The sequence below is a fragment of the Narcine bancroftii genome, chromosome 9 (genome assembly GCF_036971445.1).
Source record: "Narcine bancroftii isolate sNarBan1 chromosome 9, sNarBan1.hap1, whole genome shotgun sequence".
Lineage (NCBI taxonomy): Eukaryota > Metazoa > Chordata > Chondrichthyes > Torpediniformes > Narcinidae > Narcine > Narcine bancroftii.
Genome location: NC_091477.1, coordinates 80,364,591 through 80,486,486, shown reverse-complemented (window position 1 = coordinate 80,486,486; position 121,896 = coordinate 80,364,591). Strand labels below are relative to the sequence as shown.

General features: G+C 40.6%; 3 protein-coding genes across 6 annotated transcripts; 1 reads left to right on the top strand and 2 right to left on the bottom strand.

Annotated features, from left to right (window-relative positions):
* The first annotated feature begins 222 nt into the window (after nt 1-222).
* On the top strand, nt 223-107,562 carry LOC138742327 (C-C motif chemokine 20-like). Of its 4 annotated transcripts, XM_069896590.1 has the most exons (7): nt 223-266; nt 45,506-45,746; nt 46,074-46,263; nt 59,104-59,279; nt 103,450-103,567; nt 103,665-103,742; nt 104,038-106,981. In XM_069896590.1, the coding sequence occupies exons 4-7, from the start codon at nt 59,243-59,245 to the stop codon at nt 104,102-104,104; spliced, it is 300 nt and encodes a 99-aa protein (XP_069752691.1). In that variant the 5' UTR covers nt 223-266; nt 45,506-45,746; nt 46,074-46,263; nt 59,104-59,242; the 3' UTR covers nt 104,105-106,981. The 4 variants fall into 4 exon arrangements, with proteins under 4 accessions (XP_069752691.1, XP_069752690.1, XP_069752692.1 ...); XM_069896589.1 differs by lacking the exons at nt 223-266; nt 45,506-45,746; nt 46,074-46,263; nt 59,104-59,279 and adding exons at nt 68,890-69,146; nt 72,201-72,240; XM_069896591.1 differs by lacking the exons at nt 223-266; nt 45,506-45,746; nt 46,074-46,263; nt 59,104-59,279; nt 104,038-106,981 and adding exons at nt 101,259-101,449; nt 107,106-107,562.
* On the bottom strand, nt 21,837-23,306 carry LOC138742995 (C-C motif chemokine 20-like). The gene is made up of 4 exons (XM_069897850.1): nt 23,150-23,306; nt 22,946-23,060; nt 22,775-22,852; nt 21,837-22,238 (listed from the first exon to the last, which is right to left on the bottom strand). Exons 1-4 carry the CDS (start codon nt 23,223-23,225, stop codon nt 22,208-22,210), a joined length of 300 nt encoding a protein of 99 aa, XP_069753951.1. The 5' UTR covers nt 23,226-23,306; the 3' UTR covers nt 21,837-22,207.
* A 3,453-nt stretch (nt 107,563-111,015) lies between the features above and the next one.
* Nucleotides 111,016-114,904, bottom strand: LOC138743578 (C-C motif chemokine 20-like). Its single transcript, XM_069899096.1, has 4 exons — nt 114,839-114,904; nt 112,989-113,101; nt 112,810-112,861; nt 111,016-111,144 (listed from the first exon to the last, which is right to left on the bottom strand). The coding sequence occupies exons 1-4, from the start codon at nt 114,902-114,904 to the stop codon at nt 111,016-111,018; spliced, it is 360 nt and encodes a 119-aa protein (XP_069755197.1).
* Between the last annotated feature and the right edge of the window lie 6,992 nt (nt 114,905-121,896).

Genomic DNA, 121,896 nt, shown 5'->3' with positions numbered 1-121,896 from the left:
ATTGAGCATTTCAACATGGGTTATGTTTCAGTTTGAAAACAGGTGGGAACTAAATGAGGCAATAATTTGACATAGGAAATCCAGCCTGATGACTTCTGGGTTGTATTTAGGTGGGGCCACGGGCAGGCTCCCAGGAAATGAGCTGTCAAAGTATCACAAAGTATCACAAAGCCTCTCAAATAACCTGCTTGGCAGGTTTTATTGTTGGTAATCAAAATTGCCAAGCCCAAGAAATGGTGGCTGCTGAAGCAAGCTACAGATCCAAAGTAAGTTTCACTTTTGCTTGTAGAAGGCACAGTTGTTCCTTGCAATCTGAAGAGTATTATAAGTGATGGCCTTTGTCAGATGGGGTATTGAGATTAAGAACCTTGAGGTCATGTTGCAGGTCCACAAACTCTGATTAGACCACACTTAGAGTATTGTGTTCATTTCTGGTTGCCTCATGAAAGGAAGAATGTGGAAACTTTAAAATGGTGCAGAGAAGATATGATGTAGTGAGTAATACATGGCATTGGGTGGTGTGAGATTGAAGTGGAGCAGCTTCCTTCCACTTTCCTATCCAAACCTGGGCCCTTGCCAATATAACTCACACTCCAGGGTATCATAGACTAAAGCTAGGCTCCAAGCTCTTTCTACATGCATGCAAGGATTTTAGTGAACCTGCTCAACTTCAGACATGTTAAAAAAAATCATTTTAGCATTGAGCAAGGGACAGAAAAGGCTCTTTTAAACTGCAACACCTGGGTATCCCTCCTGGGACCCAGGTGCAATTACTGGGGAAAAGGGACTGGAAGCACCTTTTAAACTGCAGGGGTTAATTGACCCATTAACTCACCAACACGGTGATTTAAGGGGGATCCCACCCCCACAATAACGCAATAAATGACATGCCATGCATTCACAGGAAATATCGGTAATCAGTCTGCCCTGTCTCTCCCTCCTCCCCCCCCCCCCCCACCGGCCATCAGTTGCCACCCCCAACTGTCAACCCCCATTAGTCACCACCCACAGTCAATCACCACCCCCACTGTCAATCGACACCCACCCTCCAGCAACGTCCTGCTGTCACGATCGTTGAGCTGTCACTGTGAACCGGAGAGGCGTCTGCAGCAGCTGCAGTTTGTAGTCTCCCACTCTCCCCTCATGTGGCAGGAACCCCTCTCTTTCCCACTCCCCCCCCCCCACGGCAATGACCTCTCTCCCCCATGGCAGCCCCCCTTCCCACTCCGCAGGAACGACCTCTTCCCCATTCCCCCCTTTCCAATTGCAGCAGGCACTTCAACCAAGGGTTTCCCCGTGACGCCAGTGCACAAGTGCTGACGTCATCAGAGTAATCAGGTCAGCCATTTTCCTGTTCAAGTCGCCAGTAGACGCGACCTAGTTAAGTTTAATTGGGTTCCCTGATTACCTCTGAGGTGGGTCAGGGATCTGGTTGGATTAGGACCATGCTGACCAGGTTGGACCTTTTCTAACTCCCGCGTGAGTGGGACACTAACATTTTACATGGCAGTTTGAAAGGGCTTAATGAGAGGTCAGAGATAGTTATTGGGTTGAGGACAATGATCTGCTTTGGCTTCAATCAAAACTTTGCAAATCATTCTCTAAGATAATACAGAAAATACACATCCCACTGATTAGAGACCTAGATCAGTTTTGTTCTTACCTACTTGTTAAAAATTAAGTTAAGTGCGAGTACTTATATCTGTTATGGGTGCTTGCCAGAAATTGAGATCAAGAATCCCAGATGGCATGATGCCTCTCAGGTGCCAGGGTCTGGGATGTCTCAGAGCAAGTTCACAGTGTTCTCAAGAGGGAGGCTGAGCAGCCAGATGCTATGGTCCATCTGGGGACCAATGACATGGGTAGGAAGGGTGATGAGGTCCTGAAAATAGAATCTAGGGAGTTAGGCGCTAAGTTGAAGGATAAGACATTCAGGGTTGTGATGTCAGGATTGCTACTCATGTGGAGGATCAGTGTTGAACCTCGATTCAGGTCTTGGGGTGAGACCTGAATCAGCAGTTTACTCTACGGCAGTGGTTCTCAACTTTTTTCTTTCCACTTACATACCACTTTTAAGTATTCCCTATCCCATGGGTGCTCTGTGATTAGTCAGGGATGGCTTAAGGTGGGATGTGGGTGGAAAGAAAAAGGTTGAAAACCATTGTTGTAATCGTACCTCATTGACTCGTTATGTGCACGGGTTCATAACTCCAAAGGAAATGGGCCAATGGCGATTTTTCTCAAGCCAAATACTTCAGTAACAATTGGGTCTAGAGCAGTGATTCCCAACCTTTCCTTCCCACTCTAAACTTACTTAATTGCTACTGGTCTTTGGGATTGACATCATTCTTGAAGCAGGGTTTTCCCAAGGTGGGGAATGCACAGGCATTGCCCCCCCAATGAGGTATTGTTTCTCCTCCACCCGCAGCACTAGAGTGCACCAAGTATCACTAGTATCTAGGATCACCAGTCTCCACACAATATAAGCAGGATATTTGCCTGCTATGCTGGAGGGACCACATAGAGGAGGTTCACATAGTCACCACTGCCAACCACCCCCCCCCAACTGAGCACATTTTCAAGCTTCAGATTGTGCCCCCCACAGTTACCCTAATGCCCACCGCTAAGACCTGCTCTGGCACTGACCCTACTCACAGTAACTATCTCATGCGGAGTTAAATAGGAGCATCTACTGTTTCTCATGGGCATGATGTGCTATTGATAAGCGTTGTCCCCAATTTAATCATTTCTGTTTGCAGATTTTTGACAGTTTAGCTTTCAAGCCACCATTACATCTTTGTACAATGTCAGCTGATCATGGGTGATACACACAAGAGATTTTTTGTAATTCCCACAATGCATCTGCATGTTCATTTGTAACGTGAGATCCATTGTCAGTACTCAAAATCTGACACACGACATGCCTTCAAAATGTTTTTTTTGTAAGCACTTTTTCTACTGTTTTAGTGTCCATGTGCGTGGTGGGAAATGCTTCAACCCACCTCGAGAACTCTCAATTATTACGAGGGATTAGCATTTTACTTCTGCGCAGTCAATCATATCTACATAGTCCATTACTAGGCGAGTAAATAGACTAGTGGAGGCAGTATTAGAGCTTGGTGTGGTAGGGATTCCTTTCTTTGTTCCCTGTCCAATTTGGCATCTTGAGATTGTATTGTTCAATTTATTTTCTTTTTAATATATTTTGATTGAGTTTAACATAATAAGCATAAATAATAAATGACAATTAAACAATGAATCAATTGTCTTCTCTTTGGCTTGGCTTCGCGGACGAAGATTTATGGAGGGGGTAAAATGTCCACGTCAGCTGCAGGCTTGTTGGTGGCTGACAAGTCCGATGCGGGACAGGCAGACACGGTTGCAGCGGTTGCAGGGGGAAATTGGTTGGTTGGGGTTGGGTGTTGGGTTTTTCCTCCTTTGCCTTTTGTCAGTGAGGTGGGCTCTGCGGTCTTCTTCAAAGGAGGTTGCTGCCCGCCAAACTGTGAGGTGCCAAGATGCACGGTTTGAGGCGATATCAGCCCACTGGCGGTGGTCAATGTGGCAGGCACCAAGAGATTTCTTTAGGCAGTCCTTGTGCCTTTTCTTTGGTGCACCTCTGTCACGGTGGCCAGTGGAGAGCTCGCCATATAACACGATCTTGTGAATGTACACAAGCAAATACATACCAGAGGAAAAAAATAAGTAATAAAATGTGCATATCTACATTAATAGTTACTTTTAATAACTCAATCTAGTAGTAAACATAATGAACGTAACCATGCCAGACCCATATTAGACTACTGTGGTGGATAACACCACTTAAATGCTCAAACCGTTGCTCAGACATTTGGACTCTCTCGCAAGGGGGATATGTGATGGGGTCCAAGCAGCTGACTGGCAGCGCAAAGCTGGGCAGTTGCTTTTTCTCTCTGAGTTGGCAGGTCAGCTCACATTTTCGACATCTGTACTGCACTGAATTGTTAAGCAATTAAACTTGGTTTGTAAAACTCATAAATGACTACATTATTATATTGAAATAATATGGATAATCTAATCCCCTCACTCTAATCAAGGTTACTTTTTTTTGAAAGAAAAAGTAATCAATATGATGTGGAATCACTGGAAACCCCCAGAGAACAGACAAAGAATTACCAGAACATATAATCCTTATTGACTCTTCCAATTATAAATAAATTCTCAGAATGGGTCCCCATAAATTGAAACTTTCTATCTTTAATATTTAAATCTGATTTTTAAATAAACTTAGATAGGACATTACATCATATAACCACGGGTATGGGATGAATCTCCTTTCCATTTCAATAACATTGCTCGTCTGGCTATCAATGTAGTAAAAGCTAAGGGTTTTTCTTGAGATGCCAATAGAGCTTCAATTTCAGTATAAACCAAGACTTCCAAATTTTATTAATCATATTCCCCCTTGCAGAGTATCTCACTCTATGTGCCACTCTGTAAATTTCCTGTATTATTGAACTCCATGCCAGAATTCTTATTTCATCAGCCCAAATTTATAACTGATTCCGCAAGGCCCCTTAAACTCAAAAATGTCCATTTCCCATTTACTTTTCTTCCCCCTTTTTTTTTTCTCCCTTCAAACTGAACTCTTTTGGTGTTATTGGCTCAGAACTACTTCAAGAGAAATGGTTCCAAGTTCATTTCTCAAAACAAAGACTGGTGGAGCCATAATTTTGAGCTTGAATGCTTCTGCCACGAAATTAATTGCAATGATCATTTTATTATTCAAAACTCTTGAAGTTATTCTGTTTGTGTTTCACCAAATATGTCTGGAAATATGAAGACCATCCGGTTTCCATGAAACTAGTATTTTGTACAACAAAGCATCCTCTCTGTGTTTTTAATCCAATATTTAATGGCTAACTTTGCAGGAAGTCTTCTAATGCAAAATGTTTCCGATTTGCAAAGCATACTGCAATTGCATGGCTCTTGAATATTGACAGCTACAATTAGCTTTGAAATGCTGACTGTGCCACATAAAAGGTGTATTTAACATTTTTCAATGGCACCAAAACATTTAAGAAAAATACTGCGATCAAATAGAATTCTTCTTCAAGTACCATAGCATTGCTGTGGATGCAACTTGATAAGTATACCCTCCCTCTCGCCAAGCCACATCACATTTGTCCATCCACCAAACCTCAATCAATTATTGTAGACTTTTGTAACTCATTCAGTTTCAGGAACCACAAATGCTATATCGGTTGACCACAGTCCCACCAAATTGATATTCACAAGATGGGGGCATAGGGAGACACTTAAAGCTGTTTGCAAATAGCTTTGGCCTCGGACCCATGTCGAGAGAACAATTAAGATTTGAACAACCATTTAAAATGATTTTTTCGATGCCACAGTGATTCTTTTACATGGTTAAATATTAATCTGATTTGGCAACTTAATGCAACTATGTTTTGGAGCTGTTATTTCTGCTCATGCCTTCCTATTATAAATGGGTTATTTCAGATGGGAAATTACATATTGGACTATTGCGTACTCTGTCTCTACTTTTTACAACACATTAGGACAGAAGATTGAGTAATCACACACAAAATGCATTCCTACATTCCATAGTTAAGGTCCTACCATACATACTCTAATCCAAGGTAACGCTAAATTCACTTGTTACCATTACACCACCCTTACAGATTTCTTCCTCCTTTGTGAATATCAATTTGGTGGGACTGTGGTCAACTGATATAGCATTTGTGGTTCCTGAAGTTGAATGAATTACAAAAGTCTGCAATAATTGATTGAGGTTTGGTGGATGGACAAATGTGATGTGGCTTGAAGAGAGGGAGGGTATACTTATCAAGTTACATCCACAGCAATGCTATGGTACTTGAAGAAGAATTCTATTTGATCGCAGTATTTTTCTTGCAAGTTTCGGTGCCATTGAAAAATGTACACCCCAGTCATCCTCGCCTTAACCCAGGCTTTGGAATTTGGAATTTTGGGTGGGGTGGTGTTACTTTAGATGAAGGACCTACTGATACTCTCCAAGAATGTTTGATAGCTCATGTTAAATATCAGTAAGAGACCAGAATGTAGACTTTACAACTGTTACTCACAGTGGGGGTCACACCATATTTTACCGGGAAAAATTCAGTAACAAGGGCAGTCCAAATTCTCGTGCAGTTTTCCAAAGGAATGCTACTCGGGGCCCTTTGCCATTGTGGAGGACACTGACATTGAAATTATGCCAGGGGCAAAATGATGACCCATAATAGAAGATCCTTGGACAAAAGAGCTAAAATGGTTGATGTTTTAGTTCACTTGGGAAGAATTGTTTTACTTGTGCAACACTGAAAAAGAAGCATTATACAATTCCTTTTCTATGGGGAACAACTGGCTGAAGAGGATTACAAATTTCAGAGCTTCGTTTTAAATGGATAAATGGCTAGACTGGACCTGCGGGATTCTCCTCTGTGCCTTCATGTAATTTATACTGGATGACATCCTTCTCTGCAATCCAAAGACTTCTTTTCTCTTTTTTTTTCTTTATACCTATAAAACTATTTTAATTTTAAATTGTATATTGTTTCTTTGGAGGGGTGGGTGGTTGGGTTGGAGGGAAGGATTTCTGGGTGGGGTGAAAACCATCGTGTATGTTCTCAATTTGTTATTGGTATTTATATTAATTACAACAATTATAGTTACTGCATGTATGGAACTTTTAAATAAAATATTCAAAAAAGATAAATGGCAAAAGAGCATTTATCACTAGAGACATTAATATGCAGCGTCATAACCAAGAACATTTAACCACTGAGAGAAAAATGCTTAATTTGGGGTTTTTTTTCATTATATTTTTGAAGACGTATGGTCAGGCTTACTACCGTGTTTCAGATGGATAGGATTTTTTTTCCCAGTTCTTATCTGACCTTTAATCTATAATTGTTCTCAACTTCAAATTAAATATTGGGACCCCATATGTTGAATGCCATATCAAACTATATCTTGCAAGGTGTTAATAACTTTTGATAAAGGGGTGAAGTGAGAAAGGAAAATCTTGTGAAAAGTGGAGGAAAGAATAGATATCTTAGTGGAAATCAAAACAGAATTCCAACAAGGTGCTGGAAATGTGAAATAACATGAAATGCTGGAAACACTCAGCAGTTCTGGCCGCCGGAAAGAAAAATTTTATGAACATTAACTCTCTTTCTCTTTCCACTGATGCTGCTTGACCCGGTGAGTGTTTTTAAGAACTTTCTATGGATTTGTTATTGGGTTTTGTGACATTAAATGTCACTTTCAGATGGATCAAATTTAAACTTCAACAATCAGAAAGTGAGATCTTTTGAGTTAAACATTTCAACAATGGAATTTTTAATTGCACAAGATCTTACTTTTGCAAATCCTCTAACCACTTATTAAGGCCTTAATTATCAAGTGAGATTATACCATTACATGATTATGCTGGCAATTAGTGACAGGTGGAAAATGTGACCATTCATGTCCAATCTGCAGAATTTTATGTAGAAAGAGAACCTGCTCAATTTTACAATTAATATTTGTTTTTCAATTGTTTGTAACCAGTTCCATAAGTCTGTGAAGATTGATTTAAATTTTTAACAAATGAGATTTAAAAAAAAATCACTCTTTTTATATATCTTTGGCTTGGCTTCGCGGACGAAGATTTATGGAGGGGGTAAAAGTCCACGTCAGCTGCAGGCTCGTTTGTGGCTGACAAGTCTGATGCGGGACAGGCAGACACGGTTGCAGGGGAAAATTGGTTGGTTGGGGTTGGGTGTTGGGTTTTTCCTCCTTTGCCTTTTGTCAGTGAGGTGGGCTCTGCGGTCTTCTTCGAAGGAGGTTGCTGCCCGCCAAACTGTGAGGCGCCAAGATGCATGGTTTGAGGCGATATCAGCCCACTGGCAGTGGTCAGTTTGCTCTGTCAGACTTTTACCAAGTCATACTTGTAGATTATAAGTAATGGAAGTCACGATAAGGTGTATCATTCAAAACATTCTCATTCATTTCCACTGAAACAGATTCCAAAGTGAACTGAAGTTCCTGTGATGCAGTACATGGTGAACTGAACAGATTCATTAATCTGGCTCCGCCCCCTCGTGTGACTGGACCTGTGGCTCCTCCTTCTTGACCCTGTATAATGGCTCCAACACCGCAACCCTCCCCTGAAAGCCTGGGTCACAGTAGAACCTTCAAGTTTATTGTAACTCTAGTCTTTTGAGTTATTGATAGTGCATCACATTAAACATTCAAAAATCTGGCTCATCAGGTGCTGATTCTGCCATTCCATTTTACACTCCATTTGAAATCTGCCCTAGCTCCAACTTTTTAAATACACTGAGGCCCTGGTTCTCATGTCCTCTTTCCTAATCCAAGGACCTATTTCCTGCATAGTTTTTCATTCACCAGGATCCAGGTTCAAATACACTCACATTTTACCTGGATCCCAATTCTTTTCCCTCCCTTGAAAGTCGTCTGATTCTGTTTCCTTTTAAACTTCTCAGAGCTTTGTTTTCTGCTTTTTCCTTTAAGCTCACCAGCTTCACTGGAACATTTAATTTTAGGAACAACAGAACAAATTAATAAGTTAAAGGTATGCTGGAGTAAAATGGAGTGGCATCCAGGAAGGCTGGAAACTCTGCTAACTTGCAACGCTTCGCAACTTCGATTAGATGCAAGGAGGAAATCTATTAAGTGAAACATATTCAGTTTGGGTTCACTGCTTCAACCCTTCATAATGCAAATCAATTTTCAAGGTGCTTGCTACATCCTTTTGGTGTGAGAAAGGAATTGATGTTTGAAACAGTTAAAACTATGATAAATATAAATAATCTAAATGCCAAGCAGCTATTTAAAACTTGACAATATATTGTAGTCCTAACAGTACAAACGTTAGCTTTCTCACTTCAGCTGTGATGAAATTCTGAAAGAACCAAATTTATTATTTATGCCGGAAATTCTAAAACAAGAAATTCTAATCTTTGGTCTTGTGCTGCTTAATGGAATAATAGTGAATCTTTGGCCACTTTAAAAAAAATTCAGAGCTTTTCTTGCCCAATATCTCTGAGAATCTGCACAAAATTGCTCATCCTTCACTAGTGTAAATCTATTGAGTACCAAAATATATTTGTCAAAGTATAACATCAAAATCCATTTCTGCCCATTCATTCTTCATGGATTAAATGGATGTGAAGTCACTGCTCTGAGTAGTGAGCCCATGCAACAAGGGTTCTATGGATTTGTTATCACTGAGGACTTGTTCTCAAAGGAACTCGTTCAATATCTCAAATGACGACTCTGAAAATTACTATTGTGTCTGTTAGTAACAACAAGATTGGATGCATATGTCTTTTCTTTGGCTTGGCTTCGCGGACGAAGATTTATGGAGGGGGTAAATGTCCACGTCAGCTGCAGGCTCGTTTGTGGCTGACAAGTCTGATGCGGGACAGGCAGACACGGTTGCAGGGGAAAATTGGTTAGTTGGGGTTGGGTGTTGGGTTTTTCCTCCTTTGCCTTTTGTCAGTGAGGTGGGCTCTGCGGTCTTCTTCAAAGGAGGTTGCTGCCCGCCGAACTGTGAGGCGCCAAGATGCACGATTTGAGGCAATATCAGCCCACTGGCGGTGGTCAATGTGGCAGGCACCAAGAGATTTCTTTAGGCAGTCCTTGTACCTTTTCTTTGGTGCACCTCTGTCACGGTGGCCAGAGGAGAGCTCGCCATATAACACGATCTTGGGAAGGCGATGGTCCTCCATTCTGGAGACGTGACCCACCCAGCGCAGCTGGATCTTCAGCAGCGTGGACTCGATGCATATGTATTCTTATGGAAATTAACATTTTATAAAAATTCTTGGAGACAGCACAATATAGGTTTTTTTTGTTTGCCTTAATACTATGGTGTGCTGTTAGACAGAATCAGAAACACACAAGGTAAAGACTGTACAACAGGCTTTAATCCACAAAGACTTCCACAGAGCCAGTCTGGCTGTGGCTGCAGCAACTCTGAGTGAGGCCTCGGGAGGCTGGCACAGGCTTATATCCCAGAGGGTGATTGACTCCTGACCGGGTGGGGCTCGATCGATTCAGGCTGACTGATTGGCAGCTGACCAGGTGTTGTCCTGTCCCCTTGTACCACCACAAATACCAGCCAACTTCAGAATAAGGAGCATGGAAACTAAACCTGGTCATACACAAGGAATTTTTGTAGCCTAAAGAGTGATCAACCTCTTGTATTTCATTTGACTTTTTTCCTCCACAGTTCCAGACATTGTTTAGTTCAGTAAGGGCTTCTTTGAATACTCAAGGAAGTATTCTCCATTTACTCCCAATGAAAAGTAACAATATTATCCCAAAACATAATTTGGGAAGGCTATTTCCAATGATCTAAATAAGAGGCTGAACACAAATAGTATGATTCACATGGTCCAAGCCACCAGATTGAAGAACAGTTTTTCCCTTGCTTTTATCAGACTGTCCTTAGGACAGTCCTTTTATGAATAAGAAGATGTCCTTGCAGTATTTCAACTGAACCTTTTTTCTGTATTACTGTTCTCTGCACTTTTATTTTATCATTGCACTCCCTGTTGCACATAAATATGGGTTGGCCCGTCCAGATAGCACTCGAAATAATGCTTTTTCTAACATCTCAGTACACAAGATGGTAAATAATTGAATAATAAACAGAGTAAAATCTTCCTGAACCATGGTGGTGAAGTGGAGTTTCAGATAGTTAAATATGTTGTTGCATTTGGACAATGTCAGAAAGTAATTTGTTTCAGCGCATTCTCTCTCTACTTCAGATTTCCAGCATCTATGCTATTTTTTTTTCCCAGTTCACGATTTTGATTCTCCTAGTCATACTGCCTTTAACTAACCTTTTGATTATTTACTACCTTTATCCCCATGCCCACTTCTTGTCATTCAGATGCTTATGATTTTCATCCTTGCACAGGCATTCATTCTGTCCTCCTGTTTAAATGAAACCAGCCCTGAGCTGTCTAGGACAAGAAGGCACAACTTCAGCATTGAAGGGTGCCCATTTCAAATAGAGATGCAGAGGAATTTCTTGAGCTAGAGTGTGGTGAACTTTTAGAATTTGCTACTACGGGCAGCTGTGAAGGCCAAGCCATCGGGTGTATTTAACCTGAGATTGATAGGCATCAGAATAGCCAGGGTATCAAAGGTTATGGGGAGAAGGTAGGTGTGTGGGGCTGATTGGAGAATGGATCTGCACATGATGGAATAGAGAAGTGGACTCGATGGGCCTTGCTTCTATATCTTATGGTTATAAATCCACCTCCCTACAAATTCTGTCTGATCTATTAATTATTTCTAAAAGTAAATGACAGTAATTATATGAATAATATAAATTAGCTACATATCACCAAGAACAGGAAATGAAAACGCAAACCACACTTCAGTCAGCTGGCACATGATTTCCAATGGTAATTGTGAAAATTCCAGCTCAATACCACAAATCTGCTTCTAGGAATCAAATCCGTAGTTGGAAAGAAAACATACTGTATGAACTGCAAAGGAACTCTTCATTGTAAACACTGCCATCACATTCATTCTTAATGCAGAAACTGGGGTCACTGAAAACGGCAACAGAAGTGTCTAATTCTGTGCAAATTCACACGTATCAAAGCCACAGTGCAGACCACAGGTGAAAGATGTACAAATCCATTTAGGCACCGAATTGTAAAGTCAACATGCAAACACTGACACCTTTCATAGTATACAATCTTTCAAGCCATAAAGTGATCAAGTCATCAATGTATAAAACATATCACAGCCTTACTTTCTTCTCCCTTTTTCATCAGGCAGAAGGTACATGAGATTTAAAACACAAACCTACAGATTCTGATTGGTAAAAGATGATACCCTTACATTGTTTTATTTAACTGTACTTTTCACTATACCCAGCCGTCTTTGACTTACTGTAACATTACACTCTGCACCTTTGTTTTATTATCACATGACCTGCTAGACATAAGAGGTGACTTGCCTGGATAGCACACAAAATCAAAGCTTTTTATTGCATCTCAGTGCACATGACAATAAACAATCTAGTCAGTCTCTTGGTTGTTCCAAGTATTTCACATTCATGTTCATCCTTATTGATAATTAATTTATTGTCATAAACATTGCACAATGTACACACGTACCAAAAATTCTGACTTGCTACAAAACAGTTAAAACCTACATATTAAATACTTAATGGAATAAAAAAAACACAATAAATAAATACTCACAATCATTTTAAGTAGAAAAAAAGTAACTCAGCTAAAGTGCAGTCAGTCCTTTTGGAGTTTACGAGCAGGTGCCTAACAAGGGGAGGTTCAAGAGCCTGATAACAATTGGGGGGAATAAAACTGTACTTGAACCTAGAGGTGCTGGTCTTCAGTACCTTCTGCCCAAAGGTAGCTGTGAGAAGATTTGTGACCCTAGGTCAGTGGTTCTCAACCCTTTTTCCCCACTCACATATCACCGTAAGTAATCTCTTACTAACCACAGATCACATAATAACATCCAATGCCATAGGTGCTCTGTATTTAGTGAAGGATTACTTAAGATGGTAATGTAAGTGGAAAGAAAAAAGTTGAGAACCACTGCCCTGTGTTTTGATCCTGTTCCAAAGTTGAGAAAGGAGTTAGGTTCTCTTCCAAGATCCAACCCCACCCTGATCCTTCTGCTTTTTCTCCAATAAGATGGTACAGGATACCACATGGATTGTCCACTCCAAATCCAACTCTACATTTAATCCATCTTTGTCATGCTCTATAGGGACTATTTGGTACCACAGCATCAACTTTGTTTTCTATTTCTCCAGTTATGCCATAGCCTAGCTATTGCTACTGAGTTAATCAGGTTATGAAGATGATAGAATTAATTACTCGTGCCAGTTCATCCATTGACTTGATTCTCCACATGGGCCAATGGCTAGGTCTAATTACACAGCTATTTCAGTTTTAACCTTGGCCTCTAGTTATAATAAAACAATAATAATCAGCTTGCTTTCCCATCATTACAAATCCAAGGACATTGATCTTTTCCCATGTGGACCCTCTTGAAAGAAAATGTTTTGGAATGGACCAGTTGTTTCTTATTACACCCAGATGGCAACTTCTCAATAGATTAAGCTTCTGAGAACTTGGTTCTTCATCAACCAAACTGTAATGCCCCAGTGCTCTGTTCTAGAAAACCCAAGATAAATGATGTTGTGCTGGATGATCAATCAATTCAACCTCAAATGTCACTCTTTTGATTAAGCCATTATCAATCTTTCTTAAATTTTCCAGAGAAATTTAGACCATGAATTATCCCTTCATGTGACAATGTTTAAGTATCAGGTCAAACCAGCAACACTGTTCACTCTTCTGCTCTGGGTTAATTGATTTTAATCCTCTAACTACTTCACTAAATGAGGCTTTGATTACTGTTCTTTACATGGAATCAAATCCAATGTTGCTCCTATTTTTAATCTGCAATATTCTCCCTGGACTGCTCTAATTAGTTCAGGTAATGTAATTAATAGTTCAATAGAGTTAAAGGTTGACAATGAACAGATCCTATGTGGGGGTTGATGGATTCCTTAAGTTGAGAAAAATAAGATGATATCGAAATACAAAGAGACACCTTACTTTTACAATTACTAAAGCAATTACTGGCAAAAAAATCAAATAGAAACTGCGCATTTAAAAAAATAACAAACCTGAATCAGCGTCAATGTTAATGACTGATGAAACATCATGAAAAAATCTTCCTAAGAAATAGCAACAGGAGCATCTGTTTTCTAGCAATTTAATAAGAGAGAGCAAGTGAGGATGCAGGAGAGAGAGAAGGAGGGAGCCCTGACTTCGAAACCTCCGACCTTGAAAGAGAAATGATTGCTGGGATAGTTTATTATAATCAGTTCCAAATTCTAATAAGTTCCATATTTTGAGAATGTTAATTAATTTAAATGGTAGAGGAGGGAATAAAATATTGAACAAGAAGCTGATTAAGCTCAGAAATCAGGGTTCTTGACAGATGGAGTCAATCTTGCTCTAATTTGCTGCTGCCATGGAGAGATTAATTCTGAGCCAGCATTACAAATTTAAGCACAAAGTTCATGTCATTTATATTTGATGTTAAGTGTCCAGAAATACGCACAGATTGTGCCCAAACATTCTTAGAGACCTAAAATGCAACTTTTTAAAAAAAAAGCAAATTTTGAAAAAGAATATTTAGGTTTTTTTAATACAATTAAAAAGGACGAATGGCAGAGGAAATTACACACTGTTAACTTTGAGCTCAGATCTCTTATGTGATTAATGAAACGAGATTCACAGGGAGATGAGGAAGAGACTAAACAGAAATAGTTATCATAATTTATTTATTTTCTTTCTTTCTATGTACTGTGTAATGCACATTTGTGCCAAAAGTAGCACTTGCTGCACCCAAATGGGTACCTAAAAAAAACTGCAATGTTTTACCCAATTTGAATTAAAAAGCCAATAAATACAAAAAATAAATAGTAAATATTCAGTTATCCTCGTGCAAGAAAAATGTGACTCTGCACTTGTGCTGACAGTCCCTTGTGGTGTTTGATTAGTGTAACAAAAGCAGTTTTAAGAGTTTGATATTTGTTGGAAATGAACTGTCCTTGAACCAAGAGGGGCTGATCTTCAAGCTTCTGTCCCTTTTTCCTGGACGTCGCTGTGAGAAACGGAGGTGAAGAGCCTCATGTAGATAGATGCCTTTATACATGATAGCTCAGATCCTGTGATGGACCTGGTTAGACCCCGGTCAGATCCCTTGCAGAAATCCTCAAAAACAATGCATGGAATTATGTGTTGTGATTGTGATCTAGCCACTGGAGATTGAAGCTGGTAAAATATAAAAAGTCTTGTGCAACAAGGAGGCTTTGGAGACACTCTCATTAGAGTCTCACAAAACTCAAAGTACATTAAGTTTTTATGCTCTTCAGGACAAAGTCTGACAATTTCAACAGTTAGAATCACATTATTTAATTTCAGTATTTGAGTAATGAATTACATTTGTACAGTGGGAGTGCACTGTAACTGACAAGGCACCAATGAATGTTCAAGTACTTTTAGGAGTAAGTTATTCACATCAAAGGTATGAAAAAGTCAGACAAACAAAGCAGCCAAATTAGTGAGGAGACACAAGTGGCTGCAAATGTAGAGCAACAGCTAAGGTGCTGGAGGAACTCATTGGGTCAGGCAGCATCTGTGGAGAGAAATGGGTAGTCGAGGTCTCAAGTCAGGATGGTTCACCTGGGTTAGAAGAGTGAAGGAGAGAGAGAGAAGGGCATGAGGGTAGTGGAATCAGAGAGGGGAAGCAGTGAGGAAGGGTTACGAGGGTTAACTCTCTGGATACATAAATATCTCAATTATTGGTCAACAGAGTATGCCTTGACTGAAAACACGAAATGCTTGCAGAACTCAGCAGTTCTCATAGCCCCCAAAGGAGGTAAAAAATACAGTGGATAGGAGGCCTCTGACCATGTTTGTTGTGCTAAGTGACAAAATACATTTAGACTGCAACCACCTTTGCTCTCAATCACAGTGATACTAAATAACTTAGCTGAAGTTGTCTTGGTCTCATCCGACGTTGGAGTGAAACTAAACATAAACGAGGAGCAATACATCATTACACAGCCTTAAACCTGATGGCATTAAGATTAATTTTTATAATCTTAATCCACTGTCTCCCTCTCTTTACCTACACCTGCTCTTATTTTCCTCTAACTTTTCTTTCCCCAACCCCCTCCTCATGGTTTCTCCCTCTACTTCTCTCTCTACCCCACTCTTTCTGTCTTATGTTTCATCACCTTTGGGTCCCTCCCCAGCTTCTTTTTCCCTTGAAATTTCACCACTTCTGTCTTAGTCTTGATAAAGAGTTCAAATCTGAAATATTAACTGATAATTTTATTACTATTTGACCTCTAGAGTTCTTACACTGATCCTTTGTTTACTCAAGATTCCAGCATCTGCAGCTTTTTTGTTTCTCAGGTTTGATGTAGGTCAATTAATATACTCACTACTTTGCATTTTGCTGATTCATTTGATAATGTATCATGGTCCTGTCACTTCGTAAACCATGTATCCTGAGTAGTCTGTTCCTGTGGGCCAACACCCTTGCCAGTCAGGCCATGCATCACCTGTCTTGCATTATCATACGAGGTTGAGCCGAACTGTCAGCCCTGCAGACCGTTGCATAGCGGGACAGTTCCAGTCAGTCATCTCCTTGCGTGGCCTGGAGGCTAAGGTGGTGGGGGGGGGGGGGGGGGGGGCTGTTGCGGTTGCGTACTTACCTTCATCAGGAAGAGAGTAAGAGTGTCAGGGCCAACCATAGTAGGCCAATGAGAAGGTTGGAGGAGTTTAGCTGGGTGGTGTTTGGGGGTTGAAAAATGCAATATTGTATGTTGTGTATAATACAAAAGAAAGTCGACTTCATGGTGTGGGAAAAGAAAGGAGTGAGTGTAAGCAGTGGCAAATCAGTGCTGTTACAAGTTAAGAAAGTGGTTTTGTGGTTCTCCAGTACTGGTGGAGATTGCGGAGGAAATGTTCTTATCAATCCTCACTGATTGTGGTTTGGAGATGAGGAAATCCAGGATCCAATTACACAGTTGGGTGTTGTTTCGATTTTGAGAGGATGATGGTATTAAAAGTAGATAACGAGCATCTTGATGAATATATCTTTGCTATTCAGATGTTCCAGGGCTTTGTGTAGAGCCAATGAGATGGGATCCACCTGTTGCTTCAATAGGTAAGTTGAAATGGATCCATGTCGCTGCTTAGAGAGTTGCTGATATGATTCAGCGACAACCTTTCAAAACACTACATCACTGTTGATATTAGAGCTACTGGTCAATAGTCATTAAGGCAGGTTACTACATTCTTCTTGGGCATCAGAATAATTGACAACTGTTTGAAACTGGTGGGTACCATGCCCTACTGGAGTGAGATGTTGAAGATATCCTTGAGTACATTGGTAAGTGGGTTAGCACAGATTTTTAATACTCAGCCAGGTACTCAGTCTGGACCGGATTCACTCTCCTGAAGGCAGCCTGTACGTCATCCTCAGATGACATTCTGATTTACCTCGGCCATTATCCTGATTTCTACGGACATGAGAGGATCATCGGGGGCATTGGAGTGAGGATGGGTGTTTCACACTGAACATCATTAAAGAGGACCCATGTGTGAAAAGGTTAATGTCCTTGAATTCCTTTTTCACACAGGTGGCAAGTCTGATCCCTGCTAAATATCCAAAAAATGGACCTCAGCTGTCTGTAAGATCTCCTGCTATATGGGTGTCAGACATTATTTGGGATTTTTGGAATATTTTGAAAACAATTTTTAAATGTTATTACATAACATGCATCTATTTGCTTTTTATGCAAATACATCAATTTTATGGTGTGTGTGTGTTTGTGTGTGTGTGTGCGTGCGTGCGTTTGTGTGTGTCTGTGTGTGCATGTGCGTGCAGTGCATCATATAGACTTGTGTAACTGTTGAGTTTTGCGGACCAATTTTTCAGGTCAGATTTGGGGGGGGGGGGAACTTTTACTTTTGGCTGCGATAAGTACCTGTGTTCTTCCAGGTGTTGGGAGCTTGAATGGCTGGGGCCGGGTGGTAAGTCTGCATTTGTGGTGTCAGGCGGATAGGGCAAGGTCATGATATCAGGAGCTCGGATGGGTAGGTGGTCGTGGCGTCAGGAGATCGAATGGATAGGTGGTCGTGGCGTCAGGAGATCGGATGGGGAGGTGGCCGTGGCGTCAGGAGATTGGATGGGCAGGTGGTTTGGGTGTTGGGAGCTCAGATGGGTAGGTGGTCGTGGCGTCAGGAGACTGGATGGGCAGCTGGTTTGGGCGTCGGGAGCTTAGATGGGTGGGTGACCAAGGCAAGAGTTTGCGGTCATGACATCGGAAGCTCGGATGGCAGGCGGTCAGGGCCAAGAATGGGGTGGGAGGAATTTTATACGAAATATACGTAAAATATGTAATTTTTGGCCTAAAAAAGGGTCAACCTTTACACATGATTGACCATTGCACGAGTATACACTGTACACATGGCGAAGCAGGATCCTGATTTTCAGACTTGCATTCTTATATTTATTATATTAGAAATAAACTTCAAATGTATTTAATTGGCTGTAATTGTATATTCTGAAGCTGAGAACATCCCTACAAGTGAAAAGTCCTGCTCTTTGTTAACCACCTTGCTGCTTGGCATATTACAAAGATTAGTGTATACAGAGCCGTTGTCATACCCACACTCCTGTTCAACTCCGAATCATGGGTCCTCTACCGGCATCACCTACGGCTCCTAGAACTCTTCCACCAGCGTTGTCTCCGCTCCATCCTCAACATTCATTGGAGCGACTTCATCCCTAACATCGAAGTACTCGAGATGGCAGAGGCGAACAGCATTGAATCCACGCTGCTGAAGATCCAACTGCTCTGGGTAGGTCACGTCTCCAGAATGGAGGACCATCGCCTTCCCAAGATCGTGTTATATGGCGAGCTCTCCACTGGCCACCGTGACAGAGGTGCACCAAAGAAGAGGTACAAGGACTGCCTAAAGAAATCTCTTGGTGCCTGCCACATTGACCACCGCCAGTGGGCTGATATCGCCTCAAACCGTGCATCTTGGTGCCTCACAGTTCAGCGGGCAGCAACCTCCTTTGAAGAAGACCGCAGAGCCCACCTCACTGACAAAAGACAAAGGAGGAAAAACCCAACACCTAACCCCAACCAACCAATTTTCCCTTGCAACCACTGTAACCGTGTCTGCCTGTCCCGCATCGGACTTGTCAGCCACAAACGAGCCTGCAGCTGACGTGGACATTTACCCCTCCATAAATCTTTGTCTGCGAAGCCAAGCCAAAGAAAGAAAGAAAAGAATCAATACTTATATACAAGCTCATGGACCCCAGATTAGCTGCTACTTAACTTACCTTTTCATTGACTTTAGCGATTTGATATTTGTAGCCGTTCAATGAATATGAAAATTGAAAGTTGTTAATGAGCCATCATTTACAAAGTTAGCTCATATTAATCAAATAAATGATTTCTTAATTTGCAATTTCTAGCAATGGGTTTGGCAGTCATCTAGTGAGAAATGCGATGAGTATGTAAGCGGATAACCTAGATTTTATTTTCTTGTAATGAGTGCAAGGCATTCTGCACTCAGACAAATATTTCCGTTACGAAAATGCTGCTTCCATTATGTCGATGCAGGGTCATTTATCATAGCATAGACTGTAATCATTTAGTTGAAACTCAAAACCCTCAAAGATAAATGAAGTGGAATATATATTGGGGGTGGAATTTGTGTTTGCTTGTTACTGTCATACAAATGTTTTAATATTGATCACTGATTATATTCTATTGATTTTACTCCTGATATATTCAGTCAATCAAATCAATCAAGGAGATTTGCTCTCAGGATGAAGCAAGATAAAATGGCAATTTGTGTGTTTCTGGGCTCCTTCTCCACATTATCATTGTTGATTAGAAACAGACAACATAAGAGTTACAGACTAGATACTAACTACTAGGCAACTCCATGCTTGAGAAATAGTGATCTATTTGGTTCTCATTGACTTGACCAAACTGCTTCTTGCAGTTAATGCCATCACATACTTTGATAAATTTTCCATCTGACTGGAACAGAGCAGTTTCCGTGATATTTTTGTTAAATATGTCCAGAACAGCTTTGGCAACAGACGGAAAGACTTCTCTGTGTAAAATGTATGCAATACAAACTTGATATAATGGCAAGGGGGCTGGAATTGACCATTTAACCTTCCTTCAAGGCCTTTTGCAAGTTTAAGCTCAGAAGTTCTGCAAGGCATCTGAGATATTGATGAGTTCCAGGGCCAGTATTGTCATCTTTATTTGAAGTTGAGAAAAAAGCATTAATAGTATCAATGTTCAGAGAATGTAGAGCGATAATATTAATTGGCAAAGGATCCAAGAAAACTGCAGAGAGGGGGAAAAAAACTGATGGTACAGTGAGTAATTATAATCTGAAATGTTATGCTTGAAAGTATGGTTTATATAGATTAAATTGTAATTTTCCTAAAGAAAGAGGATTTTAAAAATGGGAATCTCTGAAGAAGGAACAGGCCTGGAGAAAAGGTAGCATAGATTCAAAAGAAAATGAGTAAATTAGAGTTGAATTCGCTGAAGTAAAAGAAATTAAAATTAAAAACAGAAATAAAGAGGAAGAAAATAAAATTTAAAGCAATTTGTTAGCTCCATGAATGAAAATCCACAGTTATAGTTTTATACTGGACATGGGATTGTGGGAACATCAATGAGATTATCTACTTGACCTATCCTTTCGATGGATTTCAGAAATTTATCGGAAATTATGGAGGTTGAGAGGGACTTAATCTATTCATAGCGCAAAGATGTGGAGGGGTGTGAATCATCCAGCTACTTCTGGCGCTTTGTGGCTCACAGAGTATGTCTTCTTTGCCGTGTATGTTGGGTCAGATCAAAATCTGCATACGCATTTAAACTCATCAACTTGAAGATTTTGTAAGTATCAGAAGTGAAAAGGTCAGCAAATGCATCAAGCCAAAGGGAGGAAAAAGAACACAGAAAAAGTGAATTCAATGAAACTGTTAAAAAACAATTTTCAAGTAAATGGTGATTGAGACAGGGAGAATTAAGTCTTGGCAGGCTGGTGGGTTTCCATATCTGGCAGTGGAATGTAGCAGGGGAGTACTACTGAACTTGACCCCAGCTTCTACTGCTGATTGATGGAGCAGAGAAAGCGTTGGGGGGGGGGGGGGTGGGGGGGAGGTATCTAATTAAAGGATAAAACATTATAAGGAGAATAAATAGGGTGAATATTTAGACAATTTTCCCTAAGCCAGGGTGCCCATAACCAGAGGGCAGAGGTTTAGGGTATGGTAGGAGGTTTAGAGAAGACAAGAGGAAGAACTTTATTACAGTGAGGATGGATAAATGCTGGAATACATTCTCTGTGGGGAGTGGAAGTACGTTCTCTCATAATGTTCAAGAGGTATTTGAATGAGCATTTTAAGTGCCATGGCATTGAAAGCTGTGGGCTGAGTCCTGGAAAGTTCGATTTAGTAAAAGTTGGTACTTGATGGTAAATATGTGTAGAAAGGTACGTTCCCATGCTAATGTATCTAAGACCCTATGAACTTGAAGGCAGATTATCCAAAGCACAACAGCAGAGCATGTGTTATTTCAATGTTTTTTGCATTGGGAAAAAATATATTCTGATTTCAGAGAAAATGCCAGGAAAAACAAGGCATCTTCAGCAAATGAGAGGTTAACAATTTAAATGCTGCATTTCATTATTTAGTTCTTCCTTTTGGTGGAAATTATACATCTTAAACTTTTGCTTAAATGAAGCATATCCTGTACAAAAAAAATGTGCCAGAGAGAAACAAGAAATTTGTTTCAAAATGGACGATTAAAAGAAAGAACTCAATGAATTTTAAAATGTTTGTTCAAGTCCCATTCTTGATAGTTTTGTTGGGAATGCAAAACCAAAACTCTCCCATCTGGTGTTTGCAATCCTTCAAGATGGTTTTTCCAGGATTCTAAACAATAGGAACAACCCCCATCCCCCCCCCCCCCCCCCCCCCACCCAACCCCTCCAACCCTGCCTCACTCTTTATTTCCTTATATCACATGCCATGTGTAGCTGGAAATGTGTTTGTGATAAGCTCTAGTGCAGACAATTCTGCTGACAGAGCAATGTGGTTTCCCATTAGTCAGGTTTCTGTCAGTGAAGGTAACTGGACCCGATAAAATAAATTACTGGAGGAAAAAGTGAAATAACTATTTTTATTTCTCATTCACTGGCATTTAAAATAAACACAGGTAGTAATTAACATGGTGATTGTTAAACTCAGAGATATTCCTCTTTGTGTTACACTTTCCAATAAATCAATCTTGAGATTGACTGAAAAATATATAAATTATTATAATATAATTATATTCAATGGTAGCAGAAAATATATAAGAATCTACTTTAAAATGTTCAGTGGAACATACAATAAAACACTTTACATATTAATTGTGAAGTAATAAAAATTACATCAGTTCTAACAAACTTTTTCTATCTGGGCATAGATACTATGCAGGAAGGCCTTGGGAGATTAATCCAGTTCATGCAGGCAATTTCTTTCCTCGAAGTGCAGCTTATGCTTGTGACATTTTATGCAGTTTTTTGCTGGAAGATAATAGGAATAATACATTTCAAATGATCAAATGTTATAACAAGAAAAAAAATCAATATATGTCCTGCCAATCTTTTGTTTCCAAATATCTAAAGTTTCTGAGGAATTTTTTATATTTTACAGCAACTTGGCATTTTTTTTTAAGATTTACATTCAAACATCTATCTGTGGACGCCATCTACACCATAACTCTCAAAGCACATCTAAAGCTTTAAATTTATTTTAAATTTAGACGTACAGCACAGAAACAAGCCATTGCGGCCTATGAGCCCATGCCGCTCAACCACCCCCAATTAATCTTCACCCCCCACCCCCCCCCACGGTACGTTTCGAACGGAGGGAGGAAACTGGAGACTCGGCAGAAACCCACGCAGACACAGGGAGAACGTACAAGCTCCTTACAGATGGCGTAGGACTCAAACCCCAGCACTGTAACGGCATTGAGCTCACCACTGCCCCAACCATGCTGCCCATGTTCTCTATGTTAGTAGTCAATGAGCTTGTTGCCTGTTTAAGGCTGTATTCTTACCTCAGAAAATTCAGTGTCCTCTTCACCCAATGATGCCTAGGGTTTGCACACACTGCTCTTCCTCCAATGGTGTAGAATCTGTGAAATATTTAATTTGATGTTCCATTAATTGAAAAATCTCACGAATTTTGTTTTACAGTTACATGAAATATATTATTGCTTTGTACTTACATAATTGCATCTATCTCACATATTTCATTAGAATTTTGCTCCGCATAACCAGAGATTAATTTCTGTGGCAATCGGCTTCTTGAATGAGCAAGACAGCAGCTTCTGTAGGAGTTAACTGGAAGAATAAAAGAAAAATGTTATGCATGCATTTTCTTTTCAAACCTGTTTAGTAGTATTGTGTTGCAAGGCATCTCTGGGACTTACCTGCTGAGTCTCTAAACATGCTCAGTACAATCAGTAAGAACATGACTGCGTGGACAAGTTTCTTGAGAGTGTTCATGCTGATTAGCAAGTTACCAGATACTATCCCTGTGCTATGTTGAGTTAGTAGCAGAGATCTGGTGTGCTTTTGGCTTCAGTCAACCCTGTTTATATACTCTTTGGATGGAATTTTCTGAAGTAAGGAAGTGCATCTTGTGACCTGTTTGGATTTTCCTTTATGTCATTTTACTTGTTTGGATTAGCATGATATAAATAGATTTTGGCAGTATGATTTCACAATCCGATGCCTCATACCTTCTTTGTTCCGCTGTTCAAGAGTTCAGGAGTAAATGAATACCTGTATTGTTTGTGTTTGCTCCTCATGCTATTTTCTCTTTGATTCAACACAGCATATTGAACATCTAAGGAGAATAGCCTTTCTCAGCTGGCCAGCTTTGTAACATGAAATGGGTCAGCATTGCACAAAACAGATGAATTTTAAAGACATAATATTCTTCTAATCATCTGCTGTAAATGTTTGTGCAAAATGAAGCAATGATTTGAAATGGAACTAATTAGAAAGCAACTGTATGCCATAAGCGTAGCAACATTCACTCTGTTAAAAAATGTGACAAAGGAAGATTGAAGTTAACTGTAATTTTAAGTTTATTTGTTCTTTCTTTCTTTTTCAATCTTTTTATTTTTATAATTTATAAACACATACAGTTCAAAGAGATATAAAAAATACATAGTAAGTAATGAATTAATACAGAGATATTAAACAATAATATTACAGAATAAAAATATATCATAAAAAATTTTTTTTAGATCAGTTTAGGGTGTGAACTATCTCTAAAAAAAAAGATATAATTAATAACAATAAATGAAAAAAGAGAAAAAAAACCCCAAAAAAGAAGAAAAAACAAATCTGAATTAAAAAACTTAAAAAAAACAAAACAAAAACCTACAGATATAGCTAAACCACGCCGATCACTCCGATCTCATCTTACAGCCCAATTATCATACATAATCATAGAAAGAAAACAGAGCCAGATCAACTCACCACAAATGAAAATATTGAATAAGTGGTCGCCAGGTTAACTCAAACTTAGAAGGGGATTCATAGACAGAGTTTCTAATTTTCTCTAAATTTAAACATAGTATAGTTTGGGTAAACCATTGGAAAACAGTGGGAGGATTAACCTCTTTCCAATTCAATAGTATAGATCTTCTAGCCACTAGTGTAGGAAAAGCAATCATACGATCCGCAGGAAGAGATAAATAAGTCAAATCTATCATAGGTAATCCAAAAATTGCAGTAATGGGATGTGGTTGTAAATCAATATTCAAAACAGTAGATATAATGGAAAAAATTTCCTTCCAATAATTCTGTAAAGAGAGACAGGACCAAAACATATGTGTAAGGGAAGCTATTTCCAATTGACATTTATCACATATAGGATCGATATGAGAATAAAAGCGATGGAGTTTATCTTTAGACATATGAGCTCTATGAACAACTTTAAACTGTATTAGTGAATGTTTTGCACATAAAGAAGAAGAGTTTACCAGTCGCAGAATTTTATTCCAATTTTCATTGGAAATATGAAGGTTGAGTTCTCTTTCCCAATCATTTTTAAACTTTTCAAAAGTCCCAGAATTAATTTTTGTAATTATATTATATAATTTAGATATCACACCTTTTGGAGGGAATTTTGAATATAGTATATCCTCTAAAACAATCGTAGTCTCCCGATTGGGAAAAGAGGGTAAAGTCAAAGTTTATTTGTTACATCATACCTGATACAGTGAGGTGGGTTCTTCTGCGAACAGAATAATAGGTGAGCTCTAACATTCATACAGCTGCATAAAGTAGAAGAGCACAATTTACGGTGAATGAAGTGGGTGCTCCTGCTTCCTCCCACTCACCAGAACCAAGGGATTGTACGTTAATTGGGTGTAATTGGGAACCAGGGGTCTCAATGGCTGGAAATGGCCTTCTCTCATGTTGTAAATAAAAATTTTAAAAAAGGGCTGAGTGATAGAACTGTTGAGGGAGTCATTTAGGAGTCTGATGGCTGCAGGGAAGACAAAGCCTTTAAGCCTGTTGATATGTGTTTTCACATTCTTGACCAGTGGGATGGAGAAGAGAGTTGTAGTGGCTCCTTCAATATGTTGGCTGCCTTTCCTAAGCAATGTAAGATTTGGATGGAGTCCCTGGAGGGGTGGGATATCCTGTGCAGCATCTACTACTTCTTCCAGTCTTAAGCAGAGCAGCTCCTGTACCACACTCTGATGCATCCAGCAAGCATGCTTTTGATGGTGCACATGTAGACGTTGTTGAGGGACAAAGGAGACATAGCAAATTTCATTGCCTTCAAAGAAAATAAAGGCCCATTAACATGCTTGTCTCAGGTCAGGTCATATTTATTTCTGAAGAACATGAAGCTATCAACATTTTCCATTTCAGCATAATTAACATGGTGTAGTCTATTGCCTTCTCTCCTGAAGTTAATTCTCATCTCCTTTGTCTTATTGATGTTAAAATAGTTTGTCGCTTCGGCACCCTGGCACTAGACTTTCAATCTCCATCCTGTATTCTGTCTTGTCATTGTTTGATAACCAGCCTCTATTATTGCGATGTTGCCAGTGAATTTGCAGAAGTTGCAAGAATATTTGGCTGTACGGGGTAAATACAGTAGGGAACTTCCTCCTTTGTGTCCTGACATGAGGAAGAGCCTGAGCATGCCGTGACCTCTAACATCAAGCAGCTTCTGACTGAGAGGAACTTCACAGTCATGGCCCACGTAGTTGGATTCAGATTTCAGGTTCATTGTCAGGGTACATATAAGACACCACATACAAACCTGAGATTCTTTTACCTGCGGGCAAAGCAGAATTACCATTTACTGTACTCGGCATGCACATGTAAAGAAATAGAGAAATGTAAACAAACTGACTGTGAAATACAGAGAATAAAAACAATAAAGTGCAAAAGTAAGAGTTGTTAAATGAATCTGTGATTGAGTTGTTGCTGGGGAGTCTGATGGTGGAGAGGTAGCAGCTGTTCCTGTAGCAGTGGTGCTAGTCTTGAGGCACCTATACCTCTGTCATGATGGTAGCAATGAGAACAGAGTGTGTATTAGGTGATGTTGATCTTTGATGATGGCTGCTGCTCTTTGATGGCAGCGTTCCCTGTAGATGTTCTCAATGGTGGGGAGGATTTTGCCTGTGATGTCCTGGGCTGTGTCCACTACCTTTTTGAGGTCGTTAAGCTCAGGGGTATTGGTGTCCCCATACCAGATTGTGATGCAGCTGGTCAGCACACTTTCCACCACACCTCTGTAGAAATTTTCAAATATTACCGATATCATACCAAACCTCTGCAAACTCTTGAGGAGGTAGAGGCACTGATGTGCTTTCTTCATGATGCCATTAATGTGCTGGGTCCAGAAAAGATCCTCCGAGATTGTGACTCCCAAGGACTTACGTTTGCTTACCCTCTCCAACTCTGATCCGCTAATGATTACTAGATGGTGAATCTCTGGTTTTCCCTTCCTGAAGTCAACAGCCAGCTTCCTTGGTTTTGGTGACATTGAGTGTGAGGTTGTTGTTGATGCACCATTCAATGAAGTTTTCAGACTCCATCTTGTATGCTGACTCATCACCCATTTTTATACAACCCGCAACTGTGATATCATCAGCGAATTTGTTGATGGTGTTGTCATTGTCATAGGTGTATGGCAAGTAGAGCAGGGGGCTAAGAATGCAGCCCTGAGCTGCTCTGGTACTGATGGAGATTGTGGAGAAGTTGTTCTTACCAATGATCCTCACTGAATGTGGTCTGGGCAAAAGTCTTCAGATGCTGGGGTTGAATGCAATGCCCAAAGGTGCTGGAGAACCTCAGCGGGTCACTCAGCATCCATAGAAAGTAAATAGAACTGCTGGGAATATACCGAGAACTGACATAATCTTGCTGGACAGAATGGCCTCCTTAATTTGAAACTATGAAATATATTATTTGTAAACATGGACGTGTTGTGCATGTTTCCATACTGTATAGCTCCATGACAATAACTATATGACCAAACGTAGCAGAGGTGTTTATGATAATTGAAGGATTAAATCATGAAATAAAGTAAAAGTGATTCGAAATGATGAAATGATAAATCTGTCAATTAATCAAAGTGATTGTCAAAAGTACATAAGGCAAATTGAGGGAAAATAATGAATACATAGAATGTACATCACTTCATAGGATGGTGTATGTGGTAGGCAGAGGTAAAAGGTAAAGATTCCATTATTGTCACATAATACTACATTTAGAATGTAACATACTGAAATTTTTTAACTTTTGTCTACCACAGTGGTTTTCAAACTTCCCCCCTAAACTCAGATTCCACCTTAAGCAATCCCTAAGCAATAAGTGCTCTGTGATTAGTAAGGGATGGCTTAAGATGGTATGTGAGTCAGAAGGGAAGGTTGAGAACCATTACTCTAGACCCAATAATTACTGAAATATTTTGCTTGAGAAAAATTGTCAATGACCCATTTCCTTTGGAGTTATGAAACCATGCACATAACGAGTCAATTAGGTACAATTAAAACAGTGGTTTTTAAAACTTTTTCTTTCCACCCACATACCATCCATCTTAAGCCATCCCTTACTAATCACAGAGCACTTATGGCATAGGGATTACTTAAGGTGGAATCTGAGTTTAGGGGGGCAGTTTGAAAACCACTGGTCTACCTTGAGACAGACAGAGAGTCCAGCGCCCCTCACAGAAACCTACGGCACCTGGTGCTCCTAGGTGGTCTCCCCTCCAAGTACTGACCAGTCCTGAGCCTGCTTAGCTTCCGATATCAGAGAATCTCGGGCGTGGGACTTGAATAAAATTTCAAGGAAATGATGAAAGAACAAGGATGTCTATTGTTTTATTTGATGTCTGACACAGATCTCTTGAGCTGAAAGACCTACTTTCTTTTGCTGCACTGTTCCTTGATTCTGTGAAGACAAGTTTCACATCGATAACATAAAAACAGGGAAAAAAAATGGAAACACTTCACAGGTCAGGCAGTTTCTGTGAAAAGGGAAACAGAGTGAATGTTTACAATTAATGGTGTTTCTCTTTCTGAATTTATTTTTTTTAAATTTAAATGTAGACATACAGTACGGTAACAGGCCCTTCCAGCCCAGAACCCCATGCTACCCAGATACACCCAATTAACCCTCAACCCCAATATGCTTTGAAGGGTAGGAGAAAGCGGAACATCCAGAGAAAATCCACGCAGACACGGGGAGAATGCACAAACTCCTTACAGATAGTGCCGGATTTGAGCCCGGGTCGCTGGTGCAGTAACAGCATTGCGCTAACTGCTCCTATGCTAACCGCACTGCCCTAATGGATGCTACCTTTCCATGGATGCTGCCTGACCTGCTGAGTGTTTCCTGCTTTTTCTGCTTTTATTTCATGTGTCCAGTATCTGCAGGTTTTTGATCTCCTTTAAGTCACTGAACTGGTTGAAAAGCATCCAGCTAGCTGTCTTCAGTAAAGTGTACTGTTAGAAAGCAATACACTTTGAATATTCAGAGAATACAATAGCTGCAATAACTTCCTTTGTCAAATCAACAATAAACACTCACCTTCATCTTACGAGTTGGACCTACTGAGGAACCAGAGCACATAAGATCTAACCTCAACATTTTCAGTGGTTTTATAAAGGGGAAAGAGGGAAGGATTGGGAAAATTGATCTTTCAAATATTTAAAATCACTGTCAACACAACTCTAAAGAATTTCAGTGAAAAGCATAAAAATTGTTAGTGAAAGTAAAAATGATTTTTAAGACTATAAATCTTTTAAATAGGATCTTTGTAAAAGGTCATTCTATGTAGAAATGACTGCTAGTTTTATCAATCAAGTTTGGTTGATAAAATCTGAATGCTTTGTATGATGTTCATCTGCCTGCTATTCTAATGAGTGAACTGTTGCAAGGCGTCAGGCCCTGATGGCATACCTGGCATGGAACTGAAAATCTGTACCAACCAACTTAGCCAGGTGTTCATGGGGATTTTCAATCTCTTATCCATATAGGCAAAGAGTGCTAACAATTCTGAAAGTACATTTAGTGGAATTTAGATTGAAGTCACTGTTAAGTAGGAAGTGTGTTTCCCAGTCAACCACAGTAAATGGCCCATAATTTCCTTAGTTTCAGATTGAACCCACAGCAAGTTCAAACTTAACATAAGTTCTATTAGGTTAACATCGTGCTTTTCTGAAAATATTTTTACAACAAATAAAAACACATTAACTGTTTCTCATTGCATAGTTCAATAACTTGCAAAGCCTTTTTCGACCTTGGTTTCTCAAAATATTGGTTTAGAAAATCATCCTGTATAAATTCCATTAACTTATCCTCCATTTTTATTACTGTTAATTTGATTTGTTTAGTCTACATATTGATTAACGTCCCCTATGATCACTGCATTACTTGTTTCCTGCATCTCTAATTTCTTGATTTATGGTATGTTTAACTGCCATTTGGTGACCAATAAGAAGCTCCCACCAGCATATTCTGCACTTTGTATTTTCTTAGCTTGACCTAAATTGATTCTAGTTCTACATCATGATCTGTCAAACCAAAATAATTTCTCACCATTGCACTGATCTCATTGCTTACTAATTTCACTGCCACATTTCCTTTATTGTTTTAAATTTTTAAATTTAGAATACAGCAAAGTAACAGCCATTTGAGCCCATGAGTTTGTGCTGTCCAATTACACCCAATTAACCTACAACCCCTGGTATGTTTTGAACAGTGGTGGGGGTGGGGGGGGGGGGAAACTGGAGCCCCTTGAGAAAACCCCTGCAGACATGGGGAGAATGTACCAACCCCTCACAGACAGCGTGGAATTCAAACCCCGGTCCTGATCACTTGTGCTGTAACAGCGTTGCACTAATTGCTACACTAACCATGTCACCCAACCATTTTGCCTGTGTGACTTAAATGTCAAATCCCCTTGAACCGTCAGCTCCTAGTCCTGGTCATCCTGCACCCATGTTTCCGATTGCTTTTACTTGTGCCATTAATTTACCCATCGTGGTAATGTCTCCCCATGTACCAGCCTCTACCATAATGACCAGCAATGAATTACAGACACCCACAATTCTTTGTATGAGAAAGGAGTAAGGAGATTCAGTTGGCAAGTCAGAATGGGACAGTGCCCTGCACATCATGATGACTGAGGCACGGGAGAGAACGATGGGCATAGAAGGAAATGAGGGGAATAAAATGGCTCAAGTGACAAAAAAAGCAAAATGAAAAAAAAAAAATCTGCATTAAAATAAGAATCCCTTTTCTTTTGTATTACATAGCGAATTTGTCCAAATGTGATCCAAGCTAAAATTGGGAAGGTGAGCAGGCCACATGTTGATAGGGATGTTATAAGTGTACAAGGAGGTGTTAAAATATTGAGGAGTCACTCCATTTTGTACACTGTATTAATTGGGAAATTATAATGAATTTTTAAAAATCTTTTTTGAATAATCCAAATTGAGGAGAAAGGGACAATTTTGTTCAATATGTTATAATGTTATATGTTGTATTAAGTATTGTAATATATTGATGTTTCTGTTTTTATTATTCGATTCTGTATCCTATTCTCCTTGTGTATTGTTTGCTATAATATGTTTAATACAAAGATTGCAAAGAAAGAACATTTCAGTTTTGGATTCTGCTTTCCAGCAAACTGGTTTGCAGCCATGACAAAACCTGGAAGACATGCTAAAGATCAAACAGTCAAGGAATGTTACACTGTATATCCCTGATTTCATCAATTCTACTTACCTTATCAGTTAAATATTAACTAAACAGTGAGGTGCTTGATATTTATAGAAGAAGGAAATTCCTAGCCTCAGGTTATGAATCGGTGGGCATTTATTAGACGTCATAATTTTACCACATGGAAAGAGACCATTCATCCCAACTTGTCCCTGCCAACCAAATTGCTTCCCATTTGCCTACATTTGCCCATATCCCTTTAAACTTCCCCTGTACCCTTACAAATGTTCTTTGAAAGTTGAAATTGAATCCCTCTCTACAGCTTCCTCCAGTACTCATTCCACATACCCACTATCCTCTCGGTGAAAAACTCACCCTTCAGGCCCCTTTTAAATAAGTCCCCTCTCAAGATGCTGTCCTTCCTTAGAAACCCCTACCCTGGGAAAAAGACTATGACCTAATCTATCTAAACCTCATCATTTTATGTACCACTAGAAGATTACTTCCCAGACTCCTAAACTCCAGGGAGTAAAGACCTCTCCAATCCTATTAACATCCTCATGAATATTTATTGCACCCTGTCCAGGTTATCCTCCAGCAGAATTCTCAAAATATGGCCTGAAAAACATGAGCTGTAACATGACATCATAACTCCTGTATTCAGTGACCTGACTGATGAAAGCTAACATGCCAAATGCCTTCTTCACCACCTGGGTCACCACTTTCAGAGGCGTTAAGTACCTGCAGCTCTGGGTCTCACTGTTCTACAACATTCTCTCAGCCCTATCATTTACTGCGTATTGAATATTGTGCATTGAGATGTATTGGTATAACTCGAATCCTATCACTTTATTTATTTGATTATCCTATTCTAAATTCTTGACTATTTTGTTACCTGTATTTTTCTTTCCACTTCATACTTCTTTGAAGTGTTTTTAAATTTTATTTAGATGATAAAATTGTTAGCAATAAACAATCTGTTGAAGAAACTCAGTGAAACAAGCAGCATCAGTGAGATAGAAAAAACTCGTTGATTATTTCAGGCCAGAACTCTTCACCAGGGCCTTCATCTCATGTCTCAATAAAATTGTTAGCCTCATGTCATCATTTATTCCAAATCAATGATTGTGTTCAGTTAGCCTTGAACAATTTAGAACCCTTCAAATAGCATATGTCCATTGTTTACAGTGATCTGCATTTAATATGGGCAGGTACTCCATGTTCATTTGGGGAGTTGGCAGTAAATGCTGGTCTAATTTCTGTAAAATTTGCAATAACTTCTGAGTTGGCATTTAGGACTTGTGACTAACAAGGTGTGGAAGAAGAGGGAGATAAGTGTGGGTGTGCAGGCACCATATGCAGGGGACAGGCCCAGTTCAACATATGCATCCAAACTACAATAAGCTGGTTCAGACATCACCATGTCCGTTTTGAAAACTGTCACTCAAACCTTTATCCCTCACCCTATGATTTTCAATTTAATAAGGCCATCTCAGATAGCCCAAAAGTCAGGATGTAAAGGTGGAGAAACTCCACCAAAACGCATGATCACCAACCTTTCCGAATGTGCAGAAGCAGTCTCTCGGCCACATATTCCAACTCCTCTCATAATCTCCACAGTGCAGCCCTCTGCCAATCAAGCTGAATGAACAGCCCCACTCAACCCTCTCCCTCTAAGTCGGGGGGAGGGGGGTGCAGAGCCAGCTGGGACAGCCAGACCGGGCCACTTCGGCTTTCAGGCTGCTCTCTGCGGCTCAAAACGCGGCAGAGCAATGGCCGTCTTCCCTACCCATAATCCCCCATGCAGCTGGAACTATTCTGGGAACCATAGAATGGTTTCAGCTGTGTGGGGGATTATGGGTAGGGAAGACGGCCATTGCTCTGTCGCTTATTGATGACGGGTGGCATCACCCCACCTCCGTCGGATGCTATGAGGCGCCCCTGGATATGAATGGAATGCTGGAGCATTCTTTTAGGGCTGCTGCCTGAAAAGTAAGTTCCCATTTTTCTATCCGCTCCGTAGCCGGTTTCAAGGCGGAGGGCCGACATGAAATGGCCTGTTGTGAAGGGCAAAATTTCCACTGCCTTCTCACAAAATGTAGTCTTATTTTCATTCAAGTTTTTGGATGGGCTGTCTTCTAAAGTGACTTGTTTCCACTCACTCTGTGTGACAACGTGATGGCTTGTGCACTTAAACAATTGCATTGTAGCTAAGAAGTTGACTTTATTCCACTGGGCCACTTAGTTCCCCACCAGAAACTGACTATCCAAATACCAGAAGCAATAATCTCCCAGAAATATAGGGACTTCTATAAAGATTTGTCAGGAAATATAGGTGCCACAAGACTCACACCACCAGGTTCAGGAACAGCTGTTTTTCCTCCACCATCAGGCTCCTCAATGAGAAATGCAATTAGAGACTCATTTAAGGATTCTTACTTGTACACTTTATTGATTTGTTTGTTCTCTCTGTATTGCGGCCAGCTTGTTTATATTTGTTTGCATGTATACGCTGTGTACAGTTTTTTTATGCTTCACCCACAAGAAAAAAGAATCTCAAGAGTTCTATGTGATGCTATGACTGACAATAAATCCGAAATCTAAAATCTGTCTTGTATGTATTTGGTGGCATGTTGCATGGTTTTAGGACATTTCTGAATAGTTTTGATATCAGGTGAAACATGATTTTAAATGCATCCTCCAACAATCCAGGAGTGAGCTGGACTTTATTCCTTAATGTTATGCTCAAGCATTAATGTTAAGTATAAAACAATGATTATCGGTGATCACAATTTGATTTTTTTTAAGTTGAGTATTAACAAAAGGATTTAAACAGTTGTAACAACATTCCTGCAATGACTTATTGCAGTATTTCATAATGTGCACTTGTGGTTAAAAAAGGAAATCAAGCTTAATGACCTCATGCCAGAGGAATATAATGGTTATAATACCACTGACAGGTTGCAAAGTTTCCTTTAAGCTTGGCGTTATGGCAACATTTGAGGTTGTGCAGGAAGATTCTTTAAAGGTAGATATCAAGAAGGATTTTAATTTTAGACAATTCCCTCGGACCTGGAGTTAAATGTTATTTGACGCATGAAACTGATATTATGTTTTACACTAACATTCAATTGAGAGACCTTGCCCCCCTCCCCAAAAAACCCACAAATTATTAGATTTTTACCCTGTTTTATGTGTTAAAATGTAGTCCCCTAGAGCCTACCAGCAGCTGCTCTATATGTTGGAGATTGGAAGACATATAGGTGTTGAGTATGGGGAAAAATGAAATTTGAGACCTCCAGGACTCAAATGTAGCTACAATCAGCGACATGTTTTGTGTGACTCAAATTAAGCTGAAGTTGGTGTGTAAAACTGAATAAAAAGACAGCTTGTTTTAAAGAACTAATGTTTCAGGTGCAAGGAAAGGTACATTCCCACAAGTGAAAGATAAGTGGAAAAAAACCTAAGTTTCTTGAATGATAGAGGAGGGGAAGCAAATGATAAACAAGGAAATGCATCTGATGGTGGAAAATACCACTGAGAACTAGGCTGAATAGTTAACTGAGAGGGGAAATTAAAAGTAAAGAGGAACAAAAGAAGTATGAAAAGAGAATGACAGCTAATATAAAATAATAGATTGAAGTCTTCTCTAGTCATGTAAAAAGTAATCAAGGAATAAAACGAAGGTAGATGTGGTGGTCCACCACCGACCTACTGCAGGGGGCAACCTCTGTACCTGCAGGAGTGTAAGGGGACAGGACAACACCTGGCCGGCTGTCAATCAGTCGGCCTGATGGATCAAGCCCCACCCGGTCGTGTGTCAATCACCCTCTGGGATATAAGCCTGTGCCGGCCTCCCGAGGTCTCTCTCAGAGTTGCTGCAGCCACAGCTAGCCTGGCTCTGTGGAAGTCTTTGTGGATTAAAGCCTGTTGTACAGTCTTTATCTTTGTGTGTGTCTGATTCTGGCTAACAGCGCACCACAGTAGGGGCTCATTACAGCATTGGAGTCATGCAGACAGTCCCATGAGCCAACTTGTCTGTCCCATCTGCCTGTATTGTTAATTTCCTTCAAAACCCCATATGACGATTCATCTGTCTCGATGTCTTTTGAACATCATAGTTCTACCCACCTCTATTGCATCCTCTGGCAGATATGGACTAATCCCTAAATTAAATTTTTTTTTTTAAGGTGAAGCATGAGCTCTGAGTGAATCATTTGTACTTATCTTTATGGGGGAAGAAACTGAATCCAAAATGTGGGATGATTGGGAGGTATTTGAGACACATTTACATGTTGTAGAATTAAAGCACAAGAATGGCTGGCAAGCGTATGCGCCTGCTCCTGCATCCAACCTTTAAGCTGGATTCTGCCCTCTTGCTAGTCCTGATAAAGAGCTTTTGGCCAAAAATGTCAAATGTCTATTGCCTTTTGCAGAAGCTGCCTGACCTGCTTAAATCCAGCATTTTGTGTGTTGCACGACGAAGGCTGATTATGCGCGACAGTTCCAAAAGGGAAAATACCTGAGGTGACTGGTAGATATTAGGGAAGATCTTGCCATAGTCTTCCAATCATTCCTGGAAACACATGACAGGTGACTTACCCCCATTCCTAAAGGGGTGTGAGGACATGCCAGGTTAACCTCTGTGGAGGTTTTGGAAATAATCAGGGAAAGTATTGCTAGGTACCTTGAGACCTTCGAATTGACAAAGAAGAGCCAACAGGGATTCATTAAAGGCCACTCATGTTTGACGAACCTGAGCAGTTGAGCAGAATATAATAAATGCCATCCCCATGGAATTTTGGAAGGCATTGATAAATTGCCACACTAAAGGTTGGTTACCAAAATTGAGGCCCAGCAGAGACAAGAATTGAGCTGAATGAGCAGAAGTCAGATATAAGTGACATTCATAGAGTTATACAGCATAGAAACACGAGCTGCATCCCATCAAATGCATGTCAACCATCAAACATATGAATCTGACATGAATTCCCTTTTATTCTCCGTACAGTCCCCTCAACTCCTCCCATATTCTATCACTCACCAACATAAGGGGAAATTCATAGTGATCAACACATGGGAGGAAACTGGAACACCCAAAGCAAACCCACAGTCGAGTGGTTCAACTATACCGGAGGTCAGGAGAGGCAGCAGGCTCAGCTGTCTTCACCCACTGCACCATCCACTCTGCTAGTGTTTTCCATTTGTGATGGTAGTGGGTTGGGGTAGACAGACACCACAGACACCAGAGTTTTTATTTCAATCAGAGAGTAACTAGGATCTGACTAATTTTGCTTAGAGTAATGATGGAAATAGAATGAATCAGTGCCTTCAGAAAAGAAATGGATAAACACTTGAGAGTGAATAATTTACACTAGGCTCTGAGGTAAAATTTACAAAGCTATGAGGGAAAAATTAAGGAATGGGACTGATGGGATTCCTCCCGGAACCAGCATAGGCCAACAGGTCACCTTGAGTTTACTTGTCGTATCATGGCTTGTGTAATCATTATACCCTGACCTAATGATTCTATTATTCCAGCACAGAGGCCAGTAAGGAGAGCATTGGCACCTCATTTAAAAAAACCCTGATAAACTTTTCAGTGGCGTGTTGACTGATATCAAATGAAGGCGGATAATATTGTGAAGGTGATTTCATGAATTAAAAAAAACTATGGTGTTTGAAACGTGGTTCAGGATTGAGTGGAGATGATGACACATGATTTTGTTGAGAATCCAGCTAAATGATATGGAATTGTCTAGGAAGTGGAACCTGTGTCAGATCAAAAATCATTTCCATTGCAGTGAAAAATGTGGTAACAAATCAAAGCCCAATAAGATTAAATGGCAATTATCATTTACGTAATAGGCAATGTATACAGTAATGAGAGTCAATTTGAATTAATACGTCAAACTTATTTGACAAATCCTTAGCTACACCTTCCTGCTCAGCAGTATACTTGGCTCCCGAGACACAATCCCCTCTTTAAGGATTGTGAATGAGGATTTTGACAGTTCTTGGCACATATGTACTTCAATATCCCCTGGGAAAATTACCTTGTGTCTCCTTCCAAAAAGGATATACTACAAATGCTAAAACTCTGGGGAAAAAATCAGAAATTGCAGGAGATGAATGGCGAGGGGTGGCACAGTTGGCATAGCGGTTAGGGCAATGCTTTTACAGCACCAGCGATCGGGACCGTGCTGTTTGTAAGGAGTTTGTACGTTCTTCCCGTGTCTGTGTGGGTTTTCCCCGGGGGCTCTGGTTTTCTTCCCACTGTTTGAAATGTACTGGGGGTGTAAAGTTAATTCTGTGTAAATTGAGTGGCACGGATTTGTGCTGTAGGTCTAAATTTTAAATTTCAATTTAAAATATACAGGATCAGTGGAGAAAGAAGTAAGGTTGAAGTTTCAGACCAATGACATCTCATGAGAACTATGGTTCCTTAGTTTCTTTGTGGGGTGCTGGACAAAGTGGCGACTCTGTCTTCCTTACAGTAGACAAAGTTAAAGAATTTCATGATTGTTACATTCTAGATGTAGTACCATGTGACAATAATGGAACCTTCACCTTCACGAAGTTAACTACTTACTGATGTGGAACTGCACATGTTTTGCAAGGTTTTTATTACCATTCTCATGAAGGTGTGCATTCTTACTATTTTGCACCTATTATCCAAAATTGATATCTGAATAAAGTGGATATGAGCCAATTCTCATGACCCACAGACTGAGTTGTCTGGATCCTAAGTGCCCGTGTTCATTGAGGACCCCTTCCACCCTGCACTCAGCATCTTTCAGCTGCTCCCGTCAGGAAAGAGATACAGAAGTGTCGGAGCCAGCACCACTAGGCTGAGGAACAGAATCTTTCCATGCACAGTGAGAATGATGAATGACCAAAGTGTAACAATATTAATATTTGGGGAGAATTTATAAGATTTAGAGTAGGTTACATTTTAAAACAGATCTTATTTGAAAGACTGAAGAATTCACATTGCAGGATCTCTGGAAATTGTTATGCACATTTCACAAGTAGGTGCGAATGGCTTATAAAATGCTTGACCATTGTCTTGTTGGAGTCAGGCTGTCTAAGTACCCTTTCTGCAAAGTGCTCATAGAAAGGTCACTCCTGGATTTTGTTTATCTAACAACAGATGGGAGCAGAAGAAAGAACTCCTGTTATTTGCTGAAGAAGGTGGGGGTTTTGCAAGTGAGTGACATGTTTCTCTTGGAAGTTTCAGTTGGAGAGAAAGGACACAAGCTCTCTCAGTCAGTCAATGTGTGGGACACTGACAAGTAACTGAAAAGTGCATTCCAGGAGAAACTGTTTGAAACTGATGAAACCAAGTTCCAGAGCAGTAGATGGCTGGAAATGCTATCTGTCTGATGTTTCTCTTGGAATAGAGGAAGGAATGGAACTCTGTGGTAGCTTGAAGAAAGAGGTTACCATCTGGAAGACCCTGATGGGTCAAGTTTAATCAGCGAGACCCTGTGGTGACTAGTGGTGATACCTCAGTTGTGGAAATCCTGGAGCAACAAATATCTCTCCCTGCAAACACTACAAGAACCTTCCTGAGTGGTAAACATTTACCTTTCAAGCATCAAACCTGGTGAATTTTATACATGTTAAATTCTGTGCACAGTATGATGATTGCCTGCCACCAGAGAACTTGGAAGAAGGAGAAGTGAAATTGAACTGTGAACCAAATAACTTTTCTTAAATCCACATACACATGGGCTTAGAATTAGAAGGGGGTAATTTGGGTTAGTATAGAGTATAGTATAAGTATAGAGCTAAGTTAAATTTTGATTCTATTTTCATGTTTGAAGTTGATTAAAAATAACTTTTGTTTTGAAAGCCACTTGTCTTGGTGAATGTCTGTTGCTGCTGGGTTTTGGGGTCCTTTGGGCTCGTAATAAAAGGAACTGTTCATGATAACTATCTGAGACTCTCATATTTACAGAAAAAATGATTTTTTTTGTATATATGAATACTTATCCTGCATATGGTTTGTTCGTCTGTATGCGTGCTTTATCTGGCTTTCTGTCTGTATGCTTTGCACTGAGGACTGGAGAACACTCAGTTGTACTTGTGCAATCAGATGACAATTAACTTGACTTGACATAGAACTGACAGATACCCTGTAGATATCTCCAGTGAGATCCTGGAATGATCTGAAATTAATAGCAAATTTTATCCAAGAAGGCCAAAGAGATCTGGGACCAACTCTGTGACTGCCTGGGGCTCCTGACTTGTGAATATATACCCTGTGTACAGGGTATAGCTCTGGTTTTAAAAAAGCCTAAAACAAGCTGCCTTCTGCCTTATAGCTGCAGGCACTTGCCATTGTTGAGCCCACCCCACTTCTGGGTCAAAGAACCTTGATTCAAAGCAAATCTCTTATTAAAGTAAACAAGAACGTGGATCAAAAGTACAGATGTCAAATAGCAATGTTTGCTGAAATTCTCCAAAGCATTTTCCGAAGTTTGTCAAGGCATATACTAGAGACAGAGAGGATGTCTTTAAATGAGGGGTGAGGGGGGTGGTTGCAGAGTTTAATGGGTGTGAGGCATTTTTTTTACACAGAGAGTGGTGGACACCTGGAATGGGGTGCCAAAAATAGAGGCGGAAGCACTTAAGAGGCTTCAACATAGACACGGGATTATTAAAGGGATGAAGGGTTATTTATCAAGTGCAAGCAGAGTTTTAATTTGATTTAGACACTACATTCTGCAAAGATATGGGCTGAAGGGCCTGTTCCTGCGCTGTTCTATTTTCAGTTTTCTAAATATTGATGTATGTTAAAGAAAGATTTCCGAGTCGTGCAGAAGAACAATTGAACTGAAATATTTAAACAAATCATGTTTTCAATTCTTTAAACCATATCCAATTTACCTCTGTTCATTGAAAAAGCAATGGAGCCTGGGTTAAATCCCAAAACTAAAATCACTTTTAATGACTTTATACATGTTGAAATTACCAACCTGGTTTTCCCGTCAGGATTTCGTGATTACTGAACATTGCCCATGGGTTCTTTCTGAAAATGGATGGGTTTACTCCACTGATGCAACCCAGTAATGGGTTGTGGAGATTTATCCTGGGAAATAATTCCTCTCCCCTTCCTTCTACCCATATGCCATTTGCCCTATCAATTGTTTCCTGCAGCTTATTTTTTGCATCGCTTCTCGTTTGTATTTAAGGTGTTGAATAATGGCCATCATTATATTGAACTTGTGTTTATTGTTTATCAATGCCAAAAACCATGGTGGGTCATTACAAATTCCCCAAGAAAAGTATGGACTAGTTTTGAATTTAAATTTTAAATTGAAATTTAGATATACAGTAACAGGACCTTTTGGCCCACGAGCCGATGCTGCCCAATTGACCTACCACCCCTGTACATTCGGACAGTGGAAGGAAACCAGAACACCTGGAGGAAACCCATCCATTTCTGGGATCATAGTTAATTATTCACAATGAGTAGGGAAATGAGCTCTCAAAAACTCCCACAGTGAATGGCATAGAAAGTGCAGGTGGTATCATTTTCACATTTGCAGCAATGCAATACGAAGAACTATATTTTCCCTGTGACACTTTATCTGCATGTGCATTTCAGGTTGATCTCCTGAGGATTTTCCTGGCTGGTGCATAAGGTCACAGCTTTCAGCGGGCAAAAATGTAACTATAGAACTGATTAGTCAAACTCCCCCACAACCTCATTCCCCCATCTACTGTATATTTTGGCACATAAGTTGAGTCTTGAAACTCTCAAGAAACACTCAAAAATCAGGGGTTGACTTATACACTAGATACAACTTTAAAAAAAACTGCTTGACATGCATGTGGTGTATAAGATGATCCTGAAAATACCACCTCACTGCCAGCGCCGCCTCTCCGCAATAGCCCCCCCCCCCCCCCCCACTGCTTGGAGCCGTCATAACCCACCCAAACATTCTACAATTGTAGAACCTGTGGACCCTGCTCCTGCTGGGAGCTCAATGTCCCCACTCCTTCGCAGAAGCTCAAGGTCCCCAGTCCTGCCCGGTAGGCTGAGGTCCCTGCTCCTGCTCAGTATGCTGAGATTCCCGCTCCTGCTCAGCGTGCTGAGGTCCCCGCTCCTGCCCGGGAGCCAAAGGTTCCTGCTCCTGCCCGGAAGCCCGAGGTCCCCACTCCTGCCCGGAAGCCCGAGGTCCTCGCTCCTGCCTGGGAGCCCGAGGTCCCCACTCCTGTCCAGTAGGTTGAGGTCCCCGCTCATGCTCTGTACACTGAAGTTCCTACCCTGCCTGAAAACTCAAGGTCCCCGCTCCTGCCCGGGAGCCCGAGGCCCCTGCCCCTGCCAGGAGCCTGAGGTCCCCACTCCTGCTGGGAGCCCAAGGTCCCCACTCGTGTGCAGGAGCCTGAGGTCCCTGCTCCTGCTGGCAGCCAAAGGTCCCCATTCCTGCTGGGAACCCGAGGTCCCCACTCCTCCTGGGAGCCTGAGGTCCCCCTCCTGCCAGGGAGCTGACAGATAGCTGTGGTTCCTGCACCGAGCACACTTGGGCAGTGAGACAACTTTGATGTGGATGGCTTTGCACTGATGTTGAGAATGTAGTCACCAAACCAAATTCAGCTGCAGCCGATGCTGAAGATATACACACAGCTTCATTTGGCATCTTCCTGGCCAGAAGAAAGGATTTTTAAAAAACTTTTTTTACTTGCTTGCTTAATTTACAGATTTGTTACTTGACAATTGGGGTATTGTAACAAAGTCTGGGTTGTTGCTTGGTGGCCTGGACACCAGTCTCTGGCACATTCTTTGCAGAAAATTAGGGGCCGACTTATATGAAGAAGAGGCTGAAAATGGGTACCTAGCTTATCTGAAGGTTGAGTTATACACCAAAAAAATACGGTATGTTATCTCTTACACATATTTGAACCTTGGAGATCAATTAACTTTTGAAATTTCAGTTTATGTATGATCCTGATTTCTATAACCCCATTCTTGCTTCAGATACTAAGGCCCTAAGTGTGGGATTTTCACCCTTAACCCTCCCTCTTTCTCTCTCTCATTTTAAAACATACTTCAAAACTTATTTCTTCAATTTGCTCATCAAAGCTTTGTGATTCAGTCAAATACAATAGAAAAGCACCTGGTGATGTTTTGTTTCCCATTAAAAAGCAGAGGAGATTTGCCATTTCATTGATAGAACAACCATAATTGATTCAAGAGTCAAGATTCCTTCATTGGAATATAATAGTACTGAACATGGAATATTACATGAAATTGCTTTCTACCTACCGTAAGGCAGACAAAGAATTGCCATTATTGACACCCGATGCCCCTTGCATTACAAGAGAAAGAAAACCAAAGCGAGTCTCTTCAGAGGCATTGAGAATCCGCGAATTCACCTCCAGCACTCCCATAGCCTATGCAGCCCTACAGCCTCCCGTTTGATCCACCAGCAACCCGACCTCTGGATCCAAAATGGAGATATGATCAGGAAGCCTTCCATGCCCGAGGCCCTCCGGGAGCCCTTATTGCCCTCAGTACCCTCTCAAATCCAAGCTCCGATATCTAGTTCCCATGAGCCAGATTCCAGTAGCCCACAACCTGTGAGGGTCCCCCGTCTTTCGCTGGTCCATCCGCCTTGGTCCTGAATTTAGTGTTCCACTTCTCAACAGGGGGTGTCCCTCCCCATTTCTGGTACTTTGCGCTGGTCCGCTACTGTCTGGAGTCTTCAACCCCTCATGGCCGCTACCGAGTGCAGGTGCCGCCGTCGTGGACACAGACCTGTGGTTGCAGGAGTTTAGATTCAAACCACCATTGGCTCCTTAAATAGATGGTTTAACACTTGAATGGAGCCACAAGCATTAGGACCAGGCAGTTGAACCCTTTGGAGCAACACCATGTCTGCGTTATCTGCTCGCCCAGCCACCCTGCCATTTTTTTATGTCCTGCAACTTTAAATTACTTGTAATATCCTTGATATTCATTCAATATTTGTGTACCGGACACACTGACAGTTAAAGGACCCCAGATGTTTGAGACAGTGGGCACCTACATGCAGTACGTGAGAGAAAGCAAGGTTTGTGAGCTGAAGGGCCTGTTTTGTGCTTGGTGACTCTAAGTTCTTGGATTTTCAATGATGCATGGAGGATGTCAAGACCAAACAAGTTCAAAGATGATGTTGAGAACTTGATTTTGGATTAGACCCTTTTAAGAAAGCTACCTGCTCCAGTCTCTTTCAGGTTTCAAATCCATCACCCTAGCTCTTTAGCCAGACCCACACCTTCCCTCCCCTCACCAAAATATTCTTATTCATCCCCTGAGCTTGCAAACCTTATCCAACCCATCTCTATCCCACAGAACAATGGGAGCTTCTCCATCAGTAAGACAGTAGCCGTTCGAGAAGACAACTCACCACCACCATTTCACAAGTTATAAGGGATGGGCTTGTCAGCATTACTTACATGGTAAATGAATTTAAGTAAATAGACATAGATAAAGATGGGAGATCTATGGAGGGCAATGGACTAGGTGCAGGTCAGTGGGACTAGGCAATGGTTTGGCACAGACTTTGTACACTTCAATTCAATGATAAAAGAAGGGAAAAAAAGTTATGTTTACGTAGGCTGTTCTGGAATCCTGGTTCTTTGTAATATTTATAAATGACCTGGATAAAATAAGGAGAGTATCAGTAAGTTTACAAATGACATTAAGATTGAAAGTGTTGTGGATATTATAAAAGGTTTCTGTGGGTTACATACATCAGTACATGGAGTTTGGCAGAGAAGTGGCAGATAGAGTTCAAACTGGTTAAGTGTGAAGTGATGCATTTTTGATAGTTAAACTTGAAGACAGAGTTCATGGTTAATGACAGGATACTGTCATGGAAGAATAGAGAGACCTTGGAGTCCAAATCCATAAATCTCTCAAGGTTGCTGCACAGGCTAATGAGGTAGTTAAGAAGGCTTATGGTATGCTGGCCTTCATTGGTCAGGGGATTGAGTTCAAGGTCCCCAGGTAATGTTGCAGCTTTATAAAACTCATTTAGATCACGCTTAGAATATTCTGTTCAGTTCTGGTCACTTCATTACAGGAAGGATGTGAAAGCATTGGAGAAGGAGATTTACCAGGATGTTGCCTGGATTGGAGAATGTGTCTTATGAGGCATGGCTAACAGAGCGAGGACCTTTCTCTTTGGATCAAAGAAGGATGAAAGGTCTACAAGATTAAGAGAGGCATATACAGTGCCCTCCATAATGTTTGGGACAAATATTTTTTTCCTTTATTTGCCCCTGTGCTCCATAGTTTTAAATTTGTAATCAAACAATTTACATTTGTTTAACGTGCACATTCCAGTTTTTATTCAAATTTATTTGCATATATTTTGGTTTAACCATGTAGAAATGACAGCACTTTTTATACATTGTCCCCTCATTTCAGCGCACCAGAATGTTTGTTTAATTACTTAATTGGTGCATGTATAAGAGAGCAAGGCTTGCTTCAAAGCCTTTGATCAACTTTGGAGTCTGTAGTTGCCATTTTTCAACACAAGGACCAGAGTTGTGCCAATGAAAGTCAAAAACACCATGATGAGGCTGATAAATAAGAATAAAACCATAAGAAACATCATTCAAACCTTAGGATTACCAAAATCAACTGTTTGCAACATCGTTAAGAAGAAAGTGTGCACTGGTGCACTGGTGTACCTCCAAATATTATGGAGGGCACTGTATATAAACCTACTTAACACCTTTTAAACAGGGCAAAAATATCATATACTAGAGGACATCTGTTCAAGGTGAGGGGAGCAAAGTTTAGGAGAGATGTCATAGATAAGAGTTTAACACAGAGAATAGGGGATTATTGGAATGCATTGCTAGTGGTCATGATGAAGCTGGTACAATAGCAGGCAAGCACATGACTGTAAGAATAATGGAGAGTAATGGGTGTGAGATGGGGAAGGTTTAGTTGTTGAGTAGATGTATTTATATTGGTACAACATTGGGTGCCTAAAGGCCGATTCTGTGCTGTCATGTTTTATGTTCTAAAACAACAAAAGGCTAAAATAACTAAAAGGGTGAAATATTCGGTAGGTCAGACAGCATCTGAATTAACATTTCAGATCAAAGATCCTTTGTCAGAAATGAAAATAAGAGAAAAACAGGTTAGTTTCTAGTTGCAAAGAATGTGCTACGAGCAATGGTGTTTCCCACAGTCTGTTTGTATTAAGAACCCTGGTAGACTGTTGACTGGATAGCCTTAAATCTTCATAAAAAAACAAAGTTGCAAGCAAAAAATGTTTGAGTGGAAAACATTGGAAATACTCAGTAAGTCAGGCAGGATGTCTCAGGCTTGAGACCTTTCTTCCATGTAAGGAAAAGTTAATCACAGAAGGCTGGAGGAGGAATAGGTAAAACAAAGGAAATATATCTGAAAAGGAAGGGCAGAATAAGATAATGTAGATATCCCCAACTACAGTGGAATAATTAAATAGGTGACATTCAAATTCATTTTTTTTATTTTTAATTAAAATTGAATAAAACATTTGCAACTGTACAAACATTAATCTGCATAAGCTTTCTCCTTTTTACAGATACTCCCCAACTTACAACCGTAATTGGGACCAAAGGATCGGTTGTATCTCAAAATGGACTTAAGTCAGAATTAAGGGCACCCTGACAATATTGAATTCCCGCCCTTAACTCTCGCGCACGTGCCAACCAAACTCCATTACGTGAACCCACCACTCATGCGCCAACCGAAGACTCGCGCATACACACAGGAATCGAGATGGCTGCACCTAGCATATGGACTCTGGAATGCTGACTAACAAGGTAAATACGCACATTTTGGCTCTTATATGCCCTGTATCTCTGTTAAAGTTTGACAAATACAACATAAACCATGTAAATTTTATATATTTTAAAAAAAATTCGGTCGTATATGCGGATGGCTGTAAGTTGCATAGGTCGCAAGTCGGGGAGTATCTGTATTTGTTTTTGTTGGGGGAGTGTTTTTGTGCCCTTTTTGTGTTTTGGTTTGGTACAATATGATTGAGGGTGTTAATATAGTTTTAATTGTGATCGCAGTGGGGTAAACAAACCCAAGGAGGAAGTTTGTAACACAAGAATGTATCCATTTTTTTAAACTGTGTTTTCCAGTGACACACTTCACCTACACTCAGGATTGTCTCTCTATAAAGAGTTTGATAGGAATCACAAGATCAAAATTATTTGCATCAAGAGATAAAATATTTGCTGCAAAGATGAGTTCTCTAAGGAATCGGGCAGTGGCGGCTTTGTTCCTATCCTTGAAGCTGAGCACGAATGATGACTTGGTCTCTAATTTAATGTAAGGCTACATCTATTATTTAATTGTAACTCAAGATATAGAATAGGACATATTATTGCTGTGAATTATATGCAAATGTTATGAAATGATTTGAATCCGTAGAAAAAAAGCCTTATTACTTTTTAAAATGTATTTATAAGTTAGTGTTTATTGTCCATCCCTCAGAATCCTGTAGAATGTAGAAGTGGAACCCCATCTTCAAATTGTTGCAGTTTGTATATTAAAAGTATTGCCGCAGTGCTACCCAGGAGAATGTTCCAAAAATTTGACGCAGCTAAGATGAATAAGCAGCAATTTTTTTCCCCAAATATTATGAAATTAAGAAGGGAATTTACTGATGTCTGCTGTTCCATTGAGAACAATGTTACTATCAAATAACAGGATGATCTTTTTAGTGTGTTTACAAGGACTGTGGTTGTCATTTCACTGCCAGGCTGAGACCACCTGAAAATTGGAGGAACAGCACCTTCCGACTGGACACCCTCCGATTGGATGGCATTAATATTGACTTCTCTGGCTTTTTGTTACCCCGCCCCGCCCCGCCCCTCCCCACACTTCTTTGCCTGTCATCTCTCCTTTCCCTCTCTCTTTTTGCACCAACATGATAAATTCTCACATAGTTCCTTATCATATTCCATTAGCACCTTTTGTTGGTCTGGATTCCTCCCCCATTGTTTACATTCTGAGACTTTTGGATATATCCTGCTTCTGCCTTTTCTGATTCTTCCTTGAAGAGGGGCTTAGGCCCGAAACGTCAGCCACATATCCATGTCTCCTTTAGATGCTGAAAAGATTGGCTGAGTTCCTCCGTCATTTTAGTGTGTTTCCTACCATCACAGCATCTGCAGCCTTTCGTGTTTTACTTTTTCAGTGTTGCGACTGTCTCACTGTCTACTCCTGCTGGATTGTAATGTGCAAACCATGAGGTGCAAACCTAAATAAAAACACAATGCTGGAGAAACTCAGCAGTTCAGTATCCTTTATATAGTAAGGATAAAAATACATAACTGACGTTCATCAAGGTGCAAACCTACCCTCGCCAATCCCATTGCAATTGACTTCTGGCTTTTACTGGTCCAGATACTTATCCCATCTGGATGAGATAAGGCTCCATTACCAGAGACTTCATCTCCAGTGCCTTGCATTCTGATATCCTGGTATCTCCAGGCTACCCTCTGAAGCAGGTGTTAGCTGTCTTTGAATAAACCTGCCACTGCATTCACTTTTTCTGATCTGAGAAGACAATGAGACTTGAAAAAGGATCACACACTTCTATTAGTGATTCTGCAGCCAGCGACGAACATAAGTTTCTAGTATGTCTGTGGGCACTATTCCCGGCACTGTAAAGTTCCCATCGCCATCTCTGGTTAGAGAGCAATCCTATTCATTGACAGGCCCATCTCTTTTTTAACATCAGTAATTGCAGAATCCATTCAAATATCATGTTTTGCAATATGACTTCAAGTGTGTGAGCTTAAATTGATACCTCCTTGTTGCTGGAAACTTCATGCTTAGTTAGCCAAGAAATTCTGAACTAATTGACAAATGGAACAGCTGAACTAATGCTAATCAAGCAATCACTCTGTGAGCTAGATCAGGTCCACCATCTGTTGGTTGTGTTCCCATTGTGTTGGAAAGTTAAAATATCATCTTTTTACTCTCTCTTTTTAAATATTTTATTTATAAATTTAAGACCACAAAAACATTTAGTTATTTTACAATAATACAAATCCATTTCAAATACACGTGGTATATACACGTCAACAATTGTTCATCAGTATCTCTTAATTTTAATTAATTACCTTTTAAAAATAAGAAAACATAAAAATGTAGAATAACAATCTTTACATGTAGATTTCTACTCCTGCTTTGATTGTAATTTTAAGCAATGGCAACTAATTACAATAAACGTGGGCATCAGAATGAATCGAAGCAAAGGACAAGTGAATACAATTTTTGTTGAACATCTTGGTAGATTTTGTAGATTTCCATAAGGGCAATTTTTAAATATTTATTTAATGAGGTAAGAACCAGTCTCTGTAAAATATTAGCTTTCCTTTGTGTAGTTTTCAATACAATGCAGTCATTCATCATTCCTTTTGATACCCTGGAACTTTATAGGAAATGTACCTTGAAGCACTTGTTTTCTCTCATGTTACCTGTTATTATGCAATATTTATACAATCGAGCAACTGAAAAGTGGCAAAGCAGCAGGAATGAATGGAATCCCCCCAGAGGTCTGGAAGGCTGGCGGCAAAACTCTGCATGTCAAACTGCATGAGTTTTTCAAGCTTTGTTGGGACCAAGGAAAACTGCCTCAGGACCTTCGTGATGCCACCATCATCACCCTGTACAAAAACAAAGGCGAGAAATCAGACTGCTCAAACTACAGGGTAATCACGCTGCTCTCCATTGCAGGCAAAATCTTCGCTAGGATTCTCCTAAATAGAATAATACCTAGTGTCACCGAGAATATTCTCCCAGAATCACAGTGCGGCTTTCGCGCAAACAGAGGATCTACTGACATGGTCTTTGCCCTCAGACAGCTCCAAGAAAAGTGCAGAGAACAAAACAAAGGACTATATCACCTTTGTTGACCTCACCAAAGCCTTCGACACTGTGAGCGGGAAAGGGCTTTGGCAAATACTAGAGCGCATCAGATGCCCCCCAAAGATCCTCAACGTGGTTATCCAACTGCACGAAAACCAACAAGGTCGGGTCAGATACAGCAATGAGCTCTCTGAACCCTTCTCCATTAACAATGGTGTGAAGCAAGGCTGTGTTCTCGCACCAACCCTCTTTTCAATCTTCTACAGCATGATGCTGAACCAAGCCATGAAAGACCTCAACAATGAAGACGCTGTTTACATCCGGTACCGCATGGATGACAGTCTCTTCAATCTGAGGCGCCTGCAAGCTCACACCTAGACACAGAGAAACTTGTCCGTGAACTACTCTTTGCAGACGATGCCGCTTTAGTTGCCCATTCAGAGCCAGCTCTTCAGCGCTTGACGTCCTGTTTTGCGGAAACTGCCAAAATGTTTGGCCTGGAAGTCAGCCTGAAGAAAACTGAGGTCCTCCATCAGCCAGCTCCCCACCATGACTACCAGCCCCCCCACATCTCCACTGGGCACACAAAACTCAAAACGGTCAACCAGTTTACCTATCTCGGCTGCACCATTTCATCGGATGCAAGGATCGACAACGAGATAGACAACAGACTCGCCAAGGCAAATAGCGCCTTTGGAAGACTACACAAAAGAGTCTGGAAAAACAACCAACTGAAAAACCTCACAAAGATAAGCGTATACAGAGCCGTTGTCATACCCACACTTCTGTTTGGCTCCGAATCATGGGTCCTCTACCGGCATCACCTACGGCTCCTAGAACGCTTCCACCAGCGTTGTCTCCGCTCCATCCTCAACATTCATTGGAGCGCTTTCATCCCTAACGTCGAAGTACTCGAGATGGCAGAAGTCGACAGCATCGAGTCCACGCTGCTGAAGATCGAGCTGCGCTGGGTGGGTCATGTCTCCAGAATGGAGGACCATCGCCTTCCCAAGATCGTGTTATATGGCGAGCTCTCCACTGGCCACCGTGACAGAGGTGCACCAAAGAAAAGGTACAAGGACTGCCTAAAGAAATCTCTTGGTGCCTGCCACATTGACCACCGCCAGTGATATCGCCTCAAATCGTGCATCTTGGCGCCTCACAGTTCGGTGGGCAGCAACCTCCTTTGAAGAAGACCGCAGAGCCCACCTCACTGACAAAATGCAAAGGAGGAAAAACCCAACACCCAACCCCAACCAACCAATTTTCCCCTGCAACCGCTGCAACTGTGTCTGCCTGTCCCACATCGGACTTGTCAGCCACAAACGAGCCTGCAGCTGACATGGACATTTACCCCCTCCATAAATCTTCGTCCGCGAAGCCAAGCCAAAGAAAAGAAAAAGAATAGGCAAAACCAATGAAGGTTTCCTTTAGTTGTTGACATACTCAGAGACTGTTGCAATATGCAAACATGCAACAGAAACTCAACAGGACATCCAACATGTAGAGGAAGTAAGCAACATTTTCGGCCTGGGGCATTTGTTAGATATAAGCAAAAATAGGTAGGTGCCCAGGCCTGGAATATTGGTTACCCTTTACTGCTGAGTTCCTCCAGCAGTTTTGTGTATTGCACTCAACCCCAGCATCTACAGATTTTTCCTCTTTAATGAGTTTCATATGAATTTCTGTTTTCATTATCATGGATAGAAAAGTAGGATGCAGGTGAATGGGTCTGTTCTATTGCACAACTCAATCACTTTCCCTTAACTTTATCCACTCACGTAATCTTATATATTTTACTCTGGAGAAGAAGAAAATCGCTGGGCTCTGCATGCTGATGGAATATGGCTGTTGTCTAATAATATCATCAGGATGCCCTGAAATTTATGGGAAATTATTATCTCTAGCCATCTCCTTCTGTGACTCAATGAGTTAAAACTTCTGAAAAGTGCATTGGGATCATTACTTCCTTATAATGTTATCAAAAGTGTAAATTATTTTGCACAAAACTCAACAAGTCATGCAGCATTTTCGGGTCTGAGGTCTGTGTAAAAAGCAGGAAGGCACCCGAATAAAGAGTGGGGGAAGGAAAGGAGAGCATGGAAAATGGAGCAGAAGGAGGAGCTCAGACTGAACTGCAAGAAGTCAATATGGGTAGGAGTGCAGAAGATAAAAATGCAGAGGTGATGGAGGTGGTGGGGGGGGGGGGGGAGAGAAGAGGGATGGGGAGCCAGGGGAAAGGAGTCAGAGGGACAGGGAAAGAGAGAGATAGGGAGGGGCCTAATGGAACTGGACAACTTGATGAGAATGCTATCAGGTTGGAGAGAGCCCAGAGTTTCTTGGGTATTGCAGTGCAATCACAAGATCTGCAGACTTTTCCACTTCACTCAATATAAATGATGTTATTGTTTCTTTCATCAACATCACCAGAAATATTACCCAAGAAGATTCACATCATGTCTCTTTTGCTTAATAATTTTGTTACTGTCAACATAACGTTCAAATAACATTCAGTCATTAAGTTAAATGATGGCTCTTTTTGGCTATCAGTGGAGATTCAATTCCACATACTGTATTTGATCTTTTTTTTCTCCCAAGGCTTATCTTCTTTCTTTTACTGTTAGGCCACCATCTGGAAAACCAAATGAGATGTGCTGTTTTCACTAAGCTGCCTAGCTGATATTCCTGGGATCTTTGAGGCATTCACTGAGCATCTTCATTTGAAATGTTTGCGTTTGTCATCCTGGTTTAAATGGCTAATTTTGAGATCACACAAAAGCCGTTCTTTCTGTTATTCTGCCTGTTCTTCCGTCACTAGTCTTCTTCCCTACTTGAAGCAGCCCAACACTTCTTCCCAACTAGGGAATTATCCACCTATGCTGCATTGAAATGCTCTCAACTGCTGATTGTAAGCTTCTGTCAAATGCTGTCATTCCACCATTTTCCCTTCACTTCTGCAGTAGTTTCCCACTTTGCGCTCACACCAGCATTTAGTGTTAGGTCAGCGATTGTCAAATGAAAGAATGGCGATCTTTCCAAGGAGATTGGTCACATCCAATGGTAAATCACTTGTGCGCGTCTGTTGCTTTTGCTAATGCAAGTAGGCAACTTCAAGTCCAAGCTATGGCCAACTAAAGATTATTGCATAATTTTATCCCCACTGAATTGAAGCATATCCTCTAATTATGGCATTGGCCTTTAAGTTTAATTGCATTGAATGTCAAGTAAAAATGGCATCACAGATTATGAACACGGTTTTAATCTTGAAACAACATTTATGATGGAAATTTTACTTGCCTAACCTGTTTGGCACGAACACCGGTATCCTTGCAGAAAGTAATTCACAGATGTTAGAACATATTTCTACAGCCATTATTGCTACATATTCTAAAAGTTCACACACCTGCATATGTTAAAGCAACAAAATGGTGCTGGGCTACCTGCCAATCAAATTAAAAATAAAATTAATGAACTATATTTCCAGCAGGCCAGGACTCAATTTAATCCATTACTCTTTAAAACAGATTTTAAACATGATTGCATTTTAATTACATGTTATGTTTGATCCTCTATACAATATCAGAATCAGATTTTATTGTCATGAACAAGTCATAAAATTCGGAGTTTTGCGGCAGTGTCATAATGTAAACATTCATATTATAAACCATCTTACAACATTATTATATAAAAAATAGTGCTCAAAAAGTAAGGCAGTGTCTTTGGTTCCTTGATTATTCTGGAGTCTGATAGCAATGGGGAAGAAGCTGTCCTTGTGCCGCTGAATGCTCATCTTTAGGTTCCTGATAGCAGAGTGAAGAGGGCTTGTCCTGGGTGGTGGGGGTCTTTGAGGTACTGTGTCAGATATCATGCCTCATGTAGATGTACCTAGAGACAATTAAGTCTTCTGAGAGAAGATAATTAGAGTTAGAATCCTGTCAGAGTTCATAAAAATTTTCACGACAGAGTGTGCAACATTGTGAAAAAAACTGCCCAGGCTTTGAATGATATAACATAACATAACATAACAATTACAGCACGGAAACAGGCTATTAGGCCCTTCTAGTCTGCACCGTACCAAACACCCCTTTCTAGTCTCACCTCCCTGCACAATGCCCATAACCCTCCATCTTCTTCTCATCCATATACCTGTCCAACCTTTTCTTAAATAATACAATTGACTCCGCCGCCACTATTTCTCCCGGAAGCTCATTCCACACGACTACCACTCTCTGAGTAAAGAAGTTCCCCTCATGTTACCTCTAAACCTCTGCCCCTTAATTCTTAACTCATGTCCTCTTGTTTTAATCTTTCTTCCTCTTAACGGAAATAGTCTATCCACATCCACTCTGTCTATCCCTTTCATAATCTTAAATACTTCTATCAAATCCCCTCTCAACCCTCTATGCTCCAAAGAATAAAGACCTAATCTGTCCAATCTCTCCCTATACTCTAGATGCTTAAACCCAGGTAACATTCTGGTAAACCTTCTCTGCACTCTCTCCACTCTGTTTATATCCTTCCTATAATTAGGCGACCAGGAAGGATATAAACAGAGCTGAAATTTGATTTTATTTATAATACAGGTAAAAAATAACTAATTGTTGCATGGGATAGATTTGCATGCAATATACACATGCCTAACATGTGATAAAATAGAATTGGCTTTCACAGACTGTAATGAAAACAGAAAATGTTGGAACACCTCAGAAGGTCAGGTTGACGTAGTGTAGTTCCAAACCCTTCATCAGAACTGGAAATGGTTTTCCACTTTTTTTTTCCAATTCTGATTATGGGCCTTGGACATGAAACATAAACTGTTGTTTTTTTTCTATCAATGCTGCCTTTTCTGCTAAATTTCCCACATCAGTTGCATCTTTGGTTTTCATCCATAGAAGATGTATTGATTTAGGAACTATCAGCTGAGAAAAAAAAAGATTTTAAACATTTTAGTAGGAATGGAAATCATCTTCATGGAGAACAAAATGAAGCCTCATTTAAAAAAAAAACATCTCCTCCAGGGATCATGTTATTTTGAATGGATTAAAAAATCCACAATGGAAAACTGGATTATGAATTGATATTGGGGAAAAAAGAAACAGGCAGTTTCTGCCTTGGATAAAAGAAATTGTACCAAGAATGCTAGTTTAAAGGCTAGTTAGCCAATTAAAAATTTGTGTCATTACCTTTTAAAGAGGTGACAGATGGTTTTATCTGTTGCACATTTCCTTATGTTCTTGAAGGATTGGATTTCACTTATTGCTTGTGGTCTAAAATGTTATGTGTAGCCATGCCCAAGAGCTCTTGGTCTCCTTTGACAGTGGTTAGGAGGTCGAAGGAAATCGGCCCCGAGTAGTGGTTGTGACACTCTCTTCTCTTTGGCTTGGCTTCGTGGACGAAGATTTGTGGAGGGGGTAAAAGACCACGTCAGCTGCAGGCTCGTTTGTGGCTGACAAGTCCGATGCGGGACAGGCAGACACGGTTGCAGCGGCTACAGGGGAAAATTGGTTGGTTGGGATTGGGTGTTGGGTTTTTCCTCCTATAATAAAAGGCCACATGTAAATATTACATTCATTTTTTTTGGTGCCATTTGTGGGTATGCTGGAAGTATTGACTGCTGTGAGTTGGGGGTTAGGGGTAGGAGAAGATGTCTCGAAACTGGTTGGTGGAAAAACACTAACCTTGGATCCCGTGTCCACCAAAAATTTACGTTGGGATAGTTGACCCCAAACATACAGATTTTCAGCCAACCGTCGCAGCCATTAACGATCGTCAGCCAGGGCGTTTCCTGCGAATGCACAGGGTGGCGGGCATCTATGTGCATTGACTCCCCAATGTTGGTGGTAAAACACCTGGTGGAAGTGTCGACAGGCTGTCTGCCTGACATGAGACGTTGCCTCATTATAGGAGCTGGTGTGTTGAGAGCGTTGGCTTGGGAAGTAGGGTCAACATTAGAGGTGCTGACTGCAAACAGTTGTGATGCAGTGACTTTGTCAAAAGACATTTTGGTGTGTTTTTTTTTTGTGCCAGCCACAGGATGTCTGCCTCAGTAACCATTGCCCTGGGGTCTTCGAAAGAACTCTGCGACAATAAGCGTCTAAGGTCTTCTGGCATCATCTCCAGAAAGAGCTGTTCAAATAAGATATCTTGCCGTTGGCCATATGCCAGGCACAGCATGTCGTCCATTAGCTTGGACGCGGTCACCCAGCTCCTCCATGTGTAACAATCTGAAGTTCCTCTCTCTGCGGGACATGCCATAAATTTGCACCAGGTGCACATTTTGAGTGACATATTTGTGCTCTCCAGGCTCCAGTGGATCACACAGGATGTCACTGACTCACTTGGCAGTAGCTTGATCCAAGGCAGTGGCAAAGTGATAATAGCGAGTCACATCCACCTTGATCTTCCTGAGGTGAAATTGTGCCTCAGCCTATCGAAACCACTGCTCTGATTCTGCCATCCAGAAGGGTGGTAGCTTAACTGTAACAGCTACAGTATCCATATGGTTCAAAAGCTCATTTTGGACCCGTCGGGTCACCATTTGTAGCCACTGAAAATGCAGTGGTGGCTGATGAATACAAAATATCGACACACACAGTTGCAGGTAAATCAGAACTTGTTTACTCGAGTCACGTGTCTATTCTTTTAAAACACTGAACAACATGCGCCATGTCATGAAGTCATAACTTTATGACATCCCGTTCCAGTTCGCTAGACTTCTGGGAGATGTAGTCTATTTATGAGTGATCCCTTCGAAAGTTGAAGGTCCCTCTAATAGCATCACTCCTCCGCAACTACAGAGAGATGGCATCAGAGGAGAACCCAGAACTGAACTGCGCATATGCAAGAAGTCCCATGTGCAGTACAGCAAAGCACAAGGCATTACTGGGAGTAGGGCCACAAGTCATGGAGAAGTCGGGGACCTCCACTTCAGCGCTGGAAGATGAGGAATCGGCCTCCAGAGGAGGATTGGCCAGCAAAGATGAAGAACAGGAAGAAGAGGTAATTAAGAGTTAAGATTACTTCACAGAGTAAAGTAGAAGATGTATCTACAACAATAAAGCATCAATTTAAAAGAATAAAAGAAATGAAGGGATTGAAGGCAGAAATTAATGAAATGAATGCAGAAATTAAAGAAGAAATGTAAGGGGAAACTAACAGAGTGTTGGATGTTGTGAAGAAATTGAATAAAAAGGATAAGAAAATAATGAGAATACAGGAGGAAATGCAACATGATGAAAACAGGTTATAAACTGGAAAATACAACTGGTTTAATTTTGGTGAATCTTAGAGAAGGTGATGTATTGGAAAACTACAGTAGAAGGAATAATATTAAGATAGTGGGCCTTCTGGAAATATTTTTTTTGTCAAAAATGGATCCCTGAAGTTTTGGGAGAGAAGAATTTTGAAGATCCAGTTGAAATTCAAAGAGCTCATAGGGCTCAGAGAGCAAATCCTCTCTCAAACCAGAAGCCGTGTTCTATGTTAATTAAATTTTTATGTTATCAAGACAGAGAGAAGGTTTAAGTCTTGCTGTGAGAGTGGCAAGGGAGCAGAAAGGCCTGCTTCAATGGGACAGAAATAGAATATTATTCTATCCTGATTTGAATGAAGATTTACTGAAGAGAAGGAAAGAATTTATCCCAGCTAAGGAAGTTCTTTTCAATAAAGTCTCCAGTTTGTGTTACGTTACCCTGCAACTTTGAAGATTTTCGTACTGGGAGAACAAAATAAATTATTTTCTAATTTTTCTCATGCAGAAGAATTCACCCAGTTCCAAGAAAATACTTTATCTCTGTTGAATGAAATATTTTCTTTTTTCCTGTTTATTATTGGAAAAGAGGAAATTTGTAAGATGAAAGAAATTTGAATAAGATTTTTTTTCTTTTTCTTTCCTTTTGATTTCCAGGATGTTATTTTAGTTGTGGATAACTAACTAATAAAACATTATACAGTAAATGTACAAAGGGAGTTGGGAGGAGTGGGAGGTACTGATTTATAGGTGGAGATTGAATTCACTATTATTGAAAAGAAAAGATTTTTATGAGTTTGTTAGAACACAAATTCGGACATTTGTGAAGTAAATTTGAACTCTGTAAATGATAATTTTATTATATTGGATGCTTTGAAAGTGTATCTAAGATGTCAAATTATAAGTTTTACTTCCAAAATTAAAAAAGGAGTATATGAGAAAGATTGATCAATTAGAAAAAAAAAGAAATGACAGTAACCCATAAATTGGGTTCTGAAGATAAACATAGACAATTAATCAATAAAATAACTTTACAAACATTAAAAACATTACAAGCTTATAGAACAAAGAAAGCAATAACAAGAACAGAACAAATCTATTATGAATTAGATGAAAGATCACATGATGTACTTTCTTGGCAATTAAAAACAGGTCTTGAGAACAATTAATGCAATTAAAAAGGACACTAATGTTATTACTTATAAGCCTCAAGAAATAAATGAATCCTTTAAGATTTTTTAATTTGAAATTATATAGCTCGGAATCTCTAAAGGACAAAAATAAAATAGCATTTATCACAGATAACTTTGCCTAGACTAGGTTTGAAAGAGCAAATTGAATTGAGTACTCCCTTTACTCAGTTAGAGGTGAGGGAGGCTATGAGTTCATTACAGAACAATAAATTTGTGGGAGAGGATGGATTCCCACCTGAATTTTGTAAAGAATTTAAAGATTTATTAATTCTTATTTTTATGAAAGTATTAGATCAGGTTTCAGAAACCCATACTCTCCAAGAATAAATTTTGATGGCAGTAATTACAGTGTTATCTAAAATAGATAGATACCCTTTAAAGCCTTCAGCTTATGGAACTATTTCATTATTAAATGTAGAATGTAAGATTGTGGCAAAAATTTTGGCAAATAGGATGACTAAACTGCTACCTAAATTAATAAATATAGATCAGTCAGGTTTTTTTTTTAAAAAGGGACAGTCGGCTGAAAATGTGGCCAGATACTTAGTGTAATCCATTTAGCACAAAAAAAGGAGATTTGAGTGTTGTAGTGGCTCTAGATATAGAAAAAAAAGCATTCGACAGATTGGATTGGGACTTCTTGTTTAAGGTGTCGGATAAATTTGGATTTGCATCGACCTTTGTAGATGGGATTATATAATAATCCTAAAGCTAAAGTAGTGACTAATGGTCAAATATCTGCACTGTTTCAGTTGGCCAAGTCAAGTAGACAAGGATGTCCCTTATCTCCAACTTTGTTTATTTTAGCTATAGAACCACTTGTAGAAGCAATTTAGAGTGATTTGGAAATTAAGGGATTTAGGATTGATCAAGAAGAATATAAAATTAATTTATTTGTAGGTGATGCTTTAAAATATTTGACTGAACCTGATACTTTTTTTTCAAAAAACTATGTATAAGCTTGGAAAAATATGGGGTAATAAAATAAATTGGGATAAAACTGAAAAAAGACTATAATCAAAGTCAAAAATGGACAAAAGATGGTATTAAATATTTAGGGATTCATACAGATAATAATCTGAAGAATTTATAATAAACTGAATTATCATTACTTAAAAAGGTTGAGGAAGATTTTAAAAAATGGATCAATTTACCTATATCTTTAGTGGGAAGGGTTAATGAATATATTTCCAAGAATACGATATTTTTTCAAACATTACCTATTTTAATACCTCAAAAAAAATTCAAGAATTGAACAAATACAAGATAACATTTAAAAAAAGTTAGCATGGAAGTGGCACCCTGGTTCTGTGCCCCACCTGCCATACCCTAGATATGCCCTATGTGGATATGTCTTCTTGCAGGAGAATCTGGAAAGAGGTCATCCCTTTGAGCTCAAGTTGAAACATATATTTCTCTCAGTGGGTGTCTTTGGAAAACATTGAAGCAGGATCTGTGAATATTTTTACATAAAGGTAGATTTTTTTAATAAATAAGGGGTAAAAAAAAAATTGCGCTGGATAATTGAAATTGTGGAATGAAGATTAAAATTAAATCAGTGGCCCTTGTAAAATGTGGATCAGGCCTGAGGTGAAGTGTAGCCTTTTCCTGCTTCTTGCTCGTATTTGTAGGTTAAATTATTTCTTCACAAATACACAGCTCAAGTGAACCTACTATTGGAGCAGTGACTGCCAATAAATTGCAGGGAAGTTCAAAGTCCATGCAAAATTGACCACCAAAAAGCTGTACAGCTATGGAAGAGTGGCTAAATGTCTTCTTGCAGAATGCCACAGTTTACAGTGTTAACAGCCTTGGAAAACCTAACCATGTAGTTGCATTGTTCATCAGAGAGGTCTGGAAAGGACATGATGTTTCTGAAGACTCCCTGGGACTACAGTCTTTGCTAACTGGCAAGTCTTTGCCTGAGCTATCTGACCCACCCTGAATGGCCAGCTGCGACCAGTAATGGACTGATGTCAACTGCATCATGGAATGTTTATTCCAGCTGGCAAATGTTATAAAAGGTAATTTTATTAATTTTAAATCACTCCGAGGATTTTGGAATGAGTCTTCGCAACAGGCCTAATTGTCGAGATTAACAGTATTTAATCACTATAAACTCACAGTCATAGTTTACATGCTGTTAGCCCAATTCCAAGGCAGTACTAAGGGAGAGGATTGGGCGATACCACCTTTATTAGGAATCCTGAAGGGGAGGAGTTATAGTATCAGGGGCGGGCCAGGCCAGCCAGTACAATGACTACAAAACAGTGTTCTACCACAATAAACAGGCTAGATATCAGATCAGATATAAAATTAAGCCCCATTCCAGATCCTGGCTAATCTGGGCCATAACTGAGGCTCAAAGTTTAACCAGGTTTGATGCCCAACTGGCTCAAACCATCCTGTGATTGACACCTATTAGGATGGAGAAGTGTAGCCAGGCTGTAATTCAGGTCTCACTATTTCAGCAAAGCCAATTAATAAATTAGTGTTACAAGCATCTAGTTCCACAGAAAATGTTCAACACCAATTGTCATACAAAGCCCTGAACACCAAATTACTTCAGTAATGAAGTTGGAGTGAATGCCAGGCAAAATAAATCATTGCAGACAGAAATGTCTGACCCAATTTTTTATCTGGAGATGATTTCTAATGTAATTTATATGGGATGAAACTGAATGCTAATATTTTATTGTCTAAAAATTGGGCATTTTGTAATTTCAGTCATTTAGTCTTAATTATAATAACAAAATGATTGAGTGGGCTTATTTGATGAATAAATGATATTGGTCGGATTTCTATTTCTGCATAAATGTAGGAGTGATTTTACAGTGACATTTTACATTTTCTCTCTCTGCTTGTGATGACAAGGCCACATTTGTGGCTGCCCCTATGACCTACATAGAGAAGTAGGGTATTGTAATTGCTTCTGCACACTGCAACAGGAGAGCAGACCTGGTTCATGCGGAAAGGAGCATATTCATCTCTTGAGTCAGAAGATATGCTTAAAGTTCCGCTCCAGATTTTTGAGAGCAAAGTCTAATCAGAAACTCTTGCACATTGTTTAAGAAGTGATGCACTCTTGAAGGTTGAGATATTAATTGGCTGTAATGTAATGGAAAGAATCTTCAATGATGATATCAAGCGAAACATGGTCACTAATAATCTGCTCACTGATGTTCAATTTGGATTTCCTTGGAGCCATTTTGGCTCCAGACCACAACACATCCTTGGTGCGAGTGTAGACCAAAGAGCTGAACTCCATAGATGATGTGAGAATGACTATCCTTGACAGTAAGGCAACCTTTGATCAAGTGTGGAATCAATGAGTTCCGGTAAAACTCATGGCAAACTGACCAAAGGAAGAGTGTTGTGGTTACTGGAGGTCAATCATCTCAACCTTAGTTCATTACTGCAGGACAGTGTCCCAGGCCCTATAACCTTCAATTGTTCTATCACAAGGAGAAGTCACGTGATGGAGTAGTGGCTGGTAGGAGAATACCAGCCCTCTCCAGAAAAGAAGAAAAAAAGTGAAGAAAGTGCAAAGCTCAAGAAACACAAAACACAACAAATAAAAGATAAAGGTGTGGAGAAAACAAAGAAAATAGCACCTAAGAAAGAAAAACCAAAATCAACAGGAAAAAAAGAAGGAAAGACGTCGGAAGAGAAAGGAGAAGGCCTTACCTGCATGAAGTAGCAGGAACCCGCCGTGGACAGAGGACCCCACTCTCCGAGCTTAGTGGAGACCCCTCAGGGTCGCAATCTCCTGACCGCGGGACTGCAAAAATGGCTCACTGAGCCAAACAGAGGTGCGCAACTGCGCACAACAAGTAAAAGGAGAGCACCGACGGGAGGGGGGCCCAACTGTGGAGTGAACCTACACAGCACAACCAGCTGAGAGATGCCTGACAGCAGGGCTCTCAGCTGGAAGAGGAGGAAAGCAATGGGAAAGGGAGTGATAAGAAAGAAAAACAGCAACAGGAAGCCCAACAGATAACTAGGCCAGAAGAAGAGAACCAACATCAAGAAGCCATGAAAAAAAAAACAACCAACAGACTGAGGCAAGCAGCTCAACAAGAAAGTCAGAAGAGACACAGATACAAGGAAGAGAAGTAGAAGACACAAACCCAAGAACAGACACAGAAGAAGGAGAAGAAGAACACCAAGCTCTGCACAGAGGAATAGAAGGCAAAATAAATGGACAGTACATAGATAAAAAACATTTTCAAGAACAAATGAAAGCATTAAAAGAATGGTTGACACTAGAATTTAGTGAAATGAAAAGAAAAATGAAAAGTACAGAAGAAAAAGTGAGTAGAATAGAGCTGGACATAACAGATGTAGGGAAAAGATTAGAAAATGTGGAAGAACGAGAAATGGCTATTGAAATGGAAGTGAACGACTTAAAAAGAAAATTGGAAGAAAGTGACAAAAAAGTTAAAGAATCACAAGAGTTGTTAGCTCCGAAGATGGATATAATGGAAAACTATAGTAGGCGAAACAATATAAAGATAGTGGGCCTAAAGGAAGATGAAGAAGTCAAAAATATGAAAGAATTTATAAAAGAATGGATCCCAAAAGTCCTGGGAATGCCAGAGATACAGGAAGGAATAGAAATAGAAAGGGCACACAGAACACTAGCCCCGAAACCACAGTCACAACAAAAACCAAGATGTATTTTAGTAAAATATACGACAAGAGAAAATATACTGGAGAAAGCAAGGAATAAAATTAGAGAAGACAAAAAACCATTGGAGTACAAGGGTCAAAATTTTTTTTTTTTTTTAACCCAGACATAAGTTTTGAACTCCTAAAAAAGAGGAAAGGGTTTAACACAGCAAAATCGATCCTATGGAAAAAAGGCTATAAATTTATGTTAAGATATCCAGCGATGCTTAAAATAATTATCACAGGGGAAGTGAAACAGACCGTTCTTGGATCCAGAGAAAGCACGAGAATTGGCAGAACGCCTGCAGGACAGAAAGAGAGATGAAGAGATGTAACAAGAATGAAGAACGATGACAAACTATATATAAAGATGTAAAAATAATGTATAAGTAAGAACTAAAGAAGGGAACTAAGGGAGAAATGGGAAAAAAGAGGAGGGGAAAAAAAGAGAAGAAAAGAGAGGGTGCTTTGTTTTAATGTGAAGATAAATGTCTTTTCTGGGGGGGCTGGGTGGAAGAGAATAACAGTCACTGCGAAATCAGTTGACACTTGCAAACGGGTTCGCAATCCGAATGGAGAGGGGAGTTATGGTTGCCCGGCAAGGGACAAGGGGTGACTCAGAGAGGGGGGGACACTTGGGGTTAAGGAAATTTTAGATGTGGGAGTTGTTGAAGTGTTTTATGTTTTAGAAGTGTTGTCATACATTGAGTTCAAAAAAGGAAAACTGAGAGATAAAAATGAGGAAAAGGGGAAAGGTGGTGGTGAGGAAGCGGAAATGAGGTGTAAACAGAGTATGAGATGGGCATGTTAAACTATATGACTATAAATATTAATGGAATAAATAACCAAATCAAAAAGAAGAGGCTATTAAATTTACTGAAAAAAAGAAAAAATAGATATAACATTCGTGCAGGAAACACATCTAACTGAAGTGGAACATAATAAATTAAGGAGAGACTGGGTAGGGCAGGTAACGGCAGCATCATATAATTCAAAAGCCAAAGGTGTAGCTATATTAATCAATAAAAATGTACCAGTCAAAACAGAGGAGGAAATAATAGATCCAGCAGGGAGATATGTAATGATAAAGTGTCAGATATATTCAGAATTCTGGAATTTGGTCAATATATATGCACCTAACGAAGAGGATCAAAAGTTTATGCAAGATATTTTTTGAAGATTGTAGATATGCAGGGGAATATATTGATAGGAGGGGATTTTAACCTTAATTTGGACCTAAAGATGGATAAAACTGGACAAAGACTAGCAAAAAGAACAAAGTAGCCAAATTTATGGTTAAATCAATTCAGGAAATGCAACTTTTGAATATATGGAGGAGGCAATACCCAAAGGAGAAGGAATATTCATATTATTCGAATAGACATAAAACATACTCAAGGATTGACCTATTCCTGTTGTCAGCCCATATCCAAGGGAGAGTTAGGAAAATGGAATATAAAGCTAGATTGTTATCTGATCATTCACCCCTGTTATTAGCAATAGAACTGGAGGACATCCCACCAAGAACATATAGATGGAGATTAAACTCCATGTAACTTAAAAGACAGGAATTTAGAGAATTTATTGAGCGCCAAATTAAAATGTACTTTGAAATAAATACGGAATTAGTGAAAGACAAATTTATATTATGGGATGCAATGAAAGCCTTCATTAGAGGGCAGATAATAAGTTATGTAACTAAGATGAAAAAGGACTACAATCGGGAAATAGAACAGCTGGAAAGGGAAATAGTAAGTACAGAACAAGAACTGGCAACAAGGGAAGATACCACAAAAAGAAGAGAATTGGCGGACAAAAAAAAAAAAAATACAAAACATTAGAAATGTATAAGGTGGAGAAGAACATAATGAAAATAAATCAGAAGTATTACGAGTGATGAGAAAAAAACGCACAAAATACTAACCTGGCAGCTTAAAACAGAACAAGCTAAAAGAACTGTATTGGCATCAAGGAAAAAGGATAAACAAATTACATATAACCCAACAGAGATCAATGAAAACTTTAAGGAATTCTACGAACAATTATACCGAACTGAGAACGAAGCGAAAGAAGACAAAATAGATGAGTTTTTAGCTAGAATTGAACTACCGAAAATTCAAGAGGAGGAGCAAAACATATTGATAAAACCATTTGAAATAGAGGAAATACAAGATATATTAAAAAAGCTACTGAACAATAAAACACCTGGAGAGGACGAACTCCCAATGGAATTCTATAAAACATTTTAAGAGTTATTAATTCCTCCTCTACTGGAAGTATTGAACCAGATAGAAGAAAGACAAAACTTGCCAGATTCATGTAAAACAGCATAATTACAATAATACCAAAGACAGGGAAAGATCCACTAACACCAGCAATATCTCTACTTAATTCAGATTATAAGATAATAGCAAAAACTATTAGCAAACAGATTGGCCGAATGTGTACCAAAAATAGTAAAACTAGATCAAACTGGATTTATTAAGAAAAGACAAACAGTGGACAATGTCTGTAAGTTCATTAACTTAATCCTTGCAGTACAAAGAAATAAGATACCAACAGTGGCTGTTGCTTTAGATGCAGAGAAAGCCTTTGACAGGCTAGAATGGAATTATTTATTCAAAGTATTATAGAGGTTCAACCTACCAGGGAAATACATTAATTGGATTAAAGCATTATATAAGGGACTACTGGTGAAGGTGAGAGTAAATGGATATATATGTTGAACCAATTTAAATTAAGCAGGTCAACTAGGCAGGAATGTCCACTGTCTCCCTCACTGTTCGCTTTAGCAATAGAACCATTGGCAGAACTGATAAGAACAGAAAATAAAATAAAAGGGATAAAAATAAAGGAGAAGGAATATAAAATAAGTTTATTTGCAGATGACATCATAGTATTCTTAACAGAACCAGAAATATCAATAAAAGAATTACATAAGAAATTGAAGGAATATGGAGAAATATCGGGGTACAAGATCAATGCAAATAAAAGTGAAGCGATGCCAATGAATAATGTGGATTACTCAGAGTTTAAAAAAGAATCACCATTTAAATGTCAAACACAAGCAATCCGATACCTAGGTATTAGATGAAATAATAATTTAGGCCACCTTTACAAATTAAATTATCAGCCATTAATGAAAAAATTACAGGATGACTTAGAACATTGAAAAGAATTACCACTAACACTGATAGGAAGGGTAAATTGCATTAAAATGAATATCTTCCCAAGGATACAATACCTATTCCCATCATTACCAATTCCCTTAACAGAGAAATTCTTCAATGAACTAAAGAGAATAATAAGGATATTCTTATGGAAAGGGGTGAAACCGAGGATAACGCTAGATAAATTAACAGAATGGTACAAACAAAGGGGCTTACAGCTACCAAACTTTAAGAATTATTATAGAGCAGCACAATTAAGATACCTATCAGATTTTTATTAAACAAGGGAAAAACCAGATTGGACCAAGATAGAGCTAGATAAAATACGGGAGAAGGTACCAGAACATATATTTTATAAGTGAGATGAAAAACTGGGGCAATATAGAAGTTCACCAGTACTTCACCATTTACTCAATATATGGAAGAAGATTCACATAGAAAGGAAAAAAAAACAAATTACCAACTACCAAAATTATTATTGACACAAAATCAACTAATCCCTTTCACAATAGATAACCGTTCCTTTAGAGAATGGGAGAGAAAAGGATTTAAAAGAATAGAAAATTGTTTTTTGGGAATTAATTTATTATCCTTTGAACAAATGAAGTACAAATATGGAATAACTCATGGTGCAATGTTTGCATACCACCAAATGAAAGCCTACTTAAAGGACAAATTGGGAAGTAGACTGAGGTTACCAGAAGGAAGCATCTTTGAATATGTGATTACAGAAACAATGATAATAAAAAGATTTATAACAAACATGTACATCAAGCTGCAAGAGAAGGAAAATGATGAAATAAGCTATAAACCCAAACAAAAGTGGGAAAAAGATCTAAACATAAAGATAAAAAATGGAATATGGGAAAACCTATGCTCCGGTACTATGAGAAATAGAGTAAACACGAGGCTACGCATGATGCAATATAATTGTTTACACAGGCTATATATCATGCCCCAAAAGTTAAATAAATGGGATCTAACATTATCAGATAGATGTTTTCACTGTAAGAAGGAAACAGGTACAACAGTAAATGCAATTTGGGCATGTGGGAAAGTGAAAAAGTTTTGGGAAGATCTAAACCAGGTATTAAATAAAATCACAAAAACCAACATAGCAAAAAATCCAGAGATCTTTCTTCTAAGTAATATAAGAAATAAAGAATTAGGCCTCAAACTGGATGAAGCGCAAAAAAAGTTTTATTATGATAGCCTTAGCTATAGCAAAAAAATGTATAATGTCAACTTGGAAATCAGAAGAAAGCCTAAGAATGCAGCAATGGTACATAGAAATGAATAAATGTATTCCATTGGAAAAAACATATAATTGAAAAAATAAAGTCACATTATTTGAACAAATTTGGGAACCGTACATAGAACACAACAGAGGGGGCCTACCGCGGACCTCCACCCCCTAAAATGATAAAATGAGAAGAAGACGAAATGAACTGACCCAGTGTGTAAAAGTAGATGACACAATTTTCTTGTTTATTTTCATTGTGTGATGACATTGTTTAATGGGTTTACTGTATCATATATTTTGAACGTTTAATGGGTTTGGAGGGGGTGGGAAGGAGGGAGGGAAGGGGGGGGGAAGGGGAGAAAATGACACTGTATATTCAAGAGGGAAATGTTTGTGTGTATTTTGGTTAATGTGGTTCATAGTGCGAAAAAAAAATTGTTCTATCACGACTTTCCTTCTACCATATGATTAAGAATGGCATTGTTCACACTGAAAATGTCACAATATTCAATTTCATTGGCCTCTCCATATCAAATGAATTGGCTCATGCATGTTTGTAACAAGACTTAAATGACATTCCAGAGTAGGCTGGAAAGTGACAGGAAGCAATTATGCCACTCAAAAATGTCAGACAATGACAATCTCCAACACAAAGAAGGTCAAACTGCTTCCCCTGACGTTAAGTGTCATTAGCACTAGTGAGTCATCCATCAACAACCATAAATTGAATGGGATCAAAGAAATGAAAACAAGGCTACAAGAGGCTGCATATCCAATGGTGAACGAATAATTTCAGTCATCCCGCCCAGTGTCTTTCCCATTCTACAATGCATTAGTCTGTATCCTGCCTCAATGACTACCGCTCGATCGCACTCATGCCCATGGTCATGAAGTGCTTTGAGAGGCTCATCCATGGGGCATATCAAGTCCTGTTGCTCCTGTCACTAGACCCACTGCAGTTCGCATACAGATCCAACCACTCTTCGGATGAAGCTATTGCCACCACCCTCCATTTAGCCCTCACCCGCATGGGAAACAAGGACTTGTAAGTTTGAATGTTGTTTATTGACCTCAGCTTGGTATTCAACACAATCATACATCAGTAGCTGATAAGGAAGTTGCGCCTGCTGGGTTTGAACACCTCCCTCTGAAATTGGGTTCTCAACCCTTTCAGGGAGACCTCAGGCAGTCCAGATTGTAAACAGCATCTCCAAGACTATCACACTGAGTATGGGGTTCCCCCCCACCAGGGCTGTGTGCTTAGTCCATTGCTTTTCACTTTGCTGACCCATGACTGTGCAGTTAAACACAGCTTGAACCACATCATCAAGTTCATTGACAACATGACCATGATGGGTTTGATTAGTAAGAATGACGAGTTAACATACAAAGATGAAGTGCAGTCGCTAATGGACTGGTGTGGAGCCAACAACCTGTATCTGAACATAAAAAAAAAAACAAAAGAGATAGCTGTCGACTTCAGGAGGGCCCGGGGGAACCATGCTCCGCTGACCATTGATGACTCTACCATTGAGCCCATCAAGAGTATCAAGTTCCTTGGTGTACACTTGGCACAGAATCTCACCTAGTCCCTTAACACCATCTCCATAACCAAGAAAGCCCAGCAGTGCCTCTACATCTAGTGAAGGCTGAGGAAAGTCCATCTCCCACCCTCCACCCTCACTACATTCTACAGAGGATGTATTGAGAGCATCCTGAGCAACTGTATTACTGCCTGGTTTGGAAGCTTTACCTCCTCAGACTGCAAGACCCTGCAGAGGATAGTGAAGTCAGTTTGAAAAGATAATTGGGGGTTCTTCTACCATGAGGAACATCTACAACACTAGTTGCAGGCGAAAGACAATAAACATTGCAAAGGACTCCACACACTCAGCATGTAAACTATTCTCCCTTCTGCCATCTGGTAGAAAGTACTGCAGCACTCAGGCCCTTAGGTCTAGAATGGGCAACAGTTGTTTCCCCAAGCCATCAGACTCTTGAATTCCCAGAACATATGTGAATAGGTTACCGTGGACTTTTACTGTATATGTCTTAAGATTTTAATATTTTAGTGTGTTTAACTTCTATTCTAATATATTTATGTAAATATGCTCCTTGGTCCTAGAGAAACACTATTTCGTCTTTACTGTGCAAGCATGGTTTGAACGATAAATAAAGGTGACTTGACTTGACTAGTTAGGGGTGTGATGGAATCATTTTCACTTCTCTGGCAGACTGGAGCCCCAACAACATTCAAGAATCTCAAAAACATTCAGGATACTGCAGTCTGCTTTACTGGTGCCCCATCCACCATCATAACCTTTTATTTCCTCCACTACTGGCACACAGTGATTTCAGTATGTAATACAGGTACTTCCCGACTTGCAACTGTAACTGAGACTGAAGAATTGGTCGTATCTTGAAATGGACACAGGTCGGAATTTTGCCCGCGCATGTGGAGTATCGAAGTCTTAAAGCAAACTTTTTAATCAAATCTTTTTCTCATCGTAGATTTGATGATAACAACTTAAAGCTTCATGAATTTGTCGATCAACCTTGGCAAATCTTTCCATGTAATGGTCCATGCTTACCTTGTGTGAGTATTCGGTTCGCACCCTACAATATTGAATTCGTACCCTCAAATGAACTCCAATATGTGAACCCACTGCATATTCACCAACCGAAGACTCGCACAAGGTAAGCACGGACCAGAATATGGAAAGATTTGCCTAGGTTGATCGACAAATTCAGGAAGCACATAGGATGGCCGTGCCCAGACTATGGACCCCGAGATGCCGACTAACAAGGTAAGTACACACATTTTGGCCCCGTGTCCCTGTTATAGTTTGTTAAATACAACATAAACCATGTAAATTTTAAATTTTTTCTTTTTTTTAAAACAAATTTTTGGATGGACGTAAGTCACAGAGGTCGCAAGTCAGGGAATACCTGCATATACAAAATACAGTGATGTTGCTCATCAATGGTTTTCCAACATTCCCATCTTTGGTGATCAATATGGATTCCCACTTGAAAGGAAAGCTGTAGATCATCACATTCCAATAATGTATGGTCCTTGTCATCAGTGGTGAAATCATGGGAATATCAAGATTTTCTCTTTCATCCTGCTGTAGCAATATTTAATTATATTCCTCATTTTAATTATCTAGAGTGTAAACACCCACCATTGCAAAAACAATTAACTTCCATAAAATATCTTGTCTAAGATTTAAATAGTTATATTTCTCAACCAATAATTCAGGGATCATCAACATTATCATAGAACATTTCAAAACAGTACAGGGCCTTTGGCCCACAATGTTGTGCCATCCAAAAAAAGAAACCTATTCAACAAACTAAGCTTTCCCCCCTCACACCTACAATCCTCTATTTTTCTTACATTCATGAGCCTGGGTCTAAGTCTTTTAAATGGGCCTATTGTATCAGCTTCCACAACCTCCTCAAATGCATTCCCAGAGGCACCCACTAATCTCTGTGTGAAGCACCTGCCCCTGATGATGCCCCTCTTAATCCTGTAGACATCTATTAAGTCACTTTTTATCCCTTTTCACTCCAAAGAGAAAAGACTTAGCTTTGTTAACCTTGTCTCCAATCCAGCCAACATCCTGGTAAATCTCCTCTGCACCCTCTCCAAAGCTTCCACATCCTTCCTGTAATGAGGCGACCAGAACGAAACAGAATATTCAAAGTGTGGTCTAATCAGAGTTTTATAGAGCTGAAACATTACCTCATGGCTCTTGAACTCAATTCCCCAACTAATGAAGGACAGCACTCCATAAACCTTCATAATTTCCCACCAACCTGGGCAGCAACCTTGAGAGATTTACGGATTTGGACACCAAGGTCTATCTGTTCTTCCACACTGCCATTAATCATGTACTCTACCTTTAAGTTTGACCTTCCAAAATCATCATTTCACACATATCACACATCACAACTCCATCTACCACTTCTCCACCCACTCTAAATCTTGTCTATATCTTGTGGTAACCTACAACCACCCTCTACTCAATGCACAACACCTCCAATCTGCTTGACATATGCAAACTTACTGACTCATCCTCCACTGTTCATCCAGGTCATTTATAAAAATCTCAAAAACCAGGTCAGCCAGAACAGATAACTAGTCACTGACCTCCAGGCCAAAAAAAAACCCTTCCATCTGCTACTACCCTCAGCTATCTGCAGGCAAGCCAATTCTGAATCCACACAGCTTGTTTCATCTTGTTTTTCCAAAGTTTTAGGAATTTTCATGAATCTTGTCAAATTGGTGAGAGTTAGTTGTTAGACAGAATTAAAATCATTATGGGTTCTTTATTTCCTGTGATGTACATAATGTTGGAGAGAGAAAGATTCCAGGAATAGCAGATGAATTGAAATCCAATGCACTCTCTGTGCCTTTACAAAGATGATGACATTTCCAACACTGACATTAATATCTGAATGCACTTTGCACAGAGTGCAGTTAACTCTATTTGGGAGACTTGACCATGAACATGATTACAGCAAATCCCTTAGAGTAAATATGTAAGGATGGCATGGTTAATTTAGCAGTTAGTGCAACCCTATTATTATTTCAGTAACCTGGGTTCAAATCTGGCATACTCTATAAGGAGTTTGTTCATTCACCCATGTCTGTGTGGATTTCCTCTGGGTGCTCCAGTTTCCTCCAGATGCTCAAGATTTCCTCCCATCTGTAAAAACATATGGGGGATTGTAGGTGAATTGGGGTATGTGGACAGCACAGGCTCGGAATTTACATCGAAATTAAATTAAATTAGGTGTTGACAAAGCAGAAAACTTGAACCATGCAATCAAGGAATTCTGCAGCACAGAGAAGGAGGATTCAACTCATTAAACATGTAGTTACTCTCTGAAACACTTGTGTCACTTAATTCCATATTTCCCATAAGCCTTCAAATTACTCTTCAGTATCACATCTCTAATCGCCTTTTACAAATTCCTACTGGATCAGATTTCACCACTCTTACGCATTACATTATTGATTTTAATCCTACATAAAGCAAGTTGTTCTTATTTTCTTTCTGGATTTCTTGCTAATGACTTCAAAACAATTACCTTTGATTTGTGACTTATCTGCCAGTAGAATAATTTTCTCTACATTGTTTCATATTTGATTGACTAAAAGGGGACTGGTCTCAGATTCTCTAATCTTTTAACTTCACTAATTTCTAATTTAATTTCATCAGCGCAGCCATTCTATCAAACATTTTCTGCCTCCAACTCAGAATCTGAGATGTCACACTCTTCTGCACTTTCCAACTGCTCAACAAAATTTATCATTGTCTTTCAAAGTACATCATTTTGGACTCATCTGCCTTTAACCATATCTGCTCGAATTTCATTGTTGGCGTGCTTGGGCTGTTTTAGAGAGGAAGAGAACCAATGCTTTCTTGGTCAACTCATTAACCATTTTTTACCAAAATTTAACCAAATTACATCCTGTGTTTCTATTCTTTGAATAAATTATTGTCAACAGCATCTACTGCTCATTCTGTTATTTCAAAGAATTCAGTCGGGTTAATTTATAATCTCCTTTTATCAAATCCAGACAAATTCCACATTAATTTTGTTCTTGATAATGGCCTCAAAATGTTCTCACACCAATAGACTGGTTGACTACCTATAGTCATGTCAACATAATGATTGGAACAAATAAACTTCTTTCCTTTATTTGCCCTTGTGTTCCACAGGTTTTAATTTGTGATCAACATGTGATTGAAGTGCACATTCCAGATATTATTCAAGGTTATTTGTATACATTTTGGTTTGACCATGTAGGAATTACAGCATTTGTTATACCTTGTTCCCCATTTCAGGTCACCATAATATTTGGAACATTTGGCTCTACAGGTGCATGTGAGTACTCAGGTATGTTTAATTGGTTCATTGATGCAGGTGTAAGAGAGTGAGTCTAAGCTTTTGAACACTTTTGGAGTCTGCTGTTGCCATTTTTCAATACGAGGACCAGAGTTGTGCCCAATGAAAGTCAAAGGCACCATTATGAGGCTGATAAACAAGAATAAAACAGTAGGAGATAACACCCAAACATTAGGATTACAAAAAAAAAACAGTTTAGAATATAATTAAAAGCAAAGAGCATATTGGTATGGATATTTCAATGATTACCTCATGAACAGAGGCTACACTGCACGATGCAAACCACTCGTTAGCCACAGAAACAGGATGGCCAAATTTTACAGTTTGTTACGAAGTATTTAAAAGTCCCTGCAAAATTCTGGAAAAAAGGTCTTGTGGACAGATGAGACCACGATTAACCTGCATTAGAGTGATGGCAAGAGCAAAGTGTGGAGGTGTAAAGAAATTGCACAAAATACAAAGCATACCACCTCATCTGTGAAACATGGTGATGTTAAGGCTTGGACATGTATGGCTGCCATAGGTACTGGGGCACTAATCTTCATTGATGATGTAACTGCTGACAGCAGTAGCAAAATGAATTCTGAGTTGTACAGAAACATTTTATCTGCTCAAGTTTGAGCAAATGCCTCCAAACTCATTGGATGGTACTTCATCCTACAGCAAGACAATGATCCCAAACATACTGCTAAAGCAACGAAGGAGTTTTTCAAAGCTGAAAACTGGAAAAAAATATTTTGGCCAAGTCAGTCACCCAATCTAAATCTAGTTGAGCATGCCTTCCATATGCTGAAGAGAAAACTTAAGGGGACAAGCTCCCAAAACAAGTAGGAGCTGACGATGGCTGCAGAAGAGACCTGGCAAAGCATCAGCAGAGAAGATGTTTATGAATCACAGATTTCAAACAGTCATTGCATGCAAGGGATATGCAACAAATTACTAAACATGATTACTTTAATGTACATACCATTGCTATGTCCTGAAATGAGGGGACTATGTATAAAAAGTTCTGTAATCTCTACATGTTCAAACCAAAATGTAAACAAATACCTTTTAATAAAATCTGGAATATGCACTTTAATCACATGTAAATTGTTTGATTACAAATTTAAAACTGTGGAGCACAAGGACAAATAAAGGAAAAAAAGTGTCTGTCTCAAATATTATGGGGGGGTCACTATTTTTCAAATAATTTCCATTAATGCCTACGTTTACTCTGCTTGCTTCTGCTTTGCAATAAGCTTTATCGTCCTTTTTCGGAAGGTAAGATATGAAGTCATCACTGGTCATTCCCTTTTCTTTCCCACAAAAAAAAACAATTTTATCCCCAAAGAGCACATCTTTGGTTTTGTATGATTTGTTGTGTGTTTTGGGCTTTAGATTTTAACTTTTCTCCTGAAGGGAACATGCATCATTCGCACTAAGGTCTCTGAATGCAGGTTTACTGATATGTTTTTCTCTTAGCTATTTTCAAAATGGTATTTAATGTAGGAAATGGGGAGATTATGTACATTGATAAGAAGAATTGAATGGCAGACTATTTTCTAAATGGAGAAAGATTGCACATCTGTGAAGTACAACGATATCAGGGTCTTCTCCTGCACAAATCACCAAAAATACTATCAGGCAGATGAGGCAAAAGGTGAGGAAGACAAATGGCCTTATTTCAAGAGGTTAGAGTTCAGAAATACAAAATGTTCTTGCAATTGTTAAGGATATTGATGAGGCAACATCTGAAGCTCCAAGAACAGTTTTAGTCTTCTATTTAAGAAATGATATCTTGGCACAGACCCTGTCCAAAAGAGATTTTTTAATTTATTGAGCAGCTGAAGAAATTAAATGAAGAAAATGGAGTTTACAAGAATGAGGGGTGATCTTATTAAAGCATATAATGTCCTCAGGGAACATTCCAAAAAGATGGTGAAGTGTTTCACCAGTGGAAAAATCTCAATAGTGACAAAAGAAAAGAGACATCATTTAAAACTGAACGGCGTAAGAATGTCTCCTCATGGTTAATGCAGTCTGTGCCGCAAAGGTTTGTGAAGTAGTTAAAGAAGAATAGAAGAAAAAAAGAATAGAAAAGGTCAAGGAATATGGGGAATGGGTGCAGAAGAAAAGATGTGACCTCGAGCTGAATGGCAGAGCACATGATAGGTTGAGTACCCTTTTTATGCTCCTGGTTTCCTAATTTATTACAACTCTGTTCTTGTTCCTTCGGATGTCACTGAAACTGGTTCATGTTCTTCCTCTTGCACACCTATGTCGTACAGTGAGTCGGAAAAGGATTATTGTCAGATTATGTGGTAAAGCCATCACTCAGGGAATTTTGGATGATGCCTGCTAAGGGTGAAAATAATATGGAAAGTGCTATGGGTAGAATGCTTGCAACAAATTTCAATCCAGGAAATTCAAATTAGAGACATCAGATTGAATAAAAAGAAGTAAAACATTAACTTGTGGTTTGTAGTTCCCACAACCCTGGCCATAGGATAATCACTGGCGCTACCATGTGAAGTCATAAAAAAAGCCTCTATTAAGATAATTGTTAACAAATAAGTGCAGATTGTATTATGAATCAGAATCAGGATTTATTGTCATGAACAAGTCATGAAATTCAGTGTTTAGGGGCAGCGTCATAGAACAAACATTCATATTATAATCATTTTACAACCTTACTATAAAAAAGAAAATAATAATAACAATAAGAGTTCACGAAAAGTAAGGCAGAGTCTTTGGTTCACTGATTATTCAGGAATCTGATGGCAATGAGGAAGAAGCTGTCCTTGTACCATTGAGTGCTCATCTTTAGGCTCCTGTACCTTTTTCCTGATGGGAGCAGAGTGAAGAGGGCACGGCCTGGGTGGTTTGGGGGGGGGGGGGGGTCTTTGAGGATAGAGGCTGCTTTTTAAAGACACCACCTCATGTAGATGTCCTCGATGGAGTGAAGTCGGGTGTCTGTGATATCGCAGGCTGAGTTATCAACCCTCTGGAGTTTAACAGCAGATGTTGGAAATTGGAAATGAATATGCAAATATCAAAGAGGATATTCACCATCTTGTGGGAAAAGAAGATGAGTGAACAAGTCTTCAGAACTGGAAAAGTGAGAAAACAGATGTCTTAATGTATAGGTGGAGAAAACAAAAAGAAAATCTTTCATGGGGTGTTAGGCCAAAGTTGGTGACAGGTGACACAGTGCTTTTGGAGCCAATTGGTTAATTGGTGTCAGCGCAGGGTCTGCACCCAAGATGGCAGTGTCTATAATCGTCAGAAGTCTCAAGGGTTGCAGACTCCATGGAAGGGGGAACTGGTGCAGGCAATAAAACAGGGAAACCACCCCCCCCCCACTCCGAGAGAAGCAAATCAGAGGAGACGATCCAGGGGGCAGTGATGATATCGGCGGACCAGTGAGGGGTTCTGCAGCTGAATGAACCACACAAAACACACAGGCAGTGGGCTACTGTTGACTCGAGGTGAGGAACCCATGAAGGCTGTGGGCTGCTGGAGACGGCGATCAAGGGACTCGCACCAGATATTGGTATCGGAGCCGGGATAGGAGAGGGTGATGCGAGAGGGTGCTGAGGGCACTGAAGAGTTCCTAATTGTATTGGAGGTTGGGATCTGGATCTCAGGTTGTCAATGGTTTGGACTTGACTCTGTGAGGCTGCGGAAGCGCTGGAGGCGAATCTACAGACGCTCAGTGACTCTGGGGTGAATTTCCTTTGCTTCTCTTTCTCTGACTGTAAGAGATACTTCAGGCAATTTCTCCCGATGGTGAATCTGTCCGCCTTACAGCAAGCAAAAGAAATTTTGTGTAATATGAAAGTGTTTTTATTACATGACAATAAATTGAATCTTGAATCTTGAATAGATGAATGGGAAATATAAGAGTGACTAAAAAAAAACCCAAAAGAATATGGAACTTTGAATGGCAATTTTTGGAAATGTGAACAAAAGAGAATGCTGGAAATACACCGAAGATCATGAAGTACCAGCAGAAAGTGAAAAATTGAGTTAATATTACTTGTGGATGACGCCCATACAGAAGTGCTAGTTCTGATATAAATAGAAATCGGTGATTTCAGCAACTGGTCCCAAGACTACAACACAGAGATGAGCTAATCCTCCTTCTATTTACATTTGGCTTTGTTGGAATAATGCAGGGGAACATCGAGGTCAGAATGCAAGTGAGATTCTTTCTGCCGTCACACAGAATTCTCAAATGCTATAGAAAAATAAAACCAACAGAAGCTGGAAAGCTGAAATAAAAACAGAATATTCTGGAGATACTTATCATCCATGGAAAGAAAAATGGACAAGGGTTTCGTTTCAGTGGAAGGGCTGTGGCACAGAAAGAAAATCCCGTGTGGCCTTTGAATTTGAGGATACTTCTGAACGAAGAGGCATTTAAATTTTTTTTTTCTTTCCTTTAGATACCTGATAAAATACATGTGATATGTCATCAATAAGAGTTCAGAGAAGTGAATGAATAATTCTTGGATTTTATTAACAGACTCAATGCTACCTTAGTCTGACCAGTGGGACTCTAAGCACCATTTGTTATACCAGCTGTGCAGATACTCCACAGCAGTAGCCAATACACAAGTACATCTATGAGAGTGACAGTCAGTAATAGTACATTCACTTCGCCAGAGTTTAGCTAAATTCAAAAAATACTGAGTGGGACATAAAATAGCTGCAAAAACTGCTTTTAAGTTTTAGAAACATGCAGTAGCCAAGTGTGTTGGCCAAAAGCATAAACATATTTAGCACTCATTGGAAGAAAATTCCACAGAATCATAACATAAAATGATAAAAAATAGCAATTCAGTTGCCATGGTCACTATCAGATTAAGAACATTTTCTCAGAGTTTTGTGGAAATGCGGGTTGGATGTCAGAGTGGAACAGGTGGAGGCTGTGGGGGTGGAATTGAGACTTTGGGAGAGACAGGGTGTTCATTCCAGCTGTGGTTAAAGGTAGAGGTTCAGGGGAAGGCAGGACATGTTCATGCTGTGCTGATATTTTCTGGGCTGACACAGAATCTTGCAGTAGTTTGTTAGATCGATCGACACATTGAGAAGAGGGTTGTATGTCACTAGCAGACGGTTGGGACACGTTAGTGGTTGGAGGAAAGGAGATAGTTAACTGCACACTGGGCGAGGCAAAGTCACGGAGGGAGACGGTGTCTTCTTTTCCATCTGGATACATAATGTAAGCATAGTTTGGATTTGAATGGAATCGCTGTACTCTTTCTATGAGTGGATCAGATTTGCTGTGTTTAACGTGTTTTCTCAACAAAACCTGTCCCAGTTTAGATAGCCAGGCTGGCAAAGTCATCCCAGTTTTCAATTTTCTAGGAAAAGTGAAAATACATTGGTGAGGGTTTTTGTTAGTAGCCGAGCATAGTAAAGAGTGAATAGAGTGTAGCTCCTCTGGCAATACATCTTGCCAGTGGCTGGCGGGGTAACCTTTTGATTTTAGTGCGAGGGTAATAGTTTTCCAAATAGTGGCATTACCCTCTCCACTTGCCGAAACCACATGGATTATAACTAGTGGTATGGCTAGTAGCAATACCTTTTGCCAGGAAGGCTTGTCTTAGCTCAGTGCTCAAAGACAAATCCTATATCACTATGAATAAAGTCAGGTTAGACAAAAATGCTAAAGATTTTATCAAGAGAGCGAATTACAATTGAAGCTGACACATCGGCACAGGGGGTAGCGAAAGGAAAACACGAGAATTTGTCTATAATGTTAAGGAAGCAGACATTTTTATTGTTACATGGTAGTGGTCCTTTGAAATCAATTCTGAGGCACTCAAAAGGTCTGGTGGATTTAATAAGGCTGGACTTGGAAGGCTGGGGTTTGCATTCTGCACAGACTACACATTCCCTAGTCATTTGCTTTACGTCTTCGAGCGATCACGGCGAGTTGGGTGACTTCACATAATAATGCAATCTTGTAACACCAGGATGACATAAATCATCATGAAGTTTTTTCAAGCAATTGGATTGTATGTTAGTGCAGGTCTTTACTATAGCGTCTACTTTTCATGGCTATGGGTTTATAGTCTGGGGTTAAATTGGCAAAAAGGTGTAGGTGTTTTAAGAGTCAATACCTCACAGATTGTCTCCTGGGGTATCGTGAATGAAGGTAGTGGCCCATTAAATACTCTTCATTTGGCTCTGGAAATCTAACCCCAACAATATCTGAGCTCATAAATCGGGCAATGCATGCAATTTAAAATCTTTGTACCTGGTTCTTTGTACATTCAACGTTACTCTACAGCAGTTTGCAATTTCTTTCTTGAGTCCATAACATGCCATAGAAATTCTACGCCTTAAAGGATATTGTTTAAGCCCCAAGGAGTTCGCTGATGGAGGATGGATATAGCTATTTGTACACCTAGAATCAAATAAACAGTCAACAGATTTCCCATTTACCTTCACCTTCATCGTGGCATGTTTCAACCCGTGGGGTTTGTCTTGATCGAGGGTGATAGAAACGAGGACAGAACTACGCAACATCCTGCAGGAGCTCGCCTCATCATTGGTCATTCTGCTTGTGGTCTCCGAGGAAGAAGAAGTGTCAAACAAGTCATCGGTTCTCCAGGTAGTCATTACTGCTGTCTTGCCATGGCATCTTATCTTGTCCTTTCTGCCTGTCTTTATCACCTTTCCATTTTTAGTCTCTCAGTGCGGGCTGGGCGATAACTCCTGAGCTCGGCAGGATCTGGCAAAGTACCTTCTTTTTCCACACCTGCACAATCAGCTCATCAGGCAGGGCATTGTGAGCCCAGATGCAGTGTCTGCCCACAGAAGTAGCACTTCCTCAAGCAGTTCCTTCATGGCTGCGTGGTTACACTCAGGAGTGGGTCATCATCACGGAAAGCAGGATTTGAAGGAATAGTTTCAGCACTTCGACCCACCTTGTCCTCTAGTGCTTTTGCTTTCTTCAGCGCCTCCCCGAAGGTCTTTGTCTGCAGTAGAACGGCATTAAAAGTCAGGTCAGGGGTCTCCAGTAGGCGTTGACTAATATACTTTGAGTCCAGTCCATTTATGAAGACGTCCAACATCAGAGCGTCTCGATGAGCTTCAGCTGTAACAGCGGCAAGGGTACAGGCTCTTGACAGCCTGTTCAGTGCGAGAGCAAAAGCATAATCGCTGTGATTTGGACGTTGTTTTCAGGTGTGAAATTGGTGCCTTGCGAACATATCATAGTAGGCTTAGAGTACGCTCAGGACATTTCCCTGATCACTGAGTAGGGAACATCTAGGAGAGTGACTAGATGATCCATCTTCTCAGGGTCTTGAACCTCATTGTTCGTTCACTTGTAAGCTTCAAAGGACTGGAACCAATTATGAAAGCATCTTGAACTATCTCCAGTCTTCCAGGTTTCAAGGAAATATCCATAGTTGAGTCTGTTAATAAAATTGATATGCCATCAATAAGAGTTCAGAGAAGTGAATGGAATAATACTTGGCTTTTATTAACAGATTCAATGCTACCTTATTCTGGCCAGTGGGACACTGTGCACTATATGTTATACTAGCCAGGCAAACACTCTTACAGCAGTAGCCAACATACAAGTACATCTATATAAGTGACAGACAGTAATACTACAATATGGCTTCGGGAACTTCATCAACATTGCTTGAAGGCAATGATCATAAGGGCTATAAATTATCAGGAACATGAGACCATTGTATGATGCCTTTGCACCATTCTAACATTAAATACAGAGTCATCTGGTCATTGGTTGCTCCAAATAATGCTGGAAGGATCTCACAGTCTCCTAATCTTTGTGCTAATGAAATTTCCATTTTAACATATCTATAGCCCACGTAAAGTTTCACCATAATAGTTGGTGAGAGTTGACTATTTCTTACCATGCAATTTAATGCGTCAGAGCTATGCAAGCCATGAACATCATCCTCAAGCTAATTCTGAAGTTGGACCAGGGACCCCCACATTTGTTCCCAATTCCAACATATTCTTTTGAATATTTTATTTAAAATTATTCAAAATACAGAAAACAATATTCAAATATTAATGTTAGTTCCATTATACAAACTCTCAAACCCACCAACCCCCTCACCTAACCAAAAATCCCCAAATAAAGAAAGAAAAAAGTAATAAAAAGTTTTAGTTGATCCAGACGATATTCTCTCATATGACATCCTTAAGGCTGCTATTTCGTGGAGTACTCAGCCATCTTGGGGGGGGGGGGGTGGGGGCTCATATTGCTGAGATGACAGTCTAGGTGATAGGCAACTGTCACATATGCTGAAGAAATGGCACAGGCTAACTGGGACAGACACGGTTGAAGGGGATTTTTAGAAGCGGAGGTTCCTTCAATGTTTACCTCGTCAAGTTCAAGGACCTTTGGTGAGTGTCTTTTGAGCATCCACCCTTGATCAGTTGGTGGTCATGTTGACCTCGTTATGTCCACGACCTCTGCTATGAAGTAAGAAAGAAGGATTGGCTATTTCCCCTAGTCAACAGGACCAAATAGAGCTGGAATAATTGCACCTTGTGAAGTGCCAGCACCTCATTAATCAAACTGATTTCACGTTAAACCGGATGTTGGATTATAGGCAAAAACTTGACCTGTGTCAATGCTCTAAAGTCTCCAGATACATGAAATCCAAGCTGAGGGATTTTGGTGATCCAGATTCCCATTTCCATTATGTGCACCTGGTCTTGGTAGGTCCGCTTCTCCCATCCCAGGGATACACTTATTTGCTTATGTGTGAGGATCGGGCTACTAGGTACAAGATGGAAATGGCAGTAGAAATTTGAGTTTCCTACACACATTATATTTGACCATTTGTGATGATTTTCCAGGAATGATGAATTTCTACCATTGTTTCCTACCAAATGCCACAGCATCTCTATAACCCTTACTGAACAAATAAAAGGATCTGATAAGTCCGTTCCCAAAAGACCATTGACTTTGGGGGAACAATGCTGTTTATGCTTTCAAAAGTCAAATACCTTGCTATCTCTTACCACAGATGCGTCTTTCAGTGGGAGCAGTATTAGAAGCAGTCCATGGGCAACTAGAACCTCTGGTGTTTTTTTCTGCCAAGCTGTCACCAACTCAGCAAAGTATAGTACATTTTGTCAAGAACTCTTAGCCATCTATCTTGCAGAGAGCGCCAGGTTCCTAAGCATACCGCGAGTACAAGCACACATCTCTACTTGCCCCAAGAAATTTGGCACTTACACTTCATCTTACAATTTTCATCGGATATCTGGAACATCTGAGGAAAAGCGAATGCCGTGGCTGATGCTCTGTCTAGATCCCTTACATACAACTACTGCCATTGATTTCTTCACCATGGCTCACGCACTTCATGTGAATCTGCTGGGGTAATCTATTGCAGTGCTCCCATTTTGGCCTTGTCTGCATCAGAGAGACTGGATGCAGACTGGGAGATTGCTTAGTTGAGAACATTCGCCCAGTCTGCTGTAATAATGCAAACCTCTCAGTGGCCAACCATTTAAATTCTACATCCCATTTCCATGCTAACATGTCTGTCCATGGTCTCATGCACTGCCAAACCAAGGCCACCTCCTAACAACACCTAATATTCTGCCTGGGCACTCTCCCGCCAGATGGCATTGACAACAACTTCTCCAGTTTCTGTTAGGCCCCAACCCTGTCTCTCTTTTTTCTCCCCTGCCGCTCTGTCTCCTCTCCTCTAGCTCCCCACCACCTTCCCTCTCCATTCAGAGAATTACCCCTTCCCCTATTACTTCACAGCTTTTTTTCTTCTTCCCTTTCAGCCATGTTCACCAACGAACTCATGCCTTTGGCCTATGGTCCTCCCCTGCCCCTTCTTCCCTCCTTCCCTCCCTTTTTGTTCTGGCACCTGCCTGTTTTCTGCTCATATCTTGACGAAGGGCTCAAGGCTGAAACTTTGGTTATATAACTTTGCCTCAATTGACACCATGTCACCTGTCAAGTTTCTCCAGCCGTTTTGTGTATTAAATTTCAGAACATTTTATAGTCTGCTAAAAGAAATTCTGGGAATTCAACTTAGACAAATCTTTGAAACTCAGTGCAAATACAAAAAACCCTTGAAACTAAATTCAAGTAACAATGAACATTTGAAACAAAAGTCAAATAAGTTAGCCTACTCCATAACAGTTATAAAAACTACAATATCTTCCTTGAGCACATTCATGAACAGAAGGAGAGACATGCTGCTGTTTGACCATGGGAAACAGCCGTTTGATTGGCTGTTATTGAAACCATTATTGAACTAATTGGGAGAGTTCCTAAACTTAGCTTGAGCAGATTAGATGAGACTATGAAATATTCTGATTTTCAATGCATTATTGATTGTGTGAATGGAGCGAACAGACCAAATACAGTAAAATCTCTGGTATCCAGAACCTGTGGGGATTACTAACTGCTGGATAAGAGAATTTTCCGGTTGCTTGAAATTGCATGTTGTGTGATTGGCGAACTAATGGCGAGGAGTGCCAATTTTAACTGCCCTATTTTTTCATGGTTTTTTGCCATTTGCTTGAGGCTTCCAGATAACTGGGTTTTATTGTATTATGAAAAAGAGAAACAAGATTTGTATTTGAGATTGTTAACTGGTGTTCAATAATGGTCACCCTTTATACAGCCATTCACTGATGGGCTGCAATTGTACTGAATTTTAACCAGTGGACCAGATGAGACCTGGATACAATATAGGGTTACTTGCTTGGTTATGTGGTTATCACACATCACAAAACTGTTTCAACAGATTAGAATGACATAGATATGAACTTCATATGTTTCTCTTTTCTTTCATGTTGTTTTCCTTGGCTTTGTAACATGGATGTTGATTGCCTTGCCTGTATTCCTGGAATGCGTATAGACAGAGTCTGCACAAAGGTTAATTTTGAGTCTTTCTCAAGTATTGTTGCAGTATTTTCTGTTTCTATTTACCGCAGTTACAGACACTTCTCAGCTTAATGCAACACTTGATAAATTCATTAATTCCATTATTCTGTTTATTATTCCCAATGTTTGAAAGCAACTTTGAAATTTTATCTGTGTTTATGAATACTTGAGGGATTTTAGAATGAGGCATTAAACAAGATGGGTGTCTGTAACAAATGCTTCTGTGGTTTGTTAGTCATTCTAACTTAAAAATTACTTCCGATCTCCCATTAATATTAAAACAAAGCTTGTAGATAATCGTACCCCAATAAGAAATGTTTCATGTCATGGGATGTGCACAACATGTTATAATTAATATTGAAATCCCTGATTGCAAGAATGCAAAATAAAGGAATAGATAGGTTCAAATGATAATTGGGTTTCATTGCTATTTTGAAAAGAAAGATTCAAGAAAATTTGAGAAAAAAAAGACACTTTCCACATTGTTCAAATTTGATAACAAACCTAATTGACACTGTCAATTTTCACAACCTTCCATGAAAGAATTATGTTAACAATGCTGCTTTCATGTTTTACTTTATAAAGAATCACAGAAAAGCCCATGGATTTATTTTAAACATTCCCATTAAGTGAATTTCTGTCCAGGAGAATTCATGACAGCATTTTAGAGTATTAATTTGCTTTAACACCACTCCAGCATTTTTGACAGCAAACACCAAGAATTGCCACTTCCCTCCAATCTCTTCTCCTGGGCCCCTCCCTGTATATTCTACTGGAAGTACATAGAAGGTTTAGACACAAGGGAAATAATGTGTGAGGAAGGGGATTTAATTGTTCATTTAGTGTATGCATATAACTAGCAAGATTCCAGATGCAATTTTCGCCCATATTGAGGCTAATCAATTAAGATGAGTTCAACACATCTGTTGTAGAAGTAAGGGTCCTCCTAGTTTTGAGTGATGTTGAGTAATAAATCAAATACATTAACACATTAATTAATTAACTAAAATGTTAATACATAAATCCAACTTGGTTAATGCTTATGCTTTGACACTTGCAGATAAATAAGGACAGTGAGGGGGGCTCAGGATGTGTGTTGCTGACATCAACAGCCAAGATGAAATTCCACAATCCCTGACCAAAGACAGCGAGAGGCTCAGAATGAGAGTTGCCTGTTAACAGCAGCCTGGTCAATAAATTTCCAACGGTCCCATTTCTCTCTGAAATCATGCGACTTACAAAAATTAGGGGAACTAAAACTTTAAAAATACCTGAGGGGAGAGGGAATGTCTGTGTGATTGGTCCACAATATGGTGCATCATGTCAATGGACATTGCATAGATTAATGCAGATAGCATAATGCTTGCTGCCTAGGAATTACTGTTTTGAGGTTGGTTAATGTCAGATAGCATTGGAGAATTTAAACCCGTCCATTTGCGTGGTCAGGGAGCTCCTCGATCCTCTACAGAGGTGATGGACTTCCCATAGGGCTGTGTATCAAATAAAGGGAAATGGCTAAAAAAAAATCCGAGTCCTTCATTTCTCGGATTGGGACCTCTCCCGAGACCTGGATTGAGGATCGACACCAATCCTCCACATAGTCCCACTTTGGCCTTTGATATCTATAAACATTAAATACCTAAAACCAACTCTGCTTGTGACTCCAGGCATGGTATCTTAACCTCTGCTACAGGAGAGAATGCTGGCAAGAAAGTCTACTGTCATCTACAAATGCAATTGATCACAATATCCACCACGTGAAAGAAAAGAGAGAAAGAATGTAAATTCATCTAAAATACATGACAAAAAATTTATGAAAATGGATTTGTTCAGGCATTTGTGCAGAAAATAAAACATGTTATATTTAATGATTTATGATCCAATATCTCATTACTATTGGTTAATATTTTACTCATACAGTATTTTAAAATATTGTTAAATGAAGAAATTCAGTGTGTTTTTCAGCTTCTTTTATTCCTCTTTTCCAGAAAAACACTGTTGACTTTACCAGCATCATTGTTCTACTGTAGAAAAAAAATCAAAATAATTAAATATTTAACCAAAATTAATTCCCCCTATTATGATCCTCTTCATACTACCAGAGAAAAAATGGTTTGATCTCTTGATTTTGTGAACAAATTGCTGTACATTTCAGTATAAGTCGAGTTGTGAAACCCTAAAAAACTTTTCAAAAAATGGTGGGGGGGAGGGGTGGGGGAGAAGGGGGTCAACTTCAAAGCACCTCCCCATCGCTGGCGCTGCCATTCCCCAAAACCTCCCTACTGCTGGGCGCTGCCGTACCTGCTCCTACCTGGGACACTGAGGTCGACGTTGCCGCTCTTGCCTGGTAGGCCAAGGTTCCTGCTCCAGCCGGGAGCACAATGTCGGTGCTCCAGCTCCGTGAGCGAACATTGCTGCTGCCTGGTAGGCGGAGGTTTTCTTTTACTTACTTAATTTACACCTTTGCTACTTGCAATTGGTGTATTTTTAAAAAAATTAGGGTTGTTCCTGGGAGGCCCGGACAGCCTGAAAAATCGGAGTCGACTTGTATGCTGGTTGACTTATATGCCGAAATATGTGGTAAATTAATTTGTATTAGATGGGTGGTTCTGATATGTTGTAGTGGACAAATTTCATTTCTTAATTACAAATTATTGATAGATCTACAGTAAAACCCCAATAATCTAGTATCCTGTTGTTCAGAAATCCTGCTGGTACAGTGTCCAGATCATTGGGTTTTCTTTCTCACGCTCATTTAAATTCACTGTGACCCCCTTTCACACCTTCCCTTTAAATTTAATGGGGGTTACCATTTCCCAAACTCCCTTTAAATTTACTGAGGGTTCCATTTCCCACACTTCTTTTATATTTTCTCATTCACTTCAAATACACCTTGAGCCTTTTTTAAAATCACCAGATTCAGTGCATAATGTATTATACCACTGTGTAAAATTAAATGTATTGAATTAACGATGTGCTGTGGTGGTGGGTGGAGAAGAATGGTATTAACATCCAGTAGTCTAGAACACAATCTGTGTGCTCCTTTCTCTGTTCCTTGCATTGCTCCCCCACCTGTGTCACCCTGATTTATTCCTCTCCCATCTTATTCCATCTGTCCACCTTCACCCCATTCTTGTTCCGTTTATCTCTTACCTTACTTTTTAGATTCTAGCATCTACAACCTCTTGTTTCTTTTTTTTCCCTTCTTCTTACCTGTCCCCTTTTTTTCCTCTTCCTTATCGGTCGATCCTTTCACAACTGCCACTGACTCCTAGCTCCACCCTTCCCCCACCTGCCTCCATCTGCCCATATTCCCCTCCTCATCTGATTCCACCCATCACCTCCAACCTCATGCCTCACCCCTTCATTGCACTTCTTGAGACTGGCTATCTCCCCTCTATAGTCTCGGTGCAGATGCAAGGTCTCAAACTGAAATGTTAGCTGATCCCTTTGCCTTTACAGATGATGCTTGACCCTCTGAATTGCTCCAGTAGTTAGTTTTTGACTGCAGATTCCAACTTCACCTGGTGCTGTAATAGCATCACGCCAACTGCTAGGCTACTTTATGTCTGTAATCTTTATCATATAGGTATAATTCTGTTCACTAACCACTATGGAAAACCAACAAGGTCGGGTCAGATACAGCAATGAGCTCTCTGAACCCTTCTCCATTAACAATGGTGTGAAGCAAGGCTGCGTTCTCGCACCAACCCTCTTTTCAGTCTTCTTCAGCATGATGCTGAAACAAGCCATGAAAGACCTCAACAATGAAGACACTGTTTACATCCGGTACCGCACGGATGGCAGTCTCTTCAATCTGAGGCGCCTCCAAGCTCACACCAAGACACAAGAGCAACTTGTCCGTGAACTACTCTTTGCAGATGATGCCGCTTTAGTTGCCCATTCAGAGCCAGCTCTTCAGCGCATGACGTCCTGTTTTGCGGAAACTGCCAAAATGTTTGGCCTGGAAGTCAGCCTGAAGAAAACTGAGGTCCTCCATCAGCCAGCTCCCCACCATGACTACCAGCCCCCCCACATCTCCATCGGGCACACAAAACTCAAAACGATCAACCAGTTTACCTATCTCGGCTGCACCATTTCATCGGATGCAAGGATCTACAATGAGATAGACAACAGACTCGTCAAGGCAAATAGTGCCTTTGGAAGACTACACAAAAGAGTCTGGAAAAACAACCAACTGAAAAACCTCACAAAGATTAGCGTATACAGAGCCGTTGTCATACCCATACTCCTGTTCGGCTCCGAATCATGGGTCCTCTACCGGCATCACCTACGGCTCCTAGAACGCTTCCACCAGCATTGTCTCCGCTCCATCCTCAACATTCATTGGAGCGACTTCATCCCTAACATCGAAGTACTCAAGATGGCAGAGGCCGACAGCATTGAATCCACGCTGCTGAAGATCCAACTGTGCTGGGTAGGTCATGTCTCCAGAATGGAGGATCATCGCCTTCCCAAGATCGTGTTATATGGCGAGCTCTCCACTGGCCACCGAGACAGAGGTGCACAAAAGAAGAGGTACAAGGACTGCCTAAAGAAATCTCTTGGTGCCTGCCACATTGACCACCGCCAGTGGGCTGATATCGCCTCCAACCATGCATCTTGGCACCTCACAGTTCGGCGGGCAGCAACCTCCTTTGAAGAAGACCGCAGAGCCCACCTCACTGACAAAAGACAAAGGAGGAAAAACCCAACACCCCACCCCAACCAACCAATTTTCCCTTGCAACCGCTGCAACCGTGTCTGCCTGTCCCGCATTGGACTTGTCAGCCACAAACGAGCCTGCAGCTGACGTGGACATTACCCCTCCATAAATCTTCATCCGCGAAGCCAAGCCAAAGAAGAAGAACCACTATGGAAGCTAAGTAGCAACTGGACACAATTGTGATTAATGGAGCAAGTTAAGGTTTCATTCGTCAGTATTTTTTTCTGCACATCCACTAAAATCCTACTTGTTTTCTCAGCTGTGCAGCTGATGTTTTCTGCTCTTCGAAACACCATCAAAAATAGATCCTTACAGCAAGCTGGCTGTTTTGCCCTCCTCACTTTAGTTTATGGAATGTCCAATCACATCATCAATCACATGGAAACTGCCCTGAATGAGTAAGTGTTGGAAACAAATAATTACTTCATTTTGTCAGTCTTGCACCTACATTTCTAATGCATTCTTTCAGAGAGTTGTTGAAGTTTGCAGATGGTTGCCAACATAGCAGTGAATCCATCGGCAAGTTTTAGCGTGGGGTTTAACAAACTGTTTTTCACAGACATTTTAAAACACAATTTAATTTGTGCAAATTATTCCCATCTAAAAATAAACAATGTGGAATGACTTTCTGTTTCTCTAATATTTAACACAATTAACTACATTAAATAAGTCTCTGTGACATGCTTTTCAATGTCTCCATATGAGATAATGCTTTTTAAATGAAGGCTTATTTATTATAAACTAAAATAGTCTGAGTTTTAGTTCACTTTGGGCATCATGTTTGTCACTGACACTGAGGTCGAAGTTTCTGTTTCTCTGATGTACTGTTGTATGTTCTCTGCTTGCATAGATTAAGACTGCATGCAGTCCTTGTGAATTATGGCATGTTCTTACTTTACAATGGATCCCAGTTTGTGGTGGTACAACACCGGCCTACTGCAGGGGGCATCGTCTGTACCTGCAGGAATGTAAGGGGATAGGACAACACCTGGCTGGCTGCCAATCAGTCGGCCTGAATGGATCAAGCCCCACCTGGTCGGGTGTCAAACACCCTCCGGGATATAAGCCTGTGCCGGCCTCCCGAGGCCTCACACAGAGTTGCTGCAGCCACAGCCAGCCTTGCTCTATGGAAGTCTTTGTGGATTAAAGCCTGTTATACAGTCTTTACCTTGTGTGTGTGTGATTCTGGCTAACAGCGCACCACAATTTAATCCACAAAATTTTCCCACGGCTGCCATGAAAAACTCCTGAGCGCAGGGAGCCTCGAGGTTGACACACGCCACCTGGAAGCCCAGACACGCTTCGAGATCTGGCAGCACACGGTTGAGGGAATCATCAAGGCACATGAGGGTGACATCCTGGACTCCGATCGGAAGAGGTTGGTCCTACTCCGGTCAAAGCTGGGTCCCCGCGCCTTCCAGGTAACCAAAGGCTGCTCCACGTACAAGAGTGCAATGGATACTCTCAAAAACTTGTACAAGACCCCCATGAATGTGGTCTGTGCAAGGAACTTCCTCAACACCCGAACTCAGCAACCCAGGGAGATGGCTGAGTCTTACCTGGGACACTTGCGAGAGTTGGTCCGACCGTGTCTGGCTGAACCCATGGTAGGTGTAGTGGAGGTCAAGAGGCTGATCCGGGTCACCTTCATCTGAGGGCTATGCTCGAGGGCCATCTGGCAGAAGCTGCTGGAAGACAACATCTATGCCCTAACCAGGACTGTGGAAGTGGTCCAAACCCTGGAAACAGCAGTCTTGCACATTGGCCTTCGATTCCAGGTTCCCCTAGGCTCCCTCATGGCCCTCTCACACTGCAGCTGCAACCCCAGGCCAAGCTGGGTAGAAAATCGTCGCTGCGGCAGGCGCCCAGTGGACCTATAAGTACTGTGGGTCCTGGTGTGGGTCAGATCGACAATTGCACCAAAACTGCACAGCTAGGAACCAATATTGTTTCTGATGCGGCAAGAAAGGCCACTTTGCAAAAGTGTGCTTCTCTAAACCTGCTGGCAGCTCAGCGGCCCTCTATGACCTCCCTACCTCCCCTGCAGACCCCCCCATGTGCACGTGCCAGTCGGTGCCATTATCCCTGCGATGACTTCCACCTTCCCCGACTTTGACCACGCAACCTCTGGCCCTACCAGCAACCGTCGCAGCGTGTGCCCCGAGCATCTGCACCAGCCCTCGCCCTCACCGCTCACTGGAAACTGCAGCGACATCACTTCCAGCTCACAGTGTGACATCATGTCCGGCTGATGTAACGACATCACTGGCACTGGCAGTGCCCGACACGGAGGGCCCCCGATGATGTTGAGAATGACGTGGTCAACATGGGCGATGACCACCCCGCCCTACTGATGTTCCCCACGGTTCCGGGTGCCATCAGCTGCCACATGCCATACCCAGCAACTGACGGCAACATGGTCAGCACGGGTGATGACCAGGCCGCTTGACCGATGCTCCCCACGCCACCAGAGGCCATCGGCTACTGCATGCTGCACCTCACGACCAATGTTGATGTGGTCAACACGGGCGATGACCAGGCCGCCCTATTGACGCTCCCCATCCCTCTTGATAGTGATGACTCTGACTCCGAGATGGTCCTGGCCACCACCACCCTGTCCAGGGACATTTTCCACGATTTCGGGCACTCGATGATAGATGTACGAGTCAAAGGGCAGGTAACAAAATGCCTGTTCAACATTGGCAGCACCAAGAGCTTCATTCACCCGAGCGTGGCCACTCCCTAAGGTTAAAGGTCCACCCCACCACCTGCTCGATCGCCCTCGCCACCAAGGATAAGACTGTTGGTACCCTCGGGTGCTGCTCAGTCGATATAATGGTGGGAGGGGAGACTTACACAGGATTCAGACTCCTGGTCATGCCCAAACTCTGCGCACCACTCCTCCTGGGCCTGGATTTCAAGTGCCATCTGCATTGTGTCACCCTTGCCTTCGGGGGGCCCCAACCTCCACTCACATTGCACAGCACGCCAACCTACCAGCCCCAGCCTCCCTGCGGCCTCTCCACACTGCGCATCACCCCACTGGCGCTCTTTCCACATCTTGCGCTAGGCTGCAAGCCGATCGCCACCAGAAGTAGGCGCTATTGCGCTGCAGATAGGGACTTCATCAAGGGGGCGGTGAGGCGACTCCTAGCAGAAGGCGTTATGGAGCCTAGTAACAGCCCTTGGAGAGCCCAAGTCTTGGTGGTCAAAGGAGGAAGTATGCTGAGGACGGTCGTGAATTAAACCCAGACCATTAATCGGTACTCCCAGCTGGATGCTTACCCCCTGCCGAGGTTGCCGACATGGTTAATGAGATAGCCCACTACCAGATTTTCTCTATGATTGACCTGAAGTTGGCATATCACAAATTCCATATCCACCTGAAGGACCAGCCCTACACCGCCTTTGAGGCGGATGGGTGCCTGTATAGTTCCGCTGGGTTCCTTTTGGGGTCACGAATGGGGTCTCCGTCTTCCAGCAGAAGATGGATCGCATGGTAGAACGGCATAAGCTGAAGGTGACATTCGCATATCTGGATAACGTCACTATCTGCGGCCGTGACCTTCAGGACCATGATGCTAACCTGGAAAAATACCTCCAGACGGCTGCAGACCTGAACCTCACTTAGAAAAGGAGAAGTGTGTGTTCAGCACCACCCGCCTCGCCATCCTGCGGTACATCATGGCCCATGGAGTTGTCGGCCCAGATCCGGAAAGGATCCGCCCATTAATGGAGTTACCCCTCCCCCCCACGCTAAAGGCCCTCCGCAGGTGCCTGGGCCTGTTCTCTTATTACTCGCAGTGGGTCCCTCACTTCTCGGGCAAGGTCCGCCCACTGGCCCAAGCCTCAACTTTTTCCCTCCCACCTGAGACGCAGGCAGCCTTCACCCGCATCAGGCATGACATCGCGGACACCATGATGCAGGCTGTGGATGAAGACTTCCCCTTCTCGGTGGAGATTCATGTTTAACACTACCCACAAGAGCAAGATGAAAAATGACAAGATCCTGCGCTAGAGAGTCGAGCTGGCAACCTACAGCTATGACATCCAGTACCACCCCGGGAAGTTTAACGACTCCTCTGATGCCCTCTCTTGCACCTGCGCATCTGTGCATGAAGACAGGTTGCAGGCATTGCATGACCCCCTCTGCCATCCGGACGTCACCCAGTTGTACTATTTCGTTAAGTCCCGAAATCTGCCATACATCATCAGGGACATCAGGGACCATGACCAAGGCATATTGGGTCTGTGCAGAGTGTAAACCCCGCTTCTTCCGCCACCCCCCCACCCCCAGGCCCAGGTTGTAAAGGCTACTCGGCCTTTCGAGCATCTTGGCATGGACTTCAAAGGGCCCCTGCCTTCCATGAACCGAAACGTCTACTTCCTCACGGTAGTGGATGAGTACCCATGCTTCCCTTTCGCCATCCCTTGTCCGGACACCTCCACAGCCACCGTCATCACGGTCTTGGGGCAGATTTTCACCATGTTTGGCTACCATGCCTTCATCAACAGCGACCGGGTGTCTAGTTTCATGAGGAACGAGCTGCGCCAGCACCTGACGGTGAGGGGCATCATGTCCAGTCGCATGACAAGCTGTATCCGAAGAGGCAACGGGCAAGTGGAATGCGAGGATGGGGTGGTCTGGAAGGCAGTCCTCCTGGCTCTCAGGTCGAAAGGGTGGGCCGTTGAGTTCTGGCAGGACGCCCTGCCCGAGGCGCTCCAAGTCATTTGGTCACTGCTGTGCACTGCTACCAACGAGACCCCTCTCGAACACCTGTTCTCATTCCCCAGGAGGTCGGCGACTGGAATGTCACTCCCAGCATGGCTCATGTCCCCAGGACCAGTGCTTCTGCATAAGCATGTACAGACACACAAGGCCGAAGCCCTGGTCGAGCAGGTTTTCCTCCTTCATGCAAACCATAACTATGCTTTCGTTAGGTTCAGCAGTGGCAGGAAGGACACCATCTCAACCAGGGACCTGGCACCAGCAGGAACATCCACCACACCACGCAACCCTCCAACCCAGGATGACGCTGACTGAGCATACATCCCCGTCATCAGGCAGCTATGGTGCACGCAGGGCCTCCTTGACCACTAGGGGCCCACTTCAGCCTTAGGAGATGAACCCGCCCCCCACCCATCCAATATGACCCGCATACGTCGACCCCTGGCCACCCCTCCACACACACCCCTGCCGCCAGCCCCCCCACTTCCCCTCTGACCAGTGACCAGGAGCCAGTCCTACTGCGGTCACAGAGACCCCGGTGGCTGCCGAATCGTCTCAACCTGTAAATATTGTATGTACATAGTGGATGTGATTTCTTGTTACTGCCCCTCCCGGGACAATTTTAAAGAAGGGAGTGAATGTGGTGATGCACCACTGGCCTAATGCAGGGGGCAACATCTGTACCTGCAGGGGAGTAAGGGGACAGGACAACACCTGGCCGGCTGCCAATCAGTCGGCCTGAATGGATCAAGCCCCATCCGGTCGGGTGTCAATCACCCTCCGGGATATTAGCCTGCGCCAGCCTCCCGAGGCCTCACTCAGCGTTGCTGCAGTCACAGTCATCCTGGCTCTGTGGAAGTCTTTGTGGATTAAAGGAGTCTTTACCTTGTGTGTATCTGATTCTGTCTAACAGCGCACCACACAGTTAGAAGATTACACCCAAGATTGATCACAAATCACTTAATGATATGCAATACAAGTATTAGATGCTGAAAAATTTGGAACATTAAAATCTTTTCATGCAGCACATTAAGAAATGAAAGGAAACTTCAAATACAATAAAAAGTGATCATGTTAAAATAATAACTATTTTAAAACAACAGAGAAGAACACAAGCCTACAAGAAAATAGGGAAAAGAGTAGGTGACCAGGTCCCTCAAACCTATCCCAAAATTTAATCTGTCCACCCTGGTCTCAACTATGCCCTTCCCCATATCCTTCGATTCCTTGATCTTTCAAATGTTGATTTATCTCATATGGCGAGCTCTCCACTGGCCACCGAGACAGGTGCACCAAAGAAGAGGTTCAAGGACTGCCTAAAGAAATCTCTTGGTGCCTGCCACATTGACCACCGCCAGTGGGCTGATATCGCCTCAAACCGTGCATCTTGGCGCCTCACAGTTCGGCGGGTAGCAACCTCCTTTGAAGAAGACCGCAGAGCCCACCTCACTGACAAAAGACAAAGGAGGAAAAACCCAACACCCAACCCCAACCAACCAATTTTCCCTTGCAACCACTGCAACTGTGTCTGCCTGTCCCGCATCAGACTTGTCAGTTAATAACGAGCCTGCAGCAGACATGGACATACTCCTCCATAAATCTTTGTCTGCGAAGCCAAGCCAAAGAAAAAAAATATATATATTTAATATTCTGGCATCCAGACAAATTCCAGAGATTCATGGGCTGATGAAGAGAAAAAAACAATCTCTAGCCTCTTATTTTGCAACCATGTCCCCTTGTGTGTAACTCTCTACGAGTGAAAACATCTCACATTTATCCTTTCATACATGATAAGTTTCAACAAGGTCACCCATCATTCTTCTAAATTACAAGGAATAGAGACCCAAACTGTCTAACCATTCTTGATAGGACAATCATCTCACAATAAGATGCTGGAACTCCACCCTGAGTCATTTTACCCTCTAACAGCTTCTTTCAGCAAATAGATAACACAGGTCAATTTGTTTTACTTTTTTGCAATTAAGGTAAAGCTAATCTGACCTAAATGTATGACTGCAAAAATAAACAGGATTTTGTTCCAGACTTTAATAGACAAGCATACCTTGAAGTATTGGAATGTAATTCAAAACCAGGAATATATAATTGTTATAAATGCTGGATTTAATCCAATCTAAAATGTTATAAACAAGCTTTGTTAAGCAGTGAGCTGCAACTAGTCTGAATAACTCCAAGACATAATAGTCTATTGGTCAACCGAGGTAGTTAGAGAGGCAATTCTTAAAGTTTCTTCCTTTCCATTTTTATTCAGAATTTGTTTAGTTCACCCAAAAGGTCATGCAATGTTTTGCTAAGAGGACAAAAAGATGAAGATGATATTGAGCCTGAATTGTGCCATGACAAAATGGAAACTGTCAACTGGCCCAATTAGTTATATTCTTTATTACTTCTATCTTTTTTTTTTCATCATATAACTTTATTTCTTGCTTTAAACTGCAAAACTTGTGCGGTGCCATCCAGCTATATTTCAACATTGTACTCAGTAGAGTAAATCTGAAAATTGTTATTCATGAACAGGAAGACTTTCTACCATTTATTCATTTGAAGAGTATGTGACTGCACACTGTAGATTTGGAGGTTAACACATCCTACTCATTAATGTTCAGAGGTTAACCAGCTCCAACTCGTGAAACCAACAGCTGGCCAGTAAGTAATTGGGCGAAAACTCTTAATTCTTTACAAACTAAAATTTGCTTCACCTAATTAAATCATCAGGATATATAATTAGAATATTGATTAAAAGGAACTGCAGTAAAAACTGAAAATGCTGAGCCAGAATTATTTTCAACCCGAAATCTCTTTCCTCAGATGCAGCCTGACCTGCTGAATGTTTCCAGCATTTTCTGCTTTTATTTTAGATTTTCAGCATTTTTTTTTTAAATTTTCAGTTCTGAATGTATGTTATCCCATCAATTTTTACAGTTTATAACCTGTGGTTATAAATTATTTGCTGGCACAAACTTACATCAACATTCCAAAATGAGATAACCTAATTCAACTTGGGCCACCGATTACATCAGCCATATTTACCTCTGTTCTGCTTCTTGACTGTGTCCCAGTTAATCTTGTTCATCTTTTGGAGTATTCAAAAGAGATTTAAAAAAAAAATGAGTTAAATGGGTTAATGAGTTCTAAATATTTTGTAATTCTTGCAAAGTGAACAAGTGTGCACAGTTTTTAATTCAAAGCCAACATGATGAAGAAAATTGTCTCTGAATCAAATGTTATTCAGTGGTATTCAGACCTGGTGAAGTTTTCAATCTGATGGTAAATCATTCTCTTAACATTTAGTTTAGTCTCTGACTATTGCCTACAATCTCTTTTGTTTCCTTCTATTTTCCAAAAATTAATGCAGTGCACTCATCTTTCATTTTTAGTCCCTGCTGCTCAATTATATCAATACTTTTCTCCTGTGCTCACATTTTTGTTGCAATTATGATGAATGTATCATGCATTCCGTATCTACCTTGAAATTGCAAAGGTTGGCACAGTTAGCGCAGCGGTTAGCGTAACACTGTTACTGTGCCAGTGATCGGGACCATGGTTCGAATCTCGTGCTGTCTTTAAGGAGTTTGTACTTTCTCCCTGTGTCTGCGTGGGTTTCATCCAGGTGCTCTAGTTTCCTCCCACCATTGGGATTGTAGGTCAATTGGGTGTAACTGGGTGGCATGGGCACGTGGGCTGAAAGGGCCTGAACCCATGCTGTATGTCTACATTTAAATTTAAAACATGATATCCCATGGTCTTCAAATCTTCCCTTACAGTATCAATCTGTAAGTTTGTAAAAGCTAACTGGTTTCTCTGGACACTTCCCTCCTATTTTCAGTCCTCTTTCAACTTGAAGGCATTCTTATAAAGTCCTTAGTTTTCATTTTGGCTTCTCAAAAGTATTAACATGAGGAAACTCATTGTGGAAGATTTCTCTCTCTCTGTTATTTTGAATAAGAATGTGTAAATGTTATCATTTGGGAAGACTCCAGTTTAAATATTGAAACTTTTGTTCTTATCGAGGGGATCTCATTGAAAACGCAATTTTGTAATAGTAGTTAAACAGCCATTCATCAACAAATGCTTCATCGATGGTATTCACAAAATCTAAATTTCCCCCTTCCTTTTCGAGGATGGGGGTGGATCACTCATGTTTCCGACGTGCAATGGAAATTCTTCAGAGAATAGATTTATTGGTTCGGGTTTGAAAGCGATGTTACTCATTTCTTAAGTTTTTATTTCAGTCAGTAAATGTTCTTTATGAAAGAGTGAAATGTTAAGCTGGTGGATGGAGTCTAATGACTCAGAGTGCCATTAAGTTTGTGACCTAAATAAAATATTAAATTAATTTGGATAGTTGATTGTTAGTTCATAATGTTTCACATCATTCTTGCTTTAATAGAATCAGAATTTATGGTCATAAGCATGTCACAAAATTCATTAATATTTTACAATACTGGCAAAACTCTGACCATCCTCAATCTGACTATTCCCAGTGATGTAGGCTGTGGCTCACCAGGTGGTGTTTGCTACACTCTCATGCCACACACCAGTGCCCTGGTCCCCATGCTAACCATCTACTCACCACTATCCCAGTTCTCACCTTCTGCTCACCAGCATCCAAGTTTTCTTGCTCGTCTTCCACTTACTGGGCTCTGTCCCCATGCTCCTCTTCAGGTCACAATTACCACACTTCCTTTTTAAACTGACGGAACTCTGGGTTGCCTGCATTTGTTTGAAACTTACTCAGGCTCAGTTTCCTGTGCTCCCTTTTAACATACTAAGTTCATTGAAAAAATTTTATATAATATTGAGTAAAATGCAGGAGGGCTTGTTACAGTTTGTCACTACCAATGCCCATTATATTTTGTCTCTTTCTGCAAGGGAAGCGGAATTTGTAAGCATCTTTATGATATATTTGCAGTGATTGACAAGCCAGGCGTGTGTCCAAGTTTAAGATGTATTTTCAAATTCAAGTTTATTGTCATTTGAATGAACATATATGCCGGGCCGGCTGAGTGCGGCGCTCTGATCCCCGGGATTCGGGACTCTGAGAACCCTCCACACCTCCGGCGTCTTCATTTTCACCTTCAGTGTGCATGCGCTATACTGGCGCGGCAGCCAGCGGGCCAACTCTAATATATATTTAATATGATCTTGCGGGCCAAATATAATTATATCCCGCGGGCCAGAATTTGACATGTGTGATTTAGAATGATGAAATCTTGATGTTTCTATGAGTGTAAAGCTAAAAATCATTTAGCACACACCATTGATATCCTAAGAGATTCAGTTAAAGTGATAAAAGATTGAATTGGAAGATTTTTCAAGATGTCTTAAAGGGAAAGAGGAAGTGGGAAGGTGGGAAGATTTATTAAGGGCATATAATTGAACAATCTCAACAATTGTGATGGAAGAAAAACATCATGCTCGATGTATTCTGATAAAGCATCTTTCCATTTCCCTTTGTCGACGCATCTAAAAGGATTCCTGACCCTTGTAGGCAAGTCAAGGAGTTAATGACTTCAAAATTATTGAGAGGTGGCTGAACTCTAATTTCTGATTGAATGTGAACACCAAGTCAACTATTTATCTGCAACATATTTATTTAGGCCATGATGTCAGAGTTCAGGGGAGGGAAAATAAGATTTGTGCAATGCTAGTATTTTATGCAGACCCCAGTGCATGGAGGGGAGAGGATTGGAGGGGTATGGACCAGGTGTTGGTCAGTGGGACTAGGAGGGTGGGGATTTGTTCCGGCATGGACTAGTAGGGCCAAACTGGCCTGTTCTGTGCTGTAAGTGGTTATATGGTTATATGATTATAGAAACAATTGACCACTTGGCATGTTGTTGAGCTAAAGGCTACACCACATGACCACAAAGCATCATTCTGTCCTTGTAATCAACTAAACAACAAGCAGACGTGCACATATGCATAAAATAACAAGCAATGAACAAGTTACTGATCAAGAAAAAATCATAAAGGGTACCTTATTTTTTAATCTCGAGAAATCCATTGGCAAAATATGAATGATATGAAAGCATAAAATATTTAAAATCTTATGATGCTTCAGTATCAGCTAAAAATTTCACTGAAATGACAAAGTAAGCAAAATAAAACCAGTATCATTAATCCTGAACATTATTGCAAAGAATTAAATTGGAAACTTCAGCATGTTAATGTGCTTTAGCTATCCATAGACTGATAGTTGTAGATACAGAATATGGAGCTGAAGTGTTGAAGTGATCCAGATTAGTTTTGGTTAATGCTTTTGAAATGTGGTTTTAACGTATTTAATCCAATCTAGCAATCATGGACATGTAGGGATAATTGCAAAAATTCTGTAACGATTATCTTCCTGCCAAAATTGTTTACTCTTCCAGGATCATCTTCAATTTATAGGAAAACCTATATCTTCTTTTCACCTCTTTTTAATTAAATCATATTTTCCCCTCTTCCTCCCCTTAATCTAACTTCTTGGGTATCCCTAAGTTTAATGGTTCCACCTGCAGAAAGCATGAGGTGCTTTACAAAACTGAAATGTTAGCCTGCACTCTCACTGTTGAGAGTTAATTAAATTATAGTCACGCGTCACTTAACGTCCACAATACGTTCTGTGTAATAGGATGTTATTCAATTTGCATGTTGTGTGAACACCTTATTATGGTAACATAGGCATTTATTATGACTATCAAGATGAATGTATTATAGGTTATATATGTACTGTCTCATTATACACCTGGCAGTGCAATTGCTTTGTATACAAGACAGTGAGATACACCTGTTGTCTGGGGGAAGCCACTACATCCCATTCTCTGATCTGGATTTCTGAACTCTATTATATCCTATGGGACCAAGGGCGTATCTGCAGCCGGACGTTGCCCAGATGGACGGTACGCGGTGCATGACTGTATCTTTATATCCAGCCTTGACAAAGATTATGAGGTCAAGGTTGATCTGGCTGACAAAAGAGTTTCATGAAAAGAAGACCGCACAGGAGCTCCACTGATCAGGTTGGAGCCAGCATCATTAAGGAACCGCTTGCTGGCGGGGGGGGGAGGGAAATTTCCTCAAGGTAAAGTGGATAATGAGAGAGTAGAGTTGACTTGAGCCTCCAGGGAAATTCTATACCATTGGATTTGTGTTCATGTTAAGAATAACAAGTATTATAATGCAAAATAAATAGATTGGACTATACCAAAATAGTCGCATGTTCATCAGTTTGATTTGCACACTTATTTGATTTAATGCATAGAGACACTATAAACTATTGCAGGAATACAGTACTTAATTGTTAGAGCAGTGACACAGCTATTAGAGCTGCTGCCTCACAGAGAGGTACGATACATAGAGACACAGTACACAGAAGCACAATGCATGGAGACCCTATACACTCTTGCAGGAATAGTTCATTGTTTGCATAGTGACATGGCTATTAGAGTTGCTGCCTCACAGTTCCAGGACCCAGGTTCAATCCTGACTTCCACTGCTCTCAGTTTGGAGTTTGGCTGTTCTCCCTGTTCTGGCTGCTCCTGCTTCCTCCCACATCATGGAAACATGCATTTGATGGCTTATTTGGGCTTTGACAACTGCCCCCTATTGTGTAGCTTACCCTTAGAAATAGGGGTGAAGGTGGTAATGACAGAAGATAAGGTTGGGGTCAATGGATGATTGCTACTCAGCATTGTTTCAGTGGGCTGAAAGTTCTGTTTCAGTGTTTTATGCACCTACAATTAAGTTTGATGGCAATTCACCTATTAATTCTGCACTCCTTGGATCGTCTTTCATTTGTGTGATTCGCACAAGACATTTAAAATGCCACATTTTCTATCCGTGCCGTAACTTTGCCAACCAAGAAAATGATCTGATGCTGTTGTTCATGCAGGGGAATGATTGTAACATCTGTGATACACTATGTAAAACTCACAAGTAGTTTTAAATACAGATTGTACATTTTTAGAATTTCTCAACATTAGTACCAACTTATTAACATTACACAGCATTCAAATTGAATTTATATGTTACATGTATGCCTGTATAACATATTGGATGGGTCAGGGCATGGACCTGTCAAAGAACCCGATTCCTCTGCCTAAGTAATTCAGTGGTCAGGAGAAGCTGTGCTTTGGTCACTGTTGTGTTTATGTCCATTGAAACAGAGATTAATATTCTGTCTCTACAGCTGAAACAGTATCTCTGATTCTCTCTTCACTGATGCCATTCGGTCATTTTTGGGCTTCTAACATCTATTTTTTACATTGCCTCAAGAGATGTAATGGCCAGGGAGGATGATAATTTCTTAGGCTTTTAATTTACGGTGGTAAATTCACAAAGTATCAGAGAAATTCTCAGCTCCACAAAACCTTGAAAAAGGGCCTAATGTTCATTTTAACATGGAGTACTTTTATCATTTGAATTCATACCACTTGAAATCAATAAATTACAAAAACATTCCACATTCTACAAATAGCACAGCCTCAAAAGAAGCCTGAACAGGTGTAAAAGAAGACTTCTGGAGCTCCTTGGTGGGAATTTCCCTGCCGATTTGTGACACAAGTTCAAAATAAGGGAAATAGGAAATCAGAACTTTAAAGGTTTGCTTCCGTCACAGGCAAGTTGTTTGTTGTGGTAAATGCAAGAATGAACAAACAGTGAAGGTCCTTACAAAAGAAATAGCGTGTTGCAGTTGAAATCACTCATTATCTTGAGTAGGTCAACCAAAGGGGAAAACGGAGCAAAAAAAGAATGGGCCACAATTCATTAAATGCTAGTTTGATGTCACTGGTGATCTTGAACCTGCTCTGCATTTCTGGATCATATACAGGTTAGTTCTGCATCCCTTTTTTCTCATTGTATGTTAATGATCATTTCAATACAAAACATTAGCATGCTAAGCTGGAAAAATTGGTTCAGAAAATTTTCTTTAGGTAGATTGAATAATGAGCATTTTAAACTTAAAATGCAATGCTCTGCAAAATATCATTGTGCCAGGTAATAAGATCTTCTTGAAGACTTAATGAATGCACGCAAAGTTTTTTTTTTGCCTCACATTTCCCTTTGCCAGTTTCTCCTTTCATTGCACTTTCATTGCACTTGTGGCAAATCAGTACACAGCACAAAAAGGGTATGTCTATGGACCTCTAAATGTCTCCTCTGTCGACTTAAGTAAATGTTCAGCCAAAGTATAAAATGGTAGAGTGATCGTCCTTGTTCTCATCCACCTCTATATTTTCCCTCCTGCGGAGGTTGTCTTAGCTGATTTGTGGTTTGGATCTCTTGAACAGGCATCTCAACTAATTATTTTCTTGTCTCCAAACTGAAAGAACTTGGAAATAATTTTCTTATGCCTGATCAGGATCAATTAAGTTAGTGCAGGACATGAAAGCAATAATACCTTCTTGAATCATGAGGGCAGTGGCTTCCACCTCACTTGTTTATATATTTCAACTTGAGTTTGTACATGAATAGATACACAGGTGCAGTTTATGGTCTTGTCTTGATTTTAAAGAGGACTACATTCAGTGTTTGAGGAAGAATATGAATTAGAAGCTCAAATACTGCTCCAGAAATAAGGTCTAAGAAATCGTAACTCTCGAACCTCTTTTGGTTTAAATTGAGCGATTTCATTGTAAATAAATCTGAGAAAGTGACACCTAAGATCAGTTAAATGGCATTGCAATTAAGGACCATTTGAAAATGTTTTTGCAATCAGAGGTCTCTACAGTGATGGACGCTTGAATAATCCTTACAGGTCCAAATCAAATTAGTTCAAGCCAATTAAGAATTAATCTTTACTGCACAAACCTGGTGAACACATAATTAGAGTTCTGTGTATTCATTTAGCCTACTCACCTAGGAATGCCCATATTTTTGCAAAGATACAGTATATACAGTGGACAAATTCATAAAATGTAGGAAATGAAGTATTTTAAGAGGTTGATCAGACAAGGCTGACAATCCCCATCTTAAGTTAATTTCATTTAAACCTATGAATTTCTTCACCTTCTTGGCTTGGGTGATAGTGGGAGAATGATTTCTGGAATGGATCTCTCGAGTAGGCATCACAACTAATTATTTTCTTGTCTCCACTCTGAAAGAACTTGCAAGTTATTTTTTCAAGGTACTGACCAGGGTTGATTAAGTTAGTGCAAGACATGAAAGCAATGATACCTTCTCGAATCATGAGGCCAATGGTTTCCATCTCAGTTGTTATGTATTTCAAGATGAGTTTGTACATGAATAGACATGTGACTTCACTGCCTTGTGATTTTAGGACTATGGGCTAGTCTCAGAAAAAGGATTAGCTACTTAACACAGAGATGAAGAGAGATTTCTTCAGATAAATATTCAAGCCTCTCTGCCCAGAGAGAAATTAATTGATACTTGAACTCAAAAGGCATAGTAAGAGTGTAGGGAAGTTAAAGCTTCAGCCTTGTATATGTTGGCTGCTGGGATTCAAAAAACTAAATGCACTGCTCCTCCTTATACTTTCATTATTATGTCTGGCTCTCATAGACACCAGAAGAAAGGTAAAATAAAAATGTTGAAAAAAATCTCTGTTCTTAATCTGTATGCTTCCAGTAGGATTTTCACTGCTGTGTCTACGTTCAATTTAACAAGTAAAATATGTATTTCGGAATATGATAGATTTCATCAAAGAATATACACCAACCATGGATCATTGCTCAGCTGAGTGGGAGAAAGGGATCTGAAGAAGACAATGGCCTGAGGAGAAAGCAGCTTGGTGGATTATACTTGGTCTCAGCACTAGTCTGCTTCTTTCTAACCAGCTTCTAACACCTTTACAAATTATTTTTTTTCCAGTAAGTTTATCTGGGCAAGCCTGTTGCCTCAAATATTCCAAGTCATCGCTGCCATTTGTACGTATTGCTGGCTATGTGGAACAGAGATCCAATGAAGTTTGTGACATTGATGCTATTTTGTGAGTAGGATTGGGTCTGAAAAAGACAAATTACTTCTGAAATCATTTCAGCTGAGGTCGTGAAGAAATTAACTTTTTCCATCACTTATCTTCATAGACTGTACACAGTGAAACGTCGTTGGGTTTGTGCAAATCCAAAGGATAAGTGGGTCAAACGGGCTTTGCGCTACTTAAGGTAAGGACACAATCTTCACATTTGAAAGTACTATGTACATTTATTAGATCGGCATACCTTATGTTTACTGTAAAATTTTAATGATCCAACTCGTAATAACATATAGCCTGGGTACAAGATCACGTTAGATATATTCACATATATTACCATTTATTTAAATTATCTATTGATCAGTATATAAATATGATCTAAACACCTTTAAGGCATTTTAATCTCTACACTGGTGACAAAGAAGAAAAAATGGGGCAATAATATTTTTCAGGATCTGTAATTGGAAATTTTCTTTGATTTGCAGCAAGAAGTTGGAGAAAATATCAACAAAATCTGAAGCTTATCAACCAAAACAAGGAAAAATAAACTAATATTTTTATATTATTTCCCAAGATGCTTTCTTAGTTCCTTTTTATTGCAAAATATGAAACCCTAGAATAGATTATGGTATTAACTGCTGAATGTATTATGTTAAAACTACAACGACTTTCTTGACGCAATGTCTCACGATAAAGTGAACCTACATTTTGGATCATTTTTAGGCCCTTAATTCCAAAGCATGTCTCGTGGCAACAGCAATTTGAGATAATTTAAGGTTAATTGAGGAGTGGATAGCAACAGATGATAAGTACTAGTGTCTGCAGCCTGGGAGTTTACAACAAAGAGAGATGTCAACAACTGGAAGCACATGAGGACAACTTAGCAAACCATTGTTTCATGTCATCATAAACTATAGGTTATATAAAACTGCTGTCCAAGCCACAAAAATCCATGTTTATCTAAAACCCCTGCATTTGGTAATTTATAAAGCCCTATCCCAGTTTAGAAATTCTCATTATAAGATAGAATACTTGTGGGTTGAGTTAAGGAATGGTAAAGGTAAAATGAATGTAATGGCAGTTATATACAGGCCTCTACACAGTGGTCAAGATGTGTACTACAAAATACAACAGGAATTAAAAAAGGCATGTCAGAAGGGCAATGTTACTATACTGTTACTATATAACCATTGTATATGTGCAGGTGGAGTATTGTCTTTTCATTTAATCCAAATTGCACATCTGCCTATCAATGAGTTGGAGTCAAAACCGAATTTTGAATGATAACATGAAAGTAGATTGGGAAAGCCAGGTTGGTACGGGATCCCAGGAGCAAGTGTTTGTGGAAAGCCTCTGGGATGGCTTCTTGGAGCAACTTGCTGATGAGCTGTTTTGGATTGGGTTCTATTACATGAACCAGAAGTGATTGGAGAGCTTTAGGCAAAGGGAGTGTCAGGAGGAAGTGATCACAATATGACTGAGTTGAAATGGAGAGGCTAAAGTCCAATGTGTTGTTATTTCAGTGAAGTAAAGGAAATTCCAGTCGCATGAGAGATGGTGATGAGAGACTAGCTAAAGTCGACTGGAAACCACACTACTAGGGAAGACATCAGATCAACAATGGCTGGAGTTTCTGCAAAAAAAATGAGGAAAGTGAAGGATGGGTATATAGCAAAAGGAAATAAAATTATGAATGGAAAAATGACAATTATGGCTGATGAGGGAATTTAAAGCCAAAATAAAACAGAAGAGAGGCCATACAAGGAAGTAAAAATAAATGTGAGGATAGAGGACAGAGAAACTTTAAAAGGCAACTAAAAGGATGATTAGGAAAAGAGAAAATTTGAAATAATATCAAAGAGAATATTAAAAGCTTTTTTCAGTATTTAAAAAGAGAGACAAGAGTAGACATAGGACTGTTAGAAAATTATGCTGGAGAGATTGTAATGGGAGATGGCAGAGGAACTGAATGAGTATTTTGGATTAGTCTTTACGGTAGAAGTCATTAATAGCTTACAAGACTTTCAAGAATCTCTTGGAAGTGAAGTGAGTGCTGTCAAAATCATGAGAGAGAAGGTACTTGGTGAAGCTAAATGGTCTAAAGCAGTTCTTTTTAAACTGCCCCCCCTAAACTCACATTCTCCCTTAAGCAACTTCTATGCCATGGGTGCTCTGTGATTAGTAAGGGATTGCTTAAGGTGGTATGTGGATGGAAAGAAAAAGTTTGAAAAACACTATTTTAATCATACCTACCTAACTCATTATGTGCCCGGTTTCATAACTCCAAATGAAATGGGCCAATGACAATTTTTCTCAAGCAAATTATTTCAGTAACACTTGGGTCTAAAGCAGTGGTTCTCAGCCTTCCCTTCACACTCACATACCACCTTAAGCAATCCTTTACCAATCACAGAGCACTTATGGCATAGGGATTGCTTAAAGTAGTATGTGAGTTTAGGGGGACAGTTGGAAAACAACTGGATAAATCTCCTGGACCAGATGGAATGCACCCTTGAGTTCTGAAGGAGATTGCTGCAACGATTGCAGAGGCATGAAATAAAATTATGGATGGAATAGATAAGATAGAAGCAGTGAGGTTGTTCGACTGGCAGGTGATACTAGAACTCAAAGACATATGTCAAGATTCGGGGGAATATATTTAAGACAAAGATGAGGAAGAACTGTTTCGCCTAGAGAGAAGTGACTTGGTGAAATCTCTGCTCAATCTCTGCCTCATTTAAATGTATTTAAGAAACAGATAGATTTTTGAATAATAGGGGAATTACAGGGAAGTGTGCAAGTACAGGGTGGGCAAGTTTTGCAGAGTCCACGGCCATATCAGCAATGATCATATTGAATGGTGAAACAGGATTGATTGGCCAGATGGCTTCCTCCTGCTCCTATTTATTATATTATCTTGTCTGATGTGCAACGCACAGGCAACAAAAGGGATGATCCATGCAGTTAATGTCAGGCTGAGGATTCTCCATCAGAACTGATTTAATAATTTGTGTGGCACTACAATCATGGATAAATGGAGAAGACAATGAATAGGTCTGGTAACAGTAGTGAGCATCCATTGAGGCCAGTAGTCCATGAACAATGTTACAATATATATCCTCGCTCCACCATTACCATAGAGGCCAGTAGACCATGAACAATGTTACAATATATAGGGTCTGGCCTAGTATATCCTCGCTCCACCATTACTATTTAGCCCAGGGATTATCCCTGGTTTAATGAGGAAGGCACAAGGACATGTTAAATCTTCAACCTGAACAGTTAATTTTCTTTCTCTTCCTGTAAGTACTGTCTGACCACTGAGTGTTTCTAGCATTTTCTGTTCTCCAATCAATTGGGGTTGAGGCTTCTATGATTTGTAATTTTTTTTTAACTATATATCTTGTGTAATAAAAAGACATAAGATGACCTCAGGATTTGGTTATTTCTGTGTGCTTGTGAATAGAAATATATTCAGACTTTCATGATTTTTGGCCTCTGGTCAAATAGGGACAAGGAAACTCTTCTGATCACCATCTCTGTCATCTCTCAGCTGAGGAATCACAGTTCCCCTGTTGGACAGCACTTGGAAAAAGCACTGAACGTAGCGAGGGAACTGACTGCCCTCTGGGTGAGACCTTCAATGTTCGTCACCAAGAATGGTTCGATTGAACCATCACAGGCCAACTGAAGGACATGCTGCCAGAATGAGCCAAAATAAAGGGAAAAGCTACGATGTTTTCTTCAGCAGCAATGTTAAAAATAACTGCCACCCAGTTCATCTACAGACAGACCCATTACTCAAAGGACTCTCTTCGTTGTCTTTGGCAATGTATTCATGCTAAATGGGAGACAGAAAAGAGATGTGACAGCTAAAATCTGAAATCAATATGATGTTGTTGCCCGTCAACAACAACAGAAATGTACACCAGTGATGCACTATCAATAACTCAAAAGACTGGAGTTACAGAACAACAGGCTTTTATTTACAATAAACTTGAAGGGCATCCCATGCTGTGAACCAAGCTTTCTGGGGAGGAGTTATGGTGTTGGAGTTTTTATACAGGGTTAAGAGGGAGGAGCTAAGGGTAGAGTTACTTCAGGGGGCAGAGTCAGATAAATGTGTGCAACAGTTCACCACATTCACACCTTGTTTTTTTTTTAATCCTGCGGGGTGAAGTGGCGCATAAGTCTTTACAGATTAAGTCTGTCTGTTGGGCTGGTCTTTTGTTGTGATCATTGGACAGTCAATTGCTGGGCTGTAGCTGGGGCTGTTGTTGAGTCCTGGAGCCTCCAGTGCTGTGTGGATGTGCTGGGGGCAGGATGGTTCGATGAGAGTGATTGGGATTGGACTAGGGTGCCATGGGATGTTGTGAGTGTCCATGTAAGGGGAGGGTGCTGTTTGGTGGCTATGCTCCTCGGTTGCTCCCACACACATGAAGTCCTTGATGGAAACACTTTCCTCGCGGCCATCCGGGTAAGCTACCTGTGTGTATTGGGGATTTCCATGGAGGAGCTGGATTCTTTCGACCAGTTGGTCAGTTTCATTGCCCCTCACGCTTCTCTAGCAGGACTGGCCCTGGGGACGTCAACCAGGATGGCAGAGCAAAGGTTCATTCATCAGGGGTAGCAATGATGGCAGTATGTAGCAGCAACCTGGTTGTGTGGAGCATCTTGGGAAGGACCTCCTGCCAGTGAGAAGCAGACAGCCCCCTAGACTTAAGGGCAAGAAGGATGACATTTCACATGGTGGCATTCTCCCTCTCTACCTGGCTGTTCCCTTGGGGGGGGGGGGTTATAACTAGTGGTCCTGCTGGAGGCAATCCCTCTGGCCAGCAGGTACTGGTGCAGCTTGTCGCTCATGAACGAGGACCTCCGGTCGATGTGGATATATGATAGTTACCTGAACAACATGAATAGGTTGCACAGTGCTCTGAGGTCTGAGATTGTGGTCATGTCTGAGCAAGGGATGGCAAAGAGGAAACGTGAGTACTCATCGATGACCATGAGGAAATACACATTGCAGTTGGTGGAGGGGAGGAGCCCCTTCAAGTCCATACTCAGGCATTCGAAAGGCCATGTGGGCTTTACCAGGTGTGCCCTATCTGGTTGGTAGAAGTGTAGTTTGCATTCTGCACAGACCCGACAGACCCTAGTCATGTCTCTGACATCCCCGATAGAGTAAGGGAGATTTCGAGATTAGATGAAATGAAAAAAAATCTTGTGACACCGGAGTGGCAGAATTCATTGTGATGGGTTTTGAGGTGGTCTATCCGTTCACTGACACATGTTCCTTGGGACAGGGTATCTTGGGGCTCATTGACCTTCCCTAGGAGGTTCAGGATGTCATAGTTATAGGTGGAGAGTTTGATCTTCCACCTCAAAATTTTGTTGTTCTTCATCTTACCCTGTTGTTTGTTGCTAAACATGAATGTATGGCTCATTTGTCTGTGAGCAAGGTAAAAGGTCTGCCAGCCAGGTAATGTCTCCAGTGCCACACCACCTCAACTTTTGCCTGAGCTTCCTTCTTGATGGAGGTGTGTTGGACTTCTGGGCCCTGGAGGGAATGAGAAAAGGGTGGCGGTCAGGGTGAAATCAGACGCATTGGTCTCCACCTGGATTCATCCACTGCCTGCTTAGTGGCTTTGATGATGTCCTCTTTTATCCAGCAGAAGGCTGCCTGGGCCTCTCTTGTCAGGGGAAAGATGTGGATTTGGTGAGGGGGTGGGCTTTGTCTGCATAATTGGGGACCCACTGGGCATAATAGGAGAAGTATCCCAGGCACCTTTTCAGGGCTTTGAGGTTGTGGGGGAGGGGAGTTGGAGCAGAGGATGAATGTGGTCGGGGTTGGGGCCAATGACTCCATTCCTCCACAACACACCCAAGAATCGCCAGGCAGGTAGTGCGGGAAAACACATTTATCCCTGTTGTAGGTTAGGTTTAGGCCCTTGGCGGTCATGAGGGATTTCTGGAGGTTGGGGTCATGATCTTGCAAGTCCTGGCCACAGATCGTAACATTATCCAGGTATGGGAAGGTGGTGTGCTGGTAATTTTGGTCCACCATGGAAGATGGAGGCACCATTGGTAACACCAGAGGGAACCCGATAGAAATGATAGAGGTGGCCATCCACCTCAAAAAAGGGGGACTAGCTGTCCTCTGGACGGATGGGGAGTTGGTGGTAGGCTGATTTCAGGTCTATTGTAGAGGACACATGATATTGGGCAACGTGATTGACCATATCCGCAATGCGAGGGAGCCGATAAACATCCAGCTGTGTATAGAGGTTAATAGTCTGGCTGTAATCAATCATCATTCTGTGTTTTCTCCTACTCTTAACCACCACTACCTGAGTTCTCCACTGGCTGGTACTGGCCTCGATGAGCCCCTCATACAAGAGCCATCACACCTCAGTTTTAAGGAATGCCCTGTCCCCTTCACTGCATTGCCAGCATTTTGTGGTGACTGGTTTACAGTTGGGGTGAGATTCATGAATAGCGGTTGGGGGTCAATATGGGGAATAGAGAGACTGCATGTTGGCTGTGTCAGCTAAATAGGGGAGAAGGCGGTGGGGGGGAGTGGTCGGGGGTGAATGAACTGTGGGTTGCAGACTATGAGGGGAGGAGAGGACTGTCATGCTGCATCATGACAGATCTAAGCCGAGTGGGATTTTGAGGACCGGGAGACTTTATAGTTTACTGGCCTTGCTTTAAGGGAGTAGAACTGGACCGTTTAAACTCTCTGTGCTCCCACTATCGAAAAAACATCTCAACACCTAATCGTTGATTGAGATGTCCATCATTGACCGGGAGAGCTGGTGCAAGCTGTTTTGATCCAAAACAACAGAGGCCAGTATCGATTTATGGTCTGACCCATACTGAATTGTAGTCTGGGAGCATAAAGGTGGCACCCGTGCCATGGAGTGGTCATCCCCAGAAGTTGAAGGCATCCAAGATGGTGGCCCCCATGCTGCGCATGCAGTGACGCTGGAACTAGAAGGCGGCTGTGATCAGCATACCTTTGTATAGTGTCCCTCTTACTACACTTTGAGCACATCGCGTCTTTCACCGGGCAGTGTTTGCATGGGTGCTTTGGCTGACAAGAGAAGTAGCACTTCGGGTGTTCAAAGGAGATCGCAGCTATGGTGGGCTCACTAATTGGACATGGTAGTGGACTGCTGATTTTTACTTCCATATCCCAGGATAGCAGCACCAGTGTGGACCTCACGGCCGATGCTGCATTTGCCGAGTAAACTTCCAAGTTGCAGAGGGCGATCTCCACCGATTTGACTAGATCGATCATCCTCTTTAAGTCCAACTTACTCTGTCAAGTAGTTTCTGGTTTATGTAATCCGATTTGACGCCCATGACATAGACATCCCAGATCATGTCTGCTGGAAGTTGCATGCTTGTGCAAGTCCCCACAGAGCCTGGAGGAACTCATTGCTCAATTCTCCAGGTCATTGTCAGCAGGTAGCCAGTATATGCCTGGCATACACTTCATTGACTTTCTCCCTGTACTGACCTTTCAGTATGCCCATTACCTCCTCATACGTTGAGACGTCCTTGTCCATCAGAAACCCTTGATGTGCGACCTGGGAGAAGAGTAGGCACAGCTTGTTTGCATCTGTGGCCACAATTCCAGTGGAATTTTGCAGACAGTCTTCAAAGCAGCATAGCCAGAGTTCAGAGTTCTCTGAGGCTTCTAGCGATGTGGGTCGATCTCCAGCTTATCGGGCTTCAAGAGTTATTCCATCATTGGTAAAAAAATTGATGCAAAGAATACAATAGTTCAACCTTAATAAGTGAGTCTGCTTTAACCTGAATGTGTACATGTTAATAATAATGCTCAAAAATAATGTTTATTAATCTGTAAAATACATTTGATAATGTAAAACATTCACAGTGATTTTTGAGAACAATAGCTTAACAGCACCAATGGCTGGACACATATGGAGAATGTAAGGAGAGATGAACAAATCATATGCTGAAGTAAATAATGAATTAAAAATAAGCATAATCATTTTCCATTATTATTAGAAAGTGGCATTTTTTGATGCACATGGAATTTAGATAATGCAGTCTTTCAGGTCTGTTTCATTTCATTTCCAGAACATAGACATAAAAGTGGAATGAGTTAAAACATCCCTTAAAATCAATGGCTAGGCACTTCAACTTGATGTAGTTTATTAGATTCGTTATTCCAACAATTGACACTAATTGTACTCAGTGAAATTTATTTCAAATAATGAAACAAATCTTCCACTGACTTGAAGCTGCACTTCATCTTCCAATGTAGCCCCAACATACAGACTTCTACAGGGAGCCTGGCTCCCAGACTTCTTCATGACCCAACCCAGGGCAAGAGAGAGTCAGCCGTATTCACAGATCAGTGTTGACATCTCGTGAGGTCCGAGAACCCAAACCTGCCCCTGCCTCCAGCCTCTAGCCAACCCCATCTGCCTCAGGCTCATATTTCGACAGAGCTATCAGTATTATTGAATGACAAGGTCTAAATATTACTCAATATCTTTGTTGAACACAAACATTCAATAGCATTTGGAACCCATTAAAATACAATAGCTATATTGCTTTATGCATTTAATATACTCTAAATTTATTCATACATGATAACTATAAAAACCATTGAAAACTAAATGAATAATTAATAATAACTGCTATCCTTTCCTGCTGACTGTTGCTTTTCTCATGTTAATTTGAATATGATTATTGGTCTTGCACCAGTTTTAATCTAGCCTCTGCTTGACATATTGGCTTTTCAGCCTCAGGCCATGCATTTATGAATGCTCATGCTAATGCACTGGGCACCATGAGGAGTCCACTCAAATACTGTGGTGCAGCTGTAGTGGTCAGCAAAAGATCAAAAGTTGGCCCCATTGTCATCGGCTGCCACCGGAGCTGGGAACTAGGGTGCCGTCAGGGACACGCAGTCATCTCCAAAGGCAGGTGCTAGGCAGCATGGTGGAAAACAAATGGTAAAGAACCCTGCCTGGGCTCATTAAGGAAGGCAATAGTTTGTCACTCTGGTCGCTTTTTAACCTTTGTCAACATAAATTAATACAACAAAATGGTAAGGTGTTAAAATCTTGCAATTCAGTACATTCATAATTGCAAGGAATTTCTTAATTCAGCAAACCAGTGGACTTGGTATAGCTTGTTACTTTTAGAGGGTCATAGATCAACAGTTTAATTAAAATTAGATACTTTATTTAGAATAGCTTTTTATTTCCTTACTTCACCCACTTATCTTCAGGGTTTGCACAAATACTTCGGCGTCTCCTTGTGTAAAATCTGTGAAAAGTTTTTTTTTGGAAGAACCTTGATTACACTGATAGGTTCACATACATTTCCGATACATTTAGCAAACATAAGAATAACTTAAATGCAATCCTCATTTTAACAGGCAAAGATTTTGCACTTAATGACAGCATTAATTTCACAGAGTTCATTGGAAAACTGCCTCACATAACCTCGAATTAGTCTCACAGGTAAAAGTTTTCTTGAATATGCAAGACAACAATTTATTGGAGACTAAGCATCTGTTTAAAGCAAAAATCGAAGAAAGTTGGTTAAAAATAGCAAAATAGCAAAACAAATAAAACAGTGTCAACTGAAGATTAGACAGCATTAGCTGAAAGATTCAAGTAAAGCCAAACATTAGGATGTGTTGACTTGCAAATGGGAACATTTCTATTGTGTTGAGCACCAACAGTCTGAGCAATAATGCCATGGACAGGATCCTACAGCTGTAGACAATTGGTTTCATTCTGGTGATTTAATACAGGAAGTTTCAATAGTGAGGCGATCAGGAGAGTGGAAAGCTGATCTGATTTGAGGGTGCAGTGATCTGCTTTTATATATTTTTTGATCTTGGGGAACTTGCAAAAGCATTTCCTTTTCAGTTTTATCTTCCCACAACACAGTCTTAATCATCTGTTTTCAAATCTGCATATATATTTTCGTGGAACATGCACTACTGATTTCCTTTTAACTGTGGTTGTATCTACCTTTTATGGTTGCCCAGTCCCTTACATCTTGGTGACCTTCTGTCATGGCTGTTCCGCGTTGTGCAGCAGTCCACAAATGGCAAAACATTTGTATTGGAAATGAGAGAATGGAAAGGAACTTAAACCAAGATTTTGGGTATATCTTCATGTAAGACATGCTAAATCTTGTAGAAGTAGTGGAGAATTAAAAATCTTTTGATTAAAATGCTGAAAGAAATTTGCATTAATAATAAATGAGTATTACAGAAATCTAATCCCCAGGACATCATGATCTATGTTCTGAGATTTTAAAAGCAGTATCAGTGGGGATACTGGGTGAGATCTTCCAAAATTCCATATTTTCATAAATGGATCTTGCTGATTGGATAGTGGCAAATATGACCCCACATTTTAAGAATGAAATGAGGAAGAAAAGAAACTGGGATTATAGATCATGAATGGGAAAATGCTGGAATCTATTAGCAAGGAAAGGGTAACAGGGAATATGGAAAATATTAATAGGATTAAGAACCAATGTGTATTTACGAAGGGGAAATCACTAATGATCCGTAGCTTGGCTTGAGATGTTTGAGATTATAAGTGCAGATTAGATAAAGGTGAACCAGTGGATGTGGCACATTTATTCAACCTTTGATAAGATACCATGCATGACAGAATAGAATTGTAGTGGTGTGGAACACAGAAATATATTTTTTGGCCCATGGAGTTCTATTATCCAACAGCCATTTATTCCAAAGATGAACTAATTTCCGTTTATTCTCCCCACATCTCATTAATTCCCTGATGATTCTGGAACTTTCTTATACTCTAGGAACTATTTACAATGAACATTTTTTTTAGGATGCACCAGGAAACCTGAGCACCCAAGGGAAACCCATGTTGTCACAAGGGAATGTGCAAACTCCATCCATATAGCACCAGAGATTAGGATCAGGCCTGCATCAATGGAGCTGTGAGGCACCAGCTCGAGATTAGTCAAAGGAGAAAGTTCTGGCCCAAGTAATTATTTCCTGGTGGAAAGCAATTGTGAGTGCAGCTTGTGACAACTGTGTGCAAATCCTCACTCCCAGAGAATATTAGCCAATATTAAAGGGCATGGAATTGGAGTAATATACTGGCATAGATTGGTGGTGTTGTCTGATGGACTGAAAGCTGAGAAATGAATGGTCATTTTTTTTTTATCTTAGAAGACTGTGAATATTGAGGTGCTGCACGGATTGGTGCTGGAGCCCTAAATGAACTTTATAAAAATGAGGGTGACCTTGTCATGGAGTTGGGCGCTGCTGATGACATAACCGATGCGACACATGGGCGTAATAGCCCGCATGCGCGGGTGTGTTAGCGTCAGTATATGGGTGATGAATCTCAGATACAGGACGAGGAGAGTGAGAGCGTCAGGACCACGCATATGGCTGTGAGCAATGAGGAGGTCAGAGGAGTTTGGCTGGGTGGTGTTTGGGGTGTTGAAGAACACAATGTTGAGTCTAGTGAATAATAAAAGAAAGTCGACTTCATGGTGTGTGCTGAAAGAAACGAATGTGTGAATTCTCTATTTGTTTGTAAGCTGTGGTAAATCAGTGCATTTATAACCTTATTCAACCATTTGATACCAATAGGCTAGCTATTGGGATAATTTTACAGGTGAGGTATCTCTAACAAGGGAATATGACCAAAATAAGGAGCTTGTCATTTACAACTGAGGTGGATGGAAACCTCATCGAAGCATCTCCAGAACTTTCTGTATGAGAAGTATTTAGAGTGGAGATATATTAATGTAAAGAACAAGAAATAGAGGGGTATAGCGAAATGACACAGAAAAGGAGCTGAGGCTAGCATAGATCAGCCATGATTATATTAAATGATGGAGGGGTGGGGTGGGGGAACACAGCTTGAAAGACCTGATGACCAACTGCGATCATATGTTCCTGTGTCCTCCTCAAATGACTGGGGCCAGATCCAATTTTTCATCTGTGGTTGGTGTTGAGAGGAGGGAGCAGACATGAGGTGTATCCTGCCCAATTGATCAATATGTTATGGAAGAGGCCTGGAGTCCAGGAATGAATTGGTAAGTCTGATGTGTTGCCTCGTGACTTCCAGTTGATCTTGTGCCTCTGTATTTCATTTCATCATCACGCAAGTCTGGAACACGCACACATGGTTGATGGTTTCCTGCTCACCAGCTGGCTCCTTAAGCAATCCCTTACTAATCACAGAGCACCTATGGCATAGGGATTACTTCAAGTGGCATGTGAGTGGAAAGAAAAAGGTTGAGAACCACTACTTTAACACCCATTGTGGAGAGGTTCAAGAACCTAATAGTTTTTGGGGGGGAACAAAAACTGTTATTGAACTCAGAGGTGCCAAATTTCTGTTTTCTGGGCCTTCTGCCATTTTACTGTGGCAGAAGTTAAAGATTGGGATGATGGGGGAATTTTTATCATGTTGACAGCTTTCTTGAGGCAGCACTTAGCTTAGACATCTTCACTGACTAGGAGGTTGGAATTGGTTGTATCTGTCATTTCCTGCAGCCTTCTGTGTTCCTAGGCATGCAAGTTTCCAAACCAGGCCATGATGCAACAAGCTGATATACTTTCCACAGTACAGCACAGCCACTGAAGCTCGATAGAGTATTCGTTACATGTCAAATCTCCCCAAACACAGTGTAAATGCAATGCTTCCTCAGTACCTGTAATACACGTCAGTTATCGGGTCCTTATTTTTCCCTTTAGAGAATGGAACATGATGATTTGATACTCAGGTGGAGACTTTCACTTCATGAATTATTAGAATTAAATGCTGAACTAACAGGTTATTCGCCCAGCATCACATATCACATTCTTTCTTTCCAGTTGTTTCTTTTTCATGGTTCACTTTGGTGAACATTAAATACCCAAGAAGTAAGGTTGCTGAGACATCTAATTTTTATGGTAGCAAAAATATTGGGGAGTAGGTAGATAAATAAAATTGCTCCTATTAAGTAAGTATGCAAGTCAATAAGGAAATAAATAGCGCACAAAATACCTGAATATGATGCCACATGTAACCATATAACCATTTACGGAGCGGAAACAGGCCATGTTGGCCTTTCGAGTCCGCACCGGTTCACTGCTTTTGTGCGCTCTCTCCAGGCATTGGTGATTTTAAGTGTAGTGGATCTTTGAGAATTTTAACATCTATCCATAGGTACTCTGTACTTTGGATGTGAAATCTCATATTAAAATATTCAAAAACATTGGTTGTGTGGGAGAAGCCAGTGAGTGGCCATGGACTTGATTTAATAACATTGATCAAATAATTAAATTAAAAACATGAAGTCAACGCATCAGTGAATTGTAAGACGTAGGGAAAGAATTAACTGTGTTGGCAGCAAAAAAAAAATGTTATTGGATGGGACTTCGATTTGAGACACTGACATTCTGAGAAGTGAAGGAAACTAGTTTATTAAAACCAATTTAGAAATCAGAGCAAGTAATGACAATTTTCTTTCTTGCAAGAAATCATTTTTATAATAGGTATAAATTATTCAGATTTAATTATATTTGTTGATATTTATTACATTAATGTTTCTTTTTTGTTTGCATAGCAATGTCCTGCAGAAATAAAATGAAATATATTTAGGTCTCTGAGCTGCTTGCAGTGTAGTCTTGATAAACATTTTGTCTTGACCACAAAGCACAGGATGTATAAATAAGATAGGAATCAAGACCTATTTGAGATAACCTAAATGGTATATATTACTTTTTAGATTCATTTCTTTTCTGCTAAAATGTTTACAAGGTCAGAAGCTTCATGAAATAGTTCCGATGCATTGCATGAGGCTTTATATGATCACTACTCCACCAATTTCCAGGTTTTATTGGTAATTTTGATTTTATATGGTGTAAACTTTATTAGTATAAATTGATTAAATGTTTTTAATCATGTCATTCGATTGCCTTTATTCATTTTCACTTGAAGACTTGTTTTCCCATCATAGATGTCCTTAAGGAATAAGGTTGAAGATGTAGCTTGGTTATCAGCACTCCCTTTGCGTCAGAAACTGTAGCTTCAGAGATACACATAAGCATCTAAACTGATATTCACTGTAAGTCAAACTTACATGGAAGGAGTTTTTGTTCTGTTGATCTTGAACTGCCACTGCAGCATAAAAGAAGCCAACTCCTCCAAACACTGAATCATGAGCCGCTTTCAGGTGCTCGGACGCAGATACTGCGTCAGTAGACGCGGCTGGGGGAGTGCAGCTGGGACGTTCAGGTGGCCACGGAGAAGACGCATTTCTGTCACCTGAATGTGCCTGCTGAAGGAGAGCTGTGTCCAAGCGAACACTGGCTCCTGTGGACTGTGGCCATAGTCCCACTGCTGCTTTCAGGTGCAACGGGGGATTCTCTGAGCCAGAGAATATACCTACAGGAGGAGGGTTAGGTAAGTGCTCCTCCTGGCCGGGTTCTCCACTTTCAAGTGGCCACCCGACAACTGCATTGGGGTAGAATAGGCGGCTTTGCAGTCGGGTATTTTGGCCACCTGAAAGCGGCCAGATTATTTGAGAAACTATTTGATTTTTCCTCATTGACTTCATGAGGCAAGTTAAACTGGACATCCCATTTATTTATGCCACCCTCAGTGACCCCACAAACCCCTCCTGTCTTCCACCCCCCCCACTCCCCCATCACCCAGACCTTTTCCTTGGATCACAAATCACAAGAAATCACAAGATAATTAAGAAGAAGGAGGCTCATCTGCTCCACCATTCTAATCATGAGCTGATCCATCCTCCCACTCAACCCCATTCCCTGGCCTTCTCCTCATCACCCTGGATGCCCTGACTAATCGAATACCTGTCAATCTCTGCCTTAAATGCCCCCAATGACCTCCACAGCATGAGGACTCCCAGGTCCTTTTGCATCTGGGTATTTTCAATTTTCTCCCCAAGTTCCACGGTCTCATGACCCTTTGACTAAAGAAAATTTTCCATTTCTTTGATTCAAATTAAGAGTTGCCACTCTCGTGCCCTCACTGAGCATACTTTATCCAGATGTGGAAGAAAAGATTAACTGAGAGGTGGGATTCCAAGCGGTGGTTGTATCTGCAGAGGACCTACGGGAACCCTACTACATCCACCCACCAGTCTTTGAAAGTTCAGCGCTGTCAAAGATCTTTGAACAGTTTTTAAATGTCTCTTTCAGAGATTCTTCAAAAATATTTCAAATAATAAAAAATTAGGAGAAGTACATAATAAATAAAAATATCACTAATTGAAAAAGACTGATATTACCAACAAATAATTAAAAACATCAAGATAATGCAAAACAAATGTTTTGGACTTGCCCTAGATTAGAAAAAAATTTGGAAAGATATCTAAGATAGCATTGAGACTGTTAATAAGATTGATATGCCATCAATAAGAGTTCAGACAAGTGAATGAATAATACTTGGGTTTTATTAACAGACTCAATGCTACCTTAGTCTAGCCAGTGGGACTCTGAGCACCATCTGTTATGCCAGCTGGGCAGACACTCCACAGCAGTAGCCAATACACAAGTACATCTATGTGAGTGACAGGCAGTAATAACACACAAACATTATTGGTGATTCTCAAGTTCAAATTAGTACCTTGCCCTTTAATTGCTCTATTTGGATCATTCCAAGATGATGATCTTTTACTGAGTCCAACTCAAAACCAAATTTTACCTTTTACTTCACAGATGGCCAGACATGCAATTTTGATTAAATGAAAAGATAACACTCCACCTACATATACACAATGATTAAGAGATATTATGTCTTATTTAAGTTTAGAAAAAAATTACATATGCCATTAAAGAGTCAAATATTAACTTCCAAAAGACACGGGGCCCATTTATGAACTATTATCCCAACCTAAAGAATTCGGGTTGTTCTGACATGTTAATGCAGTGCTGTCCATCCCCAAGTTGTTGGCACTTGATTCCTATGTGTCAGCTTTTAACCTTGCTCAGTGGTAGGGGTTTTGAATGATAAGGTTTTTAATTTTTTTTTTACTCATCTTTTGAATTGTACATTACAAAAATATTTTAATCAATAAAATAATAGCAAAAGTACATAACAAATAAAAATATCCCGAATTGAAAAAAAATATTACCAGCAAATAATTTAAAACATTGAGAAAACGCAAAACAAATACTTAAACAGGAACAGAAAAGGCTGGAAACACTTAACAAGTTAGGTAGGTTCTGTGGAAATGGAAACGGAACTTTTCAGACCATGAATCCCTCACTGGGATTACAGCTTATTTTTTGAATTTTAATATGTGTTTCTTGGTTCTTTCCTAAACCTGCAGGTTAAATAAAACTGTTTTTAAGAGTGGTGTCTTAGTTATTAAGCTGCTCAAGACTAATGTAGAGTTGAGAATTGCATGCTAAGTAAGATCAGCCTCGCACCTCAATTGTCAGTACACCTGTTGGTCTCTGTGATGTGTCCAGCAGCACTCAGTACACCTGCTGGTCTCTGTGGTGTGTCCAACAGCGCGCAGTAAATATCTGCTGGTCTCTGCGGTGTGTCCAGAGGTGCTCAGTACACCTGCTGGTCTCTGTGGTGTGTCCAGCAGCACTCAGTACACCTGCTGGTCTCTGTGGTGTGTCCAGCAGTGCTCAATAAATTTCTGCTGGTCTCTGTGGTGTGCCCAGCAGTACTCAGTACAGTTGCTGATCTCTGTGGTGTGTCCTGCAGTAGTGTAGGAGGTTGGAGGTGGCAGCACCTAAACTCTCAGAGTTTGAAATATAGCTGTATGTGTAAGGACGTTTAGGATATGCTGACGGTGCAATGGCCTCAGATTGCGCTTCCTTATGGAACTGTCATCTGTCAATCAGTTCAATTCCCAAAATGAGGTCTTCCAATCCAGATCTTCAAAAATGCCCGCCTTTTTCCACAAACGTGGCTTCTCCTCCACCACCATCAACTCAGCCCTCACCTGCATTGCCTCTGTCTTCTGTTCATCTGCCCTGATGCCCTCTGCCCCAGATGCAGCAAATGTAGAATCGCCCCATCCTCACCTACCACCCACTAGCCTTTGCATTCAACATATTATCCACCAGAATTTCCAGCATTTTCTGCAGGATGTCACCAGCAGGCACATTATTCCTTCTCCTCCCTTCTCGGCCTTCCTTCTGCAGGGACCGCTCCCTCCGCGATTCCCTCGTACACTCTTCCATCCCCACCCATCGCACCCCCGGCACCTTTACTTGGGCCCGCAGGAGGTGTAACACTTGCGCCCACACCTCCTCCCTCACCATGGTCCACGGCCCCAAACAGGCCTTTCACGTGAAGCAACACTTCACTTATACATCCAGAGGACTCATTTACTGCAGCTGGTGCACCTTTTATGGCATTCTCTATATCGGGGAGACCAGTCGCAGATTGGGAGATTGCTTTGTTCAGCATGCTGCTTCGCTCGATACCACACGATTTCCCAGTCATTGACCAAACATTTCAATTCTGAGTCACACTCCTGTGCTCACATATCTGTCCATAGCCTTATGTACTATCCCACCCTGACTGCCCGCAGATTGGAGAAACAATACTTTATTTTTCCATCTGGGCACTCTCCAGCCAGATGGCATTAACACTGACTTTACTACTTTCCACTAAACCTGCTTGTCCTTTCTTTCCCCTCCCTCTTTTCCTGTCTTTCCAGTTCCTCTATCCATCCAGTCCTCCCTCCTCTCCCTCATTGCTCCTGCCCCCTCCCTCCTTTCTCCACTATCATCTCCTCTCTTTGCCACTCCCCTCCCCCCTTCATTCTTTTGTTCAGACGCTTGCCGGCATTTTCTCATACTCTGATGAAGGGCTGAAGCCCGAAACGTCAGTTATGTGTTTTTATATTCGCTACATAAAGGACACTGTTTGACCTGCTGAGCTTCTCCAGCACTGTGTGTTTTTTTTCAATTCAGTACAATCACTTTTATATGAGTGAGTCTGGCAATGGCTCACAGCACCTTGCTTTTTACAACATTGCAAAAAGGAGACACATCAAAGGTGCATGCATCCTGTGGAGAAACCACAGGACACAGTTTATTGGAGGCTTCTCCTGTAGCAGCTAAGAAAGTCACAGGTCAGTACATACTCTGAAAATGTCACCTGCAAATATCCTGCAGTAATTTCCTCAGGGAATTCCCCAATGTCTGCCCGTCACCTTTGTGGATGCTTGATAGAAACGGGAAAGGACAGCATTTACTTTAAAGCCCTCTCCATTTCAAATTCTCATTAACTTGTATTGAGAGGGAAAAAAATCAATTTCATTTAATAAAATTTCCACGGTCCTTCAGGCTATTTTCAATATGGATA

Coding starts and splice junctions, on each gene's coding strand:
- LOC138742327 (XM_069896588.1), top strand. CDS start 101,371: ATGGGCCACAATTCATTAAATGCTAGTTTGATGTCACTGGTGATCTTG. Junction 103,568..103,664: donor TGTGACATTGATGCTATTTT/GTGAGTAGGATT, acceptor TTATCTTCATAG/ACTGTACACAGTGAAACGTC. Junction 103,743..104,037: donor CGGGCTTTGCGCTACTTAAG/GTAAGGACACAA, acceptor TTTGATTTGCAG/CAAGAAGTTGGAGAAAATAT.
- LOC138742995 (XM_069897850.1), bottom strand. CDS start 23,225: ATGAACACTCTCAAGAAACTTGTCCACGCAGTCATGTTCTTACTGATT. Junction 23,061..23,149: donor CATGTTTAGAGACTCAGCAG/GTAAGTCCCAGA, acceptor TTATTCTTCCAG/TTAACTCCTACAGAAGCTGC. Junction 22,239..22,774: donor AGGACACTGAATTTTCTGAG/GTAAGAATACAG, acceptor ATTATCTTCCAG/CAAAAAACTGCATAAAATGT.
- LOC138743578 (XM_069899096.1), bottom strand. CDS start 114,904: ATGCGGGCTATTACGCCCATGTGTCGCATCGGTTATGTCATCAGCAGC. Junction 113,102..114,838: donor GCGCCCAACTCCATGACAAG/GTCACCCTCATT, acceptor ACAGATGCTTAG/TCTCCAATAAATTGTTGTCT. Junction 111,145..112,809: donor CAAACCCTGAAGATAAGTGG/GTGAAGTAAGGA, acceptor CTCTTCTCCCAG/GTCGCACATCAAGGGTTTCT.